The following is a 144,179-nucleotide window of genomic DNA, read 5'->3' as shown; positions in this document are numbered from 1 at the left end:
TTTTATTCATGCAAACAATTTTCTAAGAAAGGAAAAGGAAATAGGGAGAGGAAGGAGGCTGACTCAGTGGGAGGCTGTTTGTTAATTAGTAAATACGTGCTGTACACATATTGAGCCATGTGGCTGCTTTTCAAAAAAGCTAAGTACATGGAGAAATTTCAGCTGTTTCCTGAAAATATGCTCACTCACACTTCCCCATTAGATTGCTTATGGCCTATAAGAACCGAGGACTTTGTTTTTTGTTTTTTGTTTTTTTGAAGATTTTATTTATTTATTTGACAGAGAGAGTGAGACAGCGAGAGAGGGAACACAAGCAGGGGGAGTGGGAGCGGGAGAAGCAGGCTCCCTGCTGAGCAAGGATCCTGATGTGGGACTTAGATCCCAGGACCCTGGGATCATGACCTGAGCTGAAGGCAGATGCTTAACGACTGAGCCACCCAGGCGCCCCGAGGACTTTGTTTTATTGAGAAGAAAGAGAGAAAATGGGCAAGGGGAAGTAGGTACTGGGGAGTCATCTCAGAAGCAGGCTGAAAAACAGAAAATGTTTGTGGCTGAGGGCTTGTTCAAAAGAAACAAGTAGATGTATATTCTTACCAGAATGGCGCAGTCACGTTTTTTTCTTCTCAGAACATTTGCAAAATCAGAGCTGAAGACAGAATTTGGGTGTGGATGAGGTGGGAGGTTGGTGACAGTGGTTGGCACCCAGTTAAGATTTCCAAGTATGTTTAAAATGTAGAGAGTTTAATCGAGGACTGTCAGGATCACCAGAGTTTGGACTGTTGTCCAGGCCCTTAGCCGATGACCATGTCACCGAGTTCATGGACTTTTGTTTATTTGCTCAACAAATATTTACTGAGAACATACCAAGAGCCAAATATTGTTCAAGGTGCTAAGAACACAGCAATGGGGGAAAAAAACAGATTAATGTCTCTGCTCTAAAGGAATTTACATTTTCCTAGGGGGAGACAGGACAATAAGCAAATAAATAGGATTTTCAGATGGTGATAAGTGCCGTGAAGAAACTAAACTAGGGTGATGTAATAGGGAGTGACCTTGACAATCAGTAGAATAAAATCCTCTCCAAGGTGCCAGACTGGCTCCACTGGAGTATGACCCATCAGAGCCTCTGTGGGGATCACGGACCTCTCAAAATCCAAGTCTGTGCAGAAGACAGTGTATTCATCCCTATTAGACAACAGCCCTTAAGGTTCCTGATTGGTCCTAGACCTACGCTGGCTACAAAAGGCTCTTCATGATCCAGAAGCAACTGCTGTCCAATAGTTCTGAGCTGCTCTGAAATTATAGGCCTTTTTCAGCAGATGCTCTTGACTAAAATAACTGCTCCCTCCAAGCATGCCCTGATTTATGGTCGGCTTAGTTTTCTTGATTGCCTTAATGTTGTTGATATCAAATTCCCCATAACCTTGAGCCTCACCTCCTTTCTCTACTGCCCTACCTAGACTATCCTGCTTTCTTTCAGCAGCAAGGTAAGCTTGCCTAATCCTATCTCGGGCCTAACTCTGTCTAGTTGTAACTTGGATGAAACATGCTGCTGACATGCCCCACAGTGATGACATCCTGGCAGAACCTGGTCTTTGCTTTCCCCGTGCCAGCACCCAGGACTTTGGCCAACTTGCTTATTCTCACAAATGCTCCAGCAATGCTTTTTAAATCTATACTATCTAGGATATTTTGTCAACTGAGGTTAAGATGTTATGCTTTGAATATTTGGTAGTAAAGGGTCCTGAATAAGATATCCAAACCAAGATTGCTAACTGGCAGAGAAAAACTCTACCCATCAATACCAAAAATGTCAAGCGTCTCAGAGGCATATCTATGGGCACAAGAATTTAAACTAAGTGACAGAAAAGTCTGACTTAGAGGGCAGTCGTGGTTACCGGAGCAGTGGCTTCTGGTCTGGGCCAAAATGGCTCCAGGGTAGGGCAGAGGCTCATGTTAAACTGAAGTTACTCAGGAACAGAAACTAAGAGCCTTTTGAAATAAACCTGGCTGCCTAAAGGAGAACGAAATGTAGGTATGGATAGAAAGATGCAGAGAAGAGAAATGGTGCTGCCTGAGAGAAAAAAATTAAAAAGGCGGCTTGTCTGAAATTGTTTTTTCCAGCAGTTACGAGGCTTAGTAGTACTATCTACAGTTGGATTATGTGAGATTCCCACGTAGCCTTCAAATAAACTCCCTTTCACCAGGTCTGTTGGAAAGTCTTACCTACTAGGCAAGTATCTTTGGAATCAGAAGCTACATAGCCATTTCAGGGTATCTCAGATTCTTTGGTATAGTGATCACTGCCCCGGCCTAACAAGTCTTGGGAATTATTCCCATGGTCCCTGTGTTACCTCTACCTGTGCCCATAGGTATCCCTCTCAGGCAGTTGACATTTTTGGGTACTGATGGGTAGTTCTCTCTGCTAACTAGCAGGCCCAGAGTTCAGATATTTTATTCAAGACTCTACCACTAAGTGTTCAAAGCATAACATCTTAACCTCGGATTCTCAGAAAGAGAATCTGATTGGCCCAACTGTGCTTTGGGTTGTTTTTCTCTGAGTTATCTGTCCGGTCAGCTGTGGTGAGACCCTAGACTTAAGGATCTTAAGACCTGTGCTGCAAACATGGCAACCATGGGTGTGGTCACGGGAGAGATTTTCTTAGATGGAAGGCAGGGTGAGGTAGGCAATGATTAGCCAACAGGTCCAGTGATGCTATAAAGTCCAGTCATCACCCACAACTACCAGTGAGGCCATACTTTCCGGGCCAATGACTGTCTATAAAGGATCTCGCGTCTCCAACTTATATGAATGCTTAAATTGTCCATTGTTAGTGAGAATGTAGTTCTAAATACTTCCATTTTCCAAAAGCAAATCAGATTGTAGACATGCTGAAGATAGACATCTTGTAAATCTTGAGCTAACAGAATTAGTCTAGCTAAGCAAGAAGTTGTGAAGTAATGGTGAATAAGAATGTGAATAGAAAATTATTATAAGGGGCTAGAAAACGGCGGCAGGCTTGCTTGCACTTACATATGCTGGTTCTTCTCCCTAGAATGTCTTTCCTTCCACCATCTTGACAAAGTCTTACTCATTCTTCAAGACCTAGATTAACCATCATTTCATTTGGAAAGCCTTTCTGACATGGCCCACTTTCTTTTCTTCGGGCAAAGATCATTAGTCTCTCCTTTGATCAAGTGCAACATGCACATCGTTTCAATTTTTATTTCAGCAGTTCTCATGCTAACTTACATGTATTGCTTTACAACACTATGTCTGCAATGCTACTTTAAGTCTCTTAAAGGCAGAAACACTGTCTTATTTGACTACTTATTCCTGGGCACCTAGCTCGGTGAGCCTGAAACAGAGTCAGTATTCAAGAATTGTTGACTGAATGAGGAAGAGTAAAAGAAAATATATTATTGATTTGGCACAAGTGTAGTCTGAAGAATATTCCAAATAATTGAAATTTATAACTCCAGCAATCAAAACTTAAAATGTTTTATAAAGACAGAAATCTTTATAAATTGTCTTACAGATTTTTCTGCCTCATTAAACAAAATGAAACAACATCATGAATACTTTCTAATTTATTCAAATTCCTCATTATGAATCAATTATATTATTCTCTAATGTAGTCTTAAGAAAGCTTAGTTCGGGCACCACCTCCACCAGAAAGCCTTCTCTAGCCCTATCCCATCAGACTTCACTAGATATCATCTTATATTATTCATAGAACCCCCTTGTATACCGCTTACAATACTTTATGGAAATTACCTATTAATTCACATGATTCCACTACTTCATATGGTCACAAACCTCTATTTTCCCCGTTAGACAGTGGGTAGCTCTGGACAGGACACCCCATCTTATTCATCTTTTCATTGCCAGAGCCAAGCAGAGCACACTACGTACCCTACAAATGTTGAACTGAAATGAACATAGTGGTGTTATAAGAGAGTTTTCAAAAGTATAAAACTATTAATCTCTACACTAAATTATTCCCACTTTTTTCTATTTTATAGTAATAGATTTTTTATATTGCTCCTGTGTTTTCCCCAATTATGTCATGTTACTCCATCAGATTAACTGTCTCTAAAAGGCCCTTACATCCCTTTTACCAAGCCAATGATTTCCAAATTTTTTTGATCACATATCTTGATCAGTAGAAAATATTTGAACCCAAATCTGTACTAAATGACAGAGAGTAAATTTGTGTATATATTTATACACATTTATTTACAAATTGAATGCATGTGTTTTTATATTGTTATTTATATTGATATTTTAACAACCATAAGGGAAAAAAGAGAAAGGTTAGATAATAATAAAGCAAATTTTTTTAAACTAAAATGATATTTTATTATGTTTATCAATAACATAAAAATTTTTTTGCTCATACTTTGTAAGATCATCTTATTTTAATCTTGCCATAATAGTTAGGGATATAATATTTTGAGGGCTTGGATTCTAGATTCAATTGATGCAATGCTTAATTTTAATGGCTATCATAGATGAAAAAAATACTTCAAATGGACAAAGTATATCTTAGTCTTTAGTTATTAAATTATGATACTCATTTTTTATGCCCAGGCATCAATTATATAAAACTTTTTGTTGAAATTCAAACAGGAAATTCAGTTCTCCTTGATCTCACTTTGATGTAGGCATTGTGTTTTTTTTTTAAAAAATAAAAGGATTCAACACTCTTCATTTGGAAGATATTTAGATAGGGTAGAAAATTCTATTTCAAAAGTTATATTTGTGACAACATGGATGAACCTAGAGGTGCTAAGCAAAATAAGTCAGACATATAAAGACAAATACCGCTGATTTCACTTACATGTGGAATCTAAAAAATGAAACAAACAAAACAAAATAAAACCCAAACTCATAGTTACAGAAAACAGATTGGTAGTTGCCAAAGGGGAGGGTGTTTGAGGGGGGAATTGGTGAAGGTGATTAAGAAATACAAACTTCCAGTTATAAAATAAATAAGTTACAGGAATATAATGTACAGCATGGGGAATATAGTTAATATTGTATTAACTTTGTATGCTGTATGGTAACTGGACTTATTGTGGTGATCCTTTTGTAATGTATACAAATGTCTAAAAATTTTTTTAAAGATTTTATTTATTTATTTGAGAGAAAGAGCGAGCGCACGCACAAGCAGGGGTGAGGAGCAGAGGGAAAAGCAGACTCCCCACTGAGCAGGGAGCCGATTCCAGATTCCAGGACCCTGGGATCATGACCTGAGCCACCGAAGACAGCTGCTTAACCAACTGAGCCACCCAGGCGCCTGGCAATGTATACAAATGTCTAATCACTGTTATGCACCTGAAATTAATATTATATTGTATGTCAGTTATACCTAAAAATAAAAAAGGTTGTTTACTTTCTCATTTATTGAAAAAAAAGTTTGCTTTACTTCAATTATACCTAAAGAATAAGCATGCTTGTTTTTAAATATTTGCTAAATAGCACTTTATTGATAAATCTTTTGTCATCAGTGAAAAGGCTGGCAAATTTTAAATACCTTTTTGTAAATAAAAAGCTTAATTTGTCTTTAAATTCAACAGCAGTTTTAGTATTTTTCAATGAAATAACCAGTAAAATTCTCTATGATCACAAATATTATCATTGTTATTCCCTATTTCATTAAGTCATGTAAATATTTGACAATATTTTAAAGGTTCATGTTTTTGTGAAATTAAGAACCAATGTTGATGCACTTCTGGCTTCAGTTTCTCTGGTGAAAGAAAAGCTTGCCTATCAATGGTAGGCAGTTAAGAGATTTCACATGTAAAAACATTACCTAGAATATTTTTGAATTTTCAATTGCAGGCAAAGCATCAGCTCCATCATAATATATATTTCCCATAAAACATTTTTAAAAGAAATTCGGTAAGGATTTTCTTATTGTTGAGAATTTACCTTTTTCAGTAAATTCTTCTTTTTCTTTAAAGTTTTTCTTTAAATTTCAGTTAGTTAGCATACAGTATAATATTAGCTTCAGGTGTACAGTAACTTCTTTAAAGGCACAAAATTGTGACCAATCATGAATTTTCTTTTTGAAATACAATCTAGCAAATAGAATCTGAGACACAATAAAAATGCCAATATATCCACCCAGTTCTATCACTACATAAATTCTAATGCTACATAATTTGTCTCACCTGTTTCTCAGTCTTCAGCTTCAGCGATGTTTTCTGTGTATCTTCCATCACTGGTGACAAAGGAATGGATGTTAGTTCGTGGTTTATTGCTTCTGGAAGGAAAAACAGTTTTCCAAGTGGTCCTTTTTTTTTTTTTTTTTAGAAATTTTTTCTTTTCCATCAACCTTATTTCCATTTTGTTTGCCTTTGTGAAAGAGCAGCTTAAGACCACTTAGTGGTCCTTCCTACCCTTTCAGTGGCCTGAGCAGTGGGAGCTGCTGACCAGTCCTCATTGGTCGGCTGGGCGCTCCAGTCTTTGGTGGGGAACCGCTGAATCAGCACAGAGGGCGGGCGCCTGCACGCCTTCACACCAGTCTGTGACTCCAGGCTGAGTAGCGGTGAACTCAGGAGCTGGAGCAGTCCATTTTCCCTGAAATCCCTCCTGGGTCACAGCAGCAGCCTGCCCTTCTTTTTCAATCTCTTCAGGATCTCTGTAGAAGTAGAGATCAGGCATGACCTCCCATGGGTGTTCATGGGAAATGGTGCCACACATGCACAAAACTCCGCTGGGCTAGCATCCCCCGCATCAGACCCACTGAGTGAGCTCCTTTGTTGTTGCAAGGGATGGCAATGTCCATATAGCGCAGAGGAGAGTCTGTGTTACACAGAGCGATGGTAGGCAGGTTAACGTAAGATGCCTTGGTGAGAGGCTGGTGGGCAGCCCTGGGATCAGGAACCACCAGAAGTCTCAGCTCCCAGAGGCTGCCTGGATCTGGTTAGTGAAGCCTACAGGAACGAAGCAGCCAGCAATAGAAGTGGCTAGCATCAGCACACTTCAGCTCAGCTCACTGGCCAGTATCCCTGGGTGATATGACATTGATAGGAGCCTGGTTTTCAATGGCAACAATGGTACAAGCTGCCAACAGAAGCTTCTCCCAGGTTCTCTGCATATTTATGATACAGATGCCATCACATTTCCTTGTGTAGATGTACTGTTCCATTTGGAGGTCAAGGTTGGTGCCAGCTGAGTGGGTTCCTGCTGCCAGGAATTTAAGGACATCCTCCTCCTTCATTTGCAGGACATCAAGGGCTCTGGATATTGTGAGAGATTCCCTTTAATTTAAGACAACACCCTATGGACCCCTCCCTGCGTGGTGTGGAAAGCCCAAGTGGTCTTTTTTAATAAGTAAACTTCTAAATATTTGTTTTTGAGTTTAGTAAAGTTTCACTAATGCCGGGTTGAGTAACTCTTGACTTTGAAAACTTATGAAAAAATTGCAAAAGATTGTCCTTATGTTTTGGATGCTTAGTTTTTTAATGTCTTGCTAATTACGAGCTATCTCAAGGCACGGTGTATGACATGAGGATCTTCATTAACAATAACAACACAAAAAACCCACACTTCAAATAGTTTCATCATAACTTTGAATCTGAGGGGAGGTGACTTTTTGTAATATCTGAATAAATCTTATTCAATACTGTAATTGCCATAAAGTATGTTCACAAAGAAAAGTGTCGCAGCTAAGATTTTCTTTTTAGCCCAATTGTGCTTGTATTATTAATTTTATCTGCTGTTCTTTGGAGGACTGTTTAAGTCATTTGTCCATTTCATAAAGGTTAGTATAGGTAGAACTTAAAACAGCCAGATAACCTGCAACACCTCACGATGAAGAAATGGGAAGAGCTGCCCCTTTGTTCTGGGAAATGCAACTCCCACTCCTTTGCTTCCATGTGATAACCAGGTTAAATCCTAACACAGGACATTCACGGGCTACAGACTGTGATGGCCCCTTGGCAATCTTTTTTATTAAATGTTAGTAAGGATTAGTTTCTTTTCAAGTTATTTTTAAATAAGTAGAAGTTTTAATATTTTCTTCCCAAAGTACAGTGGATGGCCTGGTGCTCCCCTGAAATACACACACCTCACTTTGGAGTAACTGTTCTTTTTTTTTTTTTTTTTTTTTTAATTTTTTTATTGTTATGTTAATCCCCATACATTACATCATTAGTTTTAGATATAGTGTTCCATGATTCATTGTTTGTGCATAACACCCAGTGCTCCATGCAGAACGTGCCCTCCTCAATACCCATCACCAGGCTAACCCATCCTCCCAACCCCCTCCCCTCTAGAACCCTCAGTTTGTTTTTCAGAGTCCATCGTCTCTCATGGTTCTTCTCCCCCTCCGATTTCCCCCCCTTCATTCTTCCCCTCCTGCTACATTCTTCTTCTTCTTTTTTTCTTTCTTAACATATATTGCATTATTTGTTTCAGAGGTACAGATCTGAGATTCAACAGTCTTGCACAATTCACAGCGCTTACCAGAACACATATGGAGTAACTGTTCTAATGTTTGGTTGTGTGAGAAAACATGCTAACGCTTTGGAAGATTTCCATCCGCTGAAGTCCTGAGACTCTTATTATCTTGAGCTCCAGAATGTACCATTTATTGTTTGGTATTATTTTCATTGTAAATATATTTGTCTTGTCTCCTCACCTAAATTATAAGTAACCGGAAGTCATGGTATACTCTTTTCTTTATTCTTCACATTACCCAGCACAGTCCTTTGTCTAGAAGATATACAATATGTATGTTTTCTTGTGCTAAATGTTTAGCTTCTCATATGCTATTATCTTGTTTGCCTGAATTACAATTTCTGTAAGGGCAGGAAACCTTTTATTCTTTTTTGAATTCCCACTTCTGCCACATAACTTACACAAACTTCCAATGAATATTTGTTGACTAAAACCAGATAACCAAATAGATTTCACTAATAACTTCATTTTATGCAGAAATTAAACCAATAAACTACGGGTCAGGGTTCTAATAGAATTCATTTATTCTTTCATTCATTCATTCCATCAAGTAATGTTTATAGTGTATTTTCTATGTACCACACATTAATTATAATGGTGGCATAGCAAAACAGGAAGTAGAGAACACAAACTAAAAATATGATAAAGTAAACATGCTATATAATCATCATATAATAATTCATATTGAATAGAGGCCAAAAGAAGCTGTTACACATGCTCATAAAACTATTCAATTTTATATGTAACATTCAATGTGCTGGTAAATTATTAATTCAATATTGGTCTGTTTTCCTCACTGGAAAACAAGTCCCACTGACGGTCAGACCAGGTCTGACTTGTTACTACTCCCCCCTGGGGTGGAGCACAATGTTGGCACATAATCAAGTATTCAGTAAGTATATCTTGAATGAATACATAGATGAATGTATGGGGAAAAAAACAATACTGACAGCATATATTTTAAAATCCAAAAATAGGGAGAATTATAAAACAGAAGATTAAGCTTTTATTGAAGACAATTTGAGAAAGACAAATTATTCAAGAAAATTACTCTATGAATAAATTAAAAAAGAGTAATTTAAAAGATAAGTTTCTATTGGATTTTGGCAAAGCCTGACAGGTTCAAGAATTCAGTAATTTGCTTAACAAACATGTACTGAATTCATATGAAATTTCAGGCACTGTACTGGGTGCTGAGATGCAGAAGAGTAAGATAAACTTGTTCTCAGTCCACATGGAATTTACAGATATGCAGAAGGTACTAAAAGGCACAAAGATTATTTTTCCAATATGTAAAAGAAAACAAAAATCTCTATTACCAAAAATAATTGCATATTTGATAACACTAGCAAATACCTAACAAGTCTTTGATTATATTTTGGCATACATATATATATTTTGGTTACATGTGTGTAACTTCAGGTCCATTATGTTCTGTGGTTTCCTATATAACTGATGCTTTTCCACACTCCAGATCATTGTTCATGCTTTGCTCCTTGCTGGAATCCTTTCCCACTTAAGGTCTTCTTTTACTTCTCCAAATCTACTTATCCTTTAAACTTTTTGGACAACCACAGCCCCCACCCACCCTCTGATACCCCCTCAACCACGCTTGTGTGTGTGACCCATCAGTGTACTTACAATAGCATTTATTTGTCTGTCATGATTTATTTGTCTGTCTCTTTTCTGAACTCTAAGTGCCTGTAGGGCAGAGGCTAATTTTCACTGAATCTGTATTTATAATGCTTAGTACAGAATAGATGATCAATAAATATTTGTTAACTGGAGCTGAAACTCCTATTTTCTATTTAGAAACCTGCATCTATCTAATTTAAGAGTAAGACTTCACCTGACAGCCAAGATTTCTTTAAAAGGCATTCTATAATCTACTAGTCATCAGGAAAAATCATAGCTACAAGCATTCACAAACCTGATTATATTCTCATTTCTTCTCACCAACAACTTAAATCCACATGAGAATTTGAGGCAGAGAATGTAATGTATCTTTACCATCCTGATCACATAAAATCCATTCATCTTCTTAACACTTCAAGTACCAACAGACTGCGTAATAAGCAAAGTCACGTTTCTTTTTTGGCCAGTCTCGTGTCTAAAATGCTGCTAAAGTGGGACACCTGGGTGGCTCAGTCGGTTAAGCGTCTGCCTTCAGCTCGGGTCATGATCCCAGGGTCCTGGGATCGAGTCCCGCATCGGGCTCCTTGCTCAGCGGGGAACCTGCTTCTCCCTCTACCTGCTGCTCCCCCTGCTTGTGCCCTCTCTCTCTCTGGCAAATAAATAAATAAAATCTTAAAAAATAAATAAATAAAAATAAATAAAATGCTGCTAAAGTGCTACGGGGGAACATTCTCTGTACCATTACCACGCCTGGGATAATAAATGAATTTTTCCAGAGACAGAAGAATACAAAAAGAGTTATGAATATATGAAAATATCTACCGGGCGCCTGGGTGGCTCAGTCGTTAAGCGTCTGCCTTCGGCTCAGGTCATGATCCCAGGGTCCTGGGATCGAGCCCCACATCGGGCTCCCTGCTTGGCGGGGAGTCTGCTTCTCCCTCTCCCACTCCCCCTGCTTGTGTTCCCTCTCTCACTGTGTCTCTCTCTGTCAAATAAATAAATAAATAAATAAATAAATAAATAAATAAATAAATAAAAGAAAATATCTACCATCTGTGAATGTTATCTCTGACTTGGTACCTCACATACATAGTGATGTCCCCTCATTGATTAATTATTACGTTGGTATCTCTGTATTATCTGTTGCCACAATAATGTTTCATAACAAACCACCCAAACCCAGTGTCTTAAAATAATAAACATTTATTTAGTTCACTACAGGTTGTCGATATTGAATAGCTTTAGCTGGAAGCTTCTTCTGATCTCATCTGGATTTCCTCACGTATCTGAGGGCTGGCTGGCAATTGGCTGAACCAGGATGGCCCAAGCTCAGATGTCTGAAACAACTTAGCCCTGTTCCACATGTCTGCCATATCCTTCCTGCAGACCAGCTGGACATGTTCTCGTAGCATGGCAGAGGGGAAGAGTGAGCAGGCCCAATCACGCAAGAAGGCAACAAAAAAGCACATGCACCTTTCTATAAAGCCTCTGTTTGTGTCATGTTGGCTAACATCCTATTGACCAAAACAAGTCACATGCCCAAGCAGAGAGTCAGGGTGAGATGGAACTTTAAAGCTATAGGAAAAACATTGTGGATTCAAAGAAGTCATTAAGTGGGGTCATTAATACAACCAATCTATGGGCAACTGGATTCCTGAACCTACCATGATACTAAATTTTAAAAACCTGTGCAAGAAAAATTGCATGACATTTCCATATAATGAATTCTGGATACTTTAGGAAGTAGAGTTCTCTAAGAAATATACTGCAGTGTTTTATTTTTTTTTAAAGATTTTATTTATTATTTATTTGACAGAGAGAGAGGGAGAGCGTGCGTGCACGAGCCCAGGGGTGGGGGGAGGCAGAGGGAGAAGCAGACTCCCCGCTGAGCAGGGAGCCTGATGTGGGGCTCCATCCCAGGACCCTGAGACCATAACCCAAGCTGAAGGCAGCTAATGCTTAACCGACTGAGCCACCCAGGCACCCCAACTACAATGTTCTAAAGTTTTGAATTTTATTTGGAATTTGGCATTCAGTTTCACAAAGCTATATATTTTTTAAAATATATTCTCCATGTGACATACTCTCATCAAATATAAGGGTAAAGGAAAACTATGCAATAATGGCAATTATAAACTACAAGTGATTTTGTGAAATTCAGCAAAGTAAAACTGTTAAGACAGATAATACAGAAGGTCCACTAAAGAAGGAAATAGGATGTAACAGAAAAATATGTAACCTACAAAGATAGCGTGCACATGCACGTAAGCACATGCACGTACACACATGAAATATTACAGCCAAAGCTTCTGAATGAATACTGAAAAAATTTCCTTAAACTAGAAAATTGGACCTAGCAATACTTGAAGAAAATAATAGCATTAGTTAGGTTTTTCTGGCAGCAAAAAAGCCACATGCAGGTAAATTCAGTTGATATAGGGGGACATATGCAAAAACAGTCTCTCAGCAGTCATATGGTCAGGCCTCCTGAAAAACTGGAATGCCATTCAAGACACATAGGTGCTCGGTGTCTCTGTAACTACAGTGATCCAGCGGGGGGTCCTGTTCACCCTGTTGTCCCTCAGCAGCAAGTACCTGCTGCTTTCTACTCTAGGTTCTCTCCCATATGGCTAAACTTATCTCTGCTTCTGCAATGACTGTTTCTACCTCACTGTCACTTCCCTCTACCTGTTGTTGTTGTGTTTTTTTAAAAGATTTTATTTATTTTGAAAGAGAGAGAGAGCACAAGCAAGGGGAGCACTAGAGGGAGAGGGAGAAGCAGGCTCGCCGAGCAGGGAGCCTGATGTGGGTCTCAATCCCAGGACCCTGGGATCATGACCTGAGCCGAAGGCAGATGCTTAACAACTGAGCCATGCAGGCGCCCTCCTCTACCTGTTTTTACTTTTACCTCTTGACTTCTGATTACTGCGTCTTTCTATAAAGACTCTCTATTTACATGTCATCCTGTTACCTGTATCTCTCTCAGAGTGTCTAATTCTGCCATCACTTTTCAGAAGGGTGTTGGCAAAGCCTTTATTCCAGGTCATGTCCTAAGCTACAGGTTAATTTTTAAATGAGTATCTTTGGCTCTAGAACCCATCATTGTTCTGCTCAGCTATTGTCCGGTGTTAGTATTGTTGGGCAAAAATGAATCCCTCAGTTGAGGCTATAAGTATTCCATGCACTCTGCAGCCTCTCAGAAGAGGGTAGCATAAATGCCAAGTGCTTTCAATAGACTGTTTAATATAAAAACGTAACAAACAAGAAAAGATTAATATAGGAATGCAAAGATATATCACTATAGGGAAACCTATTAATACAATTCTAGTGTGTATTTTATTTTCAACAGCAAGCAATGACTGGGTATCTGACAATTTAACTCATTTCTGAAATTATCTACCTGGAGATAGCATCAGATCCCATTAGTTTATGAGGGGAGTCCTATAAGACTTCCCCTTCCTCTCTACAGGTGCCAGTCGCAAGTCTGGTTGTCACGTTGTCACCTGTTTTTCTAACCTCCTGGCTAGAGATTGGAGGTTCCCACAATTCCCTCTTTGGGTTGGATTAATATGCTAGACTGGCTCACAGAACTTTGAAAAACACTTTACCAGTTTATTATAAAACAATATAACTCAGGAATTGCCAGATGGAAGAGATGCATAGGGTGAGGTATACGGGAAGGGGCGGGGAGTTTCCATGCCCTCTTCAGGTGTGCCACTCTCCCCAAATCTTCATGTGTTCACCAACCCAGAAGCTCTCCAATCCCTGTTCTTTGGGTTTTTATGGAGGCTTCATCATATAGACATGATTGATTAAATCATTGGTCATTGGCAATTGATTCAACCTTTAGCCCCTCTGTCCTTCTCAGAGCTCAGGAGAATGTTCTGTTGTTGTTGTGGCTGTTGTTGTTGTTGTTTTCAAATTAATCTATAGGTTTAGTGCAATCCCAACGGCAAACCCGATGAGTTTTTTTTTTTAATTGGACAAAAGGACGAATGTAACTGATAATAACAATCATGTGGGAAAAAAAACTAGATATTTTGAAAAGGAAGAGTAATGAAGAACTTTTCCTTTAAAGGTAGCCTATCGCCCGCTCAGCGGGAAGCCTGCTTCTCCCTCTCCCACTCCCCCTGCTTGTGTTCCCTCTCTCTATCTCTCTCTCTTTGTCAAATAAATAAATAAATAAATAAATAAATAAATAAAATCTTATAAAGGTAGCCTATACATACCCTTATGGTTATACTCTGTGATCTGTGTCAGCCCTCTGTTAATGATTGCTTAGTTCAATTGGTTCACACTTGTGCTTTACCAGTTGTTAAGCGTTTGGTATATTAACCCTGCTTATAGATATTAAACTCTATACTATGGCTATAGTAATTAAAAGTGTGATACTAATGGTTGCAGAAATAGAAAGACAGTTAAAAGGAAGAGAATAGATGGCCCAGAAATAGATTATTGTTTAATGGAATGAAAAAAAAACCAATTTTAACATCTCGTACTAGAATTTCTCTTGGGAAAGAAATCCCTTTGTTGAGAAAGATATCTTAATATATTGCACAAGGGTAAAAGGTGAGAGCCTAGGCGCATAGGCTGGAAGAAGATAATGCAACAAGAAGACAAACTACTCTGCCCAAAAAATTAAAAATGAAAAATTTATATGAAAAGAGAGTAAACAGAGGAAAAATCCACCCTTGTGGAGAGAGGTGGCCAGTGAGAAATTCCTGGCTATAGATAGGCTGAAGGCTTTTTGACAACAGGGAGTTTTTAAGATCAATTTTATTTATTTAATTTTTCTTTCTTAGGTTTTTATTTAAATTCCAGTTAATTAACATATGGTGCAATATTAAGGTCAGTAGTAGAATTTTGTGATTCTTAAGATCAATTTTAAATTGTTTGCACTGCTGCATGAAAACCCCCTTGTCTCTTCTAACTGTCAATGAAGAATGCTACACACAGAGAATAACTTTCATGAGTGAGGTTTTCTTTTTTGAGGGGGTGGGGGTAGTGAGAAGGAATCCAAGAGAAAGAGTCTTGAAATTCATATCTAGTGTGAAGCAGAGAAGAGGCCAGCCATGTGGGATAAGATGTATGTAAAAGCAGAAGTTAATTAGAAGCTGATTTACAAAGCCAGAAGAGACCATGTAAATATATTCTCTTGGAGATTCAGAGAATTTATAAGAGAGAGATTGGACTTCTCATAGAATGTTGACTAAGGGGTTGGAGCCAATTTTATTTAAATATCAAAGGGTAGGCCAACCTTAACTGACAACTGGGTTAACTAGTACATGTAGTAATTCAGCCTGTGATAATAATAATAATTTTTAAAGGTGGCATTATGAATCAGTGGGAAAAGAAAGCATAAATGAAGGAAAGAACCCACCGTTTATTATAGGTTTAGCTAGGGAGGGATAAAGTCCTACCTTAGAGTTTAATCAGATAATAATTTGTATAGTCAAAGGATCATCATTAAGAGTTACATGGCTTAGGACCTACTCTATGCTAAGCTCTGTCTTAGGCAATGGGGATACAGTAGTGAACATAGTAGACAAAACATCCCCTCTTAGAAACTTTTCATTCTAGAGGATGGAGACAGCCATTTTTAAAGTGTGTAGCATACATCTTTGTGATGTGCTATTTTTGGTATGCTGAAAAATATACTGTTTTGTTTTGTTTTTTGTTTGTTTCTTAAAGAGAGAGAAAGCATGAGCAGGGGGACAGGCAGAGGGAGAGGGAGAAGCAGGCTCCCCGCCGAGCAGGGAGCCCGACGCAGGGCTCGATCCCAGGACCCTGGGATCATGACCTGAGCCGAAGGCAGACGCTTAACGACTGAGCCACCCAAGCGCCCCTGAAAAATATACTTTGAATGCAGAGAAAATGAATGAAGAGAATTTACATGGCCAGCAAAATGACATGAAAAACTACCTCAAAATAGCAAGGGAGATGGCCTTGATATTACAGAGTAATTAATTTGTATGGTTTTTTTTTCAAAGGTTTTATTTATTTATTTGTCAAAAAGAGAGAGCACAAGCAGGGGGAGCAGTAAGCAGAGGGAGAAGCAGGCTCCCTGCTGAGCAAGGAGCCTAATGCAAGATTTGATCCCAGGACCCTGGGATCATGACCTGAGCCGAAGGCAGACACTTAACCGACTGAACCAACCAGGCGTCCCTAATTTGTGTTTTAGAACAAGGGTCAGCAAACTTATCCTGCAAAGGGGTAATTAATAAATATTTTAGGCATTGTATACCATACAGTCTATGTTGCAACTACTCAACTCTGCTATTGTAGCTCAAAAGTAGCCACAGACAATACAAAAGAGAATGAGCGTATGCTTGTCTTGATATAGAACTTTACTTACAAAAATGGGTGTCAGTTTGCAGGCCACAGTTACCAACTCCTCCTCTAGAATTAGGCTGCCTGTACTCAAGTTTGACTTCACTGTTACTGGATGAAAGACTTTGTACAAATTACCCAAATTCTCTAAGGTTCATACGTTATAAGAGGAAAATGAGATAATACATACAAAGTGTTTTGTTTTGTTTTTTTTTTTACAATTCCTGGCTCATATTAAATTCTCAAAAAGTGTTAGTTACTATTACTAAATTAATGTTTTAGTTATGTATTTATAGCCTCTGAAAATAAATTTTGTCTTTGATGAGTGCATGTGTGCATACCTGTGTTTGTATGTATATGCATGCATACATGGATATGTATGTTTGTGTGAGACTTACCTAATACCCATGTCCTGGATTATAAAAAGATTTAAGAGTGTGTAAATCACACTGGTGAAATATCCACCAAAAGTGAAGGTATTGGAGTTTTTATGGCCACAGTAGACTGAGTACCAAGCTCACCCCACCTTCTGAGACAATTCCACTACACTTGGAGGACCAAAAACTAACATGGATGGAACTTCTGGGGCCCCAGAACATTACTCTAGACTGAACAACTTATGCTTGGGAATTGTACTGCTTCAGGAGTAGTAGGAGGGAAAGACTGAATGGATATTAAGGTGAAATTAACCCCCTGAGTTGAAGAGACAGAAAATATAGTTTGGGAAGATGACTGAACTTTGTGGAGTGGAGCACTGGAGAGGAGAAAGCAACATGAAGAAAAGATATTGAATCCTGCATGGTGACTTGAGACTGCTATTGAATACAACTGACACATGCATAAGGTGAAACTCTTCAAGGATGGACAAAAAATGGACCAGGGAGCTATAAAGTGACTAATTCTCCAAGTTCACAAACAGCTTGGAGATGTTTGAGTCTGGCCAGCCAGATTATATGAGCCTTTTTGAATACCCAGAGTACAATCTACTCTAAATCAGCTCACCAAAAAAAGCTTAAAAACAAGACTCAAAAGAATCAAGTTGATTATGAAGTAACTTAGCTAATATGACAGTTTTGAAATTTAGCATTCTTAAAAAAAATTTAACACTCAACAAGAACACACTGACAATGTCCAGCAGGCAGTAAAAAATTACCCGACATGCAAAGAAGCACAAACATGTTTCCCACACCAGAAGAATATCTGTCAATAGAAAAAAAAACCTGTGAAATAATATAAATGGTGGAATTAGCAGACAAGAATGATAAGAGAGTTATTATAAACATGTTTAAGAATTTAAAGGAAAAATAAATATAATGAAGACAGAGAAGATATTTTTTTAAAATACCAAATGTACTTTCTAGGGTTAAAAAGCATAATATCTGAAATAAGAAATTTACTAGATGGTCTTAACAGTAGATTAGGTACTACAAAAGAAAAGTAAAATTCAAGACAGAGCAATAGAAACCATCCAAACCGAAGTGCAAACAGAAAAAACGTCTCTAAAAACAAACATATTAAAATATCAACAACAAAAACAGATCCTCAGTGACTTATGGGGGGAAAAACTAAACGGTAATGATGTAATATATGTTATATATGTTTAATTAAAGATGTGTAATTAGAGTCCCAGAATGAAGAGAGATCAATAGGAGGTAGGAAAACAGCATTTGAAAAAATAACAGCCCGAACTTTTTTATAATAAAACATATAAACCCACAAATCCAAGAAGTTCAATGAATCTCATGGAGGACAAATCACATAAAGATACGTACTAACCAGATTGCTCAAAACCATTGATAAAAAATTTTTTTTTAAGGAAACAATAACAACAAAAAGGAGAAAAAATCTCCAACAACAACAAAAACATGTATTACTACAGAGAAGCAAAAATTTTAAATTATTTCAGACTTTTCATCAGAAACTGCAGGCCAGAGGACAAAGTACAACATCTTTAAAGAACTGAAGGGAAAAAAATAATTGAAGTAGAATTCTTTACCTAACAAAAAAAATTCCTTAAAAAATGAAAGTGAGATAAAACTTTTTTGGACAAATAAAATCCGAGATAATTATCAGTAGAACTTTACTACAAGAAATATAAAAGGAAGACCTTCAGGCTGAAGGAAATTGAAATCAACTTGTAATCCAGATCCACACAAAGAAATGAATATCATTGGAAATATATATATGTGGGTAAATAGCAAACTTTTTTTATCTTTAAAAAATTGATTCTTTAAAGTAAAAATGCTAATAAGTACTATAGAGATATAACGTGTAGCACTTAAACTTATGACAACAACAGCACTAAGATAAAGAAGGGAGAAGATGAAGTACACTGCCACAAGTTTCTTACATTAAATATGAAGTGGTATAATATTATTTGGAGTTAGACTGTGTGAGTTAAAGATGCATTCTATAAGCCTTAAAACAAACATTAAAAAACTACTAAGAGCTATAGCTAATAAGTCAGTAGTGGAGATAAAATGGAATATTGAAAAAATACTCATCTAGGGGCACCTGGGTGGGGCAGTCGGTTAAGTGTCTGACTTTTGATTTCTGCTGGGATCGTGATCTCATAGTCATGGAATCAAGTCCCACGTGGGACTCTGTGCTTGGCGCAGAGTCTGCTTGGGATTCTCTCTCCCTCTCCATCTGCCCCTTCCGCTCACGTCTCTCTCTCTAAAATGAATAAATAAACCTTTAAAAAAAAAAATACTCATCTAATCCATTGCAATGCAGGAAAAAAAGAAAAAGAAGGAAGAAAGATGGTACAAAAATAAAAGAAGTTTTAAAAGACAAATAAATGTAAAGCTAATTGTATCAATAATCATTAAATTTAAATGGTCTAAACACTTCAGTTAAAAGGCAGAGACTGTCCTGACTGGATAAAAAAATCAAGGTTCAACCAATGCTGTCTACAACAAAACTACTTTGAAATATAAAGATACAGATATATTAAAGGTAAAATATGGAAACAGATATACACAGGGGCGCCTGGGTGGCTCAGTCGGTTAAGCGTCTGCCTTCGGCTCAGGTCATGATCCCAGGGTCCTGGGATCGAGCCCCACATCGGGCTCCCTGCTCCACAGGAAGCCTGCTTCTCCCTCTCCCACTCTCCCTGCTTGTGTTCCCTCTCTCACTGTCTCTCTCTGTCAAATAAATAAATAAAAATCTTTAAAAAAAAAAAAAAAAGAAACAGATATACACAAACACTAATCATAAGAAACCTAAGTGGATAAGTTAATATTATTATTATTTCCAAAACAAGACTAACAGATTATGAGGGAAATTTTGTAATGATAAAGATGATAAAACAAATGTATATACACCTAATAATAGACCCTTAAAATACATGAATAACAGAACATATGCATCTACAATTACAGTGAGAGACTTCAATATTCCTCTTAGTAATTGATAGAGCAAGTAGGTGAAATTCACTAAAGCTATAGAAGGCTTGAAAAATATTACAATTCAACTTGACCTAATAACCATCTATAGAACAATTTTCATTCTCCCCTACAACTGCAGAAAATACACTATTCACATGTGTGAATTTCATTTTCATTTCACAAATTCACTGAGAAGCTGGGGGATAAAACAAGTATCAATAATTTAAAAAGATAGAAATAATAGAGCATATTCTCTGACCATAATGGAATTAAATTAGAAAACAATGACAAAAAGATATCTGGTAAGTTCCCAAATATTTGAAAATTATGCAACATATCTCCTAATACTTCATGGGTCAAGAAGGAATCACATAAAATATCAGAAAATATTTAGGACTAACAAAAATAAAATATATCAAAATTTGGGGGATTAAGCTAATGCAGCGCTCAGAAGGAAATTTATGCTCTAAATGCTTATTCTAGAAAAGAAGTAAGGTCCCATGGTGCCTGGCTGGCTTAGTCAGAAGAGCATGCCACTCTTGATCTCAGGGTTTCTCAGGGTTGTGAGTTTGAGCCTCATGTTGGGGTTAGAGATTACTAAAAAAATAAATAAAAACTTAAAAAAAGGTAAGTTCCCAAAGAAAAATGTACACTTTAAAAGAAAGAGCAAATAAGCCCATACTAAGTCTAAATGTGGCAATAATAAAGGTGAAAGCTAAAATAAATGAAACAGAAAATGGACAAATTAATGAAACCAAAGCTTTTGCTTTGAAGAGATCAGTCAAACTGAAAGAACCTTAAACTGATGAAGTGAAAAAGAAGACATAAAGTATAAGACATCACTACAGTCCTAAAAATATTAAAGAATAATAAGGGAATATTATGAACAATTTTAGGCCAATAAATCTGATGACTTAAATGAAATGGAAAAATATCTTGAAAGACACAAATTACCAAGACCCGTACAAGAAGATATGAAAATTTGAATTGTATATTATCTACAAGCAAAATTAAATTCATAATTTAAACTCTCACAAAAAGAAAACTCCTACCCCAGATAGCTTCACTGGTAAAATCTTTCAAACATTTAAGAAATAAATAATAAAAATCATACTCAATTTCTTTCAAAAGTAGATAAAGAGGTTACATTTCCAAGCTTATTTTATTAGGCCAGCCTTACCCTGATAACAAACCCAGACAAAGACGTAACAAACAAACAAACAAAACTACACCAGTATCCTCAATGAACTTAAGTTCCTTAAAATCTTTTAAAATTTAGCAAATAGAACCTAGCAATAAATAAAATGTCTAATACACCATGCTCAAGGTGGTTTATTTTAAGAATGTAAGGTTGTTTTAACATTTGAAAATCAATCAATTTAACCCATCATATCAAGATGGGTTCATATCAAGATGAATCCATCAAAATTTCATCTCAACAGATACTCCCTCCTATAGCATATGATAAAATTTAACACTCATTCATCATAAGAACTCTCAGCAAACAGGAAAAGAAGGGAACTTCCTCAACCTGGTAAAGGGCATATACAAAAAAGAATCTGTGGATAACATCAGACTTAATGGTAAAACACTGAATGGTTTCCTTAAAGTCAGGACAAAGGCAAGGATGTCCTTTTTCACCATTTCTGTTCAGCACTGTGCTGGATGTGCTAGTCAGTGCAATAAAGCAAGAAAAGGAAATAAAAGCATACAGAATGAAAAGGAAAAAATAAAACTCTTTATTTGCAAAGACATGACTGTGTATGTGGAAACGCTCAAGAAATCTATAAAGTATTGGTAGAACTAATAAATTCATTAGCAAAATCTCAGAGTTCAAGGCCAATATTCAAAATCAATTTAAATATACTGTGAATGAGACATTAGAAAATGAAATTAAAAATAACAGTTATAATAGCATCAAAAGCGTGAAATACTTAAGGATAAGTATATGCAATACAATACTATAAAAAATACAAAATACTGCTAAGAGAATTTAGAAGCCATCTAAATAAACTGAGATCTATGCCTGGGGATTGGAAGACTAAATATTGTCAAGAGGTCAATTCTTTCTAAATTGATCTACATATTCACAATCCCAAGCAACCCCAAGGTATGTTTTAAAAAAAAAAATTAATGAGTTAATCCTAACATTCATATGAAATGTAAAGAACCTGGAAAAGTCAAAATTATTGTGAGAAAAAAGAACAAACTTGAAATATTTATACTTCCTGATTTTCAAGACTTTCTAAAAATTACAGTTAATCAATATTGTGTGATATTCGCATAAAGACAGCCATATAGTTAAATGAAATGGAATAGAGAGTCCTGAAATAGACATTGAATTTTTACTGAAATTGCCAAAGCAGTTCAATGGGGAAAGAATTATCTTTTCAATAAATGGTGTTGAAACAGCTGTGTATCTATTTGGAAAAAAATTAACATTGACTCTTTCCTCACACCACACGCAAAAATTGATCTTAAATGTATTATAGACCCAAATATAAAAGCTAAAAGTATAAAATTCAAAAAGAAAGATTGAAAAATCTTCATTATCCTGGAGTAGGTAAAATATCTTAAATATGTCATAGAAAATGTAAGCCACAAAACAAACAATTGGTAAATTGAACTTCCTCAAAAACTTCTGTTCTTTAAAAGACATTGTTAAACAGCTTATGAAAATGTAAGTTTATCTGTTTCTGTGTAAAAAAATTCTTCAAAACATAGTGGCTGAAAACAAAAATAAACTATTATCTCTCACAGTGTTTGTGGATCAAGAATCTGTGACTTGTGTGGCTGGCCATTTCTGCTTGGAGTGTCACATGAGATCGCTGTCATCTGAAAGCTTGTCAGAGGTGGGAGGAGCCACTTCCAAGGGCCCACCCATAGCTGGCATGTTGCTGTTAGCTGTTTATCAACAGGCCTTAGTTCCTCTCTGTGTGGGGCTTTTGAAAGACTGGCTTTCACTAGAACAAGCACTCCAGGAGGGCAAGATTGTTGCTGCAATCTCTCTTATGACCTAGCCTCAGAAGTTACATAGCATCACTTCCAAAATTTCTTCTTGGTCACACAGGTCAGTTATATAGGGGAGGGGCTGTACAAGAGTATTGATACCAGGAGGCCAGGATCAATGGGGTTCATCTTGGATAGACACAGAGTTTATACATGTTTATATAGAGAGTTTGACCACTATGGTAAGCCACAATTTGGGAGAAAAGATTTTACACATATATACCTCATGAAGGATTGGTATATAGAATTATATGTGGAACAGACAAAAACAGTTTGAAATGGGGAAAAGACGTGAACAGACACTTCACAAGAGAAAATATACACATAATCCATAAGTAAATGAAAAGATGCTCAACATCATTAGTTATCAGGGAAATACAAGAGAAAACACAATGACTTACCAATACACATTCACTAGAATGGCTAAGATCAGGAAGGACTAACATTATCAAGTGTTAGAGAAGAAATGGAACAACTGGAACATACGTTGCTGGTAGGAATGGAAAATGGTACAACCACTTTGGAAAGCAGGCTGGCAGTTTCTTATAAGGTTAAATATGTACTTACCATGACCCAGCAATTCCACTCCTAGGCATTATTTACCCAAGAAAAATAAAAACATATGTCAACACAAAGATTTTTAACCACATGGTCATGGAATCTTTAGTCATAATAACCAAAAACTGGAAACAAAAAAAATGTCCATGAATAGAACAAACATTTTAAAAATTTGGCAAACCCATACAATAGAATAGTAGTGAACAATAAAGAAGGAGCATTGCTACACACAACAATATGAACAAATCTCTAAAATATGCTTAACTAAAGAAGCCAGACACAAAAAAGTACATAGTAAATGATTCCATTTATACCAAATCCTTGAAAAAGTAAAATTATTATCCAGTGGCAGAAAGCCTAGGACCTGGGATAAAACAAGGTAAAGCAGCTCCCAAATGAACAAAGGATATGAAGCAAATCCACCTCTTTCATAAGTACATGTGAAAGAGGGAAATTTTAAGGTGCAGGGAAAACAAGTTAGTGCGAGGTTTCTCACCTTTGGCACTATATTGCCATTTGAGTCTGATAATTCTTCAGTGCTGCAGGGGTGTGTGTGTGTGTGTGTGTGTGTGTGTGTGTGTCTGTGTGTCTGTGTGTCTGTGTGTACTGTCTTGTGCACTGAAAGAAATTTAGCACTCTCTGGTTTCTACCCACAAGAGGGCAATGGACATCTCTCCCCCTACCTCCCCATCAGTTGTGACAATCAAAAGTATCTCACAACATTGCCAAGTGTTCCCTGGAATGCAAAATTGTCCCCAGTTGAAAACCACTGGGTTAGTTTATTTGTTATCTATTGCTGCGTAACAAATTATCCCCCAAACTTGGTGGCTTAAAACAATAAACATTTATTATCTCATAGTTACTATGGGTCAGATATTTGAGAGTGACTTAGTTGGGGGATCTGGTTCAACTTTTCTAATGTGGTTGAAATCAAAATGTCTGCATCATCTAAATGCCTGACTGGGGCTGGAGAAACTGCTTCCAAGATGGCTCAGTCACATGGAGATTGGCAGGAAGCTCAAATCCTTGCCGTTATTTGGCAGGATATTCTGTTCCTTGCCATGTGGGCATCTGATAAAGTTACCTGACGTGTCCTCATGACATGGTAACTGCCTTCCCCAGAGCAAGTAATCTGAGAGAGAGTAGGGAGGAGCCACAATACATTTTTAAGACCTTCTCTTGGAAGTGACAGCCTGTCACTTCTGCTGTATTGTATCCATTAGAAGCAAGTCACTAAGTACAACCCACATTCACTTGGGAGGGAATTAGTCTCTACTTTTTAAAGGAAGGAATATGAATAAATTTGTATATATTTTAAAATCATCATAGTTGGGGGGCGCCTGGATGGCTCAATCGTTGAGCATCTGCCTTCGGCTCAGGTCATGATCCCGGGGTCTTGGGATCGAGCCCCGCATCAGGCTCCCTGCTCAGCAGGAAGCCTACTTCTCCCTCTCCCACTTCCCCTGCTTGCGTTCCCTCTCTCGCTGTGTCTCTCTCTGTCAAATAAACAAATAAAATCTTAAAAAAAAAAATTAAAATCATCATAGTTGGAGAAGGGTTCTTTAACAAACAAGCTGGGGAAGATCACAGACTACTTAGAGAAAATAAAAAATAGATCATCATTCCAAAATAAACCTGAAAGGATTAAATTATTTAATGAAAAAAAAAAGTGAAATTACCAAATAAATAGAAAAAAATAAAGACAGATAATGATATGATCTCAGGATGGGAAAGGACTTGTGAAGCACAAAATAATAGAAGAAAACAAAAATAGAAAAGGCCAATCATTTCATCTGGGATCAATATCCATATTATATTTCAGCTGCCTTTTTTTTGTGACTACCCCAATAAGAAAATGAACAATGGACTAACAGTAGGATACCATATTTGCACATATGAAAATATACCATGATGACCTGAGCACAGTAAAGAAGGATACTCATATACTCTCAAACAGTGCTGTAGGAAAATTGATAATAACAATATAACAACAGTAATTTATTACGTGCCACATAATTCTAGATAATTTTATTTGTCGCAATTCATTTGCTTTTCGCTACAACATCATGTAGTAGCATTATACCAATTTTCTGGTTGAGGCACTGTCAGATTAATGAATTTGGCCAAATCTCCTAGTTTGTAGGTGGCAGCAAAATTGACTTATCTAATTGTCAGTAGGCACAGTGCCTCAGGCTTACCATACTTTTAGGGCCCATAGAAATGTCTTAATTTCTTTTAAAATCAGAAGGGAATGGCTGAAGAAAATGTTTTCATGTATAATATTAATATGTTTATCTTTCTATCAGTGCAGTTATAAATATAATTTTTAATATTATCTTATGGAGGAAGAGGCCCAGAAAGGTAAAGGCATCTGGGACCCATGAAAGTCTGAATGTGGCCTTCCTGGGTGGCAGAGCTGCATTTTGATCCCAGGCAATATGATACCTAAGCCTAAGTTCTTTCTGGAAGGCAACTTGCCAATACGTTTCAAAAGGGCTAAAATTGTTCACACCTCTGATTACTTTAAGGATTTAAACTAAGTATGTAAGGACACAATGATTTATAAAAAGATACTTATTTATAATAGTATTCATTTGAAACCAAAGAAATATTTAATAATGAAAAGTTGTCTCAATATTGATGTCAAGTTAGGGGCGTAGGTGACTATTAGGAGCTTCTGAATGGAACTGAACTGAGGGGAAACTGAGGACTCAGGGGAGCTGAAGTGAGCAGGAAGTGGAAGGAGGCCTGTAGGCATTCTGGAGATGGCGTGCAGACTTCTGCTGGGTATGTGTGTGTAATATCTGAGAGTGGACTTGCAAGAATGTTCTTGAATTCATTTTTAAAGGGAGTGGGCAAGCAAAACAGTGAGAAGTTTAGAGGAAACAGTACTCATTAAAACAGAGATCAATGAACACAATCAGGGAACTCTGAAGACAGTTCTGAACCTTGAAAATGGAGGGACTGAGTACGCAAGAGTAAAGAGGCCTTGAAGATCATGTTAATCTCTCTCTTGAAAGCTCTGAAGAGCCAGTGAAAGTAAACAGTGAAGCGACATGCTCAGATGTGTATTTTAGAATAATCATAGTGGATATGGTATGCATTGAACCCTGGTCGGAATTCAGAGTGTAGAAACTGATGGAACGGAGATGAAGAGAACATACATTCAGTCAATCAAGAGTTATTTATTTGGGGGGGTGCGCCTGGGTGCTCAGATTAAGCATCTGCCTTTGGCTCAGGTCATGATTCTGGAATCCAGGAGTCCTGGGATGGAACCCTGCATCCAGCTCCCTGCTGGGTGGGGAATGTGCTTCTCCCTCTCCCTCTGCTTCCCCCTCATGCTTTTTCTCTCTCCGTCACTTTCTCTTTCAAATAATAAATAATTTTTTTTTTTTAAAGAGTGATTTATTTAATCTTACAATTATTCATGGGGTGTTGATGCTGTTCTTGGTACACAGCTCTTTCAAGAGCTTAATTAGGATGGAAAAAGAATTAGAAAGGTTTTAAAATCAAGGAAAAATTTAAGACAGAAAAGAATTAAAACACGATCATGCTGAGGGGGGCACAGGAGGGAGTGGACAGTCAAGGGGTTCACTTTGGAGAGGAGCAGGGACACCCAGTCTTTGAGACAGAAGGAAAACTAATCAGCTTGGGTGTAGATGTAGGTAATTTGTGGGGCTTGGGTAAGGCGGTTGGGCTAAAATTGTAGAAAGCCATCGTTGATGGCCTTTATCATTTCTGAAGTAGAAGACCAGGTCATCTGGTAAGTAATGTGGTCACCACTGATTTCTATTTGTAGGGTGACCTTTCTTCTCAAAGCAATACACAGAACCAACAGTACTTCTAAGAGACTAGTTGACTCGTTTGTATAAATGGAGATAATAAACCCTTTTTCATGGCATTGCCGTGTGACTTTGTTGCACTGACCCATGTACTTGTTTAGTATTAGTTTTATCATTGTACTCATACAGGAGTAAAGGGAGTGAACGTTTTGATTATTAATAAAAATAAAGTGGGAGTCTTCTGGTATGGCCATCTGTTAAATGCAATATTTACTCTTGCAGTGGGTACTAAGTCAGATACTCAGTTAGGTCAAGGAGTATTTATTAACAGCCTACTTTTGCTGTAAAGCATTTAAGAAAAGAACGCCAGTGCCCGGAGGACTTTACTTCAGATCATTCACCGGTTCTGCTCCGAACCGGAAAGTCAAGTCAGCACCACCCACCTCCTGCTTAGGAAAGCCTCTTTCCAAATCTCAGCGGCGGCCCCGCCCCTTCCACAGGTTCGGGCCACGCCCCCATCTCCCATTGGCTGGCCCTCCACCTCTCCTCGACCGCTCCGAAGACCCGGAGGAGCGGAGTTTTCCAAAAGCATCATCGGGGCGCCCTCGCTGCGCATGCTCGCGGGAAGCCGGATTCCGGGTCCGGAGTTGGTTTTAGGCGGCCGCGGCGCAGCGCGCGGTGCGGGGCTGGCGGGGAGGCGCGCGCTCGCGGCGCGGCGCCGGCGACGGGAGCACGCGGCGCGCTCCTGAGGAGGGAGGTGTGGGGTCTGCTGGGGGTGGCGCGTGGCCGGGGTGGGGGTGGGGGGAGGGTCGGGTGTCGCCGAGCGCGGCAAGCGGGTTCCAAGTGGCTGCAGGCGGCCTGGGCTGCCGGGGCCGACGCCTGGGTGGCTGCTGCCGCTGCCGCTGCCGCCGCGCCTGCTGCGAGATGGCGATCTTGGGCGCGGAAGGGTGAGGGCGCCCGCCACTGGAGGAGGCGCCGCTGCTGTGGCCGCCCGACCGCCGGGAGCCGACAGCTTTGCGCCGGGTAAGGACGCCGCGGCGGGGGGCTGGGGGCGCGGGTGGGGCGGGGGCGCGGGCCCAGAGCTTCGCGGCGGTGTTGGTAGCCGGGCACGGTCAGCCCCGGGGCGGGACCCTCTCAGGGGGCCGTCGGGGACGGTCCGCGCCGCCCTGGCTGCCTTCTCCAGTCCAGGGGCCGGGAGTTTTCTGGGGTGGGGTCACGGGTCTTGCCCCGAGTTGGCCCTGGCACAGGCCCGAGCTAATGATACTGGAGCGAAGTGTTTCCGTGACTCTGCAGCCGCGGTTCTCAAGCTTCCTTAGGCTTCTCTTAGCGTTCCGTCTACCTTCTCTTCCTTTCCCTAACACCTCTCCAAAAAACACCAGTGTGTGGACTTACTGCCCGTGCTCTGACATTCACCGCAATTTCGTCGTCCCAAACCAAGGACTCCCAGCCTTAGAACGTCTTTTTCTGAGGTGTTCTTATCACTCCCGGTTCTTCACTGACTCTTCAGTTCCCCCCCCAACACTACCCCCACCTCCACCTTTGTGACCTGGTAGGTCCCAGTGACCTTGCAGTTTTTACTAGTCCTTATCTCATCTGTGACCTGGACCTTCTCCTTTCATCTTAAAAAAAAAAAAATGTTTTAATTTTGTATTTGTCCATTGTTTTTACAACCTTTAAATGATCAGTCCTTTCTTTACTCCATCTTTTGGAGTTGAGCGTCCTATGCTCCTGTAATTATATGAAGCCTTCCTTACCAAAGACGAGTATCTGTTATTTTGACATTCTTACTCTTCCGGGATAAAATATTTTCCAGGAGCTTGATGTGGCTTTTTTTTTTTTCTGCTTGGTAAGTTTTTATTTTTTCGTGTAGGCTAATGTGCAAAAAGATTTGAATTTCTGCTTTAAAAAGCTACTGGTGATAGTGGGAAAGAATAATGTCCAAAGTTAGCTTTTCGCCCCCTTTGGTGTTTTTACCCGAAGTGCCTGGTGTACAATGTATGCGGGTTTCTGCAAGAATTCATCCTTAGGTATAAATCCACTTTACCTGTCTCATAAGGCTCTGTGTACTATACAAGCAAAATGCACCTTTTAAAAAAATAAAGGCATTACTTTATTCATGTGACTTGTTTTTGCCCATAAAGTAGATAATTAGCTGTGACTGCAAATTATCACTTTTCCAAATAGTATTTTTTAAACTGAAAACTTAGTAGCCAAGTGTTGGGAGCTACTCAGATTGAGAAGTGTAAAGTGTGTAGAATAGTTATTTGATATGTAGCTTATTAAGGTTTTCAAATAGTTCTTCCCTTAAAATGCAAAATATAAGACATCCAATACCAGGACTTAAAAAGCAGTAAGTAAGGGTTATGTTTTTTGGAAGCCTGGCATGATAGAGGTTGTCGCAAATAAGTTCTCTGCCTTCAAAGAGATATAGTAATCTTTGCTGTTTACCCTACGAAGGCTGAAATATCTCTTACTTCCTTGCACAATTATTAAGCATCTACTGCATGATTGTGCGAGGTATTTGGGGGAATATAAAGGATTACAGCAGTTTCTGCCTTCCCAGAATAGTTAGGCAGGTAGGACTATACACAAATGCTTCATTTATCTTTTAATACATAGTTAAGTTTCATATAGAATTCAAATTCAGAAGGGGTAGAACTCACATCTTATTTGGCAAGGTGAGGTAAGAAGGGTTAATTCATAGAGCTTCTGGCCTCTGAAACTTTTGTTTTTAAGGATGACTATGACTTTTGATAAGCTGAGAAAGGTAATGCAAGCAGAGAAAAGGGACTAAGAGATTAGAGCACAGAGTTCATACATTTGGGGAGAGGCAAGTGTTATATCCGGATGAAACAGAGTATTTGTACAAACATAAAGGGTGATAAAACTTGAAGTAAAAGTTTGAACCAGTTTATGATTGCTTTTAATGCAAGGCTAATGACCTTAGATTTAATAGGTGTTGGGGGTTTTACAGATGATTTTTGAGTTGTGAATGAAATTATTAAACTTGTGTTTTCAGAGGATTAATTTGGCAGCAATGTGTCGTGTAAGTAGAAATCCGGAGGTAGAAAGACCTCTTGATTGCTGTGGTCATAAGTAATGAGGGTCTGAACTATGGCTGTAATATTAGGAATGGAAAGGAGGAAGGAAGTTGAATGGAGGGAATTTGATGATGAGAGAGAAAATGAAGAAAGTAAAAATAACAGATTCTGATCCAGGTTGGGAAAATAATGGTACCATTTTGAGCAGTATCTGTGGAAGCTTTATCTTCGGTAGATGTATGTTACTTTACAGCAGTAGTTCTTAACCTTTTCGTGATTACCGATCCTTGGTGAAACTTAAAAAAATCTGGCCTGGAGAATTTCCATATGCACCTGTGCTTTCTGGATATAATTTTAGGGAAACCCATGAACTCAACTGAAGCTCCCTCATCAACCCGTGGGTCAGTGGCTTGGGCTAGGAGCAGCTCTCAGAATTACTGGAGGCTTTTTAAAACAATAGAATCTCCAAATTCTTCCATTTGCTGATAATCCCTACTGTAGAGACATATCTTACATACGCTTATATACAATATCTCTTTACATTTGTGTTGTGGTGTACAGTTTTACAAAGAATTTTGACTATGGTACGTTATTTGCTATTATATAACAAACTAGCCCAAGAAGTTAAATGATTTGCCCTAAGTATTTCAGTTAGCAAGTGAGTAAAGTGGAATCAGCTGATTGACAATGATTGCTTTCTTTTTTGTAAGAAGATGCAGGATTTACCATCAGTTGCATATAGTTATTGACTTTAGGTGACCTCATCAGTAAGACTAAATGATCCTGGAGGTTCCCTTCAGTTTTTAACATTTTGTGATTCTTGGGTCTTTGATTTTCATTGAACTTTCTGTACCCTTCTTGTTTTCCATGTGCAGGAGAGCTGGTGAGAGGAGACATGAATTGGGTGTATGGAGAGCAGATAGCAATAACAGACCAATCATTTACTTTTTTATTTTCTTTGTATCTTAGTTTGGGTTTGGGGGGAGGGGGAGAAGTGAAATAAGAAACCTTAAGAATTTTTATCTTTATTCTATTTTCTGTATTCATGTATGCCTTACTTAAGAATAATCCTTTCACTTCATTCATGAAGCCTTATCTAGTAAAAATGGAAAGTTTACAAAAGAAATGAAGTTCAGGGTCCTAGTCACTGCATTTCTTCATTAGATTAAGGAGCTAACTCTCCCCAGTATGGTTAAAGCATAATTTGATTAGTAAATAATTGACTTTTCTCCACCTATAAGATTATCTTCCTAGTAGGGAGCCTGAGCAAGTTATTATTTAGTATCTTTTATAGCTCTAGAAACTTTGATTCCATAATTATTAGGAAGACTGGGGTCTTTTTCACTCTTTCTATAAAAATGTGATGTAATAACAAGTATTGGAAAAACCAATAAATTGGCCTTTATAGTAGTGTTGAAGGAACTAGTTGCTAATACTTAAGGAAAAATGTCCAGCAAAAGCACATACACATAAGATTTTTCTACCCTTTGCTGACATTAAGAAGAGTATCATATCTTATATTTGTATAGTATTTGACATTTTTCCATAGTGGCTGTATAGACTTTATCATTTGATTCTCATGACAGCTGAATAGTAGGTGTGTCAGGAGATAATCATTGTTTTTTAGATGAATGCACTGATGCTCAAAGAAGTTGAAAAAAATTTCCAAGTATATGACTAGTAAGTGGCTAAAATTAGATCTAGAACTAAAAACCCATATTTTTGTTCCTAGGTCAGTAATTTTTTTTTCTTTTTTCTTTTTTTGCTAACTTCATTTACAATGGAAATTTAACTGAAGGTGATATATGAGGAGTTTGAATTTACCTGTTTGGAATCTCTGTTAAACCTTTGTACTGTATAGATCTGAACTTGTCTAATTCTTCCTTTGTGTTAAAATGGTAACCTCATTACAGTGGCTGTTGCTGGGTAATTTTGAAATTTGTAAGTATTTATCACAAAATAGTTATCCTCCTGTCAAGGAAAGAGCAGATGTTGATTTCTTATCTGAAAAAGTACATTGGTGAAATGTAGGTATTAATTTCCTTCTGAAAATTTGTTGACTTTTAATTCAGCTGCTTTTACAGGTGAAGTTTGTTCTCCCATTATATAAGCTTAGTCTATGGAAATTTGTATTTTTGGAGCATATAAATCAGGACGTGATATCCGAAAGTATATATCATGATATTTCATGATTTTTTCTTTTACATAAAAAGCTTTATCATTAAAAAAAATGATTTGCCATTAGAAAACTCTTATTATACTCTTCAGATACACATGATTAGACAACTTTTGGAACATATTATGTAAAACTATATGCCAGATAACTCCTAAGTTACAAGGAAGACTAACATTTGTCTTGACATTCCTTAAACCTGTTGTTTGTTGTCACACAGCCTGCTGTACCTGTTACATGCCAGGTGTTGTGCTGGGTGCTGGGGTACAGTGCTGAGAAGACAAGCATGAAGCCTGTCCTCTTGGAACTCAGAGTTTGGCAGGGTCACTAACATTAAGAAGGACATAAGACTATCCTCTGAGATGGTATGAATGTTTGGGGTTATAATTAATTACATCTCTCCTTTTCTCTGGGTTTTGAACAAATTATGCAAAAACACAAGGAACCAGGTAAACATTGTTTTGGTCATTTATTGCTATGTAACAACCCTAAAACTTAAGTGACTTAAAACAGCTATCTTATTTGCTTATAGTTTTGCTCTCCTATCCTGGACTCATTTGAGCAGTTTGGGTTTGCTGGTGGTCACTCTAAAGGCTACATTCAGCTGCAGTTCAGCTGGGAGCTGGTCTTCTCTGTTTGTCTTACTCTCTTTTTCTTTCTCTTTCTTCATATTTCTTATAGTTTTCACAGCCCTGCCTCCTAAGTGGCCTTTCCAGCAGTGTTGCTGGCTTTAACATAGTGGCTTAGGACTCACAACAGTGCAAAGAAGAAGCAACCAGGCCTTCTTAAGGCATAGCATCATTTTTGCCACATTCTGTTGGTTAAAGCAATTCACAGGTCCATCCCAGATTTAAGGGAAATGGACTAGACAAGTATGTGAATCCCAAGATTAAGCCAAACAGCTATATTACACCAAAATGGGGCACCTGGAAAACCTTTTATGAAGCTGAGATTTAAGCTGCCTAGTACTTTTGGTACTTTGAGTCTAGGTCTGTCAGAGGGAAAGTGGAGTCTGAAATGCAAATAATAGCATATTTGGCTTATTATATAGATGGAAGTAACTGGCACTGTCGTTGGGTAGAAAAGAAAATTTTGGACCTCTGGGGTTTCACCCTGTATGCTACCATAATGGGGCAGGATTGACTTGCTCTACTTAATGGCAGTGGGGTCTAAAAAAATGCAGGACCCAGAGCCCAGGCTGCTTGGAAGCAGTGATTTACCCAAGTCTCACAAATTGGATGAGATAAATGTCCCAGTCAGCACTCTATGCAGAGTGGGCTATGGGTGGACAGAGGCCCATCCCCCTTGCCCTTTTGTTTATGACATTTAGGGTAGCCGAGCTCCTTGGCCAGTCAGTCACTCTGGCCTTGACAAGCCTTGAACAACCTGGTGCCTCACCAATACTATTTTCTGTTTGCAGTGTTTTAGAAAAAGGTTAGGATGAGCCACTCTTCTTGGAGAGGAGTCATAGTGGAGAGAATACTCTTTCCTTGTGGAGAATGGGATGTAACTTCTCTCTCCTTAGGGAAATGTAAGGCATAAGGTAATGCTTATCCTTACCAGGAACAGGTAGATTAATTCTTTAGCTGGGTTTCTCTCACTTTATCTTCATCGCTTACCTTTATCAGTTTATCTTAGTCTCAGTAGTGTTGTTGTTGTTGTTTTCAAGTTATCTACTGTGTAATGTTATGGCTAACTGGAATGAAGAAGATGAATGTTACATTATTATTACATTATAGCTTCTGAGTGGAATAATAAATCTGTATTTCATTTAAAGAATTTAGGTAGATTTGAAGCATTTCATATATACTGAGAAATGAACCCCTGCATTCTAGTGCAAATGTCTTTGCAAATTTCTGAAAATAGTATGTTGGCTGTTGTGGGGAGGAGTTTGGTAATTGAATGTACTGAGAAACAGGATTTATATAAATAGGAAAGGCTAGGACACGAAGAAGGGGACAGATAGAATTACCTTAAGGTGTTTCTTTATGACTCTTCCCTGCCCTAAGTTACACGGTAGTTACAGGGTAGTTTAAAAATATACTAGGATTAACAGAATTGTAGCTGTGATAGCTTTTTTTATTTAAGGAAAATGAGTTCTTTTGATAGCTGTCTAGTATACCCATAATTATGATTAAATAGAATGGGTGGAAGCAAACTGTTGAGTCCTGACTTGAAGTAGGATACTCCGGTCGTATATTAGCCCCTGCTTGCCAAGTTGTACTACTTTTTGTGCTTAGTGTGGGGAGGAGAACTAGTTAAATGAGTGTGTTCTGTATAAATCAGGACATACTTTACCATAGAAGCAATAAACTAGATCACTGCACTCTAAAAGTTCAAGAATTAAAGGCATCCTGGCATGTGTTAAGAGCTATAGCTTTAAAGTCAGGCAGAGCTAACTTCTGTCAATGCTGCTTAATACAGTGTTGCTTCAGTTTCTTCTTTAAAATGTAGAGAATATTTTTCTTACTGGATTTTTGTAAGGATTAATTGAAATAATGTTTGTAAAGCAGGAAGGCTGGTTCCTGGGACATAAGCAGCTCTTAAATTATTTTTACAGCTCTTCATTATTATTAATAAGTTAAAATTCAAACAAGTAATCCACTTTTTCTGTGAGCCATTCATTTCAACTCAAAGAGAGTTGTAGCTTAGCTTTGGCATAATCAGAGCTGCATGTCTAATCTCAACTCTTAACTTAAAAAATAGGTGCCAAAAGGTTAGGAATGAATATGAGAAGGATACTGACTCAACATGGCTGGCAGTCTGTCAGCTGGTAATGGTTTGGCTGTGCAGTTTGGGAACTAGAAATTGTTAACACCATCATTAGATGAATTACAGTATAGAACAGTTTGTCATTGTGCAGCATCTGCATCACAGTCATCTGGGGTATTTGTTAAACAGCAAGATGCCTGAATATTCGAGAACTATGGTATAGTCCTTGATAGTGGAGCTCAGGAATCTTCATTTTTAACAAATATCTTAGATGATTTTATACATACTGCTTTGAGAACTGGCGGAAACTGAATCAGTAATTTGGGGTTCTGGTGTTCTCCGAGTCCATTTTTTAAGCTACGGTGTTCTGTAAACACACATGTATAATGTAAACAAAGGGAGCTTAACATCTGAACCCTTCAGATGTTTAAAGAGGCTTAAGATAATTGCCAAGGCCTTGATCCAGACAAACTATAGAAACCTGATACAGGGTGATTATATAAGGAGTAGGCAGGAGAAGTAACCCTGCAAGAGGCATCCTTCAGGCTTCCTTGTTCAAGAAAATTTCCCCTCAAGTTCTTTTGAGTAAAGATATTTCTTCTTAAAAAAATGTCTACTGGAACAGTTAAATTAGATATTGTGATTATCAGATAATCTGATTGCTTTTCACTTAGCTAAATAACCTAGTCAAAATAGAGATTCTGATTGAAGTGTATCTACTTTAGAATTTGGTCCCTGGGTAGGAAGTAAGTTGGATGGGGGCCATAATCTGTCTCTTTTGGGAAAAAGCTGTTGCTTAGTTTAAGGGCATTGACTTGTGAAAAACATTATGAGAAAAGATTTAAAGTTTAAATCGATCAATCAGGAAAAAAAGTTGATGCTTATTTTCTCTAACTTTTGCTTAGAGCAGTGATGTTGACAGCCTGGGTCTGTGTCACTTAAACCTTTCTCAGTCCTGTGACCATATCTAAGAGTGGAACAACAAATCTTTATGTTTGGGCTGTTCCTGGAAAAACTTGACCTATGTTTATGTCAACCATATTTATATTGTGTTTAGTACATTTTGGTAAAAATGGTAAAAAAAAAAAAAAAAAAAAAACCATGCCAGATCCATGATTCTTTCTAAATTTGAGTGGAAAGGATTAGTTGGCATTTGAGTATTGCTTTTGTGTGTGTTTTCACTGACTTTGTGGCTAGTGCTTTGAGGAGAAAAACAATAAACTCATCTCTCTTTGTCCTATGAGCTGTGAAATATGGTGTCAGTGTTTAGATTTGAATACCCAGGATGGAGAGTGCACATTATACTCAGGAATTTCATTGTTCTAAGTTAAAAGTTTTGGTAATAATAACTTATTTAAACTTTCTTTGTGATTTAATTTTCCTCTAAAATGTTGGCTTTTTAATTGCTTAGGCCTTAAATTTAGTAAGACCTCCTAGATTTGAATTCTCACACTTCTTTATTGGCTAAGTGATCTTGGTCAAAATAACCTTGGATTAAGCCCTAATCTTATCGTGTGTAAACTAGGTATTCATATGTAAAGGAGTAGTAATACCTAATTGATAGATTTGTTGTGTGACTTACACCTGGCACTTAAAATTAAGTGAATATTCACTGGGATATGTTCATAATACCTTGTTGATGTCAGATGTGTTTCAGAATTTATTTTTTCTTTTTTAATTTAGAAAGGTAAAGCACTCCATATATGATGTTAGGTAAAACCCCAATGAAATTTATGGCAGCACCCTGTACTGTCTTTGGCAGATGTTAAAGTATGGATAAGTACAGCAATAAAAAGCCACACATCAGTCAGATTTTGCTGTTAAATGAGTCCAGGTCAGTTTGGTTTTGCCACCAAATGAGTTATGAAGTAACTACGTTTTTATAGCTTTCTGGGTTTTGGATTTGTGGATAAATGACAGGTCCTGTATTTTTACCATATTTTAAACTTGAGAAGAATTACATTATTCTAGGAGTAAAGTTTTAGCTGTTTAGTTGATTTTCTCATTTTGGACAGTTTCTGTGTATTTTGGATTCTGATACTTTTAAGAGTGAGGATATCTGGTGAAAGTTTATATTTAGCAGCCTGCTTAAATTCTTAGGAAGAATATTTTTAAATAGTAAACTAACATTGTGTATCACTTACTCGAGTAGCTTTAAAAACCTGAAATTGTGTATTTATAACAAAAGATTTAACAGTACTATATTCTCAAGTGCTTAAATGTTATTTTGATCTGATCCTTACTGCAGATATGGGGGTTTTGCTACAAAGCATTTTGCAGCATGGCCATGCGACTGAAATGCCTTTCTTAACCTACTGTCTTTCTTAACTACTGTCCTCTACAATTGTGGAAGGATGGTAGAAAAATACTGGAGTTTCTCCGCCTCAGAGTATTGAGAGTGTGGCTAGAGTGGTGGTGGTGATGGGATAGTGTTAGGAAATGAATACTCATTGCACACCTTCTATATTCCAGATTCTAGAAACAATTCTAGTTTCCTAGAGTTAATGTTAACACCTCCTTTCCCCTTCTCAAAACTCATTTTTGTATCCTCATTTTACAGATAAGAAAACTGAGACTCAGAGAGGTTAAATATAAACAAATAGTAGAGTTGAAGTTTGGACTTGGTCTGTCTGACTCTAAAAGATGTTCTTTATATTACATGATTCCAACATGCTCTTCTCACACTAGAAATTGGCACTTTGGAATTGAAGAATTTGCAAATTTTCATGGCTACTTAAATGCTAGTAAATTAGAATCTTTCATGTATTAAGAAACAATCAGGAAATGTTTTGGCATGAACTTAACTTTGGGTCATGATATCCTAGTGAGCAGTGCAATGCAGAAGAGCGCTAGCCTCATTAGCAGGCCTGCGTTTGGCCTGACATTAAGAAGCTTTGTGTGCGGGGCACCTGAGTGGCTCAGTTGTTAAGCGTCTGCCTTCGGCTCAGGTCATGGTTCCAGGGTCCTGGGATCGAGCCCCGCATCAGGCTCCCTGCTCAGTGGGAAGCCTGCTTCTCCCTCTCCCACTCCCCCTGCTTGTGTTGTCTCTCTCTGTCAAATAAATAAAATCTTTAAAAAAAAAAAAAAGAAGAAACTTTGTGTCCCTGAGTAAGTCTCTTAATCACCTCTCAGCTTGACTCCAAACTTTCATGAGTTTCAATGTTTTTAGACAAGCAGATACTGTGTATTTGAAGAATACCAAACGTTAAAACATTACTGGATTCAAAGGAAAAAAGTCTGGAAAGCAAGTATTATGATATTAAAATACCATACTTTGAAACAAACAAACAACCAATTATTTATGGAAATGTTTGTGTCATTTTGAAATATGAGATTGTACATAATATAATTACATTAAGTTTGATCCTTGCAAAAGTAAGAATGCTGTGTGCCGTGGATGTTTTTCCCAGAATTTATGAATCATGATCCCAACAGCTTACTTCTTTCATTGTTAGCGTGTTTACATTTTATACATTATCTTTTTTAGATTACTTGTTCTTTCTCAATTTTCAGAAAAGCATTTTTAATGACTAGCCTAAAAACCCCACAAACCACCCTACTATGAAGTTGCTTAATCTTTAAGTGATATAAGAGAATAGTACTGTCTGATTGATACAGCAAAATGCTCTGTTTAAGGCATAGGTTTAGCTTAGCATTTTGTTTTTTATATTCTGTTTTTGTAGTGAAACATAGTAAAAAGAGCATTGGCTTTGAGCCCAGGAGATCTGAAAGTCAAAACCTGACACTGGTTTTATGGCCCTCAGCAATTTACTTAAATTCCTAAAACCTAATTTTTTCATTTGTTGGTAGGAATAATTGACTCTGAAGGGTAATTGAAAATATCAGAGATGGGGTTTTTTTGTAATGTGACTGCTAAATAATAGGAATCCGATAGATGGTCATGGTATTCTTATTAGTTTTGGAGTCAGAGACCTGATTCAGATTCCAGGTTTAAGACTGGCTGTTTCTGTGTCACTTAGACACCTCATGTAGTGCAGTTGGCCCCGGGTAGTCATACTCCATCATTTTAGACTTCTGCTTAGGAAGTGTTTACACAGCTTTATTACTGTAAGTTGAATCTGTACGTTTGAAACTTAAGTTTTAAGATGCTCGGTGTTATTTGAATTTTATTTTGTTAGTTGAGTAATGCAGCACAGGAGTGGGAAACCTGTTTTCTACTGATACCCACTAAGGCGTGGAAGAAAAATTATCAAATACAAAAGTGTTTTGCTTGAAAAGTTTTGGTATTTTGCTATTGTAAACATATTGCATATTATGAGAAACTGAGAAATTATAGCAAATTAGAAAAGCTATCTCATTCTCATTACTGATATCATTTTGGTGTAGTTTTCCTTTGCTGATGTAAATAAATCTTAGTGTCAGTTTTTTTAAAACAGGAAAATAAGGATCATCTCCCCAAATTAAGAATAATTATGAAAAATAAAATTAGTCAATGCATAAGCAAAAATGTGTTTCACTTTTTTATTATGACCTGAGGAGGAAGAGAATGGAGCAAGGAGAGAAGGAAGGATTGGTGTGATAAAAGATACAGTAATAGTGACAAAGTCCTGTGTTTTTGTTTTGTTTTTAAGGACCTTAACTGTTTAGCTTAATTAGAATAATTGCTGCTAAATTTCATGAATATGTTTTTGTCCTCACTAATGTTTTCTAGTAAACAAAGTACAAACATTTTTTATATACCTTACTTCCAGTAGAGGAAAACTGTTTATTTCATTTTTGGGGAAGTTGGTATAATGTAGTTATATATTTTTAAAGGTGCATTTTATGGAGCAATATCCCCATCTTGTGGCCTTCTAGAAAAGTGGCAACACTTTTTTACCACTGTTTTTACAATTATAAGCTTTCTCTGATGTTGGCCAAGGGTTCAGTCAAGTTTGTAGTAGGCAGTTCTTACTGTAAATGGGGGTGGGGAGTAGAAAACAAATGATTTGTATACCTGGATTGCAACTTTGTAAAAAAGAAACTTATTGGAGGAAAATAATCCTATAAAAATGAAAACAGTTGTGGGTTGGGTTGGTGCAAAGATTATGGATGATTGCTACTCTTTTATGTTTTCATGAAATATGCAGTGTTTTTAGACAAGCATTTGTAAGTTAGAAAATCTCAATATGTTCTGTCATTTAATAGGATTACCAAAGCCCAGAGAAATTTAGATGCCCTGTCTCACTGTGCCATTTAGTGAGATTGTTGCCTTGAGCAGTGTTTTCTAAGCTGGTGACTCTTAGAGGAATATATTCTACATGAATTTTTACACTTTTTTTTTCATTTTGATGATAATAAAGGGAAAAAAATCAATTTGAGAAATACAGTTCATTTAAAAGACCATCTAAAAACTAAATAAGGCTATTTGGTTTCAAGCCTGGGGTTACTCAATTGTTTTTGAGATGCGGTTGATACTAATTAACCTTCAGTAGCAAACAAGTATTAAACACTCCTGTGCGCTGGGCTTTTTGGTAGGCAGGGTAGATACAATGGTGAAGATTTGTCCTGCATTCTTGGAATTTACAGTCTAGAATGCAGATGCATTGAGAAAAATAAAGCTATTTTGAGGAACACAAAAGGTAGAAATCAAGGATTCTAGATAAAAATAGCTATAATTTTTTGAGTAATTACCGTGTGCCAGGCACCACGCAAAATGCTCTCAGTACTTTTTCTCAGTGTCAGAAATTTATTTTGGAATTTTTCTTTGATTTTTGCAATAACAGTGCATATGCACACAAAGAAGTGTTTGTGGAAGCTCAGAAACATCTCTGTGGAACAATAGGTTTCCTTGTACAGTACAAGTGGTTCAGCTGTTATGGGTCTGGTAGGCTTTTGTGGCTTGGTCTTGTTATCTTACCACCATTTATAACATTTCTTTGGGGAAATTTGTACTGTGTTCTAAGCAGCCGTCTTCCCCCCAGACTTTTAGAGTCCAATTGATATATAATTTGGGCATTAGCATAGGACTTCTGAATTATTTTGAATAAAATAGTTAGGGCTAGAAGTTTTCAAGTTTAAACTTGAAACTTGAGCTTTCTCTTGTTTATATACTTTTGGATGTTTAAGTATTTAATAAGTCAAATGAGCATTTTAGGTAACATTTATGCTTTACTTTTGTATTGGATATTTTTGTATTGTGCCATTATTGTGGGCTGTGGCAATGAAATCACATTGGTAAGGTGGATATGGACTTGGTGCCCAGAATTATCAGGGCAAAGATGCAAGAGGGTATAGGTGGTTTATAAGATCTTACAGGATTTTCTTTATAGTATTTTAAAGTTTTAGTTCTGTGCCAAGTGGGTATTTTTTTAATCTAACCTCCCTAACTAGTTCTATGGGGTTAATGTTTTATGAATTGTAGAATCTTCATTGAACATACATTTGTTGAGTGTTTAGTAAGGGCTGAGCACTAGGCTAGGGGCTAGAATTATAAAGATGAGTTGTAATAAATTTACTGTGTAATAAGGGAGATAAAGAAATAAATGTGGTTACAGTGCTACGAAACATGTAGTAGCTAACTAGTCAAAAATTGGAGAGATGACACTTGAGCTGAATTGTGATTAGAAATTAGGTAGATCAGGGTTGACGGTACCCATATGTTTCTGTGAGAATCACCTCAAGCCCCCAGTAGAGTTCCCCAGATGATTCTGACATGCAGCCAGGTTGGGGAAAACTGGTAGTGGATTAGAAATATGTCATTAGTGAGCTTTGGGTAAAGAGCTTTTCTGGAGAATACCAATTATCTTATTTTCTCTAGCTGAATTTTAATGAATGAAGGTGGCAAAGAGTATATGTATACATGATGCATTTGAATAACCAGGAGTAGTTTGATAGTAGCTAGAGTATTCCCTTTTCTCTTCTGGAACCTATGCTCTAAACGGCTCTAACAATAAGTGTCATTGCTTCGAGTTTATTTACTTATTTGTCAGAGAGAGAGAGCACGCAAGCACAAGCAAGGGGAGCGGCAGGCAGAGGGAGAAGCAAGCTCCCCGCCAAGCAAGGAGTCTGATGTAGGACTAGTGTCATTGGTTCTAAACATGAACTATTAAAAATGAAGTGGAAAAGGGGCGCCTGGGTGGCTCAGTCCTTAAGCGTCTGCCTTCGGCTCGGGTCATAATCCCGGGGTCCTGGGATCGAGCCCCGCATCAGGCTCCCTGCTCCGCGGGAAGCCTGCTTCTCCCTCTCCCACTCCCCCTGTTTGTGTTCCCTCTCTAGCTATGTCTCTATCTGCCAAATAAATAAATAAAATCTTAAAAAAAAAAAAAAAGTGGAAAAAAATTCACATGTCTCTGGGGATTGGTACTGTTACTCCCCTGGACCCAAGTCTCTGCTCTTTTTGTCTCGAATTCCTTACCTAGCCATATTGCTCTTAAAACAGGTAATATTGTCTATTTTTATTGACCATTGTATTCCCAGTGTCTCAAAGATTGCCTCCTTCATTGAGGAAGTTGGTAGGTAAAACCTCCTTAACTTTCTTCTCAGACGCAGAGATAATCTGCATTCTCACCCATTTCTTTTCTCTGTCTAGCCTCAGTGTGGGCTATTTATGTCTATACCTCTGTTAAATCTCAACTAACCCTGCCTTCTCAGAGATCTTGTCTTAGTAATCATCATTTCTTCTATGACTTCAACTTCTTCCTGTCTGAAAATACATTCAAGTCTCTTCTATCTTCCATTAAAAACAAACCTATGAATACCTCCCTTTAAGTTTGTATCTGTCTTTTCCTTTACAGTCAAACATCTAAACAGTGGTTTCTTAAGCCATTGACTTTTGGCTCTACCACTCTATTAAAATCGCCTTTTCTAAGGGTCTGCTGCTAACATCCATATTGCCCAGTGGACAGTTCTCTCTTTTTACCTATCTTACTGTTACCATCTCTCCGAATCCTTTCCTGACATTTCTTCACCTCTTCCCACCAAATCTGATTTACGTGCTCCTCTTTTGTACTTCTGTAGTACTCCGCACAGCCCTGTCAATGAGCTTAAAGCTGCTGATTTCCTTGCCTGTTTTCAGTGCTAAATTATAAACTCACTGAGGGCAGAGAGCGTAGCTCAGATGATTTTTGTATTCCTACTGTTTAACACATCTGAAAACGTGTCTGTTATATATATGCTGAATGACTTAATTCAGAAAAATTGTTAAAAGAAATGCCCAATATGTAGTTTGTTTGTTGTGTGCTAGGTACTTTTCTTAGCGCTTTGTCAGTATTGACTCATAAGGTACGTATCAGTTCGTTTTATAGATTTAAAAACTGAGGCACTGTGAGGTAAAGAAGCTTGCCAAAAGTTGAATGTAGTAGTCAGGTGGAGCCAGGATTTGCATCTCGGCAGTCTGGCTGCAGAATTTGCACTCTTAACCACTATTATGCTGCCTCTGAGTAAACATGGGAGTAGAAATTCAAATCCAAATTCAAACTAGACTTTGGTAAATGATGGTTTCTTATTTTCAATAGTTTATTACTTCCCCCACTTCATTAGAAATAATTGGACCACCAAACAGACTGAAAGGCTTCTACAAGTGATAGTTTAGTTGTTGACAGGGCTTGACTTGTGTTTCCTGTAACTTCAAACGTTACTAGATGTTTAGAGTATTAAGTTTGCAGTAAGTGTAATTTTTTAAAAAAATTGTTAACCTCGGACTTGGAAAAGAGCAAACCTGGCGCTTCTGTCAGCTCAGAATATAAATATCTTTGCTATTTGATCCTCTGGACTGGCCTTTATTTCGGTGTGTCATCGTTATTGCTAGTTGAGCCTCTAGTCTGTTGTCCAAATTCTACTATTAATTATTTAGTACCTTTTTCGGAGGGACTTTGCATTCTGTATAGGCTAGCAGACCCTAGCAGTTTTGCTGGCTGAAGTTTATATGAAATACATTTGTTTGAAAGGATGGGTGGTTAGTTTTGCTTTGGATAGGTAACTATTTTGTAACTATTTCTCATCAATTGAGGGCAAGCACCTTGATAAGAAAAGGAAGTTACTGTGATCATGTTTGTGCTGTGACTGGGGTCTTGCTGGGTGCGATGCAGGCTGATTTGAAGGCAAGGAAGTAGATGGAATTTGAAGTAACCAGAATCTAGAAGTAACTTGATTAGAACTAACTAGAATAAGAAACAGAATTGAGTTAAATAGCTTGACTAGCTATTGGACATGATTTTCTGTCAATAGAGTGAACTTAATGTGAAGAGCAATGAGGAAGTAAATTGTAGGAATTTAATGGGCAGCAGTTCATTAGGGTGTATGCCATGGTAATTTGAGGAGGCATAGGTTAAAATCAGCAAGGCTTTTGACTGTCTCAGTAAGGATATACAATAATAGTGCAAATGTTTGTTGATTTCAGGAAGGGAAAGAAGTTTAAAATAACTATATAACCAATGTTTAGGTTGGTCATAGAATAATTTTGAGAGCAAGGAGTTCACATAGTTTGGAAATGATTAAAATTGGCAATAAAAATGGAATCTACAGATGGATCAAGATTTAGTGCTTATCAGGAAATTAAAATTGTGATGTGTATGATACATTTCAGTGTTAAGATTTTTATTTATTTTTGCTTGTTAGCTTGAAGTGGCAGTAGATAACATTAATGAAAAGAAAATTTTCAGATCAGTTTATGGTAAAGCAGATTATCTGTGTAATTGAGAGGAATAACACTTAAAAGATACAGTTGAATATAAACTCACTGTACACAAGAAAGTGAGATTTAAAAATAGGGAGAGTGAATTTATGAAACGGGAGATACAAGATATATCTTGAAGAAAAAAGTCAAAAGAGGTCTAGATTTGTGTTGATGGGAAAGTAGAGGTAAAAATTGGAGGATGAGTGAAAACAGAACCAAAAGGTTTGGGAAAATTAATGTATTTACCTCCTCTGGTTGAAAATCTGAAATTGAGTGGAGATAAATAATGAGTTGGAGATAGTGATTTAGGAAATTTGGCATTTTGAAGATACATACATTTTTTTTCATTAAAAAAAATTTTCCTGTGCTCCTTCTGTGAAGTGCCATAATATAGTTCACTAAAAGGAACTTTAAAATTGAAAGTACAGAAGGATGGAGGAAAGGTGAGTTTATTAGAACTTGTGATTAGATAGGCATTTTTAGATTAAGATAGATACCGAACCATAGTCAGAAGTTACAAAGTACCTGTAGATGCCCATCTTTATTTGTCCTTTGTCTGGTAGATACTGCAAGTGCTTTATAAGTCACTGGAATGACAGAGTTTAAAAGTGGTTTTTTGGGGGTTTGATTTTGTTGGTTTTTTTTTTTTTACCCAGTGGCACTTGTAAATTATCAGGAGGGTGATGTTCCTGTGTTTTGCATTTAAGAGGATCAATCAGTGATACTTAGGTCAGTGTGGACAAGTAAACTTTTTAAGAAATCAGCTAGCTTCTCTTCCAAACAGAAATGTTTGGTGCGCCTGGGTGGCTCAGTTGGTTAAGCGACTGCCTTCAGCTCAGGTCATGATCCCGGAGTCCTGGGATCGAGTCCCGCATCGGGCTCCCTGCTCGGCGGGGAGCCTGCTTCTCCCTCTGACCCTATCCCCTCTCATGCTGTTTCTCTCTCTCTGTCAAATAAATAAATAAATAAAATCTTAAAAAAAAAAAAAAAAAAGAAATGTTTGTGAAATTTTGAAACTGCGAAGTGCTATGAAAACAGAGAGTAGTGATGATATTGCCACTAGGTGCTGGTAGGACAGAGAAGAGCTGGAGAGACTGGAGACCCTGAGTTAAGTGGACAGATTGTAAAGGAAACGTGTGGTGGTAGAGCTTTGGGGACAGCCCTGCTGGTCAGTGGAATGAGATTGGCCAGTGGGATACAAGGCCATGGAGTTGTTGGCATACATGCAGAGATAAGAGTAAGGATGATGGTGTGGTGTGGGGAAGAACAGGGGCCTGAGTATTAAGAAGCTATTCAGGAAGTTGGAAACGTCTTTGGATCCTTAGGAGACCACAGTGGTAATTATTTGGAGTTTGGTAAAAGTAAACAATTCTGAGGGCTAAAAGACACTGGTATTGAGAAAACTTCTTGCTCCTTCCTTTTCCTTTCCCCCAACGTGTAGACCTAGTGGTGTGATATTGAAGCCTGCTGATGAGTTGTAGTCCCTGTAAAGTTGATTTTTCCTTTCTGAATATTTAGGTCATCCAGAAATACAAAATTTAACAGGATTGTGCTTTATTATTATAACAGGACTCCACAAGAAAAATCTCTTTGAGATACATCAAAAAAGCTGCCCACACAGTTAGAGCCATTATATTGTTTACTAAGGTTACCAAATGCCCTGGTGTGCCCCAAAGTGAGAGGTTTCTGTGGGAGCAGAACTAAAACGTGGATGGTCCTGGCAAATCAGTGTAAGTTAGTCACCCTCTCATTAACGGTCCCATTTTGTAAATGAATTGAAATGACCGACAATACCTTTTTATAAATGATATCTATATGGAAGTAACATTCCTGTATTGTTAAAATTAAGTCCCCTATTTTGTAGTCTATGCTTTTATGAAATACTTATTTTCTGCTTTAGAGTTGCTAAATCTTGGATATTTTAGGGGCAGGGAAGCTGCTTTTTTCATCTATATATTGGCCACTTTCATTGAGTTTTAAATTTTGTGCAGTTGATAAATAGCTTTGCTTAAATGCGGGCTTTGTGACCTTCCAAGTTCCACATTCATTAGATGAAACATCTCTAGCACCTGACTATGTACCATCCTGTCTTGTTACTGAAATGTTTACTATGTATTAATACTGTCTTCAAAACTAGACTAAGTATTGAAGTTGGGACTTTTGTCTTCCACCATTTTTGTGTCCTTGCCATGCCCACTTTACAGACTAGGCAGTCAGTTACGTGTGAAATTGATCCAGGCAGATAGATATGTGATGGTAGTTTTCTGGCTTTTCCAAGCCTTGATCCTATGCATAGCATGCAAAATGGATCAGATTTGTTGTTCTTTTTTCTTAATATTGCTTCTGAAAGTAGAAGTCTTCTTTACTTAAGAAAGCCATCTTGAGATGCCTGGGTGGCTAGTCGGTTAAGCATCTGCCTTGGGCTCAGGTCATGATCTTGGGGTCCTGGGATCCAGTCCCTCATCTGGCTCCTTGCTCAGCCTGGAGCCTGCTTTCCCTCCGCCTGCCCCTTCCCCTGCTGTGTGTGTGCGTGCACGCACGCTCTCTTGCTCTCTCCCTCTCTGACAAATAAAATCTTTAGAAAAAAAGGCCATCTTGAAGTAAGCAGGCAATTAAGATACATCTTCTAAGTGGGGATTCAGTAGGCCTATAACCTTGGAAGACTGGAAGCATAGTTAATTATCTATATTCAGGACTCTCTATTCTTTGCAGTTGAATAATAACTTATACAATTCTGTGGCATTTTTAAAGGCTTGAGCTGGACAAAATCAGCTTACATATAACTGTGGGCATAGTTTATGACCTAAATTCATTTGGATGAATAACCAATTTGCTCAGAAGTTTGTTAAAACTCAGACTTTGTTTTTTCCTTTTGCCATAGTTGGTCACACAGCTGTTAAGTGGTAGGATAGATGAAATCAAAATAGTATGACTGAGGAGTTGGCTCTTAAACTTTGTACTGTATTGTCTCCCACAGTTTGCTCCTCTTCTGCTCCCTATCCTGGTTGTGGCACCTTCATCCACCCAGACAGTGAAGTGGGAAATTTTAGTTGTTCAGAATCCTTTCTAACCATCAGCTGTCCCAAAACCATCTAGTCAAAGATCTTATATATTTCCTGAGTTTTTTCCCTCATGCTACCTGCTCTGGTTCAGATAAACTCAGTATTTTAAATCTAACCCCACTCCTGCCAAAGTTACTCTTCTCGAATGTGATTCTCTGTTATTGAAACCCACTGGTGTCTGTCAGTTACCTTATGATAAACTTTAAACTACTATGCTTGGGGCGCCTGGGTGGCTCAGTTGGTTAAGCGACTGCCTTTGGCTCAGATCATGATCCTGGAGTCCCACGTCGGGCTCCCTGCTCAGCGGGGAGTTTCCTTCTCCCTCTTGGCCCTCACCTCACTTGTGCGCTTGCTCTCTCTCATTCTCTCTCTCTCAAATAAATAAATAAAATCTTAAAAAAAAAAAAACCAAATAAACCACCATGCTTGCTATATTTTGAATGCCATATAAACTATTCCATAGAATCCTCTACAATTTAGAATACTCTATTAGCCTGTTAGCCTTATCACTTGTCACTGTCCTTACTTTCCATTTTCCAGCCATTCCAGTAGCTCTCTGAATGCTCCATGCTTTCTGTAGTTTTCTCTTAAAGAATTATACTTCAAGACACAGTTCATTCTAAGATTGGTTATCTTCTGTGAACCCTTTCCTGATTCCTGTAGTTTGAATTACCCACTTTTTCTTGTGTGCCCCAGATGTACTACTTTACATTTTGCATCTGTTTTAGTAACTGTAACACTGAAAGCTCTTTATTTGTTTACAGGTTTGTCTCCTCACTAGACTATGAGCTCCTTGAAAGAAGGAATCGTGTCTTACTCATCTTTATATCCCCAGTGTTTAGCACAGTTCCTGGTACATAGTAAGTGATGAGCAACTTCTTTTTTAACTAAGACTATACCTAGCACAAACTCCATTTATTGATAATTATACCTCTCTAGACCTACATTGTCATAAAAAATAAGACTATAGACTTTTAACACTTTTGAGGCACAATTTCCTCATCTGTAAGATGAGAACAGTACCTCCCTACTCATACAGTGTTATTATAATGCCAGATTAAAAAATATATATAGCAGTACATTGTATTTTAAGTGTCACACAACTTTATGTTATTAAATGAAGTATGGGAACTAATTGTATGTTGAATTTGATTATTTTATTTGCATTATTCCTTCCCTTTTAGGGCAAAAAGGTACCAATTTTGAACTATCTCTGTCGTGTTTTGCAGTTTAAATTTGCAGTTACTGATTATCAGGAGCATGTACTCAAAATAACAAATCCTGTGCCTGTTTATCTTCTTTATTATCATCAGTTATCTTTCTAATTGACTAATAAGGTTCCTCAATTTTCTTTTAATCTACCTCCAAATGAATTAATATCTTTACCTTTCCTTAGATCCTTCATCCATTGTTCAGAGGAAGAATTGTGTTTTTTTTGGAAGACTAATCACATCATCTGTGTGAAAGCTTTGTCCTTTCCTATTTTTCCTGCACAGGCTATAGACATGCTCCCTTACGATCACACTTGATGAATTAGTGATCTGCACTTTATCTACTTCCTTGCCTTCCATGCATTCTTGAAATTTTTAAAAATTCTGTAATTGGAACATGCCAGAATATGTGTAACATGTGGAAGTTAATAATAAAAACAAACATTTGGGAACCAACCACTTAAGAACTAGGTCGGTACCAATACAGTTGAAGAGCTACCTGTGAGCACCTCTGTAACTGCACGTTCCTGTCTTTCCCCAACCCCTGAAGTAACTGCTATTCTGAATTTTTTTATCTCTTTTTAAAATTATAATACCACAAATGTATTTTTTTGTTTTGAGTTTAATAATTGTTTATAGCCTTTGTAAACTTTGCACAAATGGTATTTTATTATAGAGGAAAACCTATTTTACAAGTCTTTATACATTCCAAAGAAAGCATTCAAGTATCATAAAAGAATACATAGAAAAATTTCAGTGTGCACATCCAAGTTTATAACAAAATAGTGCTGGAGACTTATTTCTGGACTGTGTGGTTATTGCTGCACCACATACAAAATAAAATGCTTTATCCAGAGTGTAGAAATATAGCAGAAGTATTTCCATACTAAGTTTTCTTAGTTTGTGCAGAAATGTTTCGATTAGATTCACAGTGTACTTCTTGGAAGAGTGACAGTTTGTCATCTAATTTCCCTTTGGACCTCAGCATTTCTTCAGTGGGTTTCATTCAGTTGTTTGTTGACTGTGTAAGCATTTGAGACTCAGGATCTACAACGTCTCCGTGTTTCTTTCTCAATCATGGAATTGTTGTATTTTCAAAGGAAATGCATGGGAAAAGATGAGGTCATGATAACTGCCAAGAGAACTCATTTCTTTCTTTGTGTTTAAGAGTTGGAAACATTTCTTGATGACCTCAGTGTAGAATGTTAAATCTTTGAGGTGGGACTCAGTGAGAGGAAGATGTTAATACTCAGAACTTCATTTGTATTTTTTTTTCATTCACTATTATGTTTCTAAGACCCATTCATGTTGTTGCCTACAGCTATAGTTCATTCATTCTCACTGCTGTATAATGTTCCATTGTGTGAGTTAGCCTAATTCATTTAACCATTTTTCTACCAGTGGATATTTGAGTATTTTTCTTTTTACTTTTTTTTGTTATTTTTAAGTATGCTTACATTTGGCACACAAGTACAAAAATTTCTATACTGTGTACCTAGAAGCTCACTGAAGGACGTGCAAAATTTCAACTTTATGTGATAATGCCAAATTGTTTTCCAGCAATTATACCAATTTTAACACCTACCAGGAGGATTTTACCAATTTAAACACCTAGTAGCATTCTATAGGAGCCACCACCTTCTTTACTTTTTTTTTTTGGCCATTATTTGGTACTGTCAACATTTCTAGTTTTTATCATTCTAGTGAGTTTATTTTTCTAGTAAGTTTAAAAATAACATCTCATGTGGTCTTAACTTGTATTTCACTGATGAATAATGAGATTCTGCATCTTTTCATATACTAATTGGCCTTACAAGTTTCCTTGTTCTATAAAATTCCTGTTCAAGTTTTTTGCCCATTTGACTACTTGTGTTTTTTTATCCTGTTTTTTATAGACATTCTTATATAGTTTAAATACTAATCTTTAATCAGCTTTGTGTTTTGTAAATATCTTCCAGTTTGTAGCTTATCTTTTTAATTTGCTTTATTATGTTTTATGATAGACAGAAGTTCTTGGTTTCCACATAGTCAAAATATTCACACTTTTCTTTTTTGGTTGGTATGCTTGTTTAAGAAATCCTTTTCTGGCAGGGCACAAAACCAGTAGTTTTCTGCTCTAATTTCTTCTAAAAATTTTAAAGTTTGTCTTTCATATGTACATCACTAATCCATCTTGAATTGATTTTGTATATGATGTGAGGATCCAATTTAGTTTTTCCATATAGGTAATTTCAGTATTATTTAGTTGTCCCTCTTATTCCTCAGATCTGCATTGTTACATCTGTTACCTGAGGATGTCCTTACATACCTTGGTCTCTTTTGGGGCTTCCTATTTTGTTTTGTTTTATTTACCCTTCGTCAGTCTTGTCAGGCATTTATTTTTTTAGTGTTTTCTAAGAATGCTAACTTTGTTAAATCCTTTTTTTTTTTTTTTTTTAGATTTTATTTATTTCAGAGAGAGAGCATGAGCATGTGTGCAAGCAGGGGGAGGGGGAGAGGGAGAGGGAGAGGGAGAAACCTAAGCAGACTCTATGCTGAGCACGGAGCCCAACATAGGGCTCAATACCACGACTCCAAGATTACAACCCTAGCTGCAATCAAGAGTCGATGCTCAACTGACTGAGCCACCCAGCCTCCCCTTTGTTAATACTTGTTACCTTTCTTCTACTTCATTAGTTTCTTTTCTTTATTATTTGTACTTTTTTGGGGTTTACTCTGTTGATTGCTTTCTAGCTTAACAAATTGGCCTATTTACTTACTAATTTTCAGCCTTTCTTCTTTTCCTAGTATAAGTGTTTAAGGCTATAGATTTGCCTCTAAGTTAACTTTTGTTGTATCCCACCAATTTTTATATGGTACCTTCGTTATCATTCAGTTCTTAATAGTTTTAAAAAATTTTTTCAGCATGGTTTCTTCTGACCCATGAAATATTTAGAAGTTTTTTTCTATTTGTGTTTTTAAAATTCATATTCCATTATTGATTTTTTTAAGATTTTATTTATTTATTTATGAGAGAGAGCGTGAGCGTGTGCACACATGGGGGGGGGCAGAGGGAGACAGAAAAGCAGACTCCCTGCTGAGCAGGGAGCCTAATGCACGGTTCAATCCCAGGACCCCGGGATCATGACCTGGGTCAAAGGCAGACCCTTAACCAACTGAGCCACCCAAGCGCTCCCTATTATTGGTTTTTTTTTTTTTTTTTACTTAATTGTATATGGTCAGCACCTAGGAACAACATTATACATATTCTTTGAAATTCAGTGAGATTTTCATTATGTACCAGTATGTATTGGTTTTCTATATGCTTCATTTATGCTTGAGAAGAATGTTTATTTTCTAACAGTTGGGTATAAGGTTATAGAACCTTATACCTATATATGTTTGTTAAGTCCTGCTTGTTCATCATTTTGTTTTTATTTTTATTTTTTGGTTTATTTGACCTATGAAAAATTGGACTGTGTTGAAATCACCTACAGCAATGCCAATTTGTAAATTTCTTCCTGTAGTTCTAAAAATCCTTTGAGGCTTTTTTCCCCTTGCCAAGAGATGGTGAGTTTGTCTGGATATTTTGTCTTGTTTGGATAGATATTCGATTTGTTCAGGAATGTTTCAGGGTAGCTAGAGAGCAGGAAAAAGTGCAGGATGTGGAGGTCTATTCTGTATAATCTTCCCCCCTCATTTTAACCTTATCCATCAGCTGGGAGAGTGGAATACTTAACAGTACTGAACTTACAGGCTGGATTCTTCAGGTGTCTTTGGCTCAGGTGCAGATTTGGACTTTTTTTTTTTTTTTTTTTTTTTAAGTAGGCTCCAAACCTAGTGTGGAGCCCAACGCGGGGCTCAAACTCAGGACCATGAGATCAAGACACATAACCGACTGAGCTACCCAGGAGCCCCCATATTTGGAATTTTGATCCTTTTTGCCATGTTTCCTTTCAGACTCCTTCCATTTGTCTTTGTTCCCTTCATGTCTTGGGCCATGCTGGACTTCCTGCTTCTACTTTTTGGACACTCTCACCTCATCTAGTTTATTTTTATCTTTTCAGGTTGATCCTTCCTGAGATGGTGAGCTGGAGCTACTTTCCCCCTTCCCTTCTAGGAGATTGCTGTTCTGTTTGAGCTCTGAAATCAAGCATAAGAATTAACACTTCACTTCACCCAAGCATCCACTTTTAATGGAGGGGACAGCATTACCTTTAGCAGCTAATCAGGTTTGGGAAGATTAGAAGTTGGAGAGTGGCAGTCTTCTGCCGTACTGAGTATTCCATTTTCCAGATTTCTCACTTTCTCTCCTTTGTGCATCCTGCTCTGACTTCTGATGCAGCTGAGGTCCCAGTTTGAGATGAGAAACTTCCTGTCCTTGACCATTCTTGTTTCTGAGTTTTTTCACTTTGCCAGTGTGGGTGTTTCTTCTAAGGCTGTCATTCTAGTTCTGGTTCATCTAGCTGATGCTGCGATTTCTCCTGTTCCTTCTGTAGCTGCTTTTCTACTTCTTGTTCTCTTATAACTGGGTCAATAGGCCTTGCTGCTCCAAACATAGAAGCTGCTTGACTCGACTGGGAAGTGCCAGCCAAGGAGTCATCTTCCTTAGGAGTACTCTGAAGCTTTAGATTCAGTTTGGTTCTTTGAGAGGGACCTCTGTCATCACATGTAATCATCCCCAGAATAATTGTCTTTGGAGCTCCTCAACTAAACATCATGTCTATCATATTGGTCTTCCTGGTGGTCCCACTTCCTCTGTAGTCATCATCCCTTTTATACCCACTACCGTATATACTTCTGCTGCTGTTTAATCCTGGAGTCATAGCCTCAGTCATAGTCTCTGCTGTGTTAGTCATCATAGCAATCCTGGCCTCCATAATGATTATGATGTTTGCCTTCAAAGCTGTCATCACCTCTTCTAGGTAGTCATCCAGGCTGTTTGGATGTTTTGTGAGAATCCCGATTTCTTGCTCAGTCAAAAGAATGAGCATCCTTGTCTCTCTCTTGAGCTTGATCAAGAGTGTCCATTGAAATTTTGTTAACCAGAGACTCTTCATTGAGGCTCGGTACTGAGCAAGGAAGGCAGGCTCTCAAACTCCATGGGATCAAAACCTTTCAACCTCTCTGGCTTGCTGGGTTCAAATGGTAAATGCACTACACTGGTATTTAATCCGCTAAAGAATTCCTTAATGTAGACTTCTGTCACATCATAAGTTGTGTTCCCTAGAGAAGTAGCATAGAGTAGCAATTGGGGAAGATGGCTCTGGTTGATACTAGGTTGCCAGGCAGCCTGTGGAGCAGTGGTCAGTTGCAGGTGCCTTATACATGCTGTCATCATTTTTGTGCCACGTAGTTGAAACATCTTCCAGATCAGTCCAGCTTACTGGTTTGGGGACAGACATGCTTTCCCCACCAGTGCTACCATCCTCAGCCAGGAAGTCTGTTTGGGAGATAGTCTTCCCCATCTTTTTTGCTTAGGCCACTATGTTGGGGAGCGTTTTCTTTTAAGCATGCAAATTCACAGTTTTAGGTCTACTTACTTATTTGCACCTTGTATCATTTTCTTTGTTCTCCTTAATAATGCTGTTTGCATGCTATTATCACTGATCCCAGCTTTCTTTTTTTTTATATTTGTCTAGTATGTTCTTTTCTGTATTTTGCTTTCATTCTTTTTTTAAAAATTTTTTATTGTTATGTTAATCACCATACATTACATCATTAGTTTTAAATGTAGTGTTCCATGATTCATTGTTTGTGCGTAACACCCAGTGCTCCATGCAGAACGTGCCCTCTTTAATACCCATCACCAGGCTAACCCATCCTCCCACCCTCCTCCCCTCTAGAACCCTCAGTTTGTTTTTCAGAGTCCATCGTCTCTCATGGTTTGTCTCCCCCTCCGATTTCCCCCCCTTCATTCTTCCCCTCCTGCTATCTTCTTCTTTTTTTTTTTTTTTTTTTTTTTTTTAAAGATTTTATTTATTTGAGAGAGAGAGAGAGCACATGAGAGGGGGGAGGGTCAGAGGGAGAAGCAGACTCCCTGCTGAGCAGGGAGCCTGATGCGGGACTCGATCCCGGGACTCCAGGATCATGACCTGGGCCGAAGGCAGTCGCTTAACCAACTGAGCCACCCAGGCGCCCAAAGAGAGCCGTTTTTTTTTTTTTTTTTTTTTTTTTCTTAACATATATTGCATTATTTGTTTCAGAGGTACAGATCTGAGATTCAACAGTCTTACACAATTCACAGCACTTACCAGAGCACATACCCTCCCCAGTGTCTTATCACCCAGTCACCCCATCCCTCCCACCCCACCCCCCACTCCAGCAACCCTCAGTTTGTTTCCTGAGATTAAGAATTCCTCATATCAGTGAGGTCATATGATACATGTCTTTCTCTGTTTGACTTATCTCGCTCAGCATAATACCCTCCAGTTCCATCCACGTTGTTGCAAATGGCAAGATCTCATTTCTTTTGATGGCTGCGTAATATTCCATTGTATACATATACCACATCTTCTTTATCCATTCATCTGTTGATGGACATCTTGGCTCTTTCCACAGTTTGGCTATTGTGAACATTGCTGCTATAAACATCGGGGTGCACCTACCCCTTCGGATCCCTACATTTGTATCTTTGGGGTAAATACCCAGTAGTGCAATTGCTGGATCATATGGTAGCTCTATTTTCAACTTTTTGAGGAACCTCCATACTGTTTTCCAGAGTGGCTGCACCAGCTTGCATTCCCACCAACAGTGTAGGAGGGTTCCCCTTTCTCCGCATCCCCGCCAACATCTGTCGTTTCCTGACTTGTTAATTTTAGCCATTCTGACTGGTGTGAGGTGGTATCTCATTGAGGTTTTGATTTGGATTTCCCTGATGCCGAGTGATGTTGAGCACTTTTTCATGTGTCTGTTGGTCATTTGGATGTCTTCTTTGGAAAAATGTCTGTTCATGTCTTCTGCCCATTTCTTGATTGGATTCTTTGTTCTTTGGGTGTTGAATTTGATAAGTTCTTTATAGATTTTGGATACTAGCCCTTTATCTGATATGTCATTTGCAAATACCTTCTCCCATTCTGTCAGTTATCTTTTGGTTTTGTTGACTGTTTCTTTTGCTGTGCAAGAGCTTTTTATCTTGATGAAGTCCCAATAGTTCATTTTTGCCCTTGCTTCCCTTGCCTTTGGCGATGTTTCTAGGAAGAAGTTGCTGCAGCTGAGGTCTAAGAGGTTGCTGCCTGTGTTCTCCTTTAGGATTTTGATGGACTTCTGCCTCACATTGAGGTTTTTCAACCATTTTGAGTCTATTTTTGTGTGTGGTGTAAGGAAATGGTCCAGTTTCATTCTTCTGCATGTGGCTGTCCAATTTTCCCAACACCATTTGTTGAAGAGACTGTCTTTTTTCCACTGGACATTCTTTCCTGCTTTGTTGAAGATTAGTTGACCATAGAGTTGAGGGTCCATTTCTGGGCTCTCTGTTCTGTTCCATTGATCTATGTGTCTGTTTTTGTGCCAGTACCATACTGTCTTGATGATGACAGCTTTGTAATAGAGCTTGAAGTCCGGAATTGTGATGCCGCCAGCTTTGCTTTTCTTTGTCAACATTCCTATGGCTATTCGGGGTCTTTTCTGGTTCCATACAAATTTTAGGATTATTTGTTCCATTTCTTTGAAAAAAGTGGATGGTATTTTGATGGGGATTGCACTGAATGTGTAGATTGCTCTAGGTAGCATTGACATCTTCACAATATTTGTTCTTCCAATCCATGAGCATGGAACGTTTTTCCCTTTCTTTGTGTCTTCCTCAATTTCTTTCATGAGTATTTTATAGTTTTCTGAGTACAGATCCTTTGCCTCTTTGGTTAGATTTATTCCTAGGTATCTTATGGTTTTGGGTGCAATTGTAGATGGGATCAACTCCTTAATTTCTCTTTCTTCTGTCTTGTTGTTGGTGTATAGGAATGCCACTGATTTCTGTGCATTGATTTTATATCCTGCCACTTTACTGAATTCCTGTATGAGTTCTAGCAGTTTTGGGGTGGAGTCTTTTGGGTTTTCCACATAAAGTATCATATCATCTGTATTTTGCTTTCATTCTATCAGTGTCTTTACTTAGTAGGTATCTCTTATCTTTTGAATTTATCCATATGTATTTGGTTGTGATTATTTCTATGTTTGGACTCTCTTACTTTGTGCTTTCTGATAGTTCTGGTTATTTATGCTTTTTTTTCTGTCTAGACTTTTTGGATTGATTGAGTTGTTGGTGTTTTAAAATTCTTTTCTACTCTACTAGCTTGGAAGTTATACTCTATTATTTTATGATTACCCTTGAAATTCTGCTGGGAATGCAGAATTTCTAAAACTAAACCAGATTATAATCCCTCTGCTGAAGAATGCAAGGATTTACACAATTAACTCCTATCCTTTTCTCCCCTGCCCTGCCCCTCCCCGATATGCTTCTCTTCCTTTGTTCCATATATTAATGGTTTATACTGGTTTTGTTTAAATACCGTAATAAGATGTTGCTATTTTATTCAGACAGTATTTATTTAGATTTACTTGTATGCTTACCAGTTTCTTCGCTTATCTTTCCCTTCTTGTGTCTTAGAGTATCCTTCTGTGGTAATTTTATTCTTTTATGAAACATGTTCTTTAGATTCTCTTAAAGTAAAGGTCTACTGTTGATAAACTCTCTGTTGGTTTTTCTGGCAATGTCCTAATGCCTTCCGTATTCCCCAAAGAGATTTTGATGGTTGGATAATTTTTGTCTCAGTTCTTTGTAGATAAGCATGTTCTCTACCTTCTATGCCTTCTTTGTTGCTGTTGAGAATTCTACTATCACATTAGTCTCTTGTTTTGTGTCCAGTCCCTTCTTTCTGGCTGCTTTTTATCATGGTCCTTTTTTGGTGTCTTGCAGCTTCACTGCTCTGTGGCCACCTGTGAATGTCTTTGTTTATCCCACCTCTTTTATATATATGTGTGTATATGTATATATATATGTATATATGTGTGTATATATATAGGTGTACATATGTGTATGTATGTGTGTGTATATATATATATATATATATGCTGTATTTCTTAGAATTGTGGATAAATGTCTTTCATTCTTTCTAGAAAATTAAGTCGTTTTCTCTCCTAGTATGACCTCTTCTTTTTTCATTTCCAGGGATATGAGTAGAAATATATGTCCAATTAGCTTCATGTCTTTTAGCCTCTCTTTGCTTTTTTCCATCTATTTCAGTACTACTTATAAATGACTTTTTCAGATTTATATTCAAATTTACTGATTCTCTCTTAAGTTCTATCTAATCTGAAAAAACTGGAATTTAGTTAATAATACACTGATATTGGCTCATTAATTATGACAAATGTGGCATACTAATGTGAGATGTTAATAGTGGGGGAAGGTGGGGTATATGAGAACTCTGTTATCTTCACAACTTTTCTGTAAATCTGAAAGTATTCTAAAATAAAGAGTTAAAACAGGGGCGCCTGGGTGGCTCAGTCAGTTAAGTGTCTGCCTTCAGCTCAGGTCATGATCCCAGGATCCTGGAATCTAATCCCACATCAGGCTTCCTGAATTGGGGGGGGGGGGGGGAGTCTGCTTCTCTCTCTACCCCTCCCCCCTGCTCATGCTCTCTCTCTCTCTCAAATAAATAGATAAAATCTTTTTTTTTTTTTTTTTTTTTTAAAGATTTTATCTATTTATTTGAGACAGAGAGAATGAGAGAGAGAGAGAGAGCACATGAGAGGGGGGAGGGTCAGAGGGAGAAGCAGACTCCCTGCCGAGCAGGGAGCCCGATGTGGGACTCGATCCAGGGACTCCAGGATCCTGACCTGAGCCGAAGGCAGTCGCTTAACCAACTGAGCCACCCAGGCGCCCTAAATAGATAAAATCTTTAAAAAAAAAAAAAAAAGTTAAATTCTCTTTTTCAAGTAGGCAATGCCGTTTTTCTTTTTGCTTGATCATGTTTTATCTTTTATTGCTAAAACTAAATTTTTAAAAGTTTATACTTAGTAATCATAATATGTAAAATCCATGTAGGGTCAGAAACTATTATTTTTTGTTTCTGTTCAGTCATGGTGGCTTGTTTTCTTATAAGTTTGATTTTTTTTTTTTTTTTTTTTAAACTGTAGGCTCATAATTCATTGCTCTTTATTTTGGGTAATCCCAGTGGCTTAAATTGGGGTACTTTCCTGTGAGCGTATGTATATGCTGCTTCTGTGTTACAGGTTACAGCTGATTTGGGCTTTCGCTTCTTGTGGGAGTCTCAGCTCCCTTACCTTGCAGCAGGCCCAATGCTTTATGTCTTGATCCCAGTGCTACTATCAGCATGCACATCCAGGGCAATACTCTAATTAAAAAAAAAAAAATTTTTTTTTTTTTTTTTTTTTTTTTTTTTTTTGCTTACTACTACTCACTATCCTCTTCTATTTCAACTCAGTTAAAAAAAATTCTTTTTGCTACTATTATATGGGGTGGGTGTAAGCTTGATAATTTCTTATACTTCTTGAGAACATAGCAGTGTTCGAAAACTACCCTGGTTTTAATTTATCCAGGATCTTTTACACTGAAGCAGGAGGACCTTTCAAAATATTTAGTATATACCAGCTTCTTGAAATTGAAAACCTTCAATTTCTGTTGATTTTCTTCATTGTCCGTTGATTATCTAAAGCTTTCTATTCCCATTGGTTTTCTCATATGCACATGACAGCAGATGTACCTGCAGGCGATGTAATCCTTGAGCCGGTTTTCTCATCTGCAGAATGACAGCATTGGCCTGAATGAGATCTCACAATCTGTGTATATATATTAACTAGAATAGTTAACCAAATAGTACGCAACTGTTTATCTTATCTTTTCATACACATATATGCATATATACAGGCACATAATATATGCAACTATAAATAAGAGAGTATAATGATTTTAGAGGATTAGATTCCTGAATTTGGAGGAAGGATCTAAATGGAGCATAGAAAATACTACCAACAGGAAAAAACAAGATAAACGTTATATTCATTAATATTTCTCAATCTTGACCAGAATGTTCCACTTCATCCTTTAGTAGGTTAAGGGTGGATAGAAGTTTTAGCCTTAAAATATTTGTCATGCAGAAGAAAGCCAAAGTAGCTCAGCTTTGTATTTTATTTAAAAAGTAAAATTTGAAGTGGAGGAATGAAGCAGAACATGAAGAAAATTATAAAAAGAAACATGTAAAATATACTGGGGACACGACAACTAATGCAGTATATAAATCTGAACTAAGTACTGTGGTGAAAAAGTTATGATAAAATGCCTTGTTTGGAACAGTTGATGAAATTACAGATGTGGGCTATATAATAGAGAATAGTAGTGTACTAGTTAAATTCCTGAATTTGATCATCGTCCTATTGTATTTAAGAGAGTATTTTTATTAGGAGATACACACTGAAGTATTAAAAGATGAAGGGGCAATTTACTTAGGTAGTTTAGATAAGTAAGCTAGCAAGTAAATAAATAAAGTATATAATCTAACATATAAAAATTGTATGTTTATTTATAAATCAACACGTAGAGGGGGGTGGGGGATGGGGTAGCCGGGTGATGGGTATTGAGGGCACGTGTTGTGATGAGCACTGGGTGTTAAATGCAACTAATGAATCATTGAACACTACATCAAAAACTAATGGTGTACTATATGGTGGCTAACTGAGCATAATAAAAATCAGTCAGTCAATCAACACGTAATGCTGGAGTCTCAGTATCATCATTTATTTTGTTCACATTGACCCAGATATGGTTTATTGGCCATATTTTCTGTAATGCTTATAGTACTGTTTTAATTTTAAATGGAGGACAGCTGTGAATATGTCATTTGATGAGTTGAAAATATTGTATTAGATTTGGTTTCTTTAATTGATTCAAACAGTTTGAATCATATTGAAAGTTACACTCTTGTCTAACACATGAATAAATTAACTTTTTAATAGGTATAAGCTGAATATTGGGACATGGCCACTGCTTCACCACGATCTGATACTAGTAATAACCACAATGGAAGGTTACAGTTACAGGTAACTGGTAAGTTATTTTCATAATAACTTAAAATAGTGATTCCCTGATGAAACTTTAATACCTAATTCAGCAAATTTATTCCGCAAGTATCTTTTCTTTTAGATTCATACTGTGATGTATTTGTTGCAACAGGCCTTAAAGGTAGAAACTTTCTGAAAGTATTTTATTTATTCAGTAAATATTTATTGAACCTGAGCTGGATGCAGAGAAGATATGTCCTCTTTGGTGGTGGGAGCATTTGGGTATTAGAATAAGCAACTTTGAACTGGTCCTTAAATGGTTATTAGGATGGAGAAGGATGCTGAAGGCCTTTTTTCATCTATTCACCCATCCAATCATTGGCAAATATTTAAGTGGAATTACATGAATTAAAACACAAGACCCCAGTTTTTTAGGAATTTACTGTATAGTGTTGAGACAGGTTTGTTTTATATGGAGAATTACCATGCAGAGTGACTATTAACTAGATGCAGTGAAAACTTAGAGAAAAGTGTCTTTAGTCTGCTTGGGATCTGAGATGGCCTGCAGACACAGGAGAACAGGGTAAGACAAGAACCTACAGAGCGTAACACTTTTAATTCTTGCAGGAGGAGTCAGAATTCATCTCAGATTAGATTGGCAGCAGAAAGCATTAGAGGGAGAAGGAACATTTGCAGAAGATGGGAGAGTCTTGGTTAGAAGACTTCAGATAATTCATTATATATAAACAATATAAATATCTGTAAGATAAAAAAACACCTGGAGGTAAAATATATATTGGAGGGGTAGAGGGAGGAAGGGAAAGAGTTTGTAATAGCAAAAGGCTGGCAACGGAATCCTAGTTAGACAGTGAAATAAATATATGTACCCAAAGGAGCCAGGTTCTAAGATAATATTGTTAAGTGAAAGGTGTAGAGTAGTATGCATAGTATACAACCATGTGGATGTAAAAAAAAGGAGGGGTATGTATGCGGCTCTGTGATTAGAATATTAGAAATTATATTTGTCTCAGGAGGGGTGGGATTGAAGCCAGAGTAAGAAGAGAGATACTGTAATTTCTATGGTACTTATTGCTGTGAGATCAGGTTGTTTCTAGGAGTTTTCAGTGACCAGAGCTAGGAAATGTTTATTGTCTTAGAAAGCAAAAAACAAATCCTGAGTTCATGCTGATATTTCAAATTCAAAATAGCTGTGGTCTCTAAGTACCATGTTCCACTGAAAGGAGAAAAAAATTATTTTTACTTTATTTGACTTTGTATTTCTATCTCTTTTCTCTTAGCCCAAAAATCTTAATTCCAAATGACAGTAACATAATTATATCTGTGTTATCCTAACACACACACACACACACACACACACACACACACACAGAGAGGCAACATTAAAATTACTAAAAACAACAGGCCCACTCATTGCAGTTTAAGATTTCTTTGTGAGTTCCCCCCTGCCCCCCTTAGGATGTATAGTTAGAATACCACATTTGAAAGTAACTTAAAGCAGTTTTCCATTTGGTTTTACCACCAACTGGATAATCAGTTAGGTTTATTGCTTTCATTTATTTTTATTTAGTTTTGTTTATTACATGTAAAGAAAGCATTTATATGGCTCTGGAGTTAAAACTGTTAAATTAGAGTACATTTGAAGAGGTCTGGTTACTCCATGCCATCCCTTCCACCTCTCTCCATTATCTAAAAATGTACGTAAACATTTTTATTAGTTTTGGTTTATTTTTCCATTGCTTTTGAAAATATAAGCAGATATGTACAGTATATGTATTCATATATCTCCTCCCAGCCTGCCACTTCTTAGGTACTTTTCTGCACTTGATTTTTCTTCATTTAACAGTAGTAATATCCTAAAGTTTGCTCCATAATAGGGTATATACCTTTTTGTTGCTGCACAGGAAATACTCTGTTGAATAGATATACCAGAGCTAATTCAACTAGTCTCCTATTGATGGACATCATGGTTCTACTCTTTTGCTATTACAAATAGTGCTACAATAAATAGCTTTATGCAAATGTCATTTCTTATTTTTGCTCATATTTTGTTAGGATAGGATCCTAGAATGAGATTGCTGAGTCGGGGAGTAAACACATGTAATATTGCCAGTTATTGCCATATTCCTCTCTATAGGGTCTGTACCATTTTCTGTTCCCAGCTTTCTAAGAGAGCGCCTGTTTCCCCATAGCCTCATCAAAATATGTTATCAAGCTTTGGATTGTTGACAGTTAGGTAAGAAGTGGTATCTAAGATAGTGTCATTGTAAATATCTTTTCTCTCATTATGAGTGAGGTTGAGCCAGGTTTAAGGGATATTGTATTTCGTCTTCTGTGAACCATGGAGATGTATGTTTTGAAGCAATACCCTGGATGATTCTGATGTGTACTCCACTTAAGAACCGCTTACATAATTCCTAATGTTTCTTCTTTTGCTTGATATGAGAAGCTTAGAGCCACATTTGTGGTTTTCAGTGTTATTTGTGTAGGACGTGTGGCCACCGTATCTGATTTGTAACTTTCTTCCTGGTGTTGACCTTTGTGTATGTTCTTAGTTGAAATAACAAAAACCTGATCTGACTGATTTGAGCCAAAAAGAAACTTATTGAACAGCTAGCAGGTAGCTCACAGAATCACCAGAAGTCTAGAGAACCAATTGGAAAATAGATGTGGACCAGAGAAGGGCAAGTAGCCAAAGTAGTGCCACTATGGTATTTATCATTTTGAGTGTTAATTACTGTTCTCCTTTGAAATACAGTGATGCTCTTGGGAAACTGAACTTGGACCTATGCTAGATGGTACCAGATTTTAGTGCCTTGCTTTTCTCCCTTCTCTTCTCTTTGTCTTTACCTTTTTTTCATTTTGTTGATCTAATTTTTTTTAAATACAAAGCGCCTTAAAATCCACAATCTTACTGAATTAACAATACCTTTTGGAATAAATATTTACTATTTTACCAGTTAAGACTGAGAATCAGAGTAAGTGCCTTCTGTTAGTAATAGGAAAGCAACCAAGATTTTTGGACTCCCAAGTTGTTGCCCCTTTAATTAGAGAACAGTGACCTCTGTATTTTCTTTCTTGCTTGCTTTCTTGCTTTCTTTTTCTTTTATTTTCTTTCTTTCCTTCCTTCCTTCCTTCCTTCCTTTTTTCCTTCCTTCCTTTCCTTCTCTTTCTTTCTTTCTTTCTTTGTATTGATATTTCTTTTACTTTTAAAATAATCAGTACCATGACTAAGGCCCTTCTGCTGTTGCAGGCTGGCAGGTTATGATCTGTAAACTGAGATACTCTATTAGCTGAATTAGTTTTATTCCTATTTCTGTTCGTAACCCATACCTGACTGGCAATAATAAGAATATGAACATTGATCATGCAAAGCAGGAAAACTGTAACGGAAAAAAATCTAAGAGAAAGCTACCTACTGTAATATGGTGTTACACTGGAGTGAACCATGCACATAAACATAATAGCCCACAGAAGAGTACCATCTACAGTAGTTGAGATTTCAGGCTTTCTGCAGGAAAGGGTCAGAAACAAAGTGCAAGACATAAAAACAGACTCGAGATTGAAAAACTAATGGGCTGGCATATTCACATTTTGTAGCTGTTGTGTCCTCTAGTACCTTACTATAATTTTTTAAATTAAATTGTGATCCTATGTATCATCATATTTTTGTATGAGTCTTATGAATTATGAATTTAACTTTATTCTTTTCAAATGCTTCAACATTTATGGAATAATCTGTCTTTTCCCATTGATGTGAAATGCCACCATTGTGATATACAAACATCTTATTCTATTCTCTTCACTTATGTCCTTATGTCATAGACTATTTTAATACTTTCATTTTACAGTACTTTATTTCCATTGTATAGTACTTTAAAAAATATATTGGGAAAAATCTCTCATTACTTGGTATTTTAAAATATATCTTCACTATGCTTGAATTTTCTTTATCTTTCATTTGAATTTTAGAGTCTCCTTCCCTTTTCCTCTGCTGGTGTGCCCCCCCACCCCAAACTCCCTCAAAACCAATGTTAGTGTTTTTATTTAGATCATTTAAAAATAATGTGTTAAATTAGAGATAATTGAAATCTTTCAGTGTACAACTTCCAAATCCAGGAATATATTATGTCATTCCCTTCAAGTCTTTTATGTCCATCAGTGAAGTTTTATAGTTATCTTCATGTAGATCCTATACATTTATTAAGTTTATTACTAGATTTTTTTGAGGGGAGGTGTTACTGTGAGTGGGATTCTTAAATTCTTTCTCTTTACATATACATATACACATACAGGACTCTCTTTTTCTGATAGATTTTTGGTATTTATATAATCTTACAGTAGAGGACATTTTGGGTATAACACCAAAGGCAACTTATTAAATGGGAAAATGAAGTTTATCCCATTTATTTCACTATTTAGAACTCTTATTTGAATTAATAGGGTTATCTTTTATTTACTCAAAATTATAGCATTTTAGTTATTTATATATACATTTTTTTGCCAGCATAGTATGCATTTTTGTGAAATTAAAAATTGTATCTTTTAAAAATCACTTTCCTTACCTTGCCAACACCTAGTATTATTGAAGACTTTGCCAATAAAAGGTATACAGTGGATATATTTTGAATGTATCTGCAATTAACTTAGAAGAGTTAATACTATATAGTAATTAATAATAATGGAGTAATAGTTACCATTGGTGAGTGCCAGGCATTCATTGATGATAACAGTACTTTGCGTGCCTTCACTCACTGATCCTAAGAATCGGATACTATTGTTCTCCTATATTTCAAATGAGAAAATTAAGGGTCAGAAAGAGTTAAACTATGAACCCAGATATGTCAGACCCAGTTCTTTTTTTTTTTTTTTTAAGATTTTATTTTTTTAGAGTAGTTTTAGATTCAGCAAAATTGAGAGGAAGGTACAGAGGTTTCCCAAATACACCTGCCCCCACACGTGTGCAGCCTCCCCCATTATTAACATCACTCACCAGAGTGGTGCCTTCATTACAGTTGATGAACCTGGTTTTTCATTTAGTAATATGCACTTAAGTTTTCTCTAGGTTTTTCCATGGCTTGATAGCTTACTTCTTTTTAGTGCTGCATGATATTCCATTGTCTGGGTGCACCACAGTTTGTTTATTCATTTCACCTGCTGCAAGGACATCTTGGTTACTTTCAAGTTTTGGCAGTTATAAATAAAACTGCTATAAATATCGATGTGCAGTTTTTTTGTGTAGACATAAGTTTTCAGCTCCTTTGGGTAAATACCAAGGAGTACAATTCCTGGATCATATTGTAAGAAACTGGTAAACTGTCTCTCAAAGTGGCCATTTTGCATTCCCACCAGCAAAGAGTGAGAGCTCCTGTTCCTCCACATCCTCCCCAGCATTTAGTATTGCTAGCATTCCAGATTTTGGCCATTCTAATAGGTGTGTAGTGGTATCTTGTGGTTGTTCTAATTTGGTTTTTTTTCTGATAATATATGATGTTGAACAGCTTTTCATATGCTTATTTGCTGTCCATGTATTTTTTTGGTGAGGTGTCTGTTAAGGTCTTTGGCCCATTTTTTAAAAATCAGGTTGTTTTTAGGGCGCCTGGGTGGTTCAGTCGGTTAAGTGTCTGCCTTCGGCTCAGGTCATGATCCAAGGGTTATAGGATCAAGCCCCGCGTTGGGCTCCCTGATCAGTGGGGAGTCTGCTTCTCCCTCTCCCTCCCCCTGCACATGCTCGCTGTCTCTCTTTCTCTCTCTCTCAAAAAAATAAAATCTTTAAAAAAATCAGGTTGTTTTCTTACTGATGAGTTTTAAGAGTTCTCTGTATATTTTGGATAATGGTTCTTTATCAAGTGTGTCTTTTGCATATATTTTCTCCCAGTCTGTGGTATGTCTTCGTATTCTCTTGACATTGTCTTTTGCAGAGCAGGAATTTTTACCATTAATGAAGTACAGTTTATCAGTTATTTCTTTCATGGATTGTCCCTTTGAAAGCATCACTATAACCAAGGTTGGCTAGGTTTTCTCATCTTCTCTGGGTTTTGTAGTTTTGTGTTTTACATTTAGGTCTGTGGTGCATTTTGAGTTAACTATTGTGAAGGATGTTAGGTTTGTGCTTACATTAATTTTTTTGCATTTGGATGTCCAGTTGTTCCAGCCCCATTTGTTGAAAAGACACTCTGTGATTTTAAGACCATGCAGTACTGCTTTCCCCTTCTTTTAGTGTATTGAAAGACTTGCATGTTTTGAGGAAATGACTCTAATTTAGAGTGAAGAATCTTGGTTGGAGGATTTTTTGGGGAGAGAGATGTCTGTGCCCTCTGTGTCACTCCAGTGGTGTTGAACTTAGAGCAGTTTGAAACAGAGAAGGATGGGAGTAAGTTTTGCCAAGACCTTGACTATAGCACTTTAGGCATAACATTGAATACTCTGTTTTATGTTGCCAGTCCTTAAATACAGTATTTTCCTTTGAGTCTCTCTTGCTGTTCTTCAGGTATTAATTGAAGACTCTAGGGCACCTGGGTAGCTTAGTAAGTTAAGCATCCGATTCTTGATTTCAGCTCAGGTCATGATCTCAGGATTGTGAGATGGATCAAGCCCTGCGTCAGGCTCCATGTTGGGCCTGGAGCCTGCTTAAGATTTTTTTCTCTCTCCCCCCTTCTCCCTCCCACCCTCTCTCTCTTTCTAAAAAAAAGAAAAAATTAATTGAAGACTCTATTTCAAATACTCTACTTCTGCTGCAGCATTTATCATTTCATATTTCAGTGATTTATTCACGTGACTATTTATGTTACTGTTCTTTCATAGTAGAAGCCTACATTAGCTTATGATGATATCTTTAACATGTGGTACAGGTATGGCATGGAGTGGGCAGGGCATTCCCCTTTCTCAGACCCACAGTATTCATAGGTAACAGACTATAGAGGTGATCTTGATAAGTTGTTATTACTGCTTGGTAGTCAGGACTTTACCCTGAAAATTTGTACTCCTCATTTGAATTAGTAGTTGCAAAAATTATTTAAAATTAATTGTTTAGCCTAAATTAAACAGGTCTTCCTCCAAATCAGGTAAATCTGATACAAAATTCACTTTGTGAAGGATTATGATTAACTTCTCCAATGACATTTTGAAATTAATGTTTTTATTTGAAAAAGCAAATACTTCCCTTTTTTTGGAAACCAACTTTCCTGGTAAAGCATTTTTTTTTAAATTAAAGTTTATATAATTTTTAATAGGCAAGTATGAAACACTACCTGGCAGAGAGGTTCATAGGTATGTTGAATCTGAAAATACTTAGCTTTCTCTTGACATTTGATGCAATTCAGTATTAAATTCAAATGGTTGGCAAGGATGTGAAGAAATTGGAACCCTTATTACCCTGCTGGTGGGAATGTAAAATGGTACCGCCACTTTGGAAAACAGTCTGGCATTATTCAACGGAGTTATCATATGACCCAACAGTTCCACTCCTAGGTGTATGCCAAGAGAAGTGAAAACATATGTCCACACAAAAACTTGTGCACAGATGTTGAGCAGTATTATGCACAATAGACAAAAAGTAGAAACAACCCAGATCTCTATCAACTGATGAATCAATAAATAAAAAGTATACCCATACCAGTGGAAATATTATTTGTCAGTAAAAGGAATGAAGTACTGATACATGCTACAACATGGATGAACCTTGAAAGCATGCTGAGTGAAAGAAGCCAGTCACAAAAGACCATATGTTGTGTGAATTCATTTCTATGAAATGTCTAGAATAGGCAGATCTATAGAGACAGAGAGTAATTGGTAGTTGCCTAGGGCTGAGGGGGGAGCAACTAGGAGGAAATATGGTGACTGTGTGGGGTTTCTTTTTGGGGTGATGAATATGTTTTTAAAGTTTCTTGTGGTGAGGGACACCTGGGTGGCTCAGTCCTGGGATCAAGTCCCGCATTGGGCTCCTTGCTCAGTGGGGAGTCTGCTTCCCCCTCTGCCTGCCACTCCCCCTGCTTGTGTGGTCTCTTTCTCGCCGACAAATAAATTAAAAATCTTTAAAAATAAATAAGTAAATAAATAAAGTTGCTTGTGGTGATGGTTGCACAACTGTGAGTATATTAAAACCATTGAACTGTACAGATTAAATGGGTGAATTGCGTGGTATATGAACTATATTTCAGTAAAACTTAAAAATTCAAATGGTTCTCAGGCATTATCAATAGTTCTTTTGTACTGTTTCTTCATTCGCCAGTGAAGAGTTTGAGTTGCCTAAGAAGCACAGTTCCATTTTTTTTTTTAAAGATTTTATTTATTTATTTGAGAGAGAGAGAGAGAGAGAGAGCAAGAGAGGGAGAAGCAAACTCCCCGCTGAGCAGGGAACCGACTTGGGGCTCGATCCTGGGACTCCAGAATCATGACCTGAGCCGAAAGCAGATGCTCAGTTGACTGAGCCACCCAGGCTCCCCCACAGTTCCATTTTTATTGATTTATTGCTCAAAGTACTACTTTTTGTCTGTATATATTCACTAGTGATTATCATGTTTCTGTTAGTTTCTAGTGCCAAACTAAAAAGAAAAAAGAACTGGTTTGGAACAGCAATATATACAGAAGTAGTTGTAGATGGAGAAATTAAGAAAACAGCAAAATCCAGTAGTTCTTCTAATCCAAAATGGGATGAACAGCTAACCGTGTAAGTACCTTGTATAGAAAATGCAAAATTTCCAAAAGGGGGAGTATGCTTCTTAGAATGCTTTTGTGGTTGTTCTGTTGTTGTAGTTGTAGGATAATTTCAAAGTAAGTAGTGTTATTTTGCAATATGAATAGACAGTTTTAAGTATGAAAAGATTTTTGGTTAATTTGTTTTCTTTAGAGAGGAAGCATAGTAATTCTTGCTTTTTGCTTTATTAACTGAATTATTCCATACAGCTATATTTTCTGTTATTGTCTTGTAAAAATAAATAAGGCAGAAAATCAATGTTAATTTTGTCCTTTCTGAAACATAATGTTATAAATTTGTGTATAGTAGAATTATTATAAATAACACCAACAGTTCTCTTAAATATTTAGAAGTTTGTTCAAATAGAACTAGTGTTACTGTGAAATCTCAACAAGACTCTTTATCTATTGCTGGTGTTTTGGTTTGGTAATTACAAGAATTCTTATCTAGTTATTAAAGTCCTATGTACTTGAAGGGAAGTAATTGTTTTTATTTATAATTCAGATAATTTACTGTTCAACACAATATTTTTTCTCAAAACTGAATTCATGGCTTTTTAAAAATTATTGAAGTAAATGTATACTCCTGTATTTTTGTTATAATTTTACCCTTACAGAAATGTGACCCCACAGACTACATTGGAATTTCGAGTTTGGAGTCATTATACTTTAAAAGCTGATGCTTTATTAGGAAGAGCAACAATAGATCTGAAACAAGCTCTGTTAATACACAATAGAAAATGTAAGTTGTTCTAATCTTTGTTTCTTTAAAAATTTATTTTAGATACTTTTCAAAGTGTCCTGATGTCCAAAAGCAAAAATAGTTTTGTATTTACAAAAGAGAACTTTAGTTATTGCCTGTGATTGCTTTTAAGTTTGTGGTACTGTATGAAATAGGAAATACATACTCTGGCCTTTCTCCATCTAACAGATTTACAAAATGATCTCAGTCACCCATGAGTACTCTGTTATCAGTGATCATCAGTGATTTATTATTTACTTATTATATACTTTAAAACTTGAAAAAATGATAATCTGAGCCTACTCTAATTTGGTTGATAATTTGTATAAAATAAATTCTAACTCTTAAATTTTCTAATTATATAACTACTTCATTAAGAAAATACAGAGAATATACAAAATTACAGAGGAAAATAATTTGTAATTCTGCTATCCCAGGATAACGACTCCTAGTAACTTGGTCTCTTGTCTCTTTCCTGTTCATAGATATAAACGTATTTTTTTCTTTGTATCTACTAGTTTATCCCTTGCTTTTTTTCATTTAACAATTTAATATGAATATGTTTCCATGATACTACATTTTTCTAGCCTGGGTAAGATGGTTTAAGCTTCAGTTATTTGTAAATCTCCTATCATTGTATGCAAAAATCGGGGGTATACCAATTTTTATAATTCTGGGGTGAGAGTTCATTGTTTTTAGCAAATTTTGAAAATATTATGTGATCCCGAGATTAAAAGCCAGAGTTCTAGTTTATGATTCAACTAATCTCATATTATTTGACATTTAGGCAGTTTCACTCAAGCCAGTGCCTGTGTTTATCTTATTTCCTTAGAAATTTTCTCATTCCTAAAAGATATGCTGAGTTAAGGTTAAAATGCTAATGTTTTAAATAGTAAGTTGATTTTTTAAAATTTTTTTTCTGTTTCTAACAAAAGTCCACTTACAACTTAAAAATCTGTTTTTGATGTAGTTTTTTTGTACATATGGAGTTATGGGTCAAGAAAATGTGAAAGCCATACTAATTTTTATGTACACAGATTTTTAAAAAATACATTCTTTTGAAGCAGTGAAAGTTTAATTCTCTGCTATGCCATGGCTTTGTTCATGCAATTCATCTTGGTTATAGATATGAGGTCTTATAAGCGTATAATACCTTTCCTGGTCTGATGGTGGCTGTATTTCTACTTTTTCTTGGCTATATAGCATTATTGGTGTAAATGCATAATACCTCAGTTAACTTCTGTTATTTCAGAATTAAATGTTTGGTTTAGCCAGTTTATATGCTGTTTCTGCACTGGATTAAGCCTTTGCATGAGACCCCTTTTTTTATAGAAGTATAGTTGACACAAAATATTACATTAATTTTAGGTGTACATATAGTGATTTAACAAGTCTGTACACCATGCTGTACTCACCACAAGTGTGTTACCATCAATCACCATGCAATGCTATTATAATACCACTGGCTATTATTCCCCGTGCTGTACCTTTTTGCCTTGCCTTATTCATTCCATAACTGGGAGCCTGTGCCTCCCACTCTCCTTCACTCATTTTTGCCCATCCCCATCCCTTCCCTTCTGGCAACCATCAGTTTGTTCTCTGTATTTATGGGTCTGTTTCTCCTTTTTTTATTTGTTTTGTGTAAGTGAAATCATATGATGTTTCTTTCTTTGACTTGTTTCACTTAGCATACTAACCTTACAGGTCTATCCATGTTGTCGCAGATGGCAAGATCTCATTCTTTTTTATAGCTGAGTAATATTCTATTGTTTATATACCACATTTTCTTTATCCATTCATTTGTTGATGGACACGGGTTGTTTCCGTATCTTGGCTGTTGCAAATAATACTTCAGTAAACATAAGGGTGCATGTATCTTTTTGAGTTAATGTTTTTGTTTTCTTTGGCTAAATGCCCAGTAGTAGAATTACTGGATCATATGGTAATTCTATTTTTAATTTTTTGATGAACCTCCATACTGTTTTCCACAGCGGCTGCATCAGTTTATATTCCCACAGCAGTACACAAGGGTTCCTCTTTCTCCATATCCTTGCAACACTTGTTATTTCTTGTTGTTTTTGAAGCCATTTGACAGGGCTGAGGTGATACTTCATTGCGGTTTCGCTTTGTATTTCCCTGATGACTAGTGATATTGAGCATCTTTACATATGTCTATTGGCTATCTGTACATTTTCTTTGGAAAAATGCCTATTTAGGTCCTCTGCCCATTTTAAATCAGATTATTTGGGTTTTTTAGGTGTTGAGTTGTATAAGTTAATGTGTATTGGATATCAGTCCCTCATTGGAAATATCATTTGCAAATATCTTCTCCCATTTGGTAGATTGTTTTGTTGACTATTTCTTTGCTATGCAAAAGCTTTTTATTTTGGTGGTAATCCCAGTAGTTTACTTTTGCTTTTGTTTCCTTTGCCTAGAAAAATATTGCTAAGGCCAGTGTCAAAGCAATTATTGCCTATGTTTTCTTCTGGGAGTTTTATGGTCTCAGGTCTCACATTTAGGTCTTTAATTCATTTTGAGTTTATTTTTGTGTGTGGTGTAAGAAAGTAGTTCAGTTTCATTCTTATGCATATAGTAGTCCAGTTTTTCCAGCACCATTTATTGAAGAGACTGTCTTTTCCCCTGTACATTCTTGCCTCCTTGGTCATAGATTAATTAATTGACCATATAAGAATGGGTTTATTTCTGGGCTCTCTATTCTGTTCCATTGATCTGTGTATCTGTTTTTGTGCCAGAACCATACTGTTTTGATTATAGATTTGTAGTATATCTTGAAGTCTATGATTATGGTACCTCTGCTTTGTTCTTCTTTTTCAAGATTGCTTTGGCTGTTTGGGGTCTTTTGTGGTTCCATACAAATTTTAGGGATATTTGTTTTAGTTCTGTGAAAATACTGTTGATATTTTGATAGAGATTGCATTAAATCTGTAGATTGCTTTGGGTAGTATGGATATTTTAACAATATTAATTCTTCTAATCCATGAGCATGGTATATCTTTCCGTTTGTGTCATCTTCAATTCTTTCATCAGTGTTTTATAGTTTTCACAGTATCAGTCTTTTTACCTCCTTGGTTAAGTTTATTCCTAGATATTTTATTATTTTGGTGCAATTGTAAATGGAATTGTTTTCCTAATGTCTCTGCTACTTCATTATTAGTGTATAGAAGTGCAACGGATTTCTGTATAATAGTTTTATATCCTACAACTTTACTGCATTCATTTACTAGTTCTTATAGTTTTTTGGTGGAGTCTTTAGGGTTTTCTGTGTGTAGTATCATGTCATCTGCACATAGTGACAGTTTAGCTTCTTTCTTACCATTTTGGATACCTTTTCTTTCTTTTCCTTTTTTTCCTTGTCTGATTGCTGTAGCAAGGATTTTAAATACTATATTGAATAGAAGTGGCAAGAGTGGACATCCTTGTCTTGTTCCTGATCTTACTGGAAAAGCTCTCAGTTTTTCACCATTGAGTATGATGTCAGGTGGATTTTTCATATATGGCCTTTATTATATTGAGGTACGTTCCCTCTAAACCCACTTTGTTTAGTTTTTATTAATGTATGTTGAATTTTGTCATATGCTTTTTCTACATCTATTGAGATGATCATATGATTTTTATGTTTCATTTTGTTAATGTGGTGTATCACGTTGATTGATTTGTGAATATTGAACCATCCCTACATATCTGGAATAAATCCCACTTGATGGTGGTGAATGATCCTTTTAATGTTTTTTTGAATGCAGTTTGCTAATATTTTGTTGAGGATTTTTGCATCTGTGTTCATCAGGGATATTGGCCTGTTGTTTTCTTTTTTCATAGTGTCTTTGGTTTTGGTATGAGGGTAATTCTAGCCTTGTGGAATGAATTTGGAAGTTTTCCCTCTTCTGTTTTTTGGAGTAGTTTGAGGAGAATAGGTATTAACTCTTCTTTAAATGTTTGGTAGAGTTCACCTATGAATCCATCTGGTTCTTGACTTTGGTTTTTGGGAGTTTTTTGATTACCTATTCAATTTCGCTACTAGTAATTGCTTTGTTCTGATTTCCTGTTTCTTCCTGATTCAGTTTTGGAAGATTGTGTTTCTAGGAATTTAACCATTTCTTCTAGGTTGTCTAATTTGTTGGCATATAATTTTTTTAGTAGTCTCTTATAATCCTATGTATTTTTGTGGTGTTGGTTGTTACTTCTCTTCCATTTGTGATTTTACTCTTTTTTTCCTCCGATGAGGCTGGCAATTTTGTTTTATCTTTTCAAAGAACCAGCACTTGGTTTTATTGATCTTTTTTGTTTTTGTTTTGTTCTTTTAGTCTCTATTTTAATGTATTTCTGCTCTAATTTTATTATTTTCTTTCTTCTGCTAACTTTGTGGTCTGTTTGTTACTCTTTTTCTAGCTCCTTTAAGTGTAAAGATAGATGGTTTATTTGAGATTTTTCTTGCTTCTTGAGGGGCCTGTATTGCTATAAATTTCCCTTCTAGAACTGCTTTTGCTGTATTCCAGAACTTGGGACTGACTGTTCTGTTTTCATTTTCATCTGTCTCCCTGTATTTTTTGATTTCCTCTTTGATTTCTTCATTGAGCCATTGGGTGGTTGTATAGTAGCATGTTGCTTAGCCTCCATGGTTTTTTTGTTTTGTTTCAGGTTTGTTTTCTTGTTTGTTTGTTTTTGTAATTGATTTCTAGTTTTGTACCATTGTTAAAAAGGTGCATGATATGGCTTTGGTCTTATTAAATTTATTGAGGCTTGTTTTGTGGCCTAACATGATCTATCCTGGAGAATGTTCCATATATACTTGAAAAGAATGTATATTATGTTACTTTTGGATAGAATATTCTGTATATATCTGTTCAGTCCTTTAGAATTGATGGACTAATGTGTCCTTCGAATACTGTTTTCTTACTGGCTTTCTGCCTGGATGATCGACCCATTGATGTAAATGGGGTATTAAAGTTCCCTACTATAACTGTATTACTATCAGTTTTTCCCTTATGTTTGTTAATATTTGCTTTATGTATTTGGCTGTTCCAGTTTTGGGTGCATAGGTATTTATAGTAGTTATATCCTTTTGTTGGATTGTTCCCTTTATCATTATGTAATGTCCTTCTTTGCCTCTTTCACACACTTTGTTTTAAAGTCTGTTTTGTCTGATATAAGCACTGCTTCCTTGGCTTTTTCTTTCACTTCCATTTGCATGGAATATTTTTTTTCATCCTTTCACTTTCAGTCTGCACATGTCTTTAGGTCTGAAGTAAGTCTCTTCAGCAGCATATAGATGAGTTGTTTTTAATCCATTCTGTCACCCTATTTCTTTTGATTGGAATACTTAGGCCATTTACATTTAAAGCAATTATTGATAGGTATGTTCTTATTGCCATTTTGTTAATTGTTTTCTGATTGTTTTTGTAGTTTGTCTCTGTTCCTTTCTTCTCTAGCTCTCTTTCTTTGTGATTGATGACTTTCTTTAGGTTATGCTTGGCTTTCTTCCTCTCAATTTTTTGTGTAGCTATTAGTTTTTGGGTTTGTGGTTACTGTGAAGTTCATATATAAGATCTTAAGTATATAGCAGTCTGTATATTAAATTGATGGTCACTTATGTTCAAACACATTCTAAAAGAACTTTTCAAATCCTCGCCTCCATGTTTTATGTATATATTGTCATAATTTTCTTATTTGTAATTATGGTCTTGTCTTTTCCATTTAAAGAAGTCCCTTTAACATTTCTTATTAGGCCAGTTCAGTGGTGATAAACTCTTTAACTTTTATCTGGGAAACCCTTCTATTCTGATTAATAACCTTGCCAGGTACAGTATTCTTGTTTGTAGGGTTTTTTTTCTTTCAGCACTTTGAATATATCATGCCACTCTCTTCTGGTCTGCAAAATTTCTTCTGAAAAATCATCTGATAACCTTGTGGCTTTTCTTGCATACATTACTAGTTGCTTCTCTCTTTCTGCTTTTAAATTTTTTTGTTTATCTTTGATATGTTAATTATTATGTTGTGGTGTGGACCCTCTTGGGTCATCTTCTTTGGAACTCTCTGTGCTTCCTGAACCTTGATGTCTATTTCCTTCCCCAGGTTAGGGAAGTTTTCAGCTATTATTTCTCAAGTGAGTTTTCTGTCCCTTTCTCCCCTTCTCCTGGGACTTCTGTAATGTAAATGTTTGTTTGCTTGATGTTGTCCAAGAGATCCCATAACTTATCCTCATTTTCAAACAATTCTTTTCTTTTTGCTTTTTAGCGTGGGTGCTATTACCCTTCCTTCCGTATCACTGATTCATTCTTCTGCATTATCTAATCTGTTTATTCTCTCTAGTGTAGTGGTTTTGTTTTTGTATTCTTCAACCCAGATTGATATTTTCTATGTCTTTGTTGAAGTTTTCAGTAAGTTCATCCATTTTCTCTCCAATCCAGTGAACATCTTTTTTTTTTCTTTTTTTCTTTTTTTGAGAGAGAGAGTGAGAGAGAGAGCACAAGAGGGGGTAGGGTCAGAGGGAGAAGCAGACTCCCCGCCAAGCAGGGAGCCCGATGTGGGACTTGATCCCGGAACTCTGGGATCATGACCTGAGCTGAAGGCAGTCGCTTAACCAACTGAGCCACCCAGGCGCCCCCCAGTGAACATCTTTATGACCATTATTTTGAACTCGTTATTGGGTAGATTGGTAGTCTCCATTTCATTTAGTTTTTTTCTGACGTTTATTCTCATTCTTTTTTAGAGCATATTCCTTTGTCTCCTCATTTTGCTGACCTTCTGTTTGTTTCTGTGAATTAGGCAATACAGCTGCCTCTCCTAAACTTGAAGGAGTGGTCTTGTGTTTGGCTGTGTGTGGCACCTCTTTTTTCGTACACATAATTATTTCTCATAACTCACAACCCAGAGATAATTACTACTAACAGTTTGGTGAATTTTGTTTGTGTGTATTTAACAATTGGGACTTTATTCAGTTTTATATTCAGCTTAGCTCTCTTAATATTATGTGCATTTCCCTGTATCATTCAGTGGTATTCTTTTCAAGCTAATTTAGTAATTTCATATTTTATCATATACTGTAATTTATTTAATCATGCTTCTGTCATTGCTATCTAGATTGTTTCCAATTTTGTTATATTAGACTGTATTGAACCTTCATATAAAGATTATAATTACCCTCCCTACAAAGATTGTGATATTTATCTGCCAAAATAATTTTGTAGGAAGGTCAGAATGTCAATATTCTTTGAAAGGAAACTTGTATAAATTGTATAAACTTGAAGTTATCTCTTACAATTTAATTGAGCAGAATATGCTCAGAGGAAAAATAAAATTTTGTAAACATTCATACATTTCTGAAGTTGACAGCTTCAGAAATGCTAGTAGTAGTATCCTATACACCCTAGGCAGTCCATCATTTATTATTTTTTTTAATAATTGAAAGGTATATTAGTTTACCAGGGCTGCCATACCCAAATACCAAAGACTGGGTGTCTTAAATAACAGAAGTGTACTTTCTCACAATTCTGGCAGCTAGAAGGCTGAAATCAAGGTGTCAACAGGGTTGGTTTCTTCTGAGGACGTCTCTCTTTTTGGCTTATAGATGGCCATCTTCTTTTATCTTCACATTGTCTTCCCTCTGTGCATGTGTCTGTATCAGAATTTCCTCCTCTTAAAGGACACCAGTCATTATTGGATGAGAGGCACCTCATTTTAATTTAATTACCTTTTTAAAGATGCTATTTCCAAATTGAGTCAGCTTCTGAGATACCGGGGGTTAGGACTTAAACTTACGAATTTGTGGGGGCAGAGCATAACTCAGTCTATAACAGAAGTTAAGTAAATTAATTTTTAAAGTTAAAGCTTGTGAATCATAGTGCTTTCAAGGTAAAAGAACCCTATGGGCATTAATCCCAATGACTCATTTTATTTATTAAGTAACTTTTAATGTAAGTGGCTTGCTCAAGAACAGAAGTTTTGACTGGAGCACTGGTTTTCTGATCCTTAGCTTTTAATTTTCATTAGAATAATAGAAAGTTAATGTAGTTCTAGATAGCCTTGTAGAATTTAAAAATACACTCATAATTGATAAAATTCTTGGGTGTCTTTGGTTTAGCCTGTTGGCTTGGCACTTGGACATTGTCCCTCTTCAAATTTATGAGACTAATTTCTTCCTGTACTTAAGGCCCTGACATTTTCTTCTCATAAATTCATGTTTTTCTGTCCCTTCTCCTGATATATTTGAGGTAAGAGTGGAGGCTTAATTCATTTGAATAGGTATATCTCCCAGTTTTGAAGATACTTACTTCTTTGGCCTTCGTGGTATAATATGAATTGTTATAGCCGTAAATAAAACCCACAACTAGACCAACCTAAAGTCATCTTATATTTTCCCCAAAAATATCCAACAGCAGCTTACTAGGGAAATTCTTTCATTTCTTCACATTTAAATCCCAGCAAGCCTTCTAGTCCTTAACCTTCATTTTTTTTTTCTTGTCATAACCTAGTTGGATAATGACCATAGCTTTTGCTCATGCAATCCTCTGATAGATATATTGTCTCAGAAGTTATGTAGGTTTAAGCCCTCATTTGCACTCCAACCTTTAGTTATGTTTTCAGATCACTTGAATGCCATTCTAAATTATGGAAGTTATCTAATTGGCTCTGCAGAGATAAATGGTATGTCCTCAGCCTTGGATACTGATATCTGAGATCTCTCAATCCCACTATTTCTTAACTGCAAAGGAAAAATCCCTCTATTATTAAAAATAAAACCTGATAGTAGTTAAAATGGTAAGGACAGATTCTAATCAGTAATATACTCTTGCAATAAGGAAGAGGGTCCAGCTTGATCTGAACTCAACTTGTATTTGTATAGAGGTAACTGGGCATTTCAAAGGGAGAATGAGGAAGTAGAGAGGTGGGTGGGTACGGGTGGAAGCTAAGTAGAGTCAGGGAAGTGAAAAATGACAAAGGTTTTATTGGTATAAATGTGATTAGGCCAGTTTTTTCTGTTAGTTAGAATTCTGTTCTCCCAAGTGGACTGTGAGTCCTAGGCCCTATCCTTCTGGATGATTACATTTCTGAGGAGTGGCTTTCAGGTTCTTGACAAAGACACTCCCAAGTTATAGGAGATAACATATACAGTTGACCCTTGAACAACACAGGTTTGGACGGTGCGGGTCCCCTTATATTTTTTTGAATTTTTTACACTACAATACCATAAATACATTTTCTCTTCTTTATGGTTTTCTTTTCTTTTTAAGATTTTATTTGTTTATTTGACAGAGAGATATAGTGAGAGAAGGAACACAAGCAGGGGGAGTGGGAGAGGGAGAGCAGGCTTCCCGCTGAGCAGGGAGCCCGACGACGCAGGGCTCGATCCCAGGACCCTGGGATCATGACCCAAGCTGAAGGCAGACACTTAACAACTGAGCCACCCAGGCGCCCTTCTTTATGGTTTTCTTAGTTACATTTTTCTTTTCTCTAGCTTAATTTATTGTAAGAATACAGTATATAATACATATAGCATTTTATTTATTTATTTTTTTTAAGATTGTATTTATTTGACAGAGAGAGCACAAGCAGAGGGAGAGAGAGGGAGAAGCAGGCTCCCTGCTGAGCAAGGAGCCCGATGTGGGACTCGATCCCAGGACCCTGGGATCATGACCCGGGCCGAAGGCAGCCGCTTAACCGACTGAGCCGCCCAGGCGTCCCTACATATAGCATTTTAAATATGTGTTCACTGACTGTTTCTGTTATTAGTAAGGCTTCTGGTTATCTGTAGACTATTAATAATTAAATCTGAGGGGAGTCAAAAGTTACAGGGGGATTTTCAACTGCACTGGGAGTCAGTGCCCCTGAACCCTGCATTGTTCAAGGGTCAACTGTACATCTCAAAGGGAGAGAGGAAGGATATTTACCATTGTAAGCCCTTTTTAGAAAATGCTCTAAGATAGGTAGTAGTCAGGGTCCTCTCACAGGTGTAGATGGAACAAACATTAAATTTTTTTTAGCAGCCCTGAATTTTCTCAGGCAGACACTTTAAGTGCGGCTACGATCATCCTTGAGTTGTTAGAACTCTGTTAGTTTGTGTTCGGGTTTTTTAATGTGGGGGGGCAGGTAGTGGATGAGATCCACTGCTGAGCATTTGCAGTTTTTATAGGCCAAGGTTGAGGCCTAGTCAAGAAGATGGCTCAGAGGAGCCTGACTGGAGTTTAAGGAGAGAATCTTTATCACCATTCATGAAAAGTGAAAGAGTGTATAGCTAATACCCACATCAGAGTGCATATAGAACTTCATTTCGTATTTCAATTTTGAGACTAACAGAGCTACTTTAAACACCTGAGGGAAGAGTCAGATGGCTGCCACTCAAACACTGGGGATTACACTGGTTTTTTTTTATGGTGTTAGTAGAACCAAGAACTTAGCTTTTGTTGAGGAAAGCATTTTGAAATCCATTAAGTTCACTTTAAATTGAATTATGTCCCAAGTGATTTACAGTAATCAGATAATTTGAAAATTATCCCTTTACATCAAATGGTAGGGAAACACAGCTGAGAAATGTGTCATTTATGACAGAGGACAGAGCATAAGTCAAATATAATTTTATTTAAAAACTTGCTTTAGTCTTACTTAGCTAATACTAATTTGTTTAGTTTGCTAAGTCTTAAGTTCTTTTTTTAAATTCACTTAGTATCAGCACAGACTAAAATATGTTAAAACCAAGCTTTTGAACAAATAGTATTCTCATACCCAGTGATATAAATGCATTTCTATTCTTCAGAAAGATTTTCAGGATTGAAATTACTAGGTCAGAGGGAATGAGCAGTTTGAAGCCTCCGGCTGTGCATAGCTGTCTCATTGCCTTCCTGAAACATGACTCTAATTTGTACACACAAGGAAGCATATGAGAGCGCCCATTTGTAAATATTTGCCACACTAATAGATTTTAAAAATGAAGATTGTTTTTATCAAAGTATTTCTTTAATAATTAAAAAAGCCACATTTATTGATCATTCATATTTCATCATTTGTGACTGTCTTATATTCTTTGTACATTTTTTTATTGGTTGTTCCTTGTTTTCTCATTGATTTATCAGAGCTCTTTTTTCTCCCAGTTATTCATTTGCCACTTTTTTATTAGTTTTGGTTGATAGAAGTTTAAGATTATTCTGTCATTAAAGTTTATCCAGCTTCCATTTTTTTATGCTCAGAGAATGTTTTTCAGTCCCTGTATTTCATTTATCTACTTTCTTCTTACACATTTATTACTTTATTTTTCATTTCTTTTTTAAATTCTTACTAATTTTGTTACATGCTAGGAGATGGACACTTTGTGGGTTATTGCACGTTGACTCGTAGTGTGATATAATGGAAAGACCTGGGATTTCGAACACCTGGTTATTCTTGGGACTGTTGTAACTTGTAACCCAATACAAGTTTGTTTTGTTTCTAAAGTTCTGTTATAATCATACATATCTGTATGTTGGCCAGCCCCAAAAACTGCCCCAAGCATTCCTACCTTCTGGTGTTTGCACCTTGTGTGGTCCGCCCCACATTGACTCAGAGATGGTCTGTGACAGAATACGATAGAGAAGTAATGGTATGGGACCTCCAAGACTTGGTCATAAAAGACATTTCAGCATTTGCCTTGGTCTCTTGGATTATGTGCTCAGAAGTTACCATTGTGAGGACTCAAGAAGCCCTGTAGAAACACCTAAATGGAGAGGAGCTGAGGCCTCTTCTCAGCTCTCAGCACCAGCTTGTTAGCTGTGTATATGAGCCACTATTTAAGCGGATTTTCTAGCCCCTCTCAAATTTCTAGCCCACAGAAACTGAGCAGTAATAAATGATTATTGTTATTTTTAGTGACTAAACTTTAGGATAATTTGTTACTTAGCAGTAGATAATATAGTGTACAAGCAGTTTTTTAAAATGGCTTCAGAATATGACTGAGTTTAAATATGTGAAACACCTTAAAAACAAGATTTTTGAAGATATTTTATTTTCTGTGGGGAAAGAAGGAGTGTATGTTTTTTGACAAATTGGTGATAGAAGGATAAATCATCTAGTCATATACCTAGCTTCACAGAGGCTCAGATTGTTCTGTTGCCCTATTAAAACTAAGAAAGAATGTCTAAGAGGAAAGAAAAATCAGATAAAAGTTGTAAAATTTTAAGTTTCCTGAGGACAGTCCTATCTTAATAACTTATTTTAAACATTTATTAAGCACCTACCTTCTGTCAGGTACTGAGGATACATCACTAAATTAGATAGACACTATTTCTGCTCTTTTGGAGACTTCAGTTTAGTTGGGGAGGTCAGGTCCCCTCCACCTCCCAAAAAATTCTGGGGATAAGTCTGTTAAATAAGTGGGGTAATGGTAGGGAGGCTTACTTTAGGCTGGTCAGTGTTTATTCTGCTTTCTCAGTATAGTGTCTGGTACACATTAGGCATTTATATACTGAATAGATGAATATGTCTGAGTTGGTTTGTTTATACTGTTAGAATAATACTGTCATTCCCCCTACCAGTGTACATACATGCACATGTAGATGGGAATTATTTATGTGATAGTCCTCCCAATTTTATGACTCAGAAAGGTTATATCCCAATTTTCCATGTTCAGAATTGTGAAAGACTAGATGCTGTAAACAGCCTCCTGCTGCAGAGCAGTATGTCCCTGATAGAACATATTTTTGTGACAGTAACAATTTTCACAAAGATTCAAAGTGGTTTTCATTGCCCCCTTCTTCCAAAAAAATAAAAAATAAAGGCAAGGAAAATCTTAGAAACTGGAGTTAGAATAGTGGATGATGCTGATAGCAGTTTTCAGGACACTGAGCTTTTGGCTAACCAGATGGGGGGCTGAGCTAGGACTCCTGTAGTCTAGACTCTTGGGGGTGCCCTCAAACCACTGACAGAATTAGAAACACACCCTGACTGTACTAACCCCAAAGATTACTCTTAGTCTAATATCAGAGAATGAACTCATCATCAAAGATTATAAATTATAAGAAGAAGCCATTGTAAGCAGGGATTGGCAAATGTTTCCTGTAAATGGCCAAGATAGTAAATAAGCTTTGCAGGTTATATAGTCTCATCATTCGTATTCAACTCTCCCATCGTAGTGGGAAAGCAGCCATAGAAGGTATGTAAATGAATGAACATGACTGTGTTCAAATAAAACTATTAACAAAAACAGGTAAGAGGCCAGATTTGGCCTGCAACCACAGTTTGCTAACCCCTGCAAGAGAGTATGGAGTAGAAGAGATATTTTAAGAGTTAATGGCTGTGTTTGAATACTGATGAAAAATAAATTCTTAGGTCCATTATATCCCAAGCAAGATGATAAAGAGAAAGTCATGCTTTAAGTGAAATGCATGACACCAAAGACCAAAAAAACAGCTATAGAGAAAAAGATCATGTGAATGGATTTATAAATTAGAATTGCAGAATTAGGAGTAACAGAAGAAGATAGTGGGAAAAATATCCTCAAAGAGTTGAGAGATTATCATCAATATAAAATAGTGTGCTCAACAAATCTTTCGAAGATGAGAATGCAGACATATACAGATTAAAAAAATTAGAGAAATTACCACCAATAAACCTACATTAAATGGATTTTGGAAAGGTTATTCTTTAAGAATCTACTCAAGCTAAATATTTTAGGAACAAGAACTAAATCTCCATATTCCAGATAATTTAAATAGAGGTGATGACAAAAATGAAATAGAATGGTAGTCAGTGTAGTTTTCTTCAGATATAGATTATTAGAATCTAGGTAAAGCTGAAATTTATGCTTTTGTAGGGTTTTTTTTTCATACTTTTGTATTTTGCCTAGTCTCTAATTGTTTTTATTAGTATTTTTGTGATGTGGAGTGGAAATGAGGTTTATGATGGTATTAAGTTTGGGGTGGGTAATCTAAAAGGTCTTCTTTTATTACATGGTTCTTAAATTTTTTGCAAAGAATTTCTGTCCAGTGATTATAGTGGTTCCAGATTTTTTTTTTGTCTTTTCTTTTCTTTTTAAGATTTTATTTATTTATTTGACAGAGACACAGAGAGAGAGGGAACACAAGCAGGGGTAGTGGGAGAGGGAGAAGCAGGCTTCCCGCAGCGCAGGAAGCCCGATGCGGGGCTCGATCCCAGGACCCTGGGATCATGACCTGAGCCGAAGGCAGGCATTTAACAACTGAGCCACCAGGCGCCCCTTGTCTTTTCTTTATTTGGATAATTAGTATGCTTATGCTGGACGTTTGATAAATGGGGGGGGCACCCAAATTTGTTAAATATAGGAAAGACCAGAGTTAAGGACATAATCTAAGAAGAACTATGTTCCATGGTTCTGAAAGCTGCAGAGAGAGCCAGTGAGTATCAGACTGAAGTAATTGGCTTCATTTTGGATAGTAAAGGGATCACTAAAAACTTACTATATTTCTGTGGGATAGAAGTCAAAGCAAAATGACCTTGAGTTTAAGTAAGAACTACATATCCTAATAACAGGAAGGAAATATTTGGTCTTTTATGAAAAAGAAATAATAAACTCTTATCGTAGTACTACCATTTATTGAGTGCTTAATGTGTGTCAAGCGTGGTGCTAAGAACTTTCTGTGTGGTTTTGCATTTGGGCCTTTTGACGGCCCTTTTTAGTTTGATGCCTTTATTATCTCCATTTTATAAGACTGGAACTGAGGCTTTATATAGTTGGACTACTTACTCAAAGTACAACAGTTAGCTCCAGAGCTGGAGACGCCTGACTCCCATGCAGAAATTTTGCCTTAACCACAAGTCTTATGGGCTGAGGAGCAAGTTTAGGTAATTGTTGTGTTTATTATCTGCATGTATTTATATGTTCTCTGTGCTTTATACAGTGCAGAGGAGCAATTAAAGATGACAATGAAAGCATGGGTGAGGGGCAAGGAGTTTTTCAACTTGGTGTGAAAGGGAGTGAGCCTGATGTCGTATAAAAGGGTCTACTGATAAAAGTGCAAATAATTCTTTCCACATGTAGCCATGAAATACTGAACTAGAGTAATTCTTGATGTGTAGTTTTGATTTCTAACACATAATTTTGTATGTGGCAAAAGCTTTTAACTTAAGTTTTTTGTTTTTTTTTCTAGTGGAAAGAGTGAAAGAACAATTAAAACTTTCTTTGGAAAACAAGAATGGCATAGTGCAAACTGGTGAATTAACAGTTGTGCTCGATGGGCTGGTGATTGAGCAAGAAAATCTAACAAACTGCAGCTCATCTCCAACCAGTAAGATAACTTTATGTGTTTTTAAAATTTGAAAGGGAAAAAAACCCAGCAAGAAGTATATAAAAACCTGCTTTCTTTCTTTCTTGTTGTTCAGTAGAAATACAGCAAAATGGTGATGCCTTACATGAAAATGGAGACCCTTCAACAAGACCAACCTCCAGGTAGAATATTTTATTTTAGTATTTGTGGCAAGGTAATGTAACATTTTCCATATATAAAGCTTTACATTTTAACCTTAGAGTTTGCCATAGAATTTAAAAGTTTCTGTCTAACCTTGTCATTTGTTTGAATTCTTATAAAAGTAGTTTTTAAAGAAATAACTTCATTGAGATATAATACACATACCAAAAGGTTTACCCTTTTAAAATAAATATTTCAGTAGATTTTGGTATAACCATCACCACTATCTAATTTCAGAAATTCCTATCACCCTCAAAAGAGACTCTACTCATGAGCTGTCTCTTCTCATTCCTCTCTCCTCCTAGCTCCTGGCAGCCACTAATTTATTTTCCATCCCAGTGGCTTTGACTATTCTGGCCATTTCTTAGGAATAGAATCATACAATATGTCACCCTCTATTACTAGCTGTTTTTACTTAGCATAAGGTTCATCTGTGTTGTAGCATGTGTCAGTCTTCATTCTTTTTTATTGGAAATGGCTTCTTAGAATCTGCATTTAGGCATATTTTTATCAGTAAATAGGTAGACTCAGATAAGGTGGGAAAATGGGTATCTCTTTGCTATCTGAATGGGGAACTTCCTGTAGTAGATCACTATAAGATACATGCTCCACAGATTATAGTCTTTCCCCGGAAATCACCCTGCCATCTCAGAAACTCCCTTGCATTCACATTTGATGACAGTTAATAAAAGCTTTCTGGGGACGCCTGGGTGGCTCAGTCAGTTAAGTGTCTACCTTCAGCTCAGGTCATGATCCCAGGGTCCTAGGATCAAGTCCCGCATCGGGCTCCTTGCTCAGCAGGGAGCCCGCTTCTCCCTCTGCCTGCCGTACCCCATGCTTGTGCTCTCTCTCTCTCTGACAAATAAATAAAATCTTTTAAAAAAATAAATAGGGTGCCTGAGTGGCTCAGTCAGTTAGGCATCTGCCTTGGGCTCAGGTCATGATCCCAGGATCCTGGCATCGAGTCCCGCATCGGGCTCCCTGCTCAGTGGGGAGCCTGCTTCTCCCTCTCCCCTTGCTTATGCTCTCTCTCTCTCTGTGTAAAATAAATAAAATCTTTAAAAAAAAAAAAAAAGAATACTTAAAAAAAAAAACATACTGGAGTATGACAAAGTGTTGCTTCTATTAATACTAACATCATTATTCCTAAATTGACATTAACTGATTCTTATAGAGCACTTGAACAGATAAATATATCTTCTGAATATATATTTGGCTTAAATAAATATATTTACTTAGTGTCCATATGAGAAAATTAAGAATTAAAGGGGTACAACAATTGAGTAGATTAAAATATTTTGTGTGTGTGTGTATATATATCTGTAATCACATCTGTTTTTATAATTTTTGAAATACAATTTTAGATGGGTAAAGGAGCTTGAATTACCACCAATCTGAAACCTAATGTTGTTTACTGCATATAGTAAGACTTTTTTCTTTTTTAAAGATTTTATTTATTTATTTGAGAGAGAGTGAGAGAGAGAGAGCACGAGAGGCAGGATGGTCAGAGGGAGAAGCAGACTCCCCACTGAGCAGGGAGCCCGATGCGGGACTCGATCCTGGGACTCCAGGATCATGACCTGAGCTGAAGGCAGTTGCTTAACCAACTGAGCCACCCTAGTAAGACATTTTGAATGAAAGATTAGATCTACAGCATCAGAAGAACTTCAAATGAGTTCTTTTACTTAGACTTCTGGATCACTGATTCTTGCTGAGTGGCTGGGGAGGGCTATGCAGATCAGAAGAATCACTTGGGAGCTTCCTTCAGACTTCACGTGTCCAAATTTCCTGAAGACATCTCGTTCCAAATATACAGGTGACAAAGGAAGGGAAAGTGGCATTCATTAATTTATTCATTTTTCATCAGATACTTATTACATGCCTGTTTGGTGCCAGACACTAGTCCAAGCACTAAGAATACTGGCCCTGTTCCTGTGAAATTGCATTCTGGTGGGATAAAGGTAGATCGTAAACAAGTGAAGAAATAAATTAACTAATTGGAGATAGTGCTAAGATGTATGAAGTCATTGAAATAGGACAAGGTGACAGGAATGGAAGGGAGCCTGTTTTAAAGAGAGATGTCGGGGGAATCATCTCTGAAGAAGTGCCATTTGAGCTACAATTAAAAAGCCAAAAATGTACTATCCATGCAGAGTTCTGACAGGAGAGCATTATTCTAGGTAGAGGACATAGCAAGTGCAAAGACCTTGAGTTTATTTTTAGTTAATTTACGCTCTACAAATTCATCCAACTCTAGAATATAGTATTTAACCTTTTTTTGATAATCCTGTAATCATTATAATATTACTGCCTGTATATAATAATTTATAATAAACATTTGAAGACTTTACAGTATGTTTTCATACTCAATAAAATTGATATGTAGTATATCTGCTGCAAGGTGAGCAAGGAGGAACTTGGAGAGGAATAGATTTGAGATAGATGGGCAGGGCTCAGTGACATGATCTGATTTTTATATTTATTTATTTTTATTTATTTATTTTTTAAGATTTTATTTATTTGGGGCGCCTGGGTGGCTCCGTCGTCAAGCGTCTGCCTTTGGCTCAGGTCATGATCCCAAGGTCCTGGGATCGAGCCCCACATCGGGCTCTCTGCTCAGCGGGACGCCTGCTTCTCCCTCTCCCATTCCCCCTGCTTGTGTTCCCTCCCTCACTGTTTCTCTCTCTGTCAAATAAATGGAAAAAAAAAAAAAAAGTTTTATTTATTTGACAGAGAGAGAGAGTGAGCAAGCACAGGGAGAGGGAGAAGCAGGCTCACCACAGAGCAGGGAGCCCAATGCGGGGCTCGATCCCAGGACCCTGGGACCATGACCTGAGCTAAAGGCAGACACTTAACCAACTGAGCCACCCAGGCACCCCTGATTTACATATTTTTAAAAACATTAAGGCTGCTTTGTGGAGAGCACATATAGGGTAGCTTGTGTATTTGGAAAAACTGTTAACTTATGTGATATCACCCAACTCCCTATCCACTGCCAATAAGATTTAAAATGTTTGGTTTTAGGGGCGCCTGGGTGGCTCAGTCGTTAAGCGTCTGCCTTCGGCTCAGGTCATGATCCCAGAGTCCTGGGATCGAGCCCCACATTGGGCTCCCTGCTCAGCGGGAAGTCTGTTTCTCCCTCTCCCACTCCCCCTTCTTGTGTTCCCTCTCTCACTGTGTCTCTCTCTGTCAAATAAATAAATAAAATCTTTAAAAAAATAAATAAAATAAAAATGTTTGGTTTTGTAGTTGTAGATTTTTTTATTTGCAGTTCATATATGTACTATAAATTCTTTTAACTCTGTGATATAATACTTAGCTTTTCTGATTATCATGTACTCATTACTTTAGTGCCAGTACATTGTAATTTGTAATCAATATTTGAAGACCTTTTCAGCTTATTTTCCAGTATTCAATAAAATTACAATAGGTTGGAATTGATTTTTTAAAGTTCCATAAGCTTTTTGAAAATACTTTTAGAGCATTTTAAAATAAAGATTATTTTTAAATATTTAAAATGTATGACTTGATCATTACTTTGAGGGACTGAATTCATTTTGATATAGTGTATTTGTGTATCTGAGTGTACAGTTATCTGCCAGTGTGGATACTTGGAACTGAAAGTAATTTAAACTTTAATGTCATAAAAGCATGCTGTATCATTTGTTCATTACTCTTTCTACCTATCACTTTGAATATTAAGAATTTGGTAAATCTTTCTTATGACAATTCTGATGGAAAGTTACTTAATTTTACTTATTAAAGAAAGCATCTTTTTTTTTTTTTTTTTTTTTTAGGTTGGCTGTTGAAGGTACTAATGGAATAGATAATCATGCACCCACAAGCACTCTAGTTCAAAACTCATGCTCTTCATATGTAGTTAATGGAGACAACACACCTTCATCTCCGTCTCAGGTTGCTGCCAGACCCAAAAATACACCAGCTCCAAAACCACTCACATCTGAGCCTGCCAATGACACTGGTAAGCATGGTGATTTATGACTCATTGTTTAAATGAAAACTAAATTAAACTTTATGTACCAATGGCTACACTTCTTACTGTACAATCTTTCTTAATCTTTAGTTCTGTGATAGGAATCTAAAGATCACAATACCTGAAATATTTTCTAATAGTTTGAATTTTTCTAGATTATTTAGGAGGGTATTCCAAATATATTTTCAGTTTAGAAGTAACAGTACATTTCACTAAGCATGTACTTATATGATAGATTCTTAGGCTTTATGCTACAAATATTTCTGTAAGTAATTAGGTAAAGGGCCAATTATTTATTAAGTTCACTCCTGATTCATGAAAAGTATAAGAATGATGAATGCTCGGGTGCCTGGGTGGCTCAGTTGGTTGAGCAACTGCCTTCGGCTCAGGTCATGATCCTGGAGTCCCGGGATCGAGTCCCGCATCGGGCTCCCTCCTCGGCAGGGAGTCTGCTTCTCCTCTGACCCTCCCCCCTCTCATGTGCTCTCTCTCTCCTCTCATCCTCTCTCTCAAATAAATAAATAAAATCTTTAAAAAAAAAAAAAAAAGAATGATGAATGCTCATTTCAGAAAGGCTTATATCACCACTCTGTTTCAATCTTGTCATCATCCTCCATTTAAACTATGGAATTTGGTAAGTTAGCTTTTCTTCCTAAAATATTTAGCTGTTTGAGTAGATTGGTGAAAGTATCTATTGACCACTGGTTAGTTGCATGGTTTAGTGTTTGGGTATATTCAGATGTTGATGAAGGGAGGAGGACTTGCCGAGGCTCCCCCCATTGCAGGATCTCTTATTTATACTCCACAGCTTGTCAGGTACTTTATAGGTCCTTCCCATTGGGAACAAATTCACTTCCCACATTGTTCTCTCATTTATCCTTGCCTGAAATTTCAGGGAGAAAATAAAACACATAAGGAACCAGAATTGAAAGCTCCATTGTAAGTGATTACCACAACATTCACAGTAACTGCTAGGAAACATAGGACAATCATAATCTCTAACATTTGTGCTATATATGGTCTAAACAGTATATGTCAGGGCACCTGGGTGGCTCAGTCGTTAAGCGTCTGCCTTCAGCTCAGGTCATGATCCCGGAGTCCTGGGATCGAGCCCCGCATCGGGCTCCCTGCTCTATGGGAAGCCTGCTTCTCCCTCTCCCTCTGCCCCTGCTTGTGTTCCCTCTCTCGCTGTGTCTCTGTCAAATAAATAAAATCTTAAAAAAAAAAAGAGTAAACAGTATATGTCTATTTACTGATTTAACTCTCACCATAACTAATTGAAATAGATACTAAAATCTTCCCCTTTTCCCAGGAGGAACTGAGGCACAGAGAGATCACAGCTAGGGAGTAGAAGAGCTGTAATTGACATCTGGCCCTCTCAGCTCTCTGCCCTCTGCTTCACTTTGATGTGTGTGATTTTTATAGTGTCTCAAAGTTGTATCGTTCATCTTTTATACTATGATAGGCTTCAAATAATCCCTCTTCCAACTTAGTGATTATGTTTTCACCTCCTCTGATAATTGTTGGTGGCATCTGACAAAACAGTCCCGTCTGTCATCATTCTATTGGCCAGTTTACAAAGACTTCCGGAACCTCCTCTGTTGGTAGCAACCACTCTGCCAATGTCTTTTGTGTGATCTGTCATCCCTTAGTAGGAGGATGAATTCAGGTACTTCTCAAGGAATAGGGTAATCTTTAAGGCATTAGTGCAAAAATGGTATTCCTTTTTCTAATCAAGAACTTTAAAATCAGTTTTCATGTTGGAGTGTGGGTATGGGTAGGAGTGTGCATATTCTGTGTATAACATGTTACATGTTTTAATCCCTTACTTACAATTCAGAGTCCCAGAATCTTTAAAACCAAAAGGATGTTTTGGTAAACTCCTTTGATGGCAAAATGACTAGAACTGATTTGAAGGTATTCATAGTTTATCATGCTTAGTGTTTTATCTCTCCATTTTGCCACAGAAATATTATTGTGTAATTACAACGTGTAGCCCCAAACCTGCTCACTTACTATGTAATATACAATGTGTGTGCCATATTAATTTTCTAAGTTCTGAAAACTTACAGATTCTGAAACACACTTGGCCCCAAGGTTTTCAGATAAGGGATTGTGGGCCTGTGCTAAGGAGTTTTAAGACAAATGATTTCATTTTACCAGAGACAGTATTATACAAGAGGGCTTTTGGCGGGGGGGGATTTTTTTCTCCCTCCTGTTCATTTGAGTTTTGATTAAGAGGGTCCATTTGATAAGTTTAGTTGCTGTAAATGTAAGTTATTTTAAGCTAACTAGGAGGAGGCAGTCATGATTGAAAAGATTAGATTTGGCTTCTAACAGGACTAGGTTCAATCCCAGCTCTATCATTTAATGTGTTAACTGTGTGACCTTGGACAAATTTCATATCCTCAAAATTTAGCTCTTCCATTTATTGAAAGGGGATGATAGTTAACTACCTGGTAGGATTGTTTCAAATGTTAAATGAAATAATCTAAAAGATCTACAATAGTCTTTGAGCAGTGGTAGGTTTTTAAGAAAAATACTGTTTCTTCTCCACTTCCCACTGTCCCAAAACTTCTAGTGTGAAATGACTTTTTCTAATACTTAATTATTCTTTTATTAATAAAATAGATCAGTGCTCAGTATGGTAAGTTTCAAGCACAACTGACTGACTTCACAAGTTTGTTAAAACTTTTGTTTATAGCTTTTTATTTTGAAATAATTATAGAAAGTTGCCAAGAAGTGTACAGGGAGGCCCCATGTTCCCTTCACCACCCTCCCCCAATGTTAAGATGCAGTGTATAACTATGATATAATATCAAAATCAGGAAATTGGCATTGACAAAATCTGCATTTCACCAGTTACACTTGCATTTTGTGTGCATGTAGTTCTGTGCGGTTTTATCATGTCTGGCTTCATGGAGTTGCTGCTGCAGTCAGGATACAGAACCACACCATCACCAAGGCCCTCTCGAACACTTGTGTGAATTGACTTTAAAGAAACTTAAGGTGCATATATAGAAGCAGTTCTTCGTCACACTTTTAAAAAGGAGTAAAAATGATACTCAAATACTCCAGTATTTCTGCCTTTTTCTACTTTATTTGAACAGTTATAGTGAGGACAAATGCATGGTGCTTTGAGAGGTACATATCATAAAGTACAAGGGAAACTTCTCAAGGATTAAACATGAAAGTAGGGAGATATGTCTTGTAAACCAAATGTTGTAACAGCTGAAAGTAAGGATTGAGATACATTCATTAAGAAACCAAGCCAGTGAGTGGCACCTGGGTGGCTCAGTCATCGGTTGAGCATCCGACTCGTGATTTCTGCTCTGGTCATGGTCTTAGGGTCCTGGAATCTAACCCTTAGGGTCTGCACTTAGCCTGTGGGCTGCTTGGGTTTCTCTCTCCCTCTCCGTCTGCCCCTCCCCCTGCTTGCACTCTTTCTCTCTCTCTCACTCTCTAAATAAATAAATAAATAAAATCTTTTTTTAAAAATGTACAAAAACTTAAAAAAAAAACAACCCAAGTCAGTTGGTGTGGTCTTATATCTGTAGAGAAGAAAATGCTTTGCATAAACTTCTATCCTACCTGTCACACGTTTTAAATACTAGCTTACATAAAATTCTCCACATTCTTTTTTTTTTTTTAAAGATTTTATTTATTTATTTGAGAGAGAGAATGAGATAGAGAGAGAGAGCATGAGAGGGGGGGAGGGTCAGGGGGAGAAGCAGACTCCCTGCTGAGCAGGGAGCCCGATGTGGGACTCGATCCCGGGACTCCAGGATCATGACCTGAGCCGAAGGCAGTCGCTCAACCAACTGAGCCACCCAGGTGCCCAAAATTCTCCACGTTCTTGAACAAAGAGCCTATGATCCTGACTTCCCTCCCTCTCTTTTTCTCTCTGCCTTCCCTTTCCCTTTTGTCTTTTTTGGTAGTTTGTCCTTTTACTCATCCTTATATCATTTGTTAACAGATGTTTATTTTGCAGGTACCACAGACAGATGTTTGTTTTGCAAGACACTGCTTGCCGGCTAGGTACATACATATCAGAGTTTCTCAATTTAAGCACTTTTGGGCCAGATAATTCTTTGTTGTGGATGGCTGTCTGATGTATTGTACATTCCTGACCTGTACCCATTAGATGCCACTAACATCCTCTCTTTCCCCTAGCTGTGACAACCAAACATAGCTCCAGACATTGCTAAAATATCTTCAGAGTGGGGGACAAATTTGTCTCCAGTTGAGAACCACAGATCTATATCAATAATAATCTCTCCAATCAAAGATATGCCCACTCACAATTTCCCCTATTATTAACATTTTGCATTACTGTGGTATATTTGTTTTCTGGTTTTGTTTAGATAGGTCTTGAGTGTAATTTTAATGTTGAACTTACATAGGGTCATTGTGTTAAAATGTTTTGGTCAAATGGTACTGAGAGTTTTTCAGTTGATCCTTGTAAATGTTTTAAATAAACTTATCCTCTGTGAATGAGTTTCATCATTTTATTTCCAATATTTTTCACTTCTTTCTTGTCTTAATGCATTGTCAAAGTAATCAGCAGTATTGGACTGGTGATTGTGATCTTCCTTGTTTTGTTTCTGATTTTAGTTTGTTCCTGACCTTAATGGAAATTCTCCTAATGCCTTGAAGTTAATATATGATGCTTACTCTGGGTTTCTGGGTTTCTGATGGATAATATAGATTATTTACTAATTTCTCTTGATTCCTCTTATCAAGTATTTTATCAGGGTTTTATTGAATGCTTTTTTGTTTGTATTGAAAGTAGTCATGTGGGGGCTCCTGGGTGGCTCAGTTGGTTAAGCACCTGCCTTCGGCTCAGGTCATGATCCCAGGGTCCTGGGATCGAGCCCCGCATCGGGCTCCCTGCTCAGCGGAGAGCCTGCTTCTCCCTCTCTCTCTGCCTACCACTCTGCCTATTTGTGCTCTCTCTCTCTGTCAAATAAATAAATAAATAAAATCTTAAAAAAAAAAAAAAAGAAAGTAGTCATATGGCTTTTTTTAATGTGTTAGCATAGTCGATTTCCTAACATAATTTCCTAATACTGAACTATCTTTTAATTTATTTAGTTGCAACTCCAGAGCTGTATTACCCTCACAGAATAAATTAAGAAACTCAATTTTTCTTTTTCTTCCCTAATGTACTATACCACTTTAAATAACTTGGGAGTGATCTGTTCATTGAAGGGTTCATAGAATTTTCTCAGAAAACTTAAGTGAGTCTTGTGCTCTTTGGTGGAATGATATTAGATATTTCATCACCTTTTTCATTCTACTGTGATGAGTCTTTTTTATTTTCTTTTTAAAGATTTTATTTTTAAGTAATCTCAACACCCAACGTGGGGCTCAAACTCACAACCCTGAGATCAAGAGTCGCATGTCCCACTGACTGAGCCAGCCCGGTGCCCCATGATGAGTCTTTTCAATTTGTCTTTCTGTTAACTTAGTTAATATATTTCAAAGCTTAGCTTTTTTTTTTTTTTAAGATTTTTTTCTTTTTAAAGTAATGTTCATGCTCAAAGTGGGGCTCAAGAGTCACATGCTCTAGGAACTGAGCCAGCCAGGTGCCCCATAGTTAATATATTTGAGACTTACTGATATAAAGTGGTTCATGACATTCCTAGTGTTATTCATGTATGTTTTTCTTTATAAAACTCAGAAAGGTATACTTAATGGCTTCTCCAAATTTACCGGTAAGAATTCATCTGAAGCATTTGTTAAAAATACAGATTCCCAGACCCTTCCTTAGAGATTCCCCCTAGAAATTCATTAAGTCTAGAATGGGAACTGAGATCTATAGTTCCAACAAGATCTCAACTGATTCTTCTCAGGTAAATTAGGAAATTCTAATCTGTTTTACTGTTCTTTTAATTCCTTCTACCATTTTTCCTGCCTGGCTCTGGAATTGACGTTAAGCTCATTTATTGCCATTCTTTCTTATATCCTTGGATACTTCTTTGGCTTTGTCCAGTAGCATTTGATACAGTTGTTTTCATTGCCATTAATTTCCCTAAAGTTTATAATTTCATTATTATTTCCTCTTTAACTTAGTATTTAGTTTATCTTGTAAGCAAATTGATTGTGGATTGGGGGAGAACTATCATTTTTATGGACATAAAAGTATCAGTTTTCTCACTGGTAAAATGGGAATAATGCTGGTATCTGTCTCAGCATTGTTCTTTGAAGACCAAATAAAATAACCCTTAAAAAGTGTTTAGCAGATTATGTCAGACTTTCAGTAAACATTTTAGTAAGTTGTATTTTGTATTGCTTTGCTTCTAGTTTTTTGGTTTTTTTTTTTTTTTTTTTGTCAGAGAGCGAGCACAAGCAGGGGGGGCTGGCAGGCAGAGGGAGAAGCAGGCTCACCGCTGAGCAGGGAGCCCGATGTGGGACTCAATCCCAGTTCCCTGGGATCATGACCTGAGCCAAAGCAGATGCCCAACTGACTGAGCCACCCAGGCACCCTGCTTGTTTCTAGTTTTATTGTAGTTAGAATGTGGCCTCCTTATTGTATAATTGGGGATTTTCCTTTGGTCTTTGACATGTCAGGTTTTCTAAAAATTTTTAGAGTGTTTGGATGGAATATGTATGTAAGAAACTATAATTTAAGTCAGATGTATTGTGTTATTAAATCCTTCATGTGCTTAACTAATATTTCTACTAACACTCTTTAATCTGCATAGTTTTGAGGGAGGTATGTTCAGTTCATTTCTTCCTCTGTGATTTGTTTTTAATTTATTGATTCAACAAATACTTATTGTTTTCATATGCCAGGCATTTTGTAACAGTTGGGGAATACAAGAGTGAACAAGTCTGACAAAGCTTTCACACTCCGAACTTAATGAAAAGACATAAAAACAAATACATAAAATGATTTCAGAACATGAGAACCTAAACAGGTTAGGGTGTGGCAGGAACAGCATTAAATAGGGTACTCAAGCACTGCCTCAAGTGGTTTCTGAAGATGTGATTGAGCATGTACTCGAAATGATGAGGAGAAGCCAGTCGTGAGAAATTCCAAGACCATGGGAACCACAAATGCACATCTCTGAAGTGGGAAGGAGTTCGTTCTATTCAAGGAACAGAAGAAAGGCCATTATGAGAAATCAAGGGTAGCTGTGCAGATTAATGTAGTCTTTAGTATAGGCCGTGGTTAAAGTTTGGAATTTATTCTGGTAGTCGTAGGAATTCACTGGTGTGTTTAATTAGGGGAGTGAAAAGATCAGTTACATGTTTTGAAAAAGATTTCTTTGGGCTGTCATTTGGAGAATGGGTTGTAGTTGGACGAGAGAAAAAGCAGGCTGACTAAAACGCGGAGGCTGTTGCCAGTAGTGAAAGCAAGAAACGATGGACCCAGGAGGTAGTGGTTCAGATGCAGGAAGGGCTGCGAGCACTTGCTGTTGAATTATTGTAGGAGAGAAGTTTCTGCCTGGAACCACTGAGTGGTGCTATTTAATATTTCATTTTCTTCCTTTGTTTCTCACGGTTTGTGTTTTGTGTGCTGTGTTTTAGCATGCATAAAGGTTAATGACTGTTTCTTCTTGGTCTGGATTATCTTTTCTCAATTATTCCTCTTTTCCCATTTAGTGTTATTTTGCTTTGAAAATACTGCTGCTAAGCTTTTCCATTTTTGGAAATTAATTTCTGCACTGTTGAACAGTAAATATTAAATGAGATAATTCTTTAAGTGAGCATCATATAGAGGACACCAGAATTTAGTCTCTCTGTGCACATTCTCTTTTCATTTCTCAGTGTTATCTAACAGTGTTTGATACAGGGTAACTGTAAATATTTTATTTCTTGTATTTTTTTTCCTCCAAGCCATTCTCTCCCCCATATTTGGACAGAACTTAATTCATTCTCTTGGTTTTTTTGTAATTACAGTTTGATTCCTTTAATATTCCTTTCCACTATTTAAATCTTTTTCTTTCTTTAAAAATCTACCTGATGATTCCATTACTCTTTATTAGGTCTCCCTCCCCCATTTCAATTAGAACTTTATGTGGCATTTTCTTTGGTTTTGGTCAATAATCTATTCTCTTTGCAGTTTTAATTTGGCTCACTTTAATAGTGACACATAATTGAAATTCATCAATCACATTTAAAATGAACATTAAGAAAATTGTATTAGTGGATCCCAGTACTGAGTCATTTCTTCAGAAAGTGTAGAATAAATTTCTGGATCTTTTTGGCAGTCCCCTGTAGTACTAAATTAATGCCACTGTTTATCTGCCCCATTGGCATTTTTGATATTAGCTACCCTTTTGAAATTACTACCATTTGCATATGAAAAGGGAGATTGAAAGGGATCATTTAAAGTTTTTATATAAACCATGCAGACTTTCAGAATTGATCATTTGGAGGAAAAACACGTTATACTCATGCTGGTTTCTCTTTTCCTTAAGTTAAGGTTATTAGTGTGTGTATACACACAGTTGACCCTTGAGCAACAAGGGATTTGGAGCACCAACATCACCCCACCCCCAACCCCTGCCATTTGAAAGTCTTTGTATAACTTTGGAGTCCCCCCACAGATTTAACTACTAATAGCCTGTTTTTGACCCTCAAGCCTTACCAGTAACATAAACAGTCAACACTTATTTTGTATATCTATTATATACTGTATTACAGTACAGTAAGATAGAGAAAATGTTAAACTCGTAAAGGTTTGTACTGTATTTATTGAAGAAAATCTGCATATATGTGGACCCGCATAGCTCAAACCTGTGTTGTTCCAGGGTCAACTGTATTCTTAAATTTTTATTATTTATATGTTCATCTGTAAAATGTGAGCAAGAAAAAACATTATTTTCATCAGTACCTGATACATTACTCAGGGTGGATTAGGAACTAAATAAGTATAACTGGTGAGTTGTTTGCTTTATCATTCCTTGATAGTTTGGCTTACTGATTTTTCTCTTTTCAGTTAATGGAGAATCATCCTCATCTGCACCAACCAATAATGCTTCCACCGCGGGTACTGCAACAGTACCTGAAGAAACCTCCTTGTCTTCAAATTGCACTACTGCTACTGTTGAAGATCCTCCACAAGAAATACTGACTTCCTCAGAAAACAATGAATGTATTCTTTCTAACAGTGCAGCATTTGGATCTGAAGCTAGAAGTACTTTAGACCCTGCTGCCTCTAATTCTGGAAATAATTCTGCTATTGAGGCAGCCAAATTAAGACAGCCAGATGGGTGTGCGGAACCTGTACGGCAACAGTCTGGAAATACCAACACAGAAACTTTGCCATCAGGGTATGTTAAATATATTTTTTTAGAAGTTTGACTTACATTTGAATAGCAACTTTTTAATAATATGACTGTTGAATGTGTATATAAAATTTTTCCATTGTTTAGTAATTTGAAATCAAAGTCGGAATCTGATTGATATAATTCATTTGCCACAAACCAAGTACTTTTTAAAACTGAGGACAGTTAACTAATGAAGTATGTGCAGTATGAAGGGAAAAGAAAAAACCTAGTGTTAATTTGCAAGACACACTTGATTTGATTCTTGGTTTATTTTTACTTCTAGAGAAGAATGACCATAACACTATATAATTACTTCAGTTCTCTAGCTTCCTTTATGGTCTGCTCCCCAGGCCCCAGTGTGGCCATCCTTTTTCTCAGTTAGCACTGAGTGCTGGGAAAGTCACTTAACTCTGCTGATTACCTCTGTTAAAAATTCAGGTTTTTGTTGCTGCTTAATAATTCTTAGTTCCCTTTAAATTTTCCCATTGAAAACATTCAGCTTCCCAAGATTTCCTTTAAAGAGTTATTCTGTGTGTGTATTCCATTTGGTCATCTCTCCCAGATTTACTTAACAGGTTTTTTTGACTCTTTACTTGGCTTTGATGATACTAATATGAGTTAATCATTCATTGTCTTGGACTTCAAAAAGTTTATTTCTAGTGGCTCAGACTTGTACACATATATGTGGTACAGTTTGATGGTGCTGCGATAGATGTACGGATGCAGTGCTTCCCTGCACAGCTCATAGCAGTTAGCAGGGCTCCTCTCGGAGCTGTGGGAACTGCACTGCTAGAGGTCTTCTGCCCTCAGTTTCTCATCGCAGTCATTGTGTTCATAGCCCTGTCTTATTTTCTGAACTGTTTTTCTCAGTGCTGTTTGCTGCCTCATCTGATTTGCCCACTGCCTAATAGTGGTTTCAGCCTTTTTTAGCCTTTGTTCCTCTGCTCGCATGTTCTTCTTCCTCTCTTGGTGCTCATGCTCTCCCGTCACTGTAACTATTTTGTCTGGGCCAGACCTTTTTCTGAGCTTATTTTCAGCTACTTCTGGAAATCCCCACTTGTTTCCTGCCAGCATTTCAGACCTTACAGTATCTTCCCTTCTCTCTCAAAAATCTCTTTGTCCCTTCGTTTTCGGTCTTTGGCAGCTTAGTCACTTATCCTAGTTTCATGTGTCTGCCACTGTGACATGTATATCTAAGAAGCTGTTAAGAACCTCATGGTCTAATGGGAGGGTAAAAATAAGTAAGCAGCAACTATACCGCATAGTTAAAGCTGGGCTAGACCTCAGTTTAGCAGGTTGTGGGTGGGAACATATACAGAGATCTTTCAGGAGAGTAGCCTACACTATTGAGATCAAAGAATACTTTCTGAAAGAGATGACCCTTAAGTGCATTTCTGACAGAGGGTTAGGAGATAGCAGAGCAATAATGTAGGCTCCAGTAGTGAAAGGCTCATTCTCAGTAGAGCCAACTGCATGTTCAGATCTCTGGCATCCATAAAAATGTATAAGTAGAATTCAGGAAATAGTATTTTGTTACAGCTTGAGTTCAGCATTTGAGGAAGTGACATATGTAGTACTAAAGAGTAAACAGTGCTATGAAGAATTTTGTATACTTTTTCTAAGAGTGTGGGAGTATTTTCCTGAAAACCATGAATAAACATTAATGAATTTTAAGCAGGGTTGTGGCATTGTCCTGTTTACATTTTAGTTAGGTCATTCATTCTAGCAGTGGTATAGACAGATTTTAGGAGTCAAGGAGACAAGTTAGGATAGCAGCCAGGCTGGTTTATAAATGAGAGAAGCAGACATTATGATTTAAAATGATAATAAGCACATAAACTTAATTCTGTGGGGGCCAAATAAATGCTTCAGCATGCCTGTAGCCACCATATGTGATCTTTGTGTTAGGAGACTTTTGTAGTAACCTACATAAGTGATTTTCAAGTTGCAGGTTGCACCCCATTAGCAGATTATGACCAGCATTTGAACACATAATTGAAGTAAATCAGTATAGACCAGAATAGAAAATACGGAAGAATGTTAGTTGTAGTGAGAGTAAACATTGTTTCCAGAAAGTTTATTTTTCTGGTGCGGGTTTGTGTGTATAAAATCTGTAGGTAAATAGCATTCTAGTACACACAGAGATGTTTATTTAAAACATATTTCTTATTCTGTGAACTGTCATCAAAAAAGTTCGGAAGCAGGGGTACCTGGGTGGCTCAGTTGGTTAAGTGTCCGACTCTTGGTTTTGGCTCAGGTCGTGATCTCAGGGTCCTGGGATCGAACCCAGCGTCGGGCTCCGCGCTCAGCCTAGAGTCTGCTTGTCCCTCTCCCTCTCCTCCTCACTCCTGCTCGCACTCTCTTTCTCTCTCTCTCAAATAAATAAATAAAATCTTAAGAAAAAAAAAAGGTGCTTTAAAAAAGAAAAGCTTAGAAACTTCTAATCCGGGTGAAAAATTAAAATAGCCGGGACTAAGGTGGACACTAGTCTCATAAGGTGATGATAAGATGTATCCTAGTAATTAGTTGTGAGGAGGCAGTAGAAAAGAAGAATGGAACCAAGGTTGATTCTTCTGGCTTAGGCAGTACTCTCTTTGTGTAACTTGTCCGAGTTAGCAGTTTTCAAATTTACATCATCTTCTCTCTTTCCTCAAAAATCTTTCTTAGTTCCTGTGTTTCCTCTCTTTGTAACTTGCTCAGCTATTTAGCTAATTACCAATGAAATTACGAGTGTTCTGAGAGAAGAGTATTCCAGTCTGGAGATGATGTTTGAGTATTATGCCAAGCATTATCTCACCCAAAGACCTTTGCATTTGCCCAGACTTGTGTGTGGAATGTTATTCCTCTGATATCTGCATGACTCATTCAGGTCTCTGCTCAAATGCTACCTTACTCCAGGGGCCTTTTCTGATTCCCCCTGTTTAAATCAGGCCCCTCTGCACCCATCCCCTTACCCTGTCTTATTTTTCCCCAGATTTTTGCTAGGAAAATTTATAAACATGCAGAAAAATTTAAAGAATTTGCCAGTGAACACCCTGGTATCTACCAGTAGATTCTGTAATTGACATTTTACTGTTTGCTTTATCTCCTGTCTCTTCATCTCTCTATCCATCTAACTTTTAAATGCAGTTCAGTGAGTTGCAGACATCAGTATATTTTGCCCTTCAGTACTTCAGCTTGTCTATCATTAACTAGAGTTCAGTATTTGTTTAAAGTTTTTTAGGTAAAGTTTACATACCATTTTGATGCGTTTGGACAAACACATACATTGATGAATAAACCCCTATCAAAATATTGAATATTACCATCATCCCAGAAAGTTCTCTAAGTACCTTTTTCAGTCAACCACTGTTGTGATTTTTTTCCACTATAGATTTTAGATTAGTTTTCCCTGTTACAGAACTAAGTATAAACGGGATCAGCATGAATTTTTTGAGTCGGGTTCTTCTAATCAGCATAACTTGTATTATTTTTCTTTGTAACACTTAAATCACCATGTGACATATATTTGTGTCTTGTCAGTTTTCTCTCCACTGGACTGGAAAGGGCTTTATTTTGTCCATTTCTGTACTTCTCGTACCCAAAACCATGCCTGCCATATAGCAGGTACTCAATAAATTTTGTTAAATAAGTGAATTAGTGCCCAATTAAATGATTTTGAGTGAGTGAACAACTGGGCAAAGGCTCTGGCTTGTAAATGCTTCTGAGGAAGTGGTTAAGAAGGTCAAAAACTGCTAAAAAATTTAAGTAAGATAAGAACTGAAAGGCACCGATTGAATTTAACAACAGATTATTTATTGTTGACCTTTGACAAAGCAGTTTCTGGGAAATAGAGCTGTATTCAGAGTGCTGTGTAATGGAGTGAATGGGAGGGGTAGAAGTGTGTAGAAAACATTTAAAGAGAGCTGGTATGTAAAGCTTTTTACCTGTGAACACACAGAGAAAGGAATGTTTGGTTGGTGGAAATGCGCGGGAAGAAATGGAGAACTGAGGGTTAGTTTTTGTTTTATAAAATGGGAGAGACTTTAAAGTTTGTTTGTTTAAATGGGAGAGACTTTAAAGGGTAGTCAGCTTCTAATGAGGAGGAGTCTGTGGACACAGAGGTTAGCAGTACAGGAGACAATGAGGTAACTGTTCTTTGTGGTTTATGAGAAGGCAAGTCTTACTATCTGTCCCATTATCCAAGTTTGAAACCGCTAGTTATTCAATCAGTAACTTAATTCAGTTATTTTATTGTAATATATTTCACCAAATCCTTCCATATTTACTTACTCAAGTGTGCTCTGGTCAGAATTCACAAAGGGATTGAACTTCATTTTAGCTACTGGTGCTTCAGTGAAGGCCACAGAAAGGAAGAGAGCAATAGTAATTTTTTAATAGATAAGTTTAACAACTTAAATGATCCTGAGTCAGTTGTGAACTTGGGCATTTTTATTGTTCATAGTTACTTCTGAAGCATTTTGTGACTTGTGTTTATTGGATGCAGCTTAAGTAAACTTTTAATTTTTTTACATGTCTTTTTTAAGTAAGTATGTGTGTATGTGTACACCTTGCTTAGGGAATAGCTTTAATATGTATAATCATTGTGTAAGAAAATAATTTAGGGGTGCCTGGGTGGCTCAGTGGGTTGAGTGTCTGACTCTTGGGTTTGGCTCAGGTCATGATCTCAAGGTCATGAGATCAAGCCCTGTGTTAGGCTCTGTGCTCTGCTTGAGATTCTCTCTCCCTCTCCTTCTGCCCCACCTCCCACTCTGCTCTCTTTCTCTCTCTAAAATAAATAACTCTTAAAAAAAAAAAAAAGAGTTGGGCGCCTGGGTGGCTCAGATGGTTAAGCGTCTGCCTTCGGCTCAGGTCATGATCTCAGGGTCCTGGGATCGAGTCCCGCATCGGGCTCCCTGCTCCTTGGGAGCCTGCTTCTCCCTCTGCCTCTCTCTCTCTCTCTCTCTCTGTCTCTCATGAATAAATAAATAAAATCTTTAAAAAAAAAAAAAAAAGAGTTTAATAATTAAAGGCCAAGAGGAATCAAATTAAATTGGTTCCCGGGGTTTAAGAGAGAGAAAAATACTTCCATTTATTTTACTTTCAATTGAAAACAAGAATGTTAAACTCAGAAAAAAGCAGGTTTTTATATTTTATATTTAACATTTTTCTTCTATACCATATTACAGAAAGAATAGAGAGGAAGAAACAGGAATCACAGAGGAGAAAATAAGAGTGGGGAAAATAAGAGATTGAGAATCTTTGAGATGGAACAGAAAAAGATGAAATTGGGATGTCCAAAAACTCAGGAGTTTTACCAGAAACAAGAAGGAGATAGTTGTATACAAAAAGAAGACACTGTATGCATATCGAAGAATTTTTGTGGAGCAGTGTCACCACATACACTTTTTTAATGCAGTTTCTGCTAAAATCTTTTAGATATGTATTTTTGAAATTGCAGGCAAAAGTGAATATTACCTCATTAACATTTTGTGCCTTGAGTGTCATATTAGGCTGAAAGTTCCTCTACTTTTGATTAAACTTGTCTTTTTTTTTTTTTAAGATTTTATTTATTTATTTGAAAGAGGGAGCACGAGCAGGGGGAAGGGCAGAGGGAGAAGGAGCAGCAGACGCCCTGCTGAGCTGGGAGCCCGATGCAGGGCTCAATCCCAGGACCCTGAGATCATGACCTGAGCGGAAGGCAGCTGCTTAACTGACTGAGCTGCCCAGGCGTCCCTAGATTTGTCTTTTCTGATGATACATTTCTGATAATAAATTTTCTGATGATAAATTCTGTAAATTAGTAACTTTTTAAAACTTTAGGTATTACTTTATCCTCCTTTGTTAACTATTTTATTGAGTTTCTGATACTGTTAATAGAAAGGGAATAATTAAGAACTTAAAAGGCACTAATAATTGGGAAAAGAAACTTTATATGTGTGTGTATATATAACCTTTTAAAGTAAGACTTATTGGTAATTTTCCTGATTATAAGAAGGAATGATTTTTCAGGTTGTCTTAGTTATCTTTTATTTTTGTTTTTGCATTTTTATTAAAGGTGGGAACAGAGAAAAGATCCTCATGGTAGAACTTATTACGTGGATCATAACACTCGAACGACCACATGGGAGAGGCCGCAACCTTTACCTCCAGGGTAATGTGGCATCTTTATGCATCTCCAGTTGTGTTTTATCATACATCTGATTTCTTAAACTTACTTATTACAACATAAAATGATTCTTTCATTGTGCATGTTATATTTCCTTCATTTACTTCTGTGAAAAATAATTTCAGTAAATGAGATTTGTTATATCGTATCTCTTCTACAGTTAGTCTGAAGGGGCTTCCTCGAGATTGTCAAACACTGGCATGAGTTACTGAGAGTAGTTAAGGAATTTTGGTCCAATTGTAGTGCTTGTCATTGGTTTTTAAGGAATGAAAGGCCTATTTAGGAAAATTCATATGTATGGTTCTCCAAAGATAGTGGTCTAAGCTATGTTACATGAGATTTAATGATATAAGAGATGTGAGAGCGGTTCAAAGTTATGATCTAAAAGATTACTATAAGTAAAATTGTATTACATTATGGCTAAAATTATAGAGGGTCTTAAATGAATAAAAATATTTCTATTACAGGCTAAATAAATTCATGCTGTTAGGCTGTCATTCACAGTCATTCACAAACAGATCTTCCTTTTCCTTTGTGTTCTTATCTTTCATAACTCTTTATACATATTATAGTGCTGATAGCTAGTTGAATTATATTATTTGTCTACTTTTTAAGATTTTATTTTTATTTATTTATTTGCCAGAAAGAGAGCACATGAGAGAGGGCACAGGCAGGGGGAGCAGCAGGTAGAGGGAGAAGCAGGCTCCCCACTGAGTAGGGAGCCCGATGTGGGGCTCTATCCCAGGACCCCAGGATCATGACCTGAGCCGAAGGCAGACGCTTAACTGACTGAGCCAGGCATCCCTATTATTTATATTCTTCTCAAACACTCTATCTGAGGGGCACCTGGGTGGCTCAGTCAGTTAGGCATCTGCCTTCGGCTCAGGTCATGATCTTGAGGTCCTGGGATCGAGCCCTGCATTGGGCTCCCTGCTCATGGGGAGCCTGCTTCTCCCTTTGCCCCTCCCCCTCCGTTTGTGGTCTCTCTCTCTCTCTCTCAAATAAATAAACAAAATCTTTTAAATACATACATACATACGTACATACCAAAAAAAACCCACTCTGCCTGTACCTGCAATATTTTCCTTATTGTCTTTGCTACACACTCAGAGTATCTGTCCTTCCAGATGTAACTTAAAGTCCACCAATATAAAACACAGTCCAAGTCCAGAAAATTCAAAACAAGTAATATTATTTTTGTGAGATTGGTTGCTGAAAGGATTCTTAAATCATTGTATGAGTTAATGGCACAGAGAAGAAGTGTTTGTGAGGGAGCTGAGATGGGGGTAAGTAGGAGAACTCTAGGCTTGCCTTGTCCCTCGAATAAGCTACATAACTAAGTTAATGGCACAAATTGACTTAACGGTTATCTGAACCTGGGAGGATGGAGCGAACTTCAGTTGGTGGCGAAATAGGAAAGGGCATTTTGTTTTGAGGGAATATTCAAACAAAGAGATGACAAAGTGAAACATACACACTTGGGACCAGCAAGTGAGTTGATTTGGCTCTCGTGTAGGTCCCTTGAAAAGGCTCAGGGGAGATGAGGCTGAAATGGTGAATGGATTCATTTTTAATGCCGTGCGAGAGAGCTGTGATGGGTGGAATGACATGACTGAATCTGCACTTGTGTTCAGCCGGATAACAGCAGGAAAGTTAAAGACCCGTTAAGAGTTGAGTTACAGCCCTGAACTTGGGCAGTGGCTGGAGGGGCAGATCACTAGGTGTACAGTGAGCACTCAGTAGCTTCTTAACCAGATAAAGAGAGAGGGTAGTCAGATTGATATGGAGACTATTCAGTCTTTGGCCCCTTTTTTAGACAGTTCTTAGAAATAATGTAGTGGTAGAATGGGAAGGCAATTTAGCTAAAAAAAGCAAGTTACATATTCAAAATTTTACAGTTACATTGTCGTGTCTCTGATTTTTAGATTATATGAGTGAACTGTTAACTAAATACTTTCCAGTTTCTGTTCAATTTTTATTCATGCTTACTTTGTTGGTGGTAGTTGGGAAAGAAGAGTTGATGATCGCGGCAGAGTTTATTACGTGGATCATAACACCAGAACAACCACCTGGCAGCGGCCCACCATGGAGTCTGTCCGCAACTTTGAGCAGTGGCAGTCTCAGCGGAACCAGTTGCAGGGAGCGATGCAGCAGTTCAACCAGCGATACCTCTATTCGGTAAGAGCAGATTGTGAGATGTCAGTACAACTCTTCCTCCAGGCATTTGCTCTTTTCTGCTTTGGTGATTTTGAAATGTTATAGACTGCACTGCAAGGTATTTTTTATTTACTCTTTAATAAATAATAATTATTTCTGATATACATACATACTTTAAGTTTTTTTTTCATTCTACTTTACTAACATAAGTACAGTTTTTGTCTTTATTAAGTGGTAGTTTCGTAAGTGAAATTTCTTGATGAAATAATTTGTCTTTCCTAATTCCCAGTTCTCTGCCTTTAATTGGAATCATTTTGTTTGCTTTAAACAAAACTGGTTAACTTACTTAAGACCAGGATTGCCATTTTCCAGATGTTCTGATTCCCATCCCAGATTCTCAGAAACAGCACTTTCATGTGGAGATAGTTTTGTCCGAAAAATCTAATGCTATCTGAAAATTTGACCAATTGATGGTCCATTTATTGCCATAAGCAAACATCCACAAGAAGATGGGGGGTAGGGGCGTCCTGGTGGCTCAGTCATTAAGCGTCTGCCTTTGGCTCAGGTCATGATCCCAGGGTCCTGGGATCAAGCCCCACATCAGGCTCCCTGCTCGGCGGGAAGCCTGCTTCTCCCTCTCCCACTCCCCCTGCTTGTGTTCCCTCTCGCTCTGTCTCTCTCTGTCAAATCAATAAATAAAGTCTTAAAAAAAAAAAGACGACAGGAGGTAGAGGGAAACCTTGGTTAAATAGGTTTGATCACAGGAAGTGGAAAATACAAATTTTAAGTACTGGGCATCTCTAGAGAGTGTTTTGAATCAACTTGAAAACCCAAAACGTAGAGGCTAGCAGATAGGGAGGAATTAGGAAAGACACAAAAAGAAAACTTAAATAACTCTTTTTTCATTATCTTGCCTCAGGCTGGCTCTTTCAGCTCCATTTTCTTCAGAGGTTAAATAATAAGTTCTCATTTGCAGGTTGACCCATTCTCCTGGTATTCTGTAGCCAGCATAGAGGGAGTGGGCCAACCCAGCCTACATAGCATCTCCTACTGCCACCAATTGCTGGTTCTTTGGTAACTTGTACAGAAATCTGTAGTAAGGTTTCGTTGTTTAGCTGTATATAGTAAACAAGAAATTATGTACTGTGTGCTTTTGTTCTGGGTCAACTTAGCTGTGTATGTGAAAACCTTGGGGAAACAGCAGAATTAGGTCATAGGGATGTAGTAGAAGTGTGTTCTCCTGCATAGAACATCCTTAAACAGGTTGAGGTGTAATTATCTAAGTATAGCACAAGTCTGGGATAAAAGTCCAGGCTAACACATACATTGGCTTAGTAATGCCACCTGGTACCCAGATTCTTTGTGCATCGCTACCATGCTTCGTGCTTACCTCGGTCATACAGAGCTGCTGCCCTTTGGGCTTCATTCCCCATTGTAGACAGGAAGAAAGGGAAAAGGGAATGAGAAGGGCAGATGGCTTTTATCTTGCAAGCCCTGCCTTTTTACTCGAAAAGGGATGCCCTTACCAGGGACTTCTGCCAGTGCTCACTGGCTAGAATTGGACGTTCTACCAACTCAGCTGTGAGGAAGGCTGGGAATGGAATATTAGATGGACACATTGCTACCTCAAACAAAACCATGGTTTGAGTGTCAAGGAAGAAGGCATGGGAAATGGATATTGGGTAAAATTAACAACATCTATTATAAGGTTATAAAATATTTATCAAGATGCATTAAGATGTATTTTTTCAGGTGATGATTTTTATATTTATCATTCTTTTAAAATTGGTAGTAGAATGTTTATATTTTCTTCTGAATATATTTCTGGGTTATAATATATGTAAGCATGAATGTTTTTATTTATGAATATATAAAAGAATACTAATATTAAGATAAGGATTTACTTGTATAAAGATGATACTGGATTTTAATGTTGGTTTTATTAGTAGGTGTGTCTTAAAGAGAACTGTGATTATTATTGTACTTTTAAATTATATTTTTCATTTAAACACCACAACTTTCTGTATGCTCTTCTGTCTCATTTCACTCCTAACAGATTATTGTAGAAGGGCTAAAAAATTAAATATTGACCTTAATATATTATTTCTAAATCATCTTAGAAAAACTAATGATTTTATCAACTGATGGATTCCTCTTAACTCATAACATTTTTAAATGTACTTTGTGTCTTGAAATCACTATATTCACATTCCTTTATCATATTTTTTAGAAAATCACTATAAAATGTGGTTCTACCAAGTATTTAGTTTATCTCTGCTTTTATATTAAAGTAATATTTTTATTTTTCCCTCCAACCCTTTCTCCAATCAGGCTTCAATGTTAGCTGCAGAAAATGACCCATATGGGCCTTTGCCACCAGGCTGGGGTAAGCTGATATGTTGTTGGTAAAAATATCTGAAGGTATATATAGTAAATAGTCATTAAATGCTGTGCTCACTCTATTTTTTAGAAAAAAGAGTGGATTCAACTGACAGGGTTTACTTTGTGAATCATAACACAAAAACAACCCAGTGGGAAGATCCCAGAACTCAAGGGTATGTGTGTGCTGTGGCCTTAGTTAAGTCATCTTACATATATCTGTAGATAGAATCAAGTAAACCTAGATTTGGATGTTTTTAGTACCTAGAAAATACTCACCTTGTGACTCTAACTTTATCTTTTAGCTTACAGAATGAAGAACCCTTGCCAGAAGGCTGGGAAATTAGGTATACTCGGGAAGGTGTTAGGTACTTTGTTGATCATAATACAAGAACAACAACATTCAAAGATCCTCGCAATGGGAAGTCATCTGTGTAAGTGAAAACCTGAAGTTCTTAAATGCTGTTTAATGAGGACATAAAAATTTAGCCTCAAGTTTAGCAACAGATTATACTTTGTGGATCAAGAAAACCTATATAAGTAAGAGCCCGGTATACCCATCTTTGCTTTACATTACTACAGAATGAATTTGTAGCACATAATGTGTTAATAATAATGATAGCAAATATTTATCTCGTGATTGCTATGTGCAGAGTATTGTTCTAAGAACAATGTATAAACTAGCTCATTTTATTTCCAAACAACCTTAAATAGATACTATTATTTTCCATTTTTCAGTGCAGAAACTGAGGCTTAGGGAGCATAGCTAACTTACGCAAAACCAGACGGAAGGGAATAGAGCTGGTTTTAGACCAAGGCAGTCTGTTCACAGAGAACTGTGCTCTTAACTGCCCATCATGCTACTGTAATTCATGAAGGAATGAGATGTTAACACATTTGAATTTTCCAGATAAAAGTATCTTAAAACAGAGCTCACCTTCATCCTTACTCTGAGGTGTGATATCTTTGCATCACTAAGAAAATAGAAACAACCATAAAAGGGGTTTTTTTTTGTTTTTTGTTTTTTGCAAATTCCTACTGTCACATCTGCCCACCTCCCAGCATCTGTCTTCCTTCTTGATCCTATGGGTGAACTATCATTGTTCCTATCAAAGGCCAGTCCCTTTGCTGGCACTCTAGATCTTGCCCCCTCTTTCCCATTTAGTTGCTCCAGCAGTTACCATCTTTCTATCCTCCATCGTCAGTTTTTCTTCTTCTACTGAATTATTCCTCCTCAGCTGCTGTTTCTCCTCGATTAAAAACAAATAAACAAAAGCACAGCATTTTACCTTTCAAATTAATTCTGTGAAAATTCATTTTTATTGCTGCCCTTTACAGGAAAAGTACCTGAAAGCATTGTCTCTACATTGCTGTGTCTGATTTCTCTTTCAAACAGACTATAAGGAAGTTCCACTGACCCTGAACTTTTTAAGGATACCAGTGACCTCCACATTGTTAATTGTTAATTCAGGAGTTGGTTGCAGTCCTGTCTCATTTGATTTAGGAGCGTTTGACACAATACATTTCTAGCTACCTCAGCTTCAGAGTATGTCCAGAATCCACTTAGGTCTCACCGTGTCCACTGCCACCACATGGTCACCTGAAGTGGTGCCTCTGTCTCTCTGCTTTCTTTTTTCTTTTTTTAAAGATTTTATTTATTTATTTGAGAGAGAGAGAATGAGAGAGAGCACATGAGAGGGGGGAGGGTCAGAGGGAGAAGCAGACTCCCTGCCGAGCAGGGAGCCTGATGCGGGACTCGATCCAGGGACTCCAGGATCATGACCTGAGCCGAAGGCAGTCGCTTAACCAACTGAGCCACCCAGGCGCCCCCTGTCTCTCTGCTTTCTACCCCCACCTCGTATAATGTTATTCTCCATACAGCAACAGGATTGACTTTTTCTCTCTTTTTTCTATTAAGTATAAAGTCATTCCTTCACACAAAAACTTTTCAGTGATTTCCCATCTCGGAGTGAAAAGGAGAGTCCTCACAGTGGCTTCCACTGCCTTACAGAATGTGACCCCTGTTAGCTCTTCAATTTCATCTCTGTTTTCTCCCCTCATTCATTCTGCTTCAGCTTCACGGGCCCCCTAGCTATGCCTCAAGCACCTGGGCTTTTACCTCTGGGTCTTAGCTTTTATTCTGCTCTTTCCCCAAATATGTACATGACTTAATGCCCTCCATGTTTTTGGTCAAATATTAATTTGTCTGTGAACTCAACGCTGTTCACCCATTTCAGAATTTTAAACTTCTCCCTATACCACTCCATATCTTTTTTACACTGCCTTTCTCTCTCTCTCTCTCTTTTTCCTTTTTGAGGAGCAGGAGTGATAAAATGTTTATCCCCTTCTAACACACTTCATAGATGGTTTACTTATTGTTTCTTGTCTGTCCCCTTCACTGGTATATAACCTCCACAAAAACAGGGTTATTACCTGTTTTATTAACAAATAACACTCTCATTGGTTAGAAGAATGTCAGGTAATACTATATATTTCACAAATATTTGTTCAATGAATTCACTTGAACCTAACAACATAAGAGAACATTTTCCATCCATTCCAAAATGTTCCCTAAGATCATGAAAGTTCTTTGTGCTTGTATCTTAGGCTCTCCCTCAAAAGGCGGAAGCCTCAGGCCTTCTCAGTGTGAATTGAACCTATCCCTCCGTGCCACCCATTCTGCCTCTTCCCTCACTGATCAGTTGAGCCGTGTGACCTGGATGTCACTTATTCTTAGAAATTGCTTTTGCTTTGCATACTGTCTCAGCAATGTTTCTTTCAGTTTGAGATTAGGTTTAAGTTGTGGTAGAATTTCCTTCCCTGTCTCTTCTGTCTAGAGCTTCTATCCTCCTTAGATTGAAGTATTATCAAAGGTTTTGTTTTTTTAATAGTAATAGACTTTAATATTTCATTTAACTAACTTCTTTACAAAAGACCCATACATACATACAATCTCACTCTTTGTGTGTGTCCTCATTGTGCAAGCCTCTTGGCCCACCAAATGTATCTTCTCTCCCAGCAAATAACTTTCCTGTGGTCATTTGTAGGACTCTGGTATACTCCAGTTTCATACTGAATATTACATATCCAATTTTATTTTGAATTAATATGTGGTTTCTTTTTTTTTTCTTTAGAACTAAAGGTGGTCCACAGATTGCTTACGAACGCAGCTTTAGGTGGAAACTTGCTCACTTTCGTTATTTGTGCCAGGTACTACAGTGGTAAATAAATCTTATGTTCATAATCATTTAGTCTTATCTTTATACTATACCTATACTACAGCTTACATGATATCACGATATTATTTTTGTTTTTAGTCTAATGCACTACCCAGTCATGTAAAGATCAATGTATCCCGGCAGACACTGTTCGAAGATTCCTTCCAACAGGTAAGGAAGATTTTATCAGAATAAACAGTTCAACTTGTCTGATTATATCCTGTATATATATTAAGGGAGTTAGGGTTTAGAAATTTTAAACCACGACTGCCACTTACTGAGTGTCCATTATAATAATAGTCATAATAAACCCCATCATGTGTTGAGTGATTGCCATATGCTTGGCGCTGGCATCTTACAGGTATCATTTCATTTCATTCATCCTCACAACATCCCTTTGTGATAACTCTTATCATTATGTCCGTTTTATTTTTTTATTTTATTTTTTTAAAAGATTTTATTTATTTATCTGACAGAGAAATAGCGAGAGAGGGAACACAAGCAGGGGAAGTGGGAGAGGGAGAAGCAGGCTTCCCGCCGAGCAGGGAGCCCGATGCGGGGCTCGATCCCAGGACCCTGGGATCATGACCTGAGCCGAAGGCAGACGCTTAACGACTGAGCCACCCAGGCACCCCCATTATGTCCATTTTAAATGAAGCTTAAACAGTTTCTGGAACAAGATGACACGTTTTGGCACTTTTCTAAGACTTCATTAACTCAAACAAGTCTTGATAATACAACCAAATTAAAATTAAATCAGTATAGATACTCTATTCCATGTAAGTATCCATCCCTTCAGTAATCCTGATGTTCATTCTTACCTCCTGTAGGTTTCAGTTTTAAAGGTTAAGATCTCAGAGAGACCTCGACTGAGCACACTAGTCAAGATGGGAATCCCTGCTCACCTCCCTCGTAGTCCCATTCTAGCCCTTTATGTATTATTTTCAGTAACACTTAGCACCACCTGACCCATTTTATTTGTCTCCCTTACTAGAAGGTAAGCTCCATGGGAGCACAAACTACTTCATTTACTGCTGTTATGCTTAGTACCTAGAATAGTGCCTCGCACATAGTAGGTATTCAGTAAACATTTGGTGAATGAATAAATGTAATATGTCTGCCTTTCCTGAATCATCTGCAGAATATTTAAAGATAAAAAATCAAAATATTATCAGTTCTTTTTTTCTGATGATGTGGAGAATTTTTCATAAAAGTCTTCTCATTCCTGCCCCCCCCGCCAAAGTATTACAATGATGAACTGAAAGTCCCTGTGTATACAGGTACATAGGGACTTTTTTTTTTTTTTTTAAGATTTTATTTATTTATTTGTCAGAGAGAGAGAGAGCACAAGCAGGGGAGGCAGCAGGCAGAGGGAGAAGCAGGCTCCCCGATGAGCAAGGAGCCCGATGTGGGACTCGATCCCAGGACCCTGGGATCATGACCTGAGCCGAAGGCAGACGTTCAACCGACTGAGCCACCCAGGCGTCCCGGTACATAGGGACTTTTACATAAACAAGCCAAAATGAAATAGCACTCCAAAATCAGAGATGTTCATATCCTAGCTTAATTTTACTAGCTGTTGGAATTCGGGCAAGATACTTAATGCAGCTATTATCAAAACATTTTTTGGTTTGAGTTAATAAATTCTTAGCTTGTTCTAAGCTCTATTTGAGCTTTCTTATAGTAAGTGTACATCCAGATTCATGAAAAACTTTATTTTGCTTTGTCCTCTGGTGTGGGGAGAACCATGGTCTGTTTGATGTGCGTGACTGCCTATGAGGCGAAGTCCTGCTGGTGAGCTGTGCTGTCACCCAGACATGCCGGTCTTGGCTTTGGTTTTGCCACGTGTGGTGGAAGTAATTCATTGTTATCCAAAAGTAAAGCCTGTTTGCTAGAATCCTCATGTAAGCCATTAAGGATTGTGAAAATTGGGTATACATATTGTATAAATTCTTTGCTTTAGCTGAGTTCGTTTCCTACTGAGAAATGGTATATGTGGTATAAGCAGGACCCAGAACAAGCTCTTTTGCTTCTCATCAAATGTTGCTAGTTAGAAAAATTTATAAGTCACCTTTTACAAGATTTTGGTAAAATTTGGGGAGCAACAAGGGAAGGAATATTTTCTAAACTTAAAAGCTTTCTGTGTCACTCTTCCTCTCTTGCCACTAACCCAAAGTAGAACTACCATTTAATAGTAGAAGAGGGGAAAGAGATTTTAGAAGGTGAATCACGGAAAGCTTAATAGAGTAAGTTTGTGGAACACATCAGTTGATCTCGAGTTAAAAGCATTGTTGTATGAGATAAGGAAATGTGTAATTTTGGAAATGCAGATGAAATTTAAATTGAATTGTTTTGGAAGAAACTTAATGCTGTATATGAGTGTTTTAAGTATCCATGTTTTTGTTTTTAATTAGATTATGGCATTAAAACCTTATGACTTGAGAAGGCGATTATATGTAATATTTAGAGGAGAAGAAGGACTTGATTATGGTGGTCTAGCAAGGTAAAATAAAAACACATCTGCTTTGAAATAAGTATGTCTCCATTGTATGCAGTGGATGTATTCTTGAAAAGATACATTTCTTCAATAGCAATCCAGAGTTATTTTTAAAAACAAAAATTAAAATATTAGCACAATTCTAGAGGTGTTATTATTACTGTCTTGGTTATCCTATACATTTTCTCTGCATATGTATAAATTTTATGTATGTGTGATATAGTACACATTTGCTATTTTTTTAAACAGAATTGATCATACAATATGTACAATATAGCAACTTCATTTTATCGTTTCATATCTCATGGACATTTTTCATATTCTATATAGAGCTAATAATACTCTCCTTTATTTAATGGTGCTAATACTCTTATTTAATGACTGCATAATATTGCATTGTATGTAGATACCTTAATTAATGGATCAGCATGCATAAGGTTGTTTCTTAATTTTTGTTATTATAACAGTGTATGTTGGTTTTATGTTTGTGTTTTAATCCAATCTGAGTCCTTTTGAGAATAGTCCTTCACATTCATTAAATACATTGTTAACAGTGGAAAATGTGGAGCAATATGAGTGGGAAATCCTTTTAATTTTTAATTTTTTTAATGAACAACTTTAAAAATTTTTGTTTTGCCCAAACCTAATTTGACAACAATTTATTTTTTACCAGAACACTTTCATTAAATCTTTTAAAAGAATTAAACCTGCTTTTCATAGGAAAAAAATTTTAAACTAATATTTCAGAGGTGTACAGAATTACAAAATCACAATTTTAGTACAGTGGGCAAAAAGAGATAGGTGGGAGCATATATGTGGGATTATCTGAGGTTTGGCTTAATTAGCATATTTTCTTCTCCAGTGCATTATTAAGCTTTTTCAGAAAAGAAACACTGCCTATCACAATAAATGTTCATATCACGTCTATTGTGATTTATCTCAGTTTCAGGAATGTTCAGACATTAAAAAGAAAGAGCTACCTTAGAAATAAAATATGGTTTTATTTTTTACAGTGTCTGACTTTATAACATTCATATGCTTGTCTGTACTCATAGTTACCTCAGCTGTTTGCGTTTAGTTTTATGTTTTGAGGGTTTTAATGCACATACTCAGTTACTCCATACCATGATTTTCTTACTCCCAAATTCTTAATTTTGATTCACATATTCATGTTTTGGTTTATTCAGGAGTTCACAAGGGTGATATACTCCTTTAGTTTTGCATGTTTGAAAATGTGTTTTCTGTTGCTTTTGTATATAAACAACTTCACTAGATATAAATTCTTATGCAACACTAGTTTCTCCACTACCCTGTAGACATTGTTTCACTGTCTTCTAGCACTGAATGTTATAGCATGTGAAGTGGAAGGCAAGCCCCTTGTAGGAAACTTGTTTTTCCTTTGGATGCCCACACAGTCCTTTTCCTTGAAGTTCATTAATTTCATTGTTGATTGTTTTATATCTTTTCTTAGGAACATATTAAGATCTTTCTTAATTTAAGGGAAATTTTCTTCTATTATGTCTTTGAATATTTTTTCTGTTCCATTTGTTCCATTTTTCTTCAGGAACATCAATCATGGGTATGTGGAATCTTCTGTGTCAGTCTTACATGTCAGTCATCTTTTCTCTGATTTTTATCTTTGTGCTTTTCCATTTTGTTTTGATTTTCTCAAACCTATCCTCATGTCACTGTATGCAGTACTGCCCTACATTTTGTTGCTTCTAATGTGATTTTTCTTCATTAGTGGCTTTACTGTTTTCTTCATTTTCTTCTCTAGGCTCTGCTAGCTCATCTGTTGTCTCATAATTTTTTCAACCTCTAGTATCTCTTTAGTTTATTTGAGAGCATAGAAAAGGATATGTTGAAAGTGAACTCATCCACCTCTTTTTAGTTAGAATTTTTCCTTCTTTTCTTTTAGTGTCAGCGTATATAGGTCAGATACCATGTTATAGGCATTCTTCTTTTGAATGTATTCAGTTTTCTCTGGGCTGCTATTTGCTAAAAGTGATCTGCAGCAACTAGAAAGTTTATTTCTAGTTTTTTTTGTGTATGTAAACACATTCTCACAGATCTGTCAGTCCTTTCCCCTGGGGGCATGTTTTACCTCAGCCTTGTCACAGTGGGAAGTCACTTGGTTCCACTACTACTTTGGGACTGGATTTAGTTTTGTGAATTGGTGTTTATCATTTCTTAGTTGATTTTGTTTAGGGGAAGACTCCCTTCTCTACCGATCAGGCAGTTTCTGAGATTATATTTTTAAAGCTTTAGAAAAAGCTTTTGTAAATGGGCTTCCAGGCCAGATTTAGCCTGCCTAGTAATGGCTCCCATTGTGATTTTAAATTTTTTTCAGTTATTTGACAGCATTAAAGAAAATCAGTAGATTATGCTTAAGAATCAAGATTTCTGGCTTCTCTTTAAAAACCCTAGACCCACGTTCCCACCTTCTCACATGGCATCAATTGGCTGAATCTACATAGCTGATTCAGCCCTGTAGGATAGATAACACTCTTTTCCACTCTGTGCCCACCACTGCGCTGTCATCTAAGGATAATGATTGTCTGCCTAGAAAGAATTCTTTCTTAAAATTGGTAATAACTTTTATCAGGGATACAATGAAGAATGGGGGATTGTGGCTGAGTAGAAAATGTGAGGCCCATGCAGAGAAGGAAGCCACGTGTACTGATCACTGTAAGCATTTGAGTTGGAACCCTGCTTTAGAAGAAATTGCTGTTGAAGAGAGTCTTGCAGATTGGGTTTATTTTGTGATATGAATTATTAATCTTTTATCTAGTTGGATTTCATCATTAGACTTTGATAAGTGAGGCAAAATAGGTGGTAATAAGTTAGAGAATGCTAATCACATTTAAAGATTTCATGTTTTTAATTTTAGTTCCATTTGTAATATGTTGGCAACAAAACTAAAACTGTCCCATAGCAGCAGTGCTGTGTAGGTCAGTATCACCAGCAGATACTTACTAAAACCTATTGCATATAGATCCTAGAATGCCTGTGAGTTAAGGATACAAAAATATATATGAAGACATGGCTTTTGCTTTTGAGGAGTTTCTAGTCTGGTGGATGGGCAGGTCATGTACAGGAAAATGAATAATATTGTGGTTTTATCACAGTACCACAGAGTATTCAGTGATTGATACAAATAAATATGCTGAAAGTTGCTTCAGAAAATTGAAGTGGGATGAATCTCAGTTGGACTGAAAGCAAAAGTGGCACCTACATAGGCTGAGTTGACACAGAGGAGACATACCCAAAGAAAAGTATGGCATAGAAATAAGCATGTTATCTGTGAATAGCACTGAGTTTGTAGTTTGGCATCATAGGAACTGCAGGTAACTGAGCGGAGGGTCCGATCATAAGAAGACTTAACTGGAGGGCTGAGAAATTGGGCAGCGGAGTTATTAAAGGCTGTTGAGCAGAGATGATGTGTGCATGGGTGTATTTAAGATTTGTTTTTAAATTCATGTGTGTATGAATGCTAAAAAAAAAAAAATCTTACTTTCTTTTAGAGAATGGTTTTTCTTGCTTTCACATGAAGTTTTGAACCCTATGTATTGCTTGTTTGAGTATGCTGGCAAGAACAACTATTGTCTACAAATAAATCCAGCATCAACCATTAACCCAGACCATCTTTCATACTTCTGTTTTATTGGTCGCTTTATTGCTATGGTAAGTCCTTATTTTCCTTTATTTATTTATTCATTTATTTATTTAAACTTGCTTATTTCAAAAGTATTTTGGAGAAGACTTAAAAAAATGATCCATGTTATCCTTGGTTGTGTATATTCACAAAGTTTGTTACCAAGGAAGTTTGCCTAGAAAGGAGAGTACCATATTTTTTGAGTACCTGTATGAAATCAAGATTATGAATATAATGATTATTGATGTAGCCAATTAGTCTTTAAAAGTCCTTTCATTTTATAAATTAAAGCTTAATTATGGTGTGACTACTTCTGCTAAAAGGAAAACCTGAGTTGTATAACAGTTGCACTTGACTGATGTTTTGGGAATTTTCAGAGCTTAGCAGAAACTCTTGTGGGGCTATTGTCTTTTCAGAAGTGTTTGTATTTATTTGTACTTTCTGTCTGCTCACTCAGCAAATATTTATTGAGCACCTACTATGGCATCATAATATTACAGAGATGAGACCATAATAAAAAGACACAGTCCCTGCTCTCGGGGATCTAAATTCTATCAGAGGGAGACAGAATAACACATAAGTTATGTGCCAAGGGAAAAGGAGTGATGTTGCTTTTTTATATGGCATGATTAGAGGTGGACTCTCTGGGGGGTAACACATGAACAGAAACATGAAAGCAAGGGACTGAATGATGCATGTATCTTGGAGAATAACATTCTAGACATAAGGAACAGCAAGAAAAAGGCTCCAAAGTAGAATTATATTTTTGATTGAAAAATGGCATGTGTGGAGCAGAGTGTATGAGAGAGAATTTGGTGGGAGATGGGGTTGAAAGGTACTGTGTCAGACTTCTAGGAAATTCACTAAAGGGTTTTGAGCAGGGAATGACACGATCTAAGTAACATGATCTGACTTAGCTCTTACTAAGTTTACTGGGCTGCTGTGTAGAAGAGACTGTAATTGGGGGCAGAGGAGAGTAACAGCAAAAACAGGGAGACCATTTGCAGCAATCCAGGTGAGAGGTGATAGTGGCTTGAACTTGAGTGGTCTAGCAATGGAGGTAGTGAGAAAAGTGGTTGGGATTCTGGATATATTCTGTAGTTAGAGCTAACAGAACTTTCGGGCAGCTTAGATGCACAGTGTGAGAGAGTCAAGTATGGCGCCAAAATGTATGGGCTGTGTGTTTGGTTGCAGTTGCTGTTTCCTAAGATGGCAGGGTTGTGGCAAGAGCACATTTTGGGGGTTGGGAAAAATCAAGAATTCAGATTTGGAAAAAAAAAAATGGATTTGTTTTGTTAAGTTTAAGATAACCTATAGACATCCAAATGGAGACTAGAATAGGGAGTTGGGTATGTAAGTCTGGCGATGAGGGGTTATCTAGCTAGGTTAGGGCTATGTGATTGTTTAAGGAATAAGGGTGGACAGAAGAAGTTTAAGGACATTTGCAGGTCAAGTTGATGAGAAGGAACCAGCAAAAGAGCTGAGGAGGAGGAGGTAGGAGAATCAAATAAGAACAGTTGCCAGAAGACGAGGGAAGATGGTCAGCCCTGTCCAGCACTGATAATGGTAAGCAAGATGAGATCTTAGAATTAACCATTTGATTTGGCCAGGGGAAAGATTCAGGAGCAGTAGAGGACAATAGTTGACTGGTGGGAGTGAAATCCAGAGAGAATGGAAGGAGAAATGGAGACAACAAATATAAACAAATCTTTTAAGGAAGTTTGCTGTAAAGGGTGATAGGGAAATTAGGCAGTATCTAGGATGGGAGGAGAATAAAACATTTACATGCAGATAATGATAAGTAAGAAGAAAGAATGTGATGACGTCAAAGAGGGAATATGGGAGCAGTGACCTGGAGTAGGAGAGCTGTGTGGCACACATAGAAGTAACAGATAACTTAATAGAGCATATAGATTCAGATGCTCGTCGTGAGCAGAGGTGGTGGAATACACAAAAATTCTCTTCTGGTGGCTTCTGTTTCCTCCATGAAATAGAAAGCAAGATCATTAGCCCAGAGTGAGGAGTAGAGAAAAGTATTTGAGGAATAATAGTTACCTGGGAGAGGGAGTGCAGTGGGGAAATATGATTATCAGGCAGCACTAAGTTCCCACTGGAGGTTGTTGGTCATGAACTAGTCAGCATGGTTGTGTATGCATTTCTAGCATGTTCCAATACCCAGGCACAGGCATGGAGTAAGTTAAGGGTTGTGTTTAGCTGGGCTTTGGATTTTGCCAGAATTTCTTTGAGGAGAGGCTGGGTTTGAAGGTATACATGGGAGTAATATTAATGATTGATGATGGAATCAAAACTGAATAAGGAAAGAAATAACTTTGTTGAGTAGCTGAGAAACAGTGATAAGGTTTTATGTATTTTTTAAATCCCAGTGGGGTCAAAAATTGCAGATATCACTGCAGAAGGCAGTGAGCTAGAAAATTAGGTGATGGTTGAAATTGAGTTTGTGAAGGAATACAGTTATTGCTGTATTTTGCTAATAACAGTATCTTAGGTATGATGTCGAGAATGGTTAGGCTAAGTGAAAGACTAAGATTATTGAAAGGACTAAAAAGTTAGGGTAGTAAGAGAATCATCATTGTAGATGTTGAAATGTCTAAAACTAAGATGGTAGTGTAGAAGAACACAGCATTGAGGAAGCAACAAAGAGAAACTCCGAGATCTAGGGTTGATGGCAGCGAAGTGCGGGCAGGGGGTGGGGCCGTGGGCCACTCAGGGCAGTATGAAGCCATGAGCTTTAAGACGGGCAGGTTTGGGGAGGAGGAATTAGTAATGAGGAGCAACACCTGCCCCACTTCCAGGCCTGGTGATATGAGGGGGATGGGAGAGAAACAGCACCCCTTTGGGAGGACTTGGGGGGAAGCAAAGTTTTCAGAAAAATGCTAGATGTTTGTTAAATCAAAATGCCAAAGGATCTTCAAAGAACGAGTATATGGGGGATTTTATTAATGATGGATCAGGAGCTTCAGAAGGGAAAAGCATAGAGATGGGAGATGGTTTTGGGAGTTAGGGGAGGTGTGAGAAATGGAATTGGATTTTGAGATGGATGGGCAGTTGGTGGTGAGAGTTGGGGTGCTGAGGAGGTCTGGCGCTTTTTTGTGTTGGCTGTTGTGAGCAGGAGTGAAGACAAATGGGGTCAGTCCTGCAAATCTCTTAGGCAACTGTGGTCAGAAAGGAGTGGAGGAGGAGTCTTGCCAGGTGCATGCACAGGAGCCCTGAGGCTCCGTCTGTATTTCTGCATCCAATTAGGTTAATTTAGTTTATAAAATACACTAGAAAGAGTGGGGGTTTGATACTGTTCTTTTACCATCCTCATTGACAGTTATTGATAGGACATGATGGAGCAAAGTGTTTGAAGTCATTTAACTCTGTAATTTGTGTTTCATACTTAGCATTTTACGTAATATTTTGGTTTTCATGATTTATCCTGGTTACTTATTTAGGTGCTTACTTTGGCCTGTGAAGCCTCATGATTTCTCTGTTATTGTGCTCTGAATAAGAAAATTGTTGTTTTATAAATTTTTAAGTAAAATTTTTTATTTCTCTTGGCAGGCACTTTTTCATGGGAAGTTTATTGATACTGGTTTCTCTTTACCATTCTACAAGCGTATGCTAAGTAAAAAACTGACTATTAAGGATTTGGAATCTATTGATACTGAATTTTATAATTCCCTTATCTGGATAAGGTTTGAAGATTTATCTTTCAATGAGACATTTTCTTGAAGCCAATTTAGATATCATGTTAATTAGTCGATATATATTTATATCACCCAGAGACAACAACATTGAAGAATGTGGCTTAGAAATGTACTTTTCTGTTGACATGGAAATTTTGGGAAAGGTTACTTCGCATGACCTGAAGTTGGGAGGTTCCAATATCCTGGTGACTGAGGAGAACAAAGATGAATATATTGGGTAAGGTGATACACCTGATTGACCTTAATCTCTAGAACTTCTGGCGTGTGTCAGAACTAACTCCTCTATCTGTGTCCTTAGTTTGATCCCATGTTCACTCCTCTGGGAAGCTGTTGCACGTTCGTTCCTCCTTTCACTTATCCTTTTTTGTCATTTGCTCTCTACTCAATCTTCATCTCAGTTTATACACATGCTCTGACAGGACTCAAAAATTCAAATGTACTAAAATAACTTCTCTTGCCTCTGATGTACATATATTTAAGTTCTTCTCAGTAGTACCAGTGTTCTTGAAATAAGACAATAAATGATGACCTTCACTTTCCCACTCCTGCTTGCTGTAAGCGTTCTACCTTTGTGCAGATCAAAATTTTATGGAACAGTGGGGCTAAAAAGGGCTTTGCAAAGACTGTGCAGCTTCTTCATTTCTAGATGAAGCACCCAGGGTGCTCTGTCAGGTAGTAGCGAAGCCCAGCTGATGCTCAGTTCCTCTTACAGCTCACTTTTCCTCTTTAACTTACTCTTTTCACAGTACCCGCCACAGCCTCTGTCTTGAAACTCTTTGTTCCCTTTAATTCCATGATTCTGCACCGTATGGATTTTCTTCACTTTCTCTGTAGTGATGGTTATCTGAAATCTCCATTTCCTAAATGTGCAGGTTTTTCCCAGGTTCTTTATTCAGCCTGCTTCTCTAAATAGCCTGCTAACATGGCTTCAGGCTGGATTGGGCCCATGGGCCATAGTGTGCCAACTCAACTACTGAATCACCTGTATTAAATTTAACATGTCAAAATCAAACTTCTCATTTTTTTTTTCCTGTTGCCTCACTTGACCTATCTCTATTAATGGTACTACCATTTTCATTCTCTTTTAGGCTTGGATTCTCGGTATCACCTTTGTCTCAAGTTTTTATGTTCTTGATACTTGTTTCAAAAATGGGATCATATCATACATGTTACACTCTAGCTTGCTTTTTCCATCCTCCATGTCAGTAGAGATACATCTAATACATTTTCTAATAGCTAGATGAATTATGGTATATCCCTTCTATATTCGTCAGTCATTTTTGCTAGTAGGTGTCATTCAAGTTGTGTCCAGTTTGGGCCACTACAAACAAAGGCAACACAAAACTTCCTTAAGCATAACTCTTCAGTTGTGATATTTTGTTTTTAGTGTATAGGATCTCAGTGAATCTATGAGTAAATGAATGGTAGAAAGATGTATGAAATGCTGTTGGAATCCAAAGTGGGAAGGAAGCCATTGATTCTGCTGGGAGAACTGAGAAAAAAAGTTCTTCATAGGGCATTGCATATGTTAGGTCTGAAAAGATAAATGAGAGTTTGCCTGATAGATGGAGAGCTTTTGTGGGGAGGGAAATAGCAGGAGCAGAGGAATTGAGGTATTAAAGGGATTAGTTTATCCTGAGACTACAACCACAGCACTGTGGGAATAGTATATCATGGTGAGAAATAGTGACTAGCTGGGAACCTCGAGGGGTAGCCAGATTGTGCATTAGTCTAAGGAAACTCTTATGTCTAAGAAACCTGGATTTTTGCTCTAATATAAGAGTGATCAAAAACTAACCACAACCAAGATGAGATGATCAGAATTGTTTCTGGAAGGCTTATTTTGGCATCTTTATGGAGGACGAACTGGGAGGGATAGATGGATGGAAGGAAGTAGTTAGAGATAGAACATAGTTAAGAGGCTCTTTCATTCTGCTAGTAATTCAGTATCATAGGCCTAAAACAGGACACAGTAGAGATAAAAATGAGGGAATGGATTTTTGAGGATATTACAGGAATAGAATAGTTCAGATTCAGTGACCAATTACATGTAGTGGGGAAAATACCAGCAAATGAAGTATTTGAGGTTTCTAGATTGGTTAATAGTTGCATGTGTTAGCAGGATATCCAAGGAGAGAGGACTTTATCTCTGTTTTGTTTTGTTTTGTTCTTTTTTTTTTTGAATTTTTTTATTGTTATGTTAGTCACCATACATTACATCGTTAGTTTCTGATGTAGTGTTCCATGATTCATTGTTTGTGCATAACACCCAGTGCTCCATGCAGAACTTGCCCTCCTCAATACCCATCACCAGGCTAACCCATCCCCCCACCCCCTCCCCTCTAGAACCCTGTTTGTTTCTCAGAGTCCATAGTCTCTCATGGTTCATCTCCCCCTCCGATTTGCCCCCCAGGACTTTATATCTTAATATCTTAGCAAAATTTGGGAATTTAAGAATTACTGGCTTTTCTATGATAGTTAAAACTTAGGTAATTGATGATACCATCTTTAAGTAGTAAATAGCGAGAAAAGAAAAGAAGGCAGAGATCTCAGTGATACCAGCATTTCTGGAACAGTGAAACCAATGAAGGAAACAAAGGAGTAGCCAAAGTTAGATCACATCAGGAATGCTGATACTGACCAGGGAACTATGTGAGGCTTGGGAATGCCGACGCCCACCCAGTGTTCAGAAAGTTCATGGAGCCAGGAGTAATTTTGAAGAGGGCATGGGGCTCGGCAATTTAGAGTTCTTTGGTGACATTTGTGAAGAAAATTGTTTTGTTTTTCGCCCTGGGAGAGATGTTGAAAGTCCCAGATCATTACAGTGGTTTAAAATTTGGGTGAGGGGGCGCCTGGGTGGCTCAGTTGGTTAAGCGACTGCCTTCGGCTCAGGTCATGATCCTGGAGTCCCTGGATCGAGTCCCGCATCGGGCTCCCTGTTCTGCAGGGAGTCTGCTTCTCCCTCTGACCCTGCCCCCTCTCATGTGCTCTCTCTCATTCTCTCTCTCTCAAATAAATAAATAAAATCTTTAAAAAAAAAATAAATAAAATAAAATAAAATTTGGGTGAGGGCGCCTGGGTGGCTCAGTTGGTTAAGCGACTGCCTTCGGCTCAGGTCATGATCCCGGACTCCTGGGATCGAGTCCCACATCGGGCTCCCCCTTCTCTGTGGGGAGCCTGCTTCTCCCTCTGCCTCTGCCTGCCACTCCCCCTGCTTGTGCTCACTCTCTCTCTCTCTCTGTCAAATAAATAAATAAAATCTTTAAAAAAAAAAAAAAAAATTTGGGTGAACAGGAGGTGAGAAGTGGAGACAGTGAAATACAGAGTACTCTTTTAGTAAGAGTGGTGGTAAAGAGAGGAGAGAGAATAATTAAAAAGAAACACTGGGTTGAAGGAAGGGTTTTGGAAAGCAATAGTCTGAGCACCCATGGGGGCAAATGGGAAGAGGGTCAGAAGGTAGAGTTGAGGGCATGGGCGAGTAATTGATGAAGAACAGTTGTGGAGGCAGCAAGGATGAAAGGTTTGCCCTCAGCAGAGAAGATGACCAGCTTTCTCTGGGTCCCAGGGAAGGGGAGCAATGTGGATAAATTGCCTTTCCTTTTATCTGCTAGTATCGGTGGCTTCTCCTCATCAGTAGTCTGTGCTGTTCCTCACAGGGACGTCCAGACCCATCTACTATCAGTGAGGCCCCTTGTGGAAATTCTGGGTCACCATACAGATTCTCTTTCTTACTTCTTTTTTATTACACTTCCCTCCTCTACATCTGCTTTATATATCTCCTCAGAATGTTTTATTTTCATCTTGTATTACTTTCTCTGTTCTGTTAGGAAATCTTCATGTTCTAATAAATTAGCATGTAAAGAACCAGTTCTCCAGCTTTAAGCCTTCTCAAGTCTTCCTTGGCAAATGCTTTGCTGGAAGGAGAACCTGTTGAATGACTGTAGCCTTTCCCTTACTGTGTCAGCACACAATATTTGGAATTATTTGTTTACACATGCACAGGAAATAAGTGCTCGAATGTGGCTGTTTTACTGACAAATAAAAAACTTCCTATTTTGAAAAGCATCCTTTTTAGCTACTGATGTGCTGGAACTGATTTCTTCATGGGGAAGCATGTGTTAACTCTTAAACTACTTACATACACAACATCAGCATTTATGTTACATATATATAGCATATTTAGAAAAAGAGAAGGAATTTCAGAAGTACTTGGTGTTTCTAAGCTTTCACCTCACATAACAAAATATTTTTAAATACCATCTTTATTTTCAGTTTAATGACAGAGTGGCGTTTTTCTCGAGGAGTGCAGGAACAGACCAAAGCTTTCCTTGATGGTTTCAATGAAGTTGTCCCTCTTCAATGGCTACAGTACTTTGATGAGAAAGAATTGGAGGTGAGGCTCTTTTATTATGCTATTTAGGAAATGTTACTAGGTGGATGAACTGTTTTTGGGCTTCTACAGGAGGATGTCCACACATTTTTAAATGATGTAGCACAATGTAAATTCTCTTATTCGTGCCGGTGTTCAGGGGGTATTGAAATCCTAGCATGGGGTGATGGTCTTAAGTTCTCTGAACCATGATGATGTCATGGGCACAAAATCATTCAGTGCCCACTGTTAGGGGTCCTGAAGAGTGAGTGTAACCTTACTAATAACTTGGGGAACTTAATGAAATCCTTGTTTACTGGTGAGTTGCCCCAAAGATCCATTCTTAGTGGTCTCAACTGTATTTAGACTTGTTAGAAGTATATCAAAAATTCTTTTCTGGGGGATGGGAGAGAGTAAAATACACATAACAAAATTTACCATTTTGAACATTTCTAAGTGTACAGCTCAGTAATGCTCAGTATACTTACATTATTGTGCAGCCAGTCTCAAGGATTAATTTTCATTTTGCAAAACTGAAACTCTGTATCTGTTAAACAACTCCCCATTTCCCCTTCCCTGGCCCCACCATTCTACTTACTATGAGTTTGACTACTGTTGATATCTCCTGTAAGTGACCTTGTGCAGTATTTGTCTTACTGTGACTGGCTCATTTCACTTAACATAATGTCCTTATAGTTTATCCATATTGTAGCATGTGTAAGAATTTCTTTCCTTTTTAGGGCTGAATAATATTCCATTGTACGTATATACCACGTTTTGTTTATCCATTCATCAGTCACTGGATATTTGGTTTGCTCCTACCTTTTGGTTATTGTGAATAATACTGCTATGAAGATGGATATATAGATGTGTCTTAGATACCTCTCAGAGACACTGTTCTCAGTTGTTTTGGATATATACCCAGGACTGGTATTGCTGGATCATAAAGTAATTCTGTATTTAATTATTTGAGGAACTACCACTATTTTCTGCAGTGGCTATACCATATATTGCATTCCCACCAAAAGTGTGCAAGGATTCCAACTTCTCCACATCTTTGCCCACACTTGTTATTTTCTGCTTTGTTTTGTTACAGTAGCCAACCCTAATGGGTGTAATATCCCATTGTGGTTTTGATTCGTATTTCTCTAATGATTAGTTATGGTGAATTCTTGAAGTCTTCTTTCCCCATATGGCTTAGAACATAGGTTGGGCTGTTAGGATATTCCTAGGTATTCTCTGCTTCCTTTGGATGCAGTATCTTAACATTAGCCATCTTCAGTTCTCTGTTAAGAAACTTGGTTTGTTCATATAATCAAATGTGCATATGAAAAATTAGCATTAGAAATTGTATACAATAATTCCTATATAGAAATTAGCCTTCTGGAAACTGACAAGTATATGAAAATCAGAACTCAGACTGATAATGTAGACTCTATAAATCTGGTTAATGTCTCTTTCTTTTAACAGCTTGACTGTACAGATTAGCAGAAACACATCAGAAGAATAGAATGGAAGATATTTTTTAGAGTAGTAGTAATCTTTTTTTTAATCACAGACTTCATTAAGAATCTGAAGAAAATAATTTTGTGTTTTCAAAATGCATACACCTAAAATATTCCATACCCCCCATTAAAAGCTCCTATTTTAGGGGCGTCTGGGTGGATCAGTCGTTAAGCGTCTGCCTTTGGCTCAGGCCATGATCCCAGGGTCCTGGGATCGAGCCCCACATCAGGTTCCCAGCTCCACGGGAAGCCTGCTTCTCCCTCTCCCACTCCCCCTGCTTGTATTCCCTCTTTCACTGTGTCTCTCTCTGTCAAATAAATAAGATCTTTAAAAAAAACAAAACAATGCTCCTATTTTAGAGGCCCACGTAGTGAAAGAGGGATGTTATGGCCAGAGTCCCGCATTAGAGCACAGATGAAACTAAGACTGTAAAAGGATATGAATAGGCGCATACCTTTATATCGCCTTTGGTAGAGTTTACAGTTGTCTCACACATAGCCCTGTAAAATAGTTGGGCCATATAATAATTTCCTTTCACACATAAGAAGACTAAAGTCCTTATTGGTTACTGATTTGCCTTTAGCTCATTGTACAGAGCTGTGAGAAAATATAGGTCTTTTTTGTTGTTGTTTTGCCTTATGTTGTTATTCCTAGTCTGTTGTTCTTTTACTTACATTCATCATCTGTCTTAACCATGAATAATACCACAATAATGGGCATGTATACCATTATTCGAAATAATGGTTATTCATAGTCATGGCCCTCTATAAGTTAAAATCTCTTTAAACTAAGATGTAACAATTTCTTTGTAAAAACTCTCATCACACTAGGAATAGAAGGCAACTTTCTCAGTTTGTTAAAGGGCATCAACAAAAAAAGATGCACCCTGACATCATTCTAATTGGTGATACCATGAATATTTCATATTGAGGTTGGGAAGAGGGCAAAGGTGTCTACTGTCATCCTTTATATTCCCCATTATACCAGACAGCCCAGCCAGTGCAGTGAGGCAAAAGCAGAAATAAAAATCATAAAGACTGGAAAGGAGTAAAAAAATGGCCTTTATTCATGGATGATAACATGATCGTCAACCTAGAAAATCCTAAGGAACCTACCAAAAAAATCTACTAGAAATAACACTGAATTTAGCCAAGAGTACAGATCGAAGGCCAATAATTTAAAAATCAAGTGTGTATCTTGTGTACCAGCAACACTTGGAAATTGAAATCTTAAAGTTTTATGTACTAAAGCATCCAAAAAATAAATTTAAAGAGCATGCAAGAGCTCTATACCTAAAAACATAAAACATGGCTCAGAAAAATTAAAGACAACTTTAATACATGAAGAAATACATCATGTTATGTATTAGAAGACTCAATATTATAAAATGTCATTTCTCTCCAAATTGATCTGTATATTCAATGCAATTCCAGTCAGCATCCTGGAAGAATTTTTTGTAGAAATTGACGGGCTGATTCTAAAATTACAAGGAAATGCAAAGGTGCTAGATAAGCTAAAACAATTTTTTTTTTTTTTAATTTTTATTTGTCAGAGAGCACAAGAAGTGGGTGTAGCAGGCAGAGAGAGAAGCAGGCTTCCCCCCCCCCCCCACCCACATGCTTTGAACAAGGAGCCCAGTCCAGGATGCGGGACTCAGTCCCAGAACCCTGGGATCATGACCCAAGCCTAAGGCAGACGCTTAACCAATTGAGCCACTCAGGCATCCCACAGTTAATTTTGTTTTATTTATTTTTTTAATTTATTTGACAAAGAGACAGCGAGAGAACACAAGCAGGGGGAGTAGTGGAGGGAGAAGCAGACTCCCTGCTGATGTCGGGCTCGATCCCAGGACCCTGGAATCATGACCTGAGCCAAAGGCAGACGCTTAACGACTGAGCCACCCAGGCGCCCCCTCCCCCAACAATTAATTTTGAAAAAGGACAAACTTGGAGGATGTTCACTACCTGATTTCAAAAATTATTATTAAGCCATAGTTACTGAGATACTGTGGTATTTTTGAAAGGATACACAAATAGATCAGTGGAACACTAAGAGTCCAGAAATAGACCCACATATATATTATCATATGTGGGTCTATGATTTTCAACAGAAGTGCTAATATTTTTCAATGGGGAAAGAGAAAGTCTTTTAAACAAATGATGCTGGATCAACTAGATGTCCATATGTTAGAAAATTAACCTTGACCCCTACTTTAGCCCATGAAGAAAGATTAATTTAAAACAAACGTAAATATGAAAGCTGAAAAAGGAAACAGTTCTCTTGGGGAGAACACATAACAATTAGCCACACATTATATTATAGATATTATTATATATAATATATATTATATATAAACTCTTACAACTCAGTAAAAAGAAAAATTTTCTAGAATGGGCAAAGACTCATAAAGCTATGATGGCAAGTAAACACAGGAAACATATTCATTCGTTATTGGGGAAATGCGAATGAAAACTAAATGAAATACCACTTTGGGATAATGTTGGAAGTTTCTTATGTTAAACATATATATCAGCCTCTTATTCCCTAGCAGTTCCACTATTAGGTATTTATTCAAGTGAAATAAAATACATATATTCATACAAAGATTTTTTTCATAAATGTTCATCACAACTTTATTCCAAACCAGAAATTTGAAGTAACCCCTAAATGACCATTAAGAAGTAGATGGATAGGTACATTACTGTATAGTCATATAATGAAATACCACTCAGCAATATGAAAGAAACATGGCACCCACAACAATGTGGGTGAATCTCATAAACATTGTGTTTTAAGGGGGAAGGCAGAGGGTGGAGACAACAGAAAAGATTGTTGATCGTGTACCATATATATGAATGACATTCTCAAAAATTTAATCTGTGATGATATCATTAATCATGTGGAGCCAAAGACGAAGATGGTGTTTTTGACTGCAAAAAAGGGACCTAATGGGAATATTCTACATCTTACATCTTGATTGTGGTGGTGGTTACATAGGTGTATATTATCTGTCAAAACTGATCTAACTCTGTACTTAAAACACCTGCATGTTATTACATATAAATTGCAGCTCAACGTTAATTAATGAGAAAGGAAATAAGTATCAGACTATCTCATTATGCCAAAAATAGCTTTCATCCCATATGTAATACCCTGGGCTTATTTGAAAATTTCACATAGAATATTTTATTCCCAAAGCCTGGAAAAATTAGTAACAGGAATTAGTATATTTTTAACTTTAAATAGAGAAAATGGCATTAGATTAAAAAGAAAAAAGAACCAGAAATTTATGTTTGAAACCTAACTATAATTTGGACACCTAATTTGGGATATATTTTTAGTAAGAGATTCTTTTAGCATAGCTAATGTTTTTCTTGAAGAATAGTAACTCCAAGTGCTGTCAGTTTGAGTTCAGTAAATATAAAAGATAAAGTACCAAAGAATGCTTATTCTAAATTGCTACAAATTTTGTTGGATCTGCTTACTGTGATCATTAGTTGTCACGTACCTAGCTGTTCACATAATTAGGCAGGTGCATAGGTATTCATTGGCAAATCTGAGTCATATAGTTATTCTCTTCACTAAGTCTGTACTGTGACCTGCTACTGTGCTCATTTCCCAGGTTATGTTGTGTGGCATGCAGGAGGTTGACTTGGCAGATTGGCAGAGAAATACTGTGTATCGACATTATACAAGAAACAGCAAGCAAATCATTTGGTTTTGGCAGGTATTTGCTTTTATTTTGAAACAAAGGTTCAAAGAATGTTTTCTCATGAGACAGTGGTTTAAAAAACAGTTCATTTTTAAAACTGAAACTGCCTTTGGACATGGTTTTTAGTCTTTGAATTATAAATCAGAGGTTGAATATGTGAACATTTATTAAGGGAGTTTCCATTGCTTATTTTGATTGTTTTCCCAAATGGGAGAATGAATGACAGAATCTTCTTTAAGTAGTAGTTTAATGGTAATACTTGTAGTATAGCATATTGTTTCTAGTAGTATCAAAGTATTCTATAAATTCTATTTAATTCTAGAAGTTAAATGAGGAAGTAGGTTTTCTTTGGTTTGTTTGTTTAAGCAAGCTCCATGCCCAGCATGGAGCCCAGTGTGGGGCTTAAACTCACGACCCTGAGATCAAGACCTGGGCTGAGATCAAGGACTCTTAACCTTCTGAGCCACCCAGGTGTCCTAGTAGTATGTTTTTTTAGTGAGAAAGTCAATGCAGATACTTAATTCCTCTGAAGGCAATAATATGCTAGGGAATTAGAATAATCTAGAGGATAATGCCCAAGAATGACTTCCTTTTCTTTTTTCTCTCCCTTACTCCCTTTCTGGTGTTGGTATTTTAGCTTAAACTATATAATAGAGTGGTCTCATCCAAGTCCTGCATGCTAATCTTGAAGCACATTTTACTGGAGTTTGCATTTTGTGTGTTTGAGAATTTAAAATCTCTAGGCCAAGGATATTCTTCACAAAAATCCAGTAATTGAGACTCATTTGAGCAATTCAGTGACTGAACTTCTGGTTTACGTATGCTGTACTTTCATTTTCAAGTGAAAACTAAGCCTGTTTATTACTAAAGAAAGACTTTCCAGAAGTGGAATCTTTTCATAAGGATATGTGTCATTTATTTATTAATACTTTAAAGAAATGTAGACATTTCTGCAAATTTATCTTATAGATGTACTTCAACATATGCAAAATGGCACATACTAGATAATTTTTGCACCATTACTGGTATACTAAACAGAGACTCCAAATTCCTAAATGTCCATTGGGAGGAGACTGAGTAAATAAATTACAGTATACCTGTTCTGTAATTCTGTCCCTTGTAATCATTCTTTTTTAATGCAAATTAACAGAAAATATTGGAGAATGAGATGTTTCAGTATAATTTTAAAGGGAAAAGGAAGGCGTGTATAATGTGCTGTTTGGTTAAAAGGAAAATTTATATTCTGTATATTCTAAGTGTCTGCTGGTACAGCTGACCCTTGACCAACAAGGGTTTGAACTGTGCCAGTCTACTTATATGTTGATTTTTTTTTTTTTTTAAGATTTTATTTATTTGACAGAGAGAGACACAGCAAGAGAGGGAATACAAGCTGGGGGAGTGGGAGAGGGAGAAGCAGGCTTCCCACTGAGCAGGGAGTCTGATGTGGGCTCGATCCCAGGACCCCGGGATCATGACCTGAGCCAAAGGCAGACGCGTAACGACTGAGCCACCCAGGTGCCCTACATGTCGATTTTTTTACAGCACTGTACTGTAAATGCATTTTCCTTATGATTTTCTTAGTAACTTTTCTCTACCTTATTTTATTGTAAGAATATAGTATATACTATATATACAAAATATGTGTTGTTTATGTTATCAGTAAGGCTTCTGATCATCAATAGGCCATTAGTTAAATTTTGGGGAGTCAAAAGTTGTATGTGGATTTCCCTGAGATTCCAACTGCATGCGGGGTCAGCTCCTCTAACCCCTGCGTTGTTCAAGGGTCAAGTGTCTGTGAATACGCCATCTTTGAAAAGGTTGAGAAAAAACTGGCCATGAGGTGTGAAAACTCTTGATACTGTACCTTTTACTACCTTTGAATTCTGTACTGTGTGCTGTGTGTATCTATTACCTATTATAAAAAACAAGGCGTGACTGGCTGGCTCAGTCGGTAGAGCATGTGACTCTTGATCTCAGGGTCATGAGTTCAAGCCCCACATTGGACATAGAGCTTACAAAAAAAAAAAATAATAATGAATAAAAAATTTAAAAGTAGGAATAAATCCATTTTCAGGCCTAAAATATCTGAATTGCATCACATACAGAATGTATGCAGGTGTCTGCAATCTTCCTTTCTCGGCTCTTTACTAGCTTCTTCACTCCTTCATGTTCCCTGACTTTCCCTTTGGACATCTGTATGTGTGTACCTGAGGAGCTTGAGATTAGAGTCATGTAAATCCAAGTGATTAGGAAATGGGTTGGTTTATGCCAGATGTGCTAATCTCTGTTCCTTGTGTCTTGATGAAATGTGTACCTCAGCACAGTTCTATACAGAAATGTTTTTGATCATCATTAGCACTTTTTGTCTTATCCTTAAATTATATTTTTACTTTTTATAAATTTTTTTTAAGATACGCTTCTACTCAGACTGCCCTGTAAGTTCACTTGCCTTCTATACCACCAATTCAAATCTATATTCCACCACATTACACATTTATGTCCCTCTTTGAAAAGATAGTAAATGTACCAAGTATTTTAACAAAATGCATAGTTTAAGTTTTCAAGTACAAAGAATCCAAAGAGTTGAGAAAATAGTATTTAGTGGGAGAAAATGCCGCAAACTATTGAGAATGGGCGATTGGGAAGTGTTCATTTGTTTTTGGTAGCTTACAGGAGAGAAGGGTAGTTGACTGAGGTCAGGATAACTGGGTTAGAGCTCGATGGGACCTGAGTTCAGATGTTCTGCCACTTATTAGCAGTTTGAGAAAGACAATCTCTAGGCCTCTGTTTGCTTATATATACAGTAGGGATGCTAATGATAGTATCTATCTGTAGGTATTATTGTAAGTGCTAAACACACACAAAGCATATGGCACAGGCCTTGGCAGGAGCCCTAAATCAGTGATAGCTGTAATATTGTAGCTGATCAAGATCTGTTACCTTTTAGTGGTATGACCTTTTGAAGCCTCCCATGTTCCTCTGCATAAGATGGATGTAATAATAGTAGTGGCCGACCAGTGGTATACTTGTGAGGATTAACTGAAGATTCATAGTGTACTTAACATATGCCTAACCTGAATAAATTCTTGAAGAAATTTAAGAATAATTTAAGTGTCCACTGTTTTAAGTACTAGAGATAATTTAGTATTGATATTAAATTTGATTTTGTTACACAGTTTGTGAAGGAGACAGACAATGAAGTAAGGATGCGACTATTACAGTTTGTCACCGGAACCTGCCGTTTACCTCTAGGAGGATTTGCTGAGCTCATGGGTAAATGCAGTTTTACTGCAGTTTCTCTGTAGATAATTTTGTGATAATAATGGCCTTTAGACACACAATAGACTTGAATCTAAGGATTATTCTTCTGTGCTCTCTATACGGTATCTACCAGAAGAAAGACTAATTAATGGTTAATATCAAGTACATTTGTAAGACAAAAATGGAAGCCGCTTACATTGTCTGGTTGGCCATTGCTTTGCTCCTTCGGGTGATTGTAAAGGGAGCAAAATTCTTTAGAGCTACTTCTCTTTCCACTGATTTAATTCTTATTGCTGGATTTCTGCAGCAATAAGAAGCTTCTCTAGGCAGAAGTGATTTACATTGTATTCTGTATTAGTCATAGGACTATGTGACATGTTCTGTTATATAACTAGTTGTCAAAACCAAAAAGTTTGAAGAACCAGATAAATTTTGTCTTATCTTCCTGGTTTAGGAAGTAATGGGCCTCAAAAATTTTGCATTGAAAAAGTTGGCAAAGACACCTGGTTACCAAGAAGCCACACGTGGTAAGTTCAAGAATCCTAAATAGGAAGGTGAAGGCCAGAGAATTTTTTTTTTTATATGTAAGATCCAGTATAAGTTCTTACTTATCAAAGTAGCTAGAATTTCAGTTTTTAGAACAGACTAATATGGCACCCTAACTTTGGAATGATTTCTACTTGGTTACTATACTAAGAAATGTATCCATTGATTAAACAATTATTTAGAATAACCACTATGTATAAAATAAGACTGAAGTGCTCCCTGCCTTTTATGTAGTTTGCACTCCATTGGGGGAAAGGAACACAAATGACAAACAAGTCAACTATTTGAATACTAAGAAGGTCCTTCAAAGGAAATAAAGAGGGTGTTGTAAAAAAGAACTAGAGGGAACCTCCTAGATCGTGTGGTCAGGGAGATTTCTCAGAAAAGACAATGTTTGAGTTTGATAAATAGCATGGTACAGGAAGAAACAGGAAAAGTGCATTCCAAAGACCTTAAAGTAAGAAATTGTTTTTCAAGGAAATGAAAGATGACTGCTGTGACTGGCAGTTAGTCAATGAGGGGAGACAGGGATAAAAAGAATTTGGAAATGTAGGCAGGGGTTAAATTATGTAGAGCCTTGTAGGCTATTATAAGGAACTTAGATTTCACTCTAAGGGCAATTAGAAGCTTTTGAAGAGTCTTAAATAGAAACTAATGAGATTCAGGAAAAATCACTCTGGCAACAGAGGAGGGAGGAATTAGATTCAAGACTGAAGGCAGGGAGATTAGTTAACAGAACTGTTAAGAGTTATCCAGGCAAAACATGATAGCTTAGGAGGTACGTGGTTCTTTCAGGAGGTCAGAACTATTTTCATACTAAGCAGTAATTTGCCTTTTTATTGTTTTGATACTTGCACTTACGGTGCAAAAGCAACGGTGGGTAAAACTGCTGGTGCCTCAGCAAAAATCAGGGCAGTGGCACCAAAATGCTGTCTCCATTCTTCAGTACCGCACACCTGCAGGTCAGAGCAGAGCGGGGGGGAGCCAGTTTCTTTCAAAATTGTTCTTTAGGAAGCAGTAAAAAAATTATTAAATCTTGATGCTTGAGTATGTATCTTTTTAATATTCTGTAAGATAAAATGGGAAGCCTGCATAAAGCACTTCCACACACACCAGAGGAATTGTGGTTGTCTGGAGGGGAAAGCCAGCAGTGGAGTTGAAAGCTGAACCAGCTTGCTTTTTTAATGGAACACTGTTTTTACTTGAAAGCATGACTGACAGACAAACTATTTACTTGGCAGGCATTTTCTTGAAAAGTAACGAAATAAGCTTATCACTTCAAGGTAAACAGCTGACAGCATTTGTTGGCAACGATGAAAATTGAGGTTTCGGGTAAAAATTCAAATTTGGGAAAGCTTGTATGTACCAACCACCATGAGCTTGAAAGCTTCCCAAAACTTTCTGATGAGATTGGTGGTATTTAACCAATGCAGTTTTTTTTCTATTACATAATTAACTGTGTCAACATTTGGAAATACTTTGTAACCTGGTGAACCATTATTTCCAAATGACCAATGCATGTTACAAAATCATGCATGGGTAAAAGATCTATTCAGAGTACAAGATAAACCATTGGGTTTTATAAGAAGGTAGAAAAAGTTCCTTGATTTCAGAACTCCTATTATGTGTTACCTTGTCGAACTTAATATAATATGTATTTAAGAATAATAGCCACAGTTACCTGAAAAAAATGACTACAGTACATCTGTTTTCTAACTGCGTATCTGTGTGGGAACAGATTTTCCTATACTTAATACAGTGCAACAAAATAAATGCACACAAAAAGTGTGAAAAGGGATCATAACCAAAAAAATTTGAGAACACCAGCCTAGATTAGATTAGTAAACGAGAGAGACTGTTGAGGCAGGGGAGAGGTTCATAGCCAGAGGAGATAGTTCTTCAAGAAAGACGAAAAGAACTGGGATGCTGAGTACAAGCTAAGAAATTGGCCTTTGATAAAAACAGGAACACTTCCTTTGTTGTAATAGGAGAGGAAGAAAGGTTTGATGTAAACTATAGAGTTATCACTATAGGTTTCTGTTTTCTCAAAGTATAAGGTGAGGTCACTGGCTAAGAATGAAGAAAGTAAAAACTTCTGAAGAGAAGGAAAGCTGTCAGAGTAGCCAAGTATTTACTAGCAAAATATGGCTAAGAATGCTGCACAATATTGGATTGCCTACTTGGATCTTTATAAGTGACACCGTCTGTCTAGTTGTAGGATTCTCCCCTCCAGTAATTTTCAGCTGTTAAGGTCTGAGGAATGAAAAACTAGAAGGCTGAATTCATTCAGCGTTTGAGTTTTGATTAGTAAGTTCAAAAGAGGGAGAGGCAGGGATGTAAAAGTATTTGCCAAGGTAGTGGTTATAAGGCTGGGCTGTGGATTAAGTACAAAGTAAAGATAGGAAGAATCTGAGGACAGGCTAGGATGGTGAGAAAGTAATAGGTTGCCATTTTAATTGAAGGAAGCTGGAAAGAGAATAGTTTTTTAATGAAAAATTTCCTTTACTGGTGATGATAGGGTTCAAGGTGTTATCTTAAAGTCAGGAACTGGAGTAGAGGAACAGGTCACTAAAGATGAGAACTGGAAGGCCATGCATGGCTGTTGCATATCGTCCAAGTGAATGAGAGGAGGACATGAACCAGGTGTCAAAGCTTTAGTGAATGAAAGGAATATGACCAAGAAGTCAACAGAGGATAGCAAAAAGTTCAGAAAGAAGGTTGCATAGCTAGACTGTGCCTCAGAGGAGAGAAGTTTTGTTGATTGGCCGCAGGGGAAATGGTATGTTTCAGACTAGCTGGATTTTTAGCTAAGGCAAGAGAGGAGTTATTCAGACTGTAGAAAACTGCAAGTCATAAAATAGAAGTTTGGAAGAATGGAGTATCTGAGGTGGAGGCCAGGGAAGAGGTAGGGATTTAATTCAGATCAGTGGAATACAGTTATGATCCAGAGACACTCGAGTTTTTAGTAGTGACTAAGGTAGGCAGTGCTACAGTCTATGGTGAAAGTCGTCTTGCTAAGTCTCAGATGGAGTTGTGCTGTCATCTCCAATGTTTTGCTTTTTGAGGTGGCGACTTTGAGAGTAGGGGTTCCTCAGGCTATCTACAGTGGTACAGCAAGCCAACAGGGTACTGTTCCCGTAGTCCATTGGGAAGGTATTAGTATCTTCCCTTTAGATAGATAGAAAGTAAAGTAGCAAATTTGACTCAAAGCTGGAACTGAAACAAAAGCTAAACTAAAACTTAAAACAGTATTCTGATATCCACATAGTAAGTACTCAGAGATGAATAGATTTTAGTACGTCTCCATCCTTTGGCTAATGTCTTAAAACAGAACCCTGTTTTGGATGTTTTCAAATAATCTACTTTTTTATGTAGTTCAGCTCAACATTTACTAAATGGGTTAGGAGAGTAGGGAAGACTGCCCCTCATGGGTTTTAGAACCTAATGGAAGAAACCAGTCAGTCATAATACAGAGTAAAGTAAATGCCAAAAGAGAAATAAAAGTAACTTATGGAAAGGAGAATTAAGTCTATATAAGATGCTCAAGGAAAATTCTTGGATGGTAGGAAGGAAGTTGTAGCATTTGGACTGATTCTTAGTGAGAAAAGGATTTCCACATTATGAGAGAGTAGAACATGTCATAAGACAAAAGTGTGTGGTAGGCTTAGAGAACGTTAAATAAGTTGATAGGGGGCTATACCAAACAACATGGGAAGCTTCCTTACCCCACACCTTCAATCCATAGGAATTAGAAGCAGCAAAGCTTAGGTTTTTTTTTTTAATGGAACACTTCACGTGCCCTCCTGGGGCAGGGGCCATGCTAATCTCTATTGTTCCAATTTTAGTATATATGCTGCCAAAGCGAGCACAGCAAAGGTTTTTTTAAACTGGCATGTCTTTTGAGGAAAGTATCTCTGGCAGTGATAGAAGGCTAGAGATTCAGTAGAAAGAATGACAGAATTTGACAAGGCTTTATAAGAAAGATGTAAGAACTAGAAAGTTGACAGATTGTTAGATATTTTCTTGACCTCTGCTATCAGTGTACTTTGAAGCATGAAGTGGGGGGAGGGGAGAAGGTACACGGTCTGCTTAATTGCTACCATTTAATATACTTAACTTTTCATACAAAGAAAATAAAATGGTCGGAGAAGAACACCATTTTAATTGGCTGCCTTGTTTCAAAAGGCTCTTACCAGGTTTCCTGACTCTTACACAGGAGTTGGGGCAAGGGCAGATGGGATCGGGTGGTAGGAAGGAACCTGGATAATCTAGAACTTTCCATATAAGAAAATGAAAATACAGAACAGTTTTAACTACATTAGAGCTATTTTACTAGACACTTAGAGTGGGGACTGGACCCCCCACCCCTACCCCACCAACCCCCATCCAGTTGAACTCAGCACAGGGAATTCTTTGAGTCTGGCAGGAATGAAAAGACAAAAATATGTATTTGTTGGCGCTCTCTACCCTAGAATGTAAGTTCTATGAGGACAGGGACTGTAGTTTTCCCTCACTTTATCACTAGCTCCCAGAAAAATATCTAATAGATTCTTAATAACTGGTAAGTGAATGAAAGAAATGGACTCTTAAAAACCCAAGAGAAAGTTAGGGGGACGTGTGACAACTTGTAATTCCAGTTTTCTCTGGGAAATGTTAAAATATTTTTATGAGCAAGTCTTCATTTCAGTAGCTTGCCATAAGAAATCTGTATATGTTAGTATTAAATAATATAATAGTAAATTGTTATAATACTTCCGGCAAAATTTTTCTGTCTTCCTCTATCCATTTAGTTTTTCAAATGTGCTTTAAGAAATATTGTATTAGAAATCTTTTTAGAGTTTGTTTTATTGAAAACACATCTGTTTCTGTTTTTGTTCAGTTTTAATCGCTTGGATCTACCACCATATAAGAGTTATGAACAACTAAAGGAAAAACTTCTTTTTGCAATAGAAGAGACAGAGGGATTTGGACAAGAATGAATGTGGCTTCTTGTCTTGGAGGAGCTCTTGCATTTAAATACCCCAGCCAAGAAAAATTGCACAGATAGTGTATATAAGCTGTTCATTCTGTACAGTGAATTTTCTGAACCTCTCAAAGTATAAATGTTTTCCGTTCTTCCACAGAAATATGCAAAACAGTTCATCCTTTTCTACTTTATTTATTGTTCCCTTGAAGTGACTGACCAGGAAAAAGATCATCCTTAAATTTTGAAGCAAGCAAGAGACTTTATTAAAAATAAGTATATATCTATATAAGCATATATGATAGTGGCTCTAGTTTTATAGAGCTCCGAGTATATTAAACATGACAGCCGTTCATTCAAAAAAAAAATCTGGATTTGCTTTACCTTGTTTCTAGTATCCAGAGGAAAAAGTACAAATTGCTTTATGATCTTCTCCCTTATGTAACACCTCTTGAGGGTGTTTAGTTGCATGGCTGTTCAGGAAGGTATTAAGGGCTTAGGCCAAATCTTACTTTGAGTATGTTAAAAAATGCTGCTGGCTTTTCTGAAGACAGGCATTTGAACCTGTCAGTTCGTTTTAAATAAATACAATAGTTGAAAATTTTCCCTCTTTGCTACATCACTAATACAGTCCAAGTAATGAATGAAACCATAACGTACGTGTAAGTCATACACTATATCCGATGCCATTTAGTTTATTCTAGAGATTGGAAAGAATTCATTAAGCAGCAAAGAGGTTTGTTTGTTTACATGTTACTTTGGGATGCTAGGTATTTGTGGAGTTAAAAAGAATCAGGTACTTACGTACTTTTGTTTTTAAATCTGTGCTGTTCTTTTCTTTAAATTTAATTCATAATAAATTGATGCAGTTTGATACTTAGGAACATATAATAAGGTAATGTGAACATTTCTGCTTTTGTGTTCAGAGTTTTGGTTTTATAAAACCAGATGGACTGAAGAGTTGTATAAGCATTTGAACACTCAAATGAAAACTATTTTCTATTTTAGTGTTCATGTATCTTCATTCCTCTTAATTTCATGAAAATTTTATGATCTGAATTATATAAGCATACTAAAGAATCTTTTGGTCCCCACCCCCCCTTTTTACATAGATCAAAACATTATTTTTGTCCTAATAACTTTTTAATTTTTCATTATCAAGGGCATTTGCTGAACTCGAAGATGTATAACAAATTAAAATCTGATGTGAATGATATTAATGCTATTTTAGCAAACTGGGCTTCCTTGTTAACAAAAATTTCAATTTCCATTTGTATCATTTCAATATGCAGTGTAAATTTCAGGAAGTTAAAATTTTTTTTATAACCATGAACTGACATCTTACAATGTTATCTGTAACATATTTAACTGCTAAGTACATATGGAAAATACTAGTATACAATTTAATTTCCCTAAACAGTTTTTGTTTTGCCAAAATTTTATTTTTCTACATATTAGATTGTGTTCTGCACTTCTATTCAAAGTTCATAGTAAAGATGAAATAAAGGCAGTGATCCACTATGTTGAATAATAGACTCTTTTCCCAAATCCTAATCTGACACTGGGCTATCTTGAAACATAAAGAATTAAAAACAAATACTAATGTATATGACATTATGTGATAGAGGGTGACCAATCTTCAAAAGGACTAAATTATGCCATAAGAAAGCACCACTGCTCAATAAATTTTGCCATGACATGACAGAGGTTATTGATGAACATCATTCAGTGGAGGTGAGAATGTGAGAATACCATTTAGCAGATTTGACCGAAGACAAGAGGCTTTCAGGGTGCTGGTCCTCCCTCCTCCCTTCAGTTAAGAAATTATTATATACCAGTTGAGGCTACACAGAACCCACAGAGACCAAACCAGCTTTCTGAAGAAGGCTATTTTGGAGAACTCAGGGCCTTCCACATTTCAAACCCAAGACAGAAAACCAGGCCTACAGGCAGGATTTATTATGTCTTAATTCATATACTCAAGTGGCAATGAGAAACCAAGGATGTGGGCTACCTCTCACCTTCTCTCCTCTTTTCCCATCCTTGTCCTGTGCTGGGCTAGACAGGCTCACTATGCCTGAAATGAAGAAACAGGCAAAGAATGAGGCTCAGAGACAGATTCATACTGTTATTTCATTTCAGTGACACTCACCACCACCAAACTGAGCCCAATGAATGGGTAACAGGCACAACATAATTTCTGATTTCATCAGATTTGTCTGTCTTCCCAGGAAAGCAGCTACAAGTGGCAGTTAAAGCTCAGAGAGTTAATAAAACCTTTTAACCTCACAGCCTTCAGTTAATCACCTGCCTCCTATCTTTAAAACTAGATAGGGTGGTTATGTGTCAAAATACCATTAGGCAGTACTGCTTCCGTTTAAAATGACCCCTGACTGGTGAGTTCATGTGGACTTTGGGAAATCTCCAGATATTGATAATAAACCATACCTTCGGATTTCCCAGAGGAAAACCATAACTGCATGTCCCTTCTGAGGTCCCTGAGCTGTGACCTGGGGAGATGATAGTTCTGGAGCTGTGTGAACGCTCTGCTACACAGACGCCTGCTGTAAGGTCATCTTCTGAAATGTAAGTAGTCCTGACATTGACTTGCTGGTCAGCTGTGGTTCCTATCTTATTAAGCTTTCTGAGTAAGCCTGTTACGGACTTTTTGAGTCTGAATGTTTGTTGAACCCTGGTGGATATATTGCAGAAGTCAAAAATCTTCTCGTTTAAATGTGTGGATGAGAGAACAAAGGTTGTCTTATAAACACTCTCCAGTTTTTTTAATGTGTTGAACTTAAAAGCCAAACTTAAGGTAAACTGTCTCAAGGAAAAAGCCCAGACCGTATTCAGAGAAGCCTTCTACGTTTATGAGGCTCCTTTTTACCGACTGTATACTCCTCATCACAGACAAAA

At 37.1% G+C, this 144,179-nt stretch overlaps 1 protein-coding gene, 1 non-coding gene and 2 pseudogenes across 7 annotated transcripts; 1 reads left to right on the top strand and 3 right to left on the bottom strand.

Annotated features, from left to right (window-relative positions):
• Nucleotides 1-6,381: 6,381 nt before the first annotated feature.
• Nucleotides 6,382-7,368, bottom strand: LOC118528216 (small ribosomal subunit protein uS2 pseudogene; annotated as a pseudogene).
• Nucleotides 7,369-27,983: 20,615 nt separating this feature from the next.
• On the top strand, nucleotides 27,984-142,784 carry WWP1 (WW domain containing E3 ubiquitin protein ligase 1). 6 transcript variants are annotated; one of them, XM_078072251.1, is made up of 25 exons: nucleotides 27,984-28,199; nucleotides 48,545-48,640; nucleotides 60,944-61,034; nucleotides 69,536-69,674; nucleotides 70,318-70,442; nucleotides 85,550-85,687; nucleotides 85,785-85,848; nucleotides 89,665-89,849; nucleotides 98,812-99,145; nucleotides 105,180-105,275; nucleotides 107,294-107,468; nucleotides 109,779-109,833; nucleotides 109,918-110,002; nucleotides 110,132-110,260; nucleotides 112,961-113,036; nucleotides 113,144-113,215; nucleotides 115,459-115,547; nucleotides 119,066-119,225; nucleotides 122,761-122,894; nucleotides 122,983-123,123; nucleotides 127,179-127,299; nucleotides 132,404-132,508; nucleotides 135,670-135,766; nucleotides 136,209-136,281; nucleotides 141,180-142,784. In XM_078072251.1, exons 3-25 carry the CDS (start codon nucleotides 60,965-60,967, stop codon nucleotides 141,277-141,279), a joined length of 2,763 nt encoding a protein of 920 aa, XP_077928377.1. In that variant the 5' UTR covers nucleotides 27,984-28,199; nucleotides 48,545-48,640; nucleotides 60,944-60,964; the 3' UTR covers nucleotides 141,280-142,784. The 6 variants fall into 6 exon arrangements, with proteins under 6 accessions (XP_077928377.1, XP_077928374.1, XP_077928375.1 ...); XM_078072248.1 differs by having other exon boundaries at nucleotides 85,782-85,848; XM_078072249.1 differs by lacking the exon at nucleotides 48,545-48,640 and having other exon boundaries at nucleotides 85,782-85,848.
• Nucleotides 52,612-54,463, bottom strand: LOC118528218 (eukaryotic translation initiation factor 4B-like; annotated as a pseudogene).
• On the bottom strand, nucleotides 140,067-140,169 carry LOC118523209 (U6 spliceosomal RNA). The gene has a single exon (XR_004910990.1). It is a non-coding gene; the product is annotated as a U6 spliceosomal RNA (small nuclear RNA).
• Nucleotides 142,785-144,179: the final 1,395 nt, after the last annotated feature.

The sequence above is a fragment of the Halichoerus grypus genome, chromosome 5, assembly GCF_964656455.1.
Source record: "Halichoerus grypus chromosome 5, mHalGry1.hap1.1, whole genome shotgun sequence".
Taxonomy (NCBI): Eukaryota; Metazoa; Chordata; class Mammalia; order Carnivora; family Phocidae; genus Halichoerus; species Halichoerus grypus.
Note: the sequence above shows the minus strand (reverse complement) of the source record. Positions and strands in the feature narration are given on the sequence as shown.

Coding starts and splice junctions, on each gene's coding strand:
- WWP1 (XM_078072249.1), top strand. CDS start 60,965: ATGGCCACTGCTTCACCACGATCTGATACTAGTAATAACCACAATGGA. Junction 107,469..109,778: donor ACCAGCGATACCTCTATTCG/GTAAGAGCAGAT, acceptor TTCTCCAATCAG/GCTTCAATGTTAGCTGCAGA. Junction 109,834..109,917: donor GCCTTTGCCACCAGGCTGGG/GTAAGCTGATAT, acceptor TCTATTTTTTAG/AAAAAAGAGTGGATTCAACT.